Source organism: Condylostylus longicornis, unplaced genomic scaffold, assembly GCF_029603195.1.
Source record: "Condylostylus longicornis isolate FDR11 unplaced genomic scaffold, ASM2960319v2 ptg000004l, whole genome shotgun sequence".
Classification (NCBI taxonomy): domain Eukaryota; kingdom Metazoa; phylum Arthropoda; class Insecta; order Diptera; family Dolichopodidae; genus Condylostylus; species Condylostylus longicornis.
Window position 1 is genome coordinate 21,759,852 of NW_026577973.1, and position 144,179 is coordinate 21,904,030.

At 28.0% G+C, this 144,179-nt stretch overlaps 10 protein-coding genes and 1 long non-coding RNA gene across 13 annotated transcripts; 7 read left to right on the forward strand and 4 right to left on the reverse strand.

The window, feature by feature from the left end:
- Window positions 1-8,545: 8,545 nt before the first annotated feature.
- LOC129608281 (uncharacterized) lies at window positions 8,546-14,483 on the reverse strand. The gene is made up of 8 exons (XM_055519686.1): window positions 14,301-14,483; window positions 13,576-13,777; window positions 13,343-13,492; window positions 13,082-13,280; window positions 12,539-12,632; window positions 12,234-12,481; window positions 11,696-12,175; window positions 8,546-11,321 (listed from the first exon to the last, which is right to left on the reverse strand). The coding sequence occupies exons 1-8, from the start codon at window positions 14,351-14,353 to the stop codon at window positions 8,644-8,646; spliced, it is 4,104 nt and encodes a 1,367-aa protein (XP_055375661.1). The 5' UTR covers window positions 14,354-14,483; the 3' UTR covers window positions 8,546-8,643.
- A 2,825-nt stretch (window positions 14,484-17,308) lies between these two features.
- Window positions 17,309-18,452, forward strand: LOC129610736 (probable prefoldin subunit 5). Its single transcript, XM_055523410.1, has 3 exons — window positions 17,309-17,517; window positions 17,577-17,786; window positions 18,225-18,452. The coding sequence occupies exons 1-3, from the start codon at window positions 17,422-17,424 to the stop codon at window positions 18,396-18,398; spliced, it is 480 nt and encodes a 159-aa protein (XP_055379385.1). The 5' UTR covers window positions 17,309-17,421; the 3' UTR covers window positions 18,399-18,452.
- Window positions 18,446-19,628, reverse strand: LOC129610726 (glutaredoxin 3). The gene is made up of 4 exons (XM_055523399.1): window positions 19,442-19,628; window positions 19,232-19,388; window positions 18,927-19,171; window positions 18,446-18,714 (listed from the first exon to the last, which is right to left on the reverse strand). The coding sequence occupies exons 1-4, from the start codon at window positions 19,489-19,491 to the stop codon at window positions 18,537-18,539; spliced, it is 630 nt and encodes a 209-aa protein (XP_055379374.1). The 5' UTR covers window positions 19,492-19,628; the 3' UTR covers window positions 18,446-18,536.
- A 793-nt stretch (window positions 19,629-20,421) lies between these two features.
- LOC129611425 (CAAX prenyl protease 2) lies at window positions 20,422-22,376 on the forward strand. The gene is made up of 4 exons (XM_055524573.1): window positions 20,422-20,740; window positions 20,790-21,037; window positions 21,098-21,334; window positions 21,396-22,376. Exons 1-4 carry the CDS (start codon window positions 20,622-20,624, stop codon window positions 21,662-21,664), a joined length of 873 nt encoding a protein of 290 aa, XP_055380548.1. The 5' UTR covers window positions 20,422-20,621; the 3' UTR covers window positions 21,665-22,376.
- Window positions 22,377-22,940: 564 nt separating this feature from the next.
- LOC129609552 (60S ribosome subunit biogenesis protein NIP7 homolog) lies at window positions 22,941-23,723 on the forward strand. The gene is made up of 2 exons (XM_055521533.1): window positions 22,941-23,081; window positions 23,135-23,723. The coding sequence occupies exons 1-2, from the start codon at window positions 23,026-23,028 to the stop codon at window positions 23,619-23,621; spliced, it is 543 nt and encodes a 180-aa protein (XP_055377508.1). The 5' UTR covers window positions 22,941-23,025; the 3' UTR covers window positions 23,622-23,723.
- Window positions 23,724-23,852: 129 nt separating this feature from the next.
- Window positions 23,853-26,215, reverse strand: LOC129609544 (nucleoporin Ndc1). Its single transcript, XM_055521521.1, has 3 exons — window positions 26,085-26,215; window positions 24,771-26,002; window positions 23,853-24,714 (listed from the first exon to the last, which is right to left on the reverse strand). The coding sequence occupies exons 2-3, from the start codon at window positions 25,918-25,920 to the stop codon at window positions 24,149-24,151; spliced, it is 1,716 nt and encodes a 571-aa protein (XP_055377496.1). The 5' UTR covers window positions 25,921-26,002; window positions 26,085-26,215; the 3' UTR covers window positions 23,853-24,148.
- Window positions 26,216-27,175: 960 nt separating this feature from the next.
- On the forward strand, window positions 27,176-37,837 carry LOC129609164 (uncharacterized). The gene is made up of 2 exons (XM_055521078.1): window positions 27,176-27,313; window positions 36,455-37,837. The coding sequence occupies exons 1-2, from the start codon at window positions 27,302-27,304 to the stop codon at window positions 37,223-37,225; spliced, it is 783 nt and encodes a 260-aa protein (XP_055377053.1). The 5' UTR covers window positions 27,176-27,301; the 3' UTR covers window positions 37,226-37,837.
- LOC129609148 (NADP-dependent malic enzyme) lies at window positions 29,142-56,466 on the reverse strand. Of its 3 annotated transcripts, none has more exons than XM_055521047.1 (7): window positions 56,300-56,466; window positions 42,004-42,571; window positions 41,632-41,811; window positions 31,473-31,811; window positions 30,368-31,405; window positions 30,164-30,287; window positions 29,142-30,090 (listed from the first exon to the last, which is right to left on the reverse strand). In XM_055521047.1, the coding sequence occupies exons 1-7, from the start codon at window positions 56,359-56,361 to the stop codon at window positions 29,987-29,989; spliced, it is 2,415 nt and encodes an 804-aa protein (XP_055377022.1). In that variant the 5' UTR covers window positions 56,362-56,466; the 3' UTR covers window positions 29,142-29,986. The 3 variants fall into 3 exon arrangements, with proteins under 3 accessions (XP_055377022.1, XP_055377030.1, XP_055377039.1); XM_055521055.1 differs by lacking the exon at window positions 56,300-56,466 and adding an exon at window positions 42,928-42,971; XM_055521064.1 differs by lacking the exon at window positions 56,300-56,466 and having other exon boundaries at window positions 29,159-30,090; window positions 41,946-42,026.
- A 5,243-nt stretch (window positions 56,467-61,709) lies between these two features.
- On the forward strand, window positions 61,710-62,048 carry LOC129609173 (uncharacterized). Its single transcript, XR_008696935.1, has 3 exons — window positions 61,710-61,765; window positions 61,860-61,944; window positions 62,006-62,048. It is a non-coding gene; the product is annotated as an uncharacterized LOC129609173 (long non-coding RNA).
- A 14,043-nt stretch (window positions 62,049-76,091) lies between these two features.
- Window positions 76,092-85,219, forward strand: LOC129614209 (GATA zinc finger domain-containing protein 14). Its single transcript, XM_055528662.1, has 8 exons — window positions 76,092-76,379; window positions 78,444-78,540; window positions 80,185-80,384; window positions 80,556-80,613; window positions 82,486-82,749; window positions 82,801-83,227; window positions 84,778-84,919; window positions 85,100-85,219. Exons 1-8 carry the CDS (start codon window positions 76,092-76,094, stop codon window positions 85,217-85,219), a joined length of 1,596 nt encoding a protein of 531 aa, XP_055384637.1.
- Window positions 85,220-89,711: 4,492 nt separating this feature from the next.
- LOC129611163 (patj homolog) lies at window positions 89,712-92,864 on the forward strand. Its single transcript, XM_055524142.1, has one exon. The coding sequence runs from the start codon at window positions 90,594-90,596 to the stop codon at window positions 92,862-92,864; it is 2,271 nt and encodes a 756-aa protein (XP_055380117.1). The 5' UTR covers window positions 89,712-90,593.
- The last annotated feature ends 51,315 nt before the right edge of the window (window positions 92,865-144,179 follow it).

Here is a 144,179-nt window from a genome sequence, read left to right on the forward strand (position 1 = left end):
TTTTCAACATTATAAATTTTTATATGTAAAAATAAGTTTTTTTATTAGTAATTTTGTATAGTTCAAGTATTTGATATTCAAAAAAAATATACTAACAAAGTATACTAATAATCTTTAAGGATATTATTCTTAAGAAAATCGTTATAAATTATATCTTGTGTTCCAAACAATTATGTAAAATAAAAATTAGTAAAAACTAATATCTTCATATTCTATTTCGAGAAACATGCTCGACGATTTTTTATAATAACGAGCATAAATTTGACAAAGTTAAACAGACAAAAAACTTTTTATTAATTCAAAACAAAAATTATTTCGATATATGTACATATTTTACTTTATAACTATCAAAATTGATATTTCACTGTACGTTTTTACAAAGCAGTTTAAGATTTCCGGGTATTTATAATTTTAAGTATTATTTCACAAATTATTTATAAGAATGTACTTTTACTATACTATATTTGAATGTATCATGTATTTCATAAATATTTAAAATTTAAAGATCGCTTAATAAAATTTGCTTATATGCTAATTTTTATATACCATGTGTTACGTATGTATTATTAATTTACATAAATAATCTTTATAAAAAACTTCATTGAAAAAATATTTTATTTTTAGTGAAAAAAAATATATATATATATTTAATTTCTTTAAATTTTTTATTTAACTGCTATCGATCTTAAAAATTAAATATTATTTATGATAATAATTTTTTTGTTATTTCTTTAAATCCAATAAAATACATAATAATCACGAATGAATCATTTTAACAAAACTCCCGTCATCAAATATCATTATTATTTTTATTTAATTTTTTTTTAATAACACATAATTAACTAACATGCAACATATACATAATTATGTAAGAAATATGAATTTATTAATACATAAATTTGAATAAAATCTTAAATCCCAACACCATCTATATTCTTTTATAAAATTATATTATATATTGTACAAAAACATGAATTAAAATTAATAGGTTGAAAAAGAAATATGTAAATATAAATATGATACCTGTAATATAAATAACAGTTTCAGAAAAATAAACATAAAAATGCAAATTTATAAATGTATTAATACAAATATTATTAATAATAAATTTAGATTTCGTGAGGAAAAAACAAAGGTTTTAATAAAAAAAAAAAATTATTTAAATCTATGCTTGAAGGAAATTATTAAAATCCTTCAATTATTTTTAATTTTTGTTTAATATATTTACTATTCTATTAATTAATTAATTATATCATATTTTCTTTCTCCTTTTTAAATAATTTTTATTATCAAAACAAAAGTATTTTTATTTAATTCTTCTCAGTGTTAATCAATGTATTGAAATAATTATTTCACATAATATTATTATTTACATGTACATACTTATTTTTTTCCAATATGTATGCATATTTTTTTCTAGATATGTTTTCAGTCTATTTTTCGGAATTAAATAATATTATATTCTTATATCTTTCATTTTAGCATTTAGATAGAATTTTTACCTTGATGTTTTTATGCCATAAATATGTTTTTAAAATAATCAATTGAAATTTTAATTGAATTTGTTTTTTTATTTCGTTTTCTTGAAGTTATTCATACATAACATTTTTATATATTCAAAAAGTAGAACTCTTTAAATTTAATTGATTTAAAAAGAAAATAAGAAATTCTATTAAATTTTTTCAAAACAAATAAAGTTAATTAAAAGTTTCAATACTTTGTTCGACTTATTTTATCGAAATAAACTACATATTACATAACAGGATTGCAATATAATAAAAAAACAAAATACTTTTATTGCTTCATTTGGAAAAGAAATTAAAAAAATATTATAATTTGTTAATACATACAACATAATTAAAAATAGAGCAATGAATAGATACAATAAATATACATATACATATATATATATATATATATATATATATATATATATATATATATATATGTGTATATATACATATATTTATATATATACATATGTATTCAGGTATACAAATATTTAAAAGAAAATTATATTTATAATCGTAACTATTTCAACTTTTTTTTAAATATTTACTTCGCATACTTTTAATATTTTTTTAATTATTTGCTATGTATCATTGAAATATATTCGTAAATTGTGTATTAATATTATTATTTGAATTATTTTTTTGAATTGTTTGGTTACTCATCAAATTATCGAATATACTTAATGGGGATGGTTGAGTCTTTTGTATTTGCGAAACACTTGCTGATTGTGTAGGAAGTGTTAAAGATATTTTCTGAGTTGGACTATTCAACGGTGATAGATTTCCCATTTGTTGATATCCTATTGGAGCTTGTATGGGTACCGGTTGTTGTATTTGTTTTGTTGGACTTTGAAGTTTTAATTGGTTCATTGATGGAGCAGGTGGCATTTTATTATTTTTATTTCCTAATAAATTATCTAAATTAATATTAACGGTGCCAGAATTCGACCATGTTGATCCAATCAATCCATCAGTGTTATTATCTTGTGTTTTCATCTCATTATTGTTATTCAATGATGTTGGTTGTAATAAATTATTTGAGGGCATTAAAATATCTAAAATAAATTTAATAAAAACTTTCTCATTGTGTTCTATGTACATAAAAAATAATTAAAAAATGTAATTTTCACATTATATATAAATCACGTTATTAGAGTTCTTTTGAGTAATTCAAATAATTTTGTAAAGTTCCAATGAATAGGTTTTGTTAATTACATGTATAAATAAAATAAAAGCACCAAAGTGAATAACAATATCGATTAAGTCAATTACCCCATCAATGACGATTTGCTCAACATGCCGAAGCACCCCTGACAATCAACATCTGCGTGAAGCCAGACCAAATATCGTCAGCAAGTGTTTGTGCGGTACACAAAGCCTAACAACAGCGCTACAAAAACAACAACAATGTTCAATTCGCAATAACCATAAGGTAATGATTACGTCAACTATAAATCACATTAATCAAGGATAAAATTCTAAGCTAATGAGCGAGAATGCTTCTCATTAAGAGTTTTGTGTTATACAATCCAATAAAATAACAGGTAACGGAAATCTGTAAAACACATCACTTGAAACGGCGGAAAGAAATTTTAAGAATAAAATCAATTTTGAAAATAAAGATTATATAAAATGAAGTTAAATTAACATTCCTCTATCTCATAATTAAGTACTTTTTAATATAACAAAACTAAAGAGTTAGTTATTAAATAATTAGTTTAATCAATTAAATAATTCCATATTAAGCCACATAAAAATATTTCACTTTTTTTAATTTAAGAAATGGGAATGAGTAATAAATTTAAAAAAAAGTCAATAATTTTTATACCTAATGATTAAGCGATACTTAAAAATTATTTGAATTGGCAATGTTATTACTAAATCGAAGCAACTAATCATTTTTTATTATGTACATATACATACATATTTAATATAGTTACCCCTAAAAGTATACCAGTTCCAAAGGTAATTCTACTGATTTCAGTTTCTTTACTTTCATGTTATAAAACGAGTCTTACTCAGATAAAGCATATTAAAATTTTAAGAAATAAAAGTGGTCTACTAAAATAGTGGGAGCGGAAATGGGGTAGTAGGTGCAATCCAGTTGATAGTTTCCAGTTATATCAACTCAACCTCTGCTACTCAACGCCAAGTCTCACCTTCACGTGGTCCCTCCTGTTAAGCTGAGCAACCAAAGCCAAAGATCTGGTAACCAACCCAGGTGGAGTAACTTCGGTCAGTGAACTAACGAGACTGGCGGGTTAAGTTCAGGCTTAACTGAGAAGCGTCTGTTCCAATAATTGGCGGCTTCGAGCGGGCGTCTGACTTGCAGCAAGCGGCTCGCTATACAAATGTGATTGGGTACTGCCTTGTACGTATCATAAGGCTAGGAGAGCTACCTCCGAACTTAAAAGCACTTAGTAATGCAATGGAGAAAACTTATGGATATAATACCCCAGGTGGTAATCCCATTAATATGGTAAATCCACCCTCTTCGGAGGTCGGCCCCACGGATTCTGGGGGGGGCCAACTATTGCTGAACTATCATAACAACCAGGTAGAAATACAGAGAGGAATAGAGGTATCTGCAAAAGTACCATCTGAAATTGAAGTCTTACGGAAGAGACTCTTAGAGCTTGAACAAATTCTTAAAATCCAACAGAAGAACATTGATGATCTAAAATCAGAAAACCTGATTTTAAAAATGGCTCTTGAAAAGAACAGAGAAAATATTTCAAAAATTGTAATAACATCGGATTCAGGTAGCGGAGACCTCACGGGCTTTGAAACTGATGGGAATGCTATTATCTCGAAACCAAAGAGGAGAGTGAAAAAAAGAAAAGCAAAAAGTTCACCAGAAGTCGAAACAAATACCAGTGAGGCGAAACTACTCGGAGCAGATCAAGATGACGTTGACGTATTAGCCATTCATAATACAAATGTCCAGCAACAAATAAACACTCCAAATGGATCCCAAATCGACGTATCAGGAAAAACAGATGCAGGAGTTAAAACAAGTAGTATGAAAAACAAAGAGAATGCAGTTAAAAATACAGATAATATTACTGCTCGAAAACCACCTCCAATTAACGTTGTGGGGATTGATGACTATAACAAGATTAAAGAGTTAATTTCATCAATAACAAACACATTCAAAATAACTACTCTCAGAAATAACATCTGGAAAATCAACATCGAAAACTCTGACGACTACAGAGCCACAGCGAAGAAATTAAACAATGAAAAAATTGAATGGTTTACGTACGAAGACAAAAATGACAGACCTATTAAGGTAATGGCGAGAGGTCTCCATTGGTCTTGCGATAAAGAAGATGTTATAAACGATATCAAAAATCAAGGCCTTAATATTCTTGATGCTGTTAATATTTTAAAAAGTGAAAGGGTTATCAACGAAAAGGGTGAACATATATTGCGGAAACGAAAATTGCCACTATTTATGTTGACATTCGATAAAAAAGAAAAAATTGACAAAATATATAAAATAAGATCTATATTAAACCTGATAATTAAAATTGAACCTATTCGTAAGTCGAATAATACGATCCCTCAATGTAAAAGATGCCAGGGCTATAATCACACCAAAAGCTTTTGCAATAAAGAACCAAAATGTGTTAAGTGTGGCGAAAAACATTTTACAACAAATTGCAAATTAACGAAAGACTCCTCTCCAACATGTGCAAACTGCCAAGGAAATCACCCAGCCAATTATAGAGGATGCTTAATAGCAAAGGAATTGCAGAGAAAAAGAAATGAAGTGATAAAAACACAAAAAAAGGCAAATATTAGCAACGTGCCTCATTCACTGACACATCAGATTAAACCTAATAATAACTACAATTTAAATAATATGAATAATATGACTTATGCTCAAGCTGCAAGCAACAATAAAGTTAAGTCTAAAAATACAAACAATGACTCAAATAATATGAAATCAATTGAAGAGACACTAAAAATTATCATCAAAAAACTTGACGAGCAACAAATTGCTGAAAAACACTTATGTGACAGAATAAATAAGATTGAAAATAGTATAAACCTCAAATTAAATAAGAAATGGCCAACTCAATAAGAATTGCTACATGGAATGCAAACGGGCTACCCAATCACATTGAAAGCCTTAAAAGATTTTTAATCGAAGAAAAAATTGACATAGGATTAATATCTGAAACGCATTGTACAAACGAAACCCACATAAATATCGAGGGTTACAGTTGTTATCATGCCCCGCACCCGGAAAACAAAGCTAAGGGGGGTTCAGCTATTATTATAAAAAAAAACATTGGACACGATCCAGAACCCAAAATTGAAAAACCGGAAATGCAAATTTCAACAGTTAGAATAAAAACTAACAATAAAGAATTTAAAATCTCGGCTATATACTGTCCTCCTAAGTATAACTTAAAAAATAATGATTATAAAAACTTAATCGATCAATTAGGTCACAATTTCATAATTGGAGGAGACTTCAATGCAAAGAACACGTTCTGGGGCTCCAGGTTAACTACTCCGAAAGGTAAAGCACTCTATGAGGAGGCAATAAAGGCTAAATGCAGTTTTTTATCTAGTGGGAAACCGACATACTGGCCATCGGACCCAAAACGCAAGCCAGATTTAATTGATTTCTTCATGACCAAGGGTATATCAAACACATACACTCATGTTGATGAAAGCTTTGACTTATGTTCTGACCATACCCCTGTTATATTAACAGCAAGTGAATTTGTAATTACTAAAACTGAGCCAATAAAACTTTGTAACAAAACAACGAACTGGTGCAAATTTCGTGTAGACTTAAGTAATCGTACAGAACTTAACACACCTCTTAAAACCATACAACAACTGGAAGATGAAGCGTATAATTACATTACACAAGTGCAAGAAGCAGCTTGGGATAACACAACTTTCCAAAAATATAGTGATAAAGATACTATATATCCTCTGGAAGTAAAAAATCTTATAAAAGAAAAAAGAAAAGCCCGTAAGAGATGGCAAGTAACTCGTGCTCCGTCTGATAAACGAAAATTAAATCAGTTATGCAACAAGGTAAAAAAGCTACTATTAGAAGTCAAAAATGAAACCATAAAAAATAAATTAGCAAACTTAACAGCAGAAAAAAATACGGACTATTCTCTATGGAAAGTAACAAAAAATTTAAAGAATCCAACTCAACAAGCTTATCCTCTGAAAAAGCTAGATGGGTCCTGGGCAGTAACTGAATCAGAAAGAGCACAACTTTTTGCAGACTACTTAGAAGACATTTTCAAACCGCTACCTCGTCAAACATCGGAGGAAGTAGCTTGTCATCTAACCAATAATGATATGTCAACTATCAAAAAAATAAAACTTAAAGAACTGTGCCAGGAGATTTCAAAATTAAACAACAAGAAAGCTCCCGGTTTCGATCTGATTACTGCAATGGTGCTAAAAGAATTGCCTGTGATTGCATTGCGAAAACTCCTCTATATATATAATGCAGCAATACGCTTGAAACACTTTCCTGAAATTTGGAAGGTTGCTGAAATAATAATGATACCCAAGCCGGGAAAACCCCCAAACGAAGCAACATCGTACAGGCCTATCTCGCTTTTACCTATTTTATCCAAAATATTTGAGAGATTGATCCTGGAACGAATAATACCAATAATTAAAGTAAAACGTTTAATTCCAGATCACCAATTCGGATTTAGAGATGAACATTCGACAGTAGAGCAAATACATAGAATAACTGATGTCATAGAGGATGCCCTAGAAAGAAAGGAAGTATGTTCAGCAGTTTTCCTAGACGTTGCGCAAGCCTTTGATAAGGTGTGGCACAAGGGCTTGGTCTACAAACTCAATCAAGTTTTTCCAAAGCAAATCTGTGATCTACTAGAATCATATCTAACACGGAGAGTATTTAGAGTTAAGCAACAAAATGAATATTCTGTCTTAAAAGATATAAACGCAGGAGTACCACAGGGCAGTGTATTGGGTCCAGTACTCTATCTTTTATACACAAGGGATTTACCACAGTCAGATGAAGTAACAACGGCCACATTTGCAGACGATACTGCAATATTAGCTAGAGATAAATGCATAAAAGAAAGTACGGAAAAAGTTCAAAGGTCTCTAAATGAAATAAATCGTTGGATGAAAAAATGGCGAATCAAAATAAATGAAAATAAATCAGCACACATAAATTTTACCAACAGAACTATCAATCCCATCGAAATAAATTTAAATAATAAAGTGGTGCCGTTTGCAAATGAGGCAAAGTACTTGGGTATGACTCTAGACGTGAAACTACGTTGGAAGGAGCATATTAAAAAGAAAAAAGAAGAAATTAATATAAAGTTAAGGAAAATGCAATGGCTGATTGGTAAAAATTCTGAATTGAATATTTACAACAAATTATTGATTTATAAACAAATAATTAAGCCCATATGGACGTATGGAATTCAGCTTTGGGGATGCGCCAAAAAAACAAATATACAAATAATTCAAACTATCCAAAATAAGGTTCTTCGTAATATTGTGAATGCGCCTTGGTACGTGAGAAACGATACGATTCATAGAGATTTAAAAATTACTACAGTAGAAGAAGAAATCAAAAAGCAATCAACTAAACATAAATCTAAAGTACAGCAACATACTAATAGTGAGATAAATAAGCTACTTAGAAACAACACAGCCCGCCGCCTGCAAAGGAGGAGACCTCTTGATCAATTGTGATATGAGACTGAAAGAATACAACTAATAATACTGGACGGCTATCACTGGATAGTATGTCCCCACAACGCTACTTAAAAGTTAAAATAAAGTTGCTTGTTAGGTTGAATGGACTTAGTTGCAATAAATAGTAGATATAATAAAAAAAAAAAAAAAACTAAAATAGTAAAAATCCTAAATACAAAATGATTCAATTTAATTCTTTTAACTGCTAGCGTCATATTATTTTATTATAATATAAGAATGTCAAGTCAATTATCCACATAAAAAATAAAAAAAAGGAAACAAATAATATTAAGTGCAAACATACATACATATTATGTATGTATATTGTAAAAGCAATACACATACATAACGTTTTATTACAAATATAAATTCAGTAATTTAATTTCTATTTTAGATGTTAAATGCTATTTCCAATTATATCAATACAAATCGAAAATAGTGATGCGGCAACTTCTCTGCATTCTTCATTTGTGTCACCCCCTATCACTGGCGATCTTAAGCAAGATCCTAGCCAGCTTTTTAATTCCATGCATTCATTTAAGAATTCATCGATTAAAACATGCCGAGGTACAGTAATTAATAATGCACCGATCATTTCCAAAACAGCAATTCTTACTTTTGCCTCCTGACTAAAACGTAAAAATGATGTAATTTCGAATACTTCACGACAAATTTTATTTAGAGTTGGACAGTTTTCTGCAGCTAAGATAATGTTTGTTAAAGTGCTAAAATATGTAACAATTAATGTCATGTCTATGGCATATCCCGCTTTTTCATTCTTTAAATGCAGTATTTGAGTTTTCCGGGCTCCCCTTACCAACGGAAAAAAAAATGATCCAACATGCTTTGAAAATGTATTTTGAATTTCAATTTGCTTTGAAGGTTTTGAAAGCAAACGTCTAGTTTTTTTTCGTAATCTTTCATATATTATTTTTTTTGAATTATTTGCTTTATCAACCATTTTTGTTTCAAATTTTCTTGGATATGGCAAACTCTGATTTGAATTCGAGCAAAATATTTTTGGACTTGCGGTTGTTTCTTTTTCAATGCTGGATAACCGCTTAACAGATTTTGATATTATATTTAAAATTAATATGCGTACTGGAAGTGAATAATTGTTGTCATCTAAATGAAATTGTTCACATAAAAATTCTCCGCATTCTCCTGGATATATTGTACAAATTTGAACGCAGATATTAAGCTTTGTATTCTCAAACTCGTCAAAATAAAACTTCCTTTCCAAGCACAAAAATATACGCAGCAATTCAATTGCCAATTTTACATCATTATTGGGTAATTGCTGTTTTATAAGATTTTCTGCACATTGCAAACAAGCTTGAAAAACATCGGGATCATCAGCTTGCAAAATAATTTCTTTTAAATCAAGTAAAAATTTAGGCTTCTTATTTTCATGAACAGATTTATCGTTTGACATATCATACGGCTCTAAATCGTCATCAGAATCTAAGCCCGCATCGTAAAGATTTTCAATGATTTTTGAATTCTTACTACATTCTTTAGGAGAAACTTCTTTCTTGGAAAATATTTTTTCTTCTTTCTTGGAGTATCTTGAAAATTGCCTTACTGTAAAGTCATTATTGTCAAAAAATGATTTTACTAGTATTGAAAATTCTTCCACAGTTTTAATTTCACTATAATTATCGGTACTAACAATCGCAAATTTTTTTATGGAATCTATTATCTCTGTAAGCTCTGAATTTAAATTTTTGTAATCAAAATTTAATTTTGGCTCATTTATATTGTTGAGCATATTAATGCATATTTCTGCAGTAATCATTCCAACATATCGAAATACAATATCAGATGATTCCAAATGATTTTTTGTGCCATTAAACAATTTATTTTTTATTTCAAATATGAAACTTTCCTCAAGTCTTAAATCAATTAAACATTTTAAACTATAAATTAGCAATTTGCTTAAGAAAATATGCTGTTTAATATTATTATTTAACGTTGAAGTTTTTGTAGACCAAACGTTCAACGATCTCTTAAACAGTTCAAATAGTTTTTCTGGACAATTAGTTTGAAAATATGTCGTTAAATTTATAATACTGCTCTCTGAAACATTATACATTGAAAATGGAAATTTGGACAGCAAAAAATATTCCCAATGTGAAGAAATACTAATAGCATTAGAACCAAGCAATAAACTTAAATTAATATTTTGATCTAATATTTTATATCCGACAATATTGATTGCAACATTGCTTAAGTCTGTAAAAATATTGTTAATGAAAATTTTATACTGATTTTCAATAGTCGATAGATGCGCAAGGATCCTTAAAAATATGTTAAATTGATAAGTAACATCATTATTGAAGTGTACCACAATTTTACTCAATACAACAGCTATACGTTTTTCATCAAAAACGGGTTCCAATTGACACTCGTTACATTTAAAAGCTATACCAAGAGCATTTAAAATAGCTACTAAAATATTATAACCGTAAAAGTTAGAACAAAATATATTTGGAGTTTCAAGTCCAATTCTGTTTGCGACTCTACTGTGTATATTTAAAATTAACGTTAAAAACTGTTCACTCTTTTGTTCTGCTTTGTTCTTATCAAAACCTTGAATATTTGTTAAATCTTTCGTAGCATGTAAAATTCCCATAGTTATTATTTCTCCATTTTTAATCAAACATTCTAAAATATCTACAGCTAAAGTAGGCTTTATGTTTAAATTCTCTAATAATACTTCTAGAGAACTTATTATATAGTCTTCATTAAAGTTGATAGAAAAAATATTGTAAATTAAATTCATATTAAAAGTTTTATCATTTATAAGCAAAAGATCGTGAGTAAGATTCATCAAAGAATGTAAAACATTTTTGTATTCAGTTGAAGCAAACTCATTCCAATCACTTTCATATGAGCTTATGTCCATCCTGGTTAGCTGTTGAAATGTTATTTCTCCCGGTAGTACGTTCAAAAAACCTTTCAATAATGTTTCTAAATAGTTTAAATCCTTTTCAGTTTCCACTTTTTGTATTTTCTTTACTAATTGTGCAAAGTTCATGAAACATTTTATATTTCGAGCAGTTGGACGTTCGACTGAAAAATTAAAATAATTTTTCCGTTGGACATTTCTTTCTCTTTAATATTTTTCGTTTTGTTTATTTCTACTTAAAAAATTACATTTCTTTTTAAAAATAATTTATGAACTCTTTTGAACTGAACTGAAAAATTTATGAACTCATTGCAAACCTATTCTATTTGCAGATTAGCTAGTCAAAATTTAATTACAAATAGTTTAAATTTATCTTTCATCATTTAGAAATTGAGATAAATTGAATAAATCAAGCAAACACAACAACAATTGATTTGTTTTAAAATTCTTTAAAAATTTCGAAATTTTTTGATTTTCTGCTTACATCAAGCAATGAAAATTTTAAGATGATGAAATTAAAAAATTAACAATAACTTACCATTTGAAAACCCAGAGTTTATTGCTAAGGCACCAAATTCGTCCAACAAATTTGAATTTGAAGACTGATTACCAGGTAATGAAGGTGGATGTGTAGCAAAGCTTTCAAAAAGATCGATATTGTTTGCTTCTTTTGAAATATTTTCCATGTTTGAAGTTGTTATTAATAAATTATTGGACTGATTTGTTGGAATTGCTACGTCAGTTAATGAATGGTTACTTGAATCAAAAGCTGATTTGAAGTCTGCGAAGTCATCATTTTTGTCTGTAACTACATTTAAATTACTTGGAACCGTGCTTGCAACCACGTCCAGTTGAATTGATTTAGCAGAAGATCCTGTAGCATTAAAAGCACTTTCAAAATCTCCAAATTCTTGATTATCATCAGCACGAGGATTAAAATCATCAATTTCTTTAAGATCGTCAGTTCTAATTATAGAAGAATTATTTGTTTTTGGTGGGGGGCATGTTTCAAATAAATCTGCAATAATTTTATTCAAATTTGATATTACGAAATGCAAAAGTTGAAAAAAAATTACTTTCATCTGGTGAATCTCTATGTGTTGGTGAATGAATTCCAAATGAATCTTTTTCTTTACCATAATTAGCAGCAGCACCCAAATCAATCTTTTTAGTTACTACGGAAGTTTTGATAGTATTATTGCCAAACTTATTGGTTCCGGTTGATGATTTCAAATTTGTAATACTTATATTGGCATTTTGAGTTTTTTGTTGTTCGAAAGATGTTTGTTTTATTTCCGTTGGGCTGGAACGATCTCGGTATCTTCTAAAAATTACATATTTTCTCTGAATCAATACATTCTTCTTTTATAATCTAGGTTACCTCGGACTAGAAGCATCATTATCAGAATCATCTTTTTCCCTTTCATCTTCATAGCCTTCATCTTCATAGCGGTAGGAGGGATGAGAATCACTATCTGCGAACATAACAAAAATCAGGCATTAATCTTACAGTCGACAGTCCTCAGAGATCTTAACAAACTAAACCTATAAATAGGGAAAAGCAAGTTCTGTTCCTATACCTATTATCACATTATTGCATGTACATATTTCTATATTACTTTCCTAAAAAATAGAGTTTCTGAATATTGAGATATTCAGAAATCATAGGAATCATAGGAAGTATAGATAATGTAGAAATATAGATTTCTATAATATAGAAATCATAGGAATCATGCAATTTCCTATGATTTCTATATTATTTTAATTATAGTATGGGCTTTGTGCTAAGAAATATAAGGATGCAAGAACAAGGATTATAAGGATGTACTTGCAAGTTCCCACAAAACATTTGGAAAATCTTATTTAATCTCACGAGTATTTCTTACGAAAACTTAATTAAATAATTGAGGTAAATCAAACTTACATGTATTACGGTTATCACTTTTATAACTTGAATTGGAATTCCAATTGCTGTCATTATACCCAGATCCGGCTGCATATCGTGAACCACCTGATAAAACATCAGAACTCATACCAATGTACTTGTCCTTGTTCCGTTTAGCTTTTCTTCTTTCCTCTCTTAGTCTGTCATCATCCTGGATGAATTGTATCAAATCACTTACCTTAAATAAACAAAGAAAACATTTTTTTGCCATGGCAAATTATGAATCTTAAAGATAATTACCTTATGTCTAACATTAATGCCTTGATCCTTTCCATTTTCATCAGTGAATGTATAATTCTCTAACGTACGCAAATCATATATATGTTCTCTTGAAGATGTTACTACTCTTTCAGAACCATTTCGTACTAAATAATTTAAGAGCAATAAGGACTGAAAAAAAAATTTTGGCTTGTACCCTTAGTGCACCCTTTAAAATGTTTAAATATGTACATATATATAGATATATTACATACTTTATATGTTCGTCTCCAATTCGTTTTGTTGTCTTGTAACATTCTTTTCCATAGCATTGACATAACTTCAGGGAAATGTTCATAAGTGAATGTTGCATGGGCAATTTCTTGCATTAGGACTCCGGTTGGACCCCATGGATCATCATTTGTAGCTTCACGTACTTTACCTTCTATTTCGGTGTAATTCATTACAACGTTTGTTCTTAAAATATAAATATATGTACATTTATTAAGGGAGCATTTTTACATGTATTTAAAGGAATCCCTAACCCAATTTAGAATTGGGAAAGAACATTTTATTTATCCAAAAATGTAGTATAGATATAGCAACACGATACAAATGAAATGAAAAAACTTGAAATATTATGGAGAAATATAAATTGAAAATATTTCAAGGTTTTCCCTCTTTTTAGTATAACAATAATCAATGTCATTTTTATATCTGCTAGCTCTAAATTTCATGGAAGTTGAAATTTAAAAGTATTAAATGTAAGATATTATTTGGATAAAATTATAATCTCCTAATTAACAAAAAATAATTTTAATCTTAATCCAAGTTGAGCATGCTTGATTTTATAAATACAAATTAAGAGATGAAATTTTTTACGAGATATTTAAATTTTTTTAATTAAATCAGTAAATGATGGATTTGTATTTTGCTTAACTTTTTTTTTGGCAAAAGGTGAAATCATTTCCTTTTGAATTGATTTATGCATTCTACTTACACTTTATCAGCAAGCTCACGGACCTTCCACATACTAAAAAAATTATCAACCATTTTTACTTAATTTTTATTTTATATTATTAAAGAACAAGTTATAGATTTATCTCTTTCCTAAATTTTTTAAAAAACAAAAAATTAAAATCAAAATTTGTTCAACTCAAAATGCAAACTTTTTATGTGCTGATTTGGCTAGTGTCTATCATTTATTCATTTGATTGACAAAACTATTTAGGATGCGTTCAGGTTTTTTCAAATTATCAGTTTGTTGGGTTTACTGGGTTGCATGAAACATACGTATGAAGTATAACGTCTAATGCTGCCTTTTAACCACAGATAATTTGACGCTAGTAACAAATGCCAAAAGAATATTAAGGTCTGCAGATTGTCTTTTTACCTTGACGTAACAAAAATATCACTCTCTTTCCAAGCTGGGAACGCTTGGATACAATTGTATACATCTGTATACATTTTTGCTTTAAAATAATTTGGATACAAAGATTACTCAAATCTACTGAAACGTCGAAATTGGCTACATTTTAAAATTTTATTGAAATATGGATACATTTCTTACTAATATCTACATTTCTTACTTCTACTAATATTAAATCGCAAAACTGCTTTACTTTAAAAAAAATGTTATTTGCTGACTAAATAATATTTGTCTGTTTTCATGGTGAATCGTTTTTACCGCATAGTTCAACAGCAACCGAATATATATTTTCTGACCATAACTTTTAAAATGCAATAGAAATTGCATGTGACTTCTCAAAGAATTTACTATAAATAACGAAACTCAAATTGTTGAATGTAGCAAATTAATATTATTTATGAGTTTATTTGTATAAAATAAGACGACTTAGTATAATAACTCTACTTCAAGAGTCTGGATACATTTTTGATACATTTTTTTCTCGAAATTGGATACATTTTGTTTTTACCGGGTGGGAACACTGTTTCCAAGCCTGTATTTCTGTCAGCCGTGGTTGTTACCGTCAATTAGTTAAATTTTAATTTAACTTATTAAAATTTAACTAATTGGCTAATTAATTAAGTTAAATTTTAATTTAACTAATTAAAACTTTATTATTTAAGTTAAATGTCATTTAATTAGTTAAATAAATTAAATAAATTTAACTCGCACTTAAATTAAAATAACTTCAATTGAAATTCTTAGCGTTTATGTACTGTTTACCTCTAGCTCAAAATCTGTATTTAATCTGAGTTTGATGAAAGTTACATATGGCAAATAATATATTGCATTTCCATTTACATAGCCAAAACCGAACATAGCTTGCTCTATTCTCAATAGACTTACTGCCAGATTTTTTAATAGTAAAATAGCAATAATTAATTTTCTGTGTGAGTCTTGAATAGGAAATTAAATTCCAATTTTAAAGAAAAAATAAGCTTCGTGGTATTTAAAAAAAACGACGTGACAATTTGGTAATATCATGATGAGATAAAGGCAATTAAATGACAATTTTGTAATATCATGATGAGATAAACATAAACATTCATAAGTAATATTGAAGATTGCTGATGTGGAAATTGATTCTTTCTAACATTAAAAAGAACATGTATGAAATTATAATTTTTCACCGTTAAAGAAACTGTCAGTCCCTCCCAGTAACCAGGCCTGTACTGTTAGCCTCGGCAATAACGAATTGTAACGGTGAAGATTAATGTTTGCACGATGATGTTTGTATCAATGTTTTATGCATATCTTTCATTTCCCTTGCCAATACATTTTCTTCGAAGGAGAAAGAAGCGTTTGCCAACAATTTATGCAAAAGTCTTCGTGTAAACACGGGTAAACAAAATACAGTAGATCTGTGCAAGATAAGTAAGACAATAATTCATTATTTTTGCAATAATTATTATACCGCAAGCGTATAATGAATTTATAATGAATGTCGAAATTCATATAGAACACACACATATAAAAGACACTAGCGAGAAAAAAGCGAAATTACCGCCGCACATTTAATTTACGGAGGTAAAATAACTTAAAATTCGTTTTTTTTTAATTTGATTATAAATTATATGCAGAAAACTGAAGAATTGCCGCTCAAAATAAATCAAAACAAGGTCCTGTAATTGTAAAAATATAACGGCAACGACGAACGATTTCCATTGTTAACTTAGAACACGTGTGGAATGGCAACATCAACTGCTCAGTATAATGTATCAATCGCACGAAGTAATACAATCAGGCGTGTATTATTCTTGTGGTCGTAGACGTGATAATTTAAAGTGGTACCAAATCTGACATGATGTGCAGTTGTCAAAATCATTGCGTGCGGCTTTATATTTTCACGCGATCATCACGCCACGGTTTTCTAGATTGAATGTGTAAATAAAATGGAAAAATCGACGACGAATATTTATACTAAATATTTTAATATATTAATTCTTATATTGAAAATCGGGGTTTTTTTATTTTACCGAACAAAAAGAATAACAAATACGAGCAATTTAAGCTTCTAAAAAAATAATGCAAGACAATGATGTTTTAAAATACTTTATAAATTTAAACAAATTTAAGTTTTTTTTCTTAAATTAAATTTTTATATATATAGTAAATTCAAACATTCAAAACCATGTTTATTTTTGTGGAAATGGAAACAACCAAAATATTTTTCATATCATTCTCTACAGATACGACTACCCAAAAATTATATTTCAGGTGACGTAACGGTAAAATAGGAAAATTTTACATAGGCGTCTATTTACTGGCGCCTCTTCATATTTTATATTTTATATGAATTTTCACGCGATTGTGTTCTTGTCAATTTTTTGAAACTACTATTAAAAATCATAAGTACGTATAATGCCTTGCCGGAGAATTGTTTTATCTTATATTAAAAATTCTTGCAAATGCGTAAATAAAATTCTACGTAATAGGTCTGCATCAACATTGCATTTTCTTTCAAAATTTAGTGTAAACTACTTTTGTTGTGGGAGAATTTACTATTAAAATGACATCACTCTATGAGTATGAGATATAATGTCAAAAAATAACCTGACTAAATAAAAAGCATAAAATTTTATTCTTAGTAAATTGAATTATTTTGTTCTAAGTTCTTTTATTTAAATTTTCTATTGTTGGAATCTTCATAAAAATGTCGTCAAATAAGTCATCAGATGAACCTCAACAAATTGATTTAACAAAGCTAAATCTTCCACAATTGCAACAACTGAAAATGGAATTTGAATCGGTATTTATTTTTTTTAAATTTTCTAATGTGCGAAGTGTTAACTCTTTTCTTTTTTGTAGGAACTAAGTGTTTTTCAAGAGTCCCTTCAAACTCTTGTAAAATGTAAAGGGAAATATTCTGCTTCAAAAGAAGCTCTCGAGCAAATTAAACCAGATTGGGAGAATAAAGAAATATTAGTCCCCTTAACAGGGAGTATGTACATCCCAGGTGTTGTGAAGAGTATAGATAATTTTATAATTGAAATAGGAACGGGTTACTACATAGAGAAGGTAAATAACTTTAATTTTAAACTAAATTCATGCACTTTTATTGCATAAGCAGAGACATGTAAATGCTCAAAATTTTAGTCACATTTATTTTGCCTCATACTTCTTAAAAAATGTAATGACTTAACAAAAAAATTTGACCAAAAATATAAAAAAAAATGGTTAATAATACATGTTATTCAAAATTTTAAAAGCTAGCACCTACCCACCTTACCTATTTACGATTTTAATAAGCGATTTGTTTTGCTTTAATTTTTGCCCTCATTCATCATCATCTCACAATTTGTTAAAATAAAAAATCATTAAGGTACGACCTACATTTTACATGTGCTATACCTACATTTTATATCCCACATACTTACCAACATTAAAAAATACAACAGACAGCAAGCTTTTAGAAAAATTGTGAAAGTTATTCATAATATGTTTTCTCTATTTCAGGACTTGAGTGACTCAAAAGATTATTTCAAACGTAAAATAGATTATGTTCAGGAGCAAATTGAAAAAATTGATAAAATTCAAGTTCAAAAGTCTCGAGTTCTAGGAGCAGTGCAAGAGGTTATAGAGATTAAAGTCGTGGCAATGCAACAAGCAGCAATTAAACAAACTGCGTAAAGCTTCATAAAACAAAAAAATTGTTTTTGAATTAAATCATGAAAAACTCATCTATCTTATTATTTTTATTTATTTTTATTTAAAAAAGAAAGTTTATTCTACTGGTCTATTTAACCTTAAAGTACATTTTATATTTCTTTATCCTTGTAAAGTTGTTAGTAATTCACCGGATGACACAAGCTCTTTAACTATATCTAATCCTCCAATTAACTCTCCTTTTACATAAACTTGCGGATATGTTGGCCAATCTGAATAAATCTTGAGCCCTTGGCGCACATCTTCGTCTGATAAAATGTCGAATGTTTCAAAAGCAACCCTAAACAAGTGAAAATATGTTAATATCGAGTAAATAGTGTGATACATTATGCTATAAATGATGGCACCAAATCACAAAAGTTCAATAGAACAAATATACCAGTATGTACATATGTAATATTGTAACAAATATTTAAAAATGAGAATGTTTACAATTGAACGCTAATACGAGTAATTAAAATCTACTTTTGTATTCATTTTAGAATAACTTGCCCTGTGTCATTTAATATTGTCATAAGTTGCTTTGAAAATCCACATCGTGGAGCATCTTTTGCACCTTTCATAAATACCATCACTTTAGCTCTATTAATTAAATTTTTAAGACGATCTTCTAACGATTCTTTGCTTTCGCCAACCAAATTTTTGCATTTAACTATTAATGTATGTACGTCAAGTCCGTCAATTCTGTCAATTGTTTTTCCGTTTTGAAAGAAAAGTACAGTTGGAACTGCTTCAATCTAAATATAAATAGTTCAATTTAAATATTATTTTATATACTTAAATTATGATAAGGTTACCTGATTTTTTAAAGCTATATTAGAAAAGTCTTCTGCGACAATATTAACAAAATTTATTCCTTTGTGTTTGGTTGATAATTCACTAAAAACTTCAAGAATCTGATGACATTGCTCAGCCCAATCAGCCGAAAAAAGTATGCAGGAAGGTTTTATATCTCTAAAATTTTCTTAAATGAATAATTTTTTTTTAGTTTCACTACAGTTCCTTACTTTATAATATTATTGAATTCTTCTTCTTTCGAAATATTAATTATCGACATCCTAGAACCCTTTTTTTAATTTATGTATTAAATTTTATCCAAACTTTACTAAGTAAATAATATGATTTCAATCTAAAATGTGAATAAAATAATAATCTTCACTATAAAAGTGTATTGAATGCTCTATTCAATCAAATGGGTTATTTTATAATTTATGTTAATGACAATTAGAGATTAAATGCCAACTACCCTTAGGTCATGGCATAAACTCTGCAGCATGATGCATGAGCATGGCAATCGGCATATTATATAAAATTTAGTTGACGTATAACCATCAGACTTAATCTAATGAGCATTTACACATTAAATTAATTTTACATGTCAAACTTTTAAAATAATTTTTTTAAATTGGCGTATTGCTTTATAAATCTGACACCAAATCTGATGATAATAGAACAATTTTCTATTTTTTTTTCAGATTTCTTTTATTTAAACTATGATTGAAGTACAAAGAGCAATAGGAAAAGAAGTTAAAAAGCGTAAACATAACTCATCTTTCAAAAAAAATCTACATTATGTATTTAATGTAGGTGGAGGTTATGTTTTTTTTCTAATTTTGAATTTTACCAGTTTGTTAAGCGCATATTTTCTAGATGAAATAGGTACTATTTTTGAAATGTTAACGAACAAAAGTCTATTTAATTAATGAAATAAAATTACACACACAAATGTAACTGTTATAAAATGTTGTATGTATTCAAAAGAAAATGCTAATTATTTTTTAAGCAGAGTTATATAAACAAATACTTTTTTTCTCCTGGATAAATGTCTCTCCGATGACCTAATATTTTCAGACGTCAGTGGTATTTTGCAGAGCTTGTAAATTTTCAGATCATTTTTGATAGATTTTGAAGTACATACACACATACATCCATATCAACGTTATTTTATAGATTTGTTTAGCAATAAAAATGTTTTAAAATTTCTGATTATTTTTATATTTAAATATGTGATTTTGTTATATTTCAATTGTTATTAAAATAATCAATTTTCAATGTATCTGATAAAAAATACCTCAGTATATTTTTCTTAATTCATATTTTTAAAGTTTCGAGTGTTCAAAATATATAATTTTATTATTAGTTCACATTAAATGTTAAAGTCAACTTACTTTATTGAGTCATAGCAAAATGATGAACCATAAGATAACTGGAGAAGAAGTATCGCCTTTAACTTCAGTATTTGCTTGTTTGTCATTGGGAATATCGTGTGTTCTTAGTTTGTACATATGGAGCAGCGAGCATAATAGGTTGACTTAATTTTTTCATGTTATAAATTTTAACTAAAATTTTTTTCAGAGATCATCCGTCTATTGTTAAAAGACGATTTTTAAGCGTATTTTTTATTATGTTGATTTCGCCAACAATTATTTATATATTTAGTGCTAAAGAAGTTTTAGAGAATCATAATTTTGCAGAGCTACTAGGCCTCAAGGCAGATGGCTGTTTACTTGCGGCTTTAGTACCTATTGGTTTAACTGGTGTCTTGTTTTTGGGGCCACTTTGCGTACAAATTTTAAATTATCAAGGAACACCTAATTTTTTGAGTACGTACCTAACAGTTTTAATCCCTCATTTTGTGTATTGTTAAATTTTTTTATATTTAGGTGGAAAATATTGGAAAGAACACTTGAGAAATATTTTATGGTGGCGTAATCATGTTGTAGCCCCTTTAACAGAAGAATTCACATTTAGAGCTTGTATGTTACCACTAATGATGCAGTCCTTTAAGCCGATTAGCGCAACCATGATAACACCGTTATTTTTCGGAGTTGCACACTTTCATCATATTATAGAGAGATTACGGGAAGGCAAAGAATTAAAAAATGTTCTTTTGGTATCATGTATGTATCCAGTATAGATATGTAACTGTTTATAATTTGTAAATCATTCTTTTAACTAAAGGTTTTCAATTTGCCTATACTACAATATTTGGATTTTATTCATCGTACCTTTTTGGGAGGACTGGACATTTTTTAGCGCCTTTTGTAGCTCATGTTTTTTGTAATTATATGGGATTCCCAGATATTTTAGAGATCATAAAACAAAACGGCATGAAAAAAATACTTTACATCTGTCTTTATTTAATAGGTTTATTTAGTTGGATATATTTGATGCCAATGTTAACTAACCCTAATTGGTACAATAATAACTTGTACAATTGGGATAGATAATAAATTTTTTATTGTACAATTTTTTTCCTAAAATGTTATAACAATATCAATATTGACTAGGTGCTATTTATTCGAACCAATATTTTAGTAAGTACATACATACTAATCTTAAGTTTATCATTTCAATTTCATTTATAATTATCTAACATTGTTAATACATTAACTTTTAATAAGAGGTATTTTAAATAAAAAAACCAACTGTTTGAGTATCAATTTTAATAGCATTAACAAGAGGACTAAATAACAGCACCTAAATTACAAAATCATATTCAATGTAAATGTGACCAAACTATGGCCTCAAAAATCTTGTGTTAACCGGGAAAACAGTCTCTAACATATTTTTCAATTATTACCATTCTTTTTCTTTTTTTTACGAAAAAGTAAACTTGCAAAATATTTTTTTTTGTGCGATTGGTTACTTTCTACATTCGAAGATTTTTATCGGTCCTTATTTTGAATGTTAGAAAGTGCTCAAGAGTTTGTTAATGCTTTACTATTAATTTATTATTGCAACTATTAAAAATTATAGTTTTAATACGGTAATCAAATTAAAGCTTGATACGAGAAAAATATTGGCGTGGGTTGCGGATGGCAAAATAAAGTTTTCGTTTTATCTAGATCTTGCCATCCTGGGCTAATTGTCTTGTCACTAGTTCTTTGACATTCAAACCAGGGTTGCCAAACCATATGTAATAAACAATCCAAGCTGGGGAATTTTTAATACTACATATCGGGCAAAACTTCGGATAATTTTGGATTTTATGAAATTAAGTACAAAAATTATAAATTTTAGTTGGTGCTTATATCTATGAGAAAATCTGCGATTTAATTTGAGTCTGACGAAAGTCTTATATGTAAACCCTGTTTGACATCAGACTTTGTCTGACAGCAAATAATAGAAATTAGTTTTTTCTCATAAGAATTTTAAAGTATGTTTTCGTTTTTATAGGATGAATGTATTATGCTTTGAAAAGTGGACATGTACAATTTGTTGCGATCACAAATTTTGCTGGTAAAAATAAAAACCTATGTAGAACTAAACTGAAAAATAAATGTAATAGGAAGTTAAAATGCTATGTATATTTCTAATGTTAATCAGTTGTACTTTTTTTAATAATAAATTTTATTATTTAATAGAATGTATAATAAAATTTATAAATTTTAATTCTATGTATAATAATAAATTTCTAAAGGAAAATTTTATGGAAATAAAGGGAATCTTCGGATAAGGGTTGGTAAACCAGGTCAAAAAGACTTGGCAACACTCTACTGTTAAGGAAGATGTTGAAAAATTTATTAACTGCAATTGTCTATGAAAACAAAGCGCACGTGTTATTTTTGTAAAGTTATCGCTATTTAAAATGAAACGACTAAATGAAGAACGAACAAAAATTTTGTTTGAAAAACTGAATAAATAGTATGATGTTTTTTTTTAAATAATGTGCTTAATCCAAATTTACATAATTTCAGTATTGGCTCAAATGTTAAACAATTAATTGATCGCCCTGACGGGACATACTGCTTTAGAGAACACAGGGATCGAGTATACTATATGTCAGAAAAAATATTAAAGTTTTCAGAATGCCTTGGCCGAGATAAATTAATATCAGTGGGAACATGTTTTGGAAAATTTTCGAAATCAAACAAATTTAAGCTGCATATAACTGCATTGTATTATTTGGCTCCTTATGCACAACATAAGATTTGGGTCAAACCTTCATTTGAACAACAATTCCTTTATGGAAATCATATTCCTAAATCAGGTTTAGGAAGAATTACAGAAAATACCCAGCAATATCAAGGAGTAATAGTATATTCAATGAGTGATTTGCCTTTAGGATTTGGTGTGGCTGCGCGTTCAACGATGGATTGTAAAACTGTAGAACCCTTATCGACAGTTTGTTTTCACCAAGCAGATATCGGAGAATATATCAGATCAGAAGATATCCTTTTTTAATTATGTAAAATTAGATTAATTTTATTTTACCTTCTACTGTGTAAGATAATCTATACTTTATCGCCCCTTTTTTTATTAAAGAAGAAAAAAATGAAAAAAGGAGCCAATAGCTTTTTAAATTTTGTTCTTTTCTTTACATGTTCTTTCCTTCTAAACTTGACATTCAAAGTCTTATTTAGACTTAGATTTCGTTATGTTTTGGATTGATATTTTAGCACAATTCATATTCAATTGTGATGGGTTTACTAAATTTTTGTTTTTATCTGTAGTAAATGTATTTTTATGATACAGATTTATTTTTATTTATCTTTATTTTCCATGTATTTAGCCACGGTAATGGTGACTGGTATAAAGCACTATGGTATGGGGTCCAGAATACATTTAAAAAAAAAATTAATAAATAGGATATCAAGTTTATTTAACCGACTTTGTTACAACCTAAAAATTCTTTAGATATAAAAATAAAATAAAAAATTAAATACATGTATATTATAGTAGTTCAATGTGAAAATAAAAATTAAAATTAGTCAGTTATCTTGATAAAATATGAAATTTTCCAAAATTTTAAATTCATCAGAATCGTTCATCAAATCTCTTATGTAATCCGAAAATACTGTGCAAATCTTATAAAGACTACGCTTGATTGAGTTTTTTAAAGCTAAAAAATTCCGATCTACTTTTTTACCATTTAAATTTACATTATTTAATTTATCTAACTCCATTTTTAGTTTCAAAAGTGATTTAATAATTTTTGTTAGTTCATTTTGAACCACGCCATATTTGTCTTCAACCAACGAAGCGGCGCAAAGTCCTGCAAGACCCTGTGTGATCCAAACAATGTTTTGAGATTTTGACAACATGTAAGCTGTTTTAGCCCCATCAGGCTCTCCAAATAAATAAAACAAACCGGGTAACGATTTGAACGTAGCTTTCTTGATTTCTGCCCAGTTTTTATTTATCTCCGAAAAAATTTCTGTTACTGAACTTGATTTTTGTTCAATCTGAGATTGGCAATTCCCTGCTTGCATCATGCGACGAATGCCGTATGTCTCATTGTATTGACGCAGTAAAATTTTTTCAGCTGTTTCGGTAGCTAAAAATTACATTAAAACTTTTCGTCATTAATTTATTACAATGTTAATTTTTTACCTGTGGGTTTCAAGGGCTTATAAAATTCGTTGCATTTAACTGTTGAAATACTTTTGACAGAATCAGAAAGTTCCTCTGTATAACTATCAATCAAATTTAAACATTGAATACATAATTGTTTCCAATTGTAAGGATGTCCACCAGGAAATGATAATGTAAACAATTGTTGTCGCTTTGCAACGTTCTGCATATTTGTTAAATTATAAAGATCTAGGCTTGCTAATTGTTGTATTATTGGCACTTTAAATGAAGCTAAACCTTCAACTAAAGTAACTTCCGCCGAGTGACTCAATGGATCTTTTTCAATAGGAAACTTCGACGGTTGCGTTAGAAGAACGGAAAAAAGACCGTCTAATATGTACAAATTACTTAAGATTTGGGAAGATAATATCCAAACATAAAAGAATAATTTTGCATTTAGTGGAAAAGAGTTTGCCGATACTAATATTCTATCATCATTAGCGCCAAATAAATTCGCAATGTATAAATTAACATAACCACCAAACATCCAATATATGACACTGTAAAATACGGTGGGAACAAATGATTTTATAAGACATGTGTATAAAATTTTGTACAATGCACTTCTAACTTGAACATATCTTTTCTCGTTAATTACAGGAAATTTAATATCTGGATCCGTAGTTAGTTTTTCTTTGCAAAAATAATACAATCCAGAGTATATTCCACCCCACGTAATAAACATATATCTACTATTTAAGCAGTATCCATCAAAACAGTTAAATATAAATGTATTATATTCATCACTTAAGTATCGTGAGTATAACCATGAAGTTAAAAAGCCTAATGCAATGCAAATGACTATAAAAGCAATTTTTTTTGGGCCAACAGCACATAACCATGAAAATCTCGTAGGATGGTAGTTGTTTACGGCCAAATAAGAATTACTTGATAATATTACGTATGATATCACAATGCTTATTAGCGGGAGTGCATATATCCATGTGTAAAAAGAAAAAAATAAACCCAGCGTACTAGAAAGCCATGTAAAAGGATGAAAAGCGCTGAAGTTGACAAACAATAAAAATACAGCAAGCAGCAGAAACTGTATGGCACAACTAATAAATAACACATGAATACATCTCAACACACAAATTTTTTTACACTCTATTTCAGTTGAGGTAATCATTTTCGTTTTTCATCTATGTAGGACCAGCTATTTTCAATAGTTTAAAACTCGCGTTAATTTTCTTCACAGGAATAATTAAATTCTGTAAAAAAAAACCTTAGCTTTAAAACAAATTTATTTTATTTGGTTATAATACACAAACATTTATTTAAAATTTTACTTGCCTATAATAGCCAAATTATTTCAGTAATTTCTTTCAAGCTCTCTTTCAAAAGTTAAACTTCCGTTATTACTCAAATCTTTCCAAAAAATTTGAAGCATAATTGTTTATTTGTTTTAAAAAATGACATTTTCGTAATTTGTTTGACAAAATATTTATTTAAGTAGATTTGTTTACATGACGGCTTTTGCATAAGGCTGCCATTGTCGAGAATAGTTTCTAATTATCCCTGAGGTTAAAATTTCACGAAATAAAAAAAAAATAACCAAAATAAAGGCAGAAAATTTTTGGTTTATTAGCTTAAATTTAAAAAGAGGATTTTAAGTTCAGTAATAACCTAAAATTATTTTTTACCGCTGGCGATTAATCTACCTTGGGCAACTCTAAACTTCCACACTTTCTTACAAAAGAAATAAAAAAACACATCAAATAATTCATTTAATAACCCTCGAGGTTAATTTTGAAATAATTTAGAAAACTCAGTTGTCCTTTGACAACGACTAAAAATAATTTTTTTTTGCATATATATACAAAAAAATATATACATATTCATAGTTTTGTTAAAAACAAACATATACAATATCCGATGTTAGAACGAAAAATTATAGTATAATGGAAATAATGTTCTAATTATGTTCATAGAAAGCTTAAAGCAGTTGTAAGCTAAACATAATCAGGATACAAAGCTGTGTTTCAACATTTGACAGCTACTATTGCGCTTACTATATGGAAGTGGACGAAAACAAAGAGAGCACTTTAAAATTCAAGGCAACACTTTAAAATTATTTTGTTTTCTAATTTTGAATCTGCTGCCTGTTAAAACATAGGATACTTGACAACAGATTTTGAAGTGCGTCTTTGCATTGTAATTAGTGCTTGAATGTTAATGTGCATATTTGAGTTACGAAAAGGTTTTTGAAAAATTTTTTATTGCGATTTGTGATGAGCACTTATGTTAAGAACGAAAAAAGTATCAATAATAAGTATCAATGTCGGAATACGAGTAATACTATATGTCAAATAAATATCGCTAAATAGAAGCCGCTATATCGATGTTTCAATATAATTATTCCAACCCTAGTTGTGTGGATTTGACAAATAATAAGTATATTATTTTTGGGGTTGTTGAAATACTAAATTGTTATCTAGCCCGATAAAATCTAAGTTTTGTGGTGTAATATAAAATTTTCCAACATCTTAATTTTCACAAATTAATATAACATGAGTAAATTGGTAAGTGAATACAAACATTTACATTATTATGTAAGTTTTTAAACATCAGAATTTCGAAACTGCAATAAGATTTAATATCAATAACCTTATCGGGTTCTTTTTAATAACATACATGTATATACATATGCACAGTCATAAGTTAGGTTTTGCTGACTGTATTATGACAGAAATACATAATATATATTAGTGAATATACTTATATATGCAAGTCCCCTATGGCCTTATATTAAGCTGACCTCTTTGTTGATACCAATGTGCGTATCTTTTTTTTGCGGAAAACTCAGGCTTTAGGCACAAACATACAGCTGCATTTCATAGCGAACTGAAAATATGCGGATTGATTTTTATTTAATTTTATAAATGCAAATACACTGTAATAATGTATACTGTATAAATGCCAATTGCTGTATTGCAATTCTTATGTCAGGGTTTCATTTTAGATACACAGATACATATGTGTGTACATATATACTACGTAGTTTCCTTAACTTTTAATTTTAAAAATGTTCCTTAAGCTTGTGCAGGATGATGAAAAATATAGAGCTCTATCATGAATTTCATTCGTAGCTCGAAAATTCGGAAAATTACGAATATCATATTATCAATTACGGATTACTAAAATACTGCTCCGAACATTTGTAATGGAGCAATCATAAATTACGTTCGAAGTAAAAATTACCCTCAAAAGTCTACGAAAGAAATAATCACTTGTAACAAGCAATTTAAAAGAATAGTCCCTACATATTAAATCTTAAATTTTGATTTTTTTTATTTGAATTTGAGTTACTCTAACACAGCTACCATAAAAAGAAATGAATTCATATTGCCAAAAAATTTTTTTTCCATTTTTCAAAAATATTCAAAAACTAAGAAAATTGAAAAACTTTCATACAAAAGAATATTTCAAAAAATATTCATGAATATTCTAAAAAATATCCTTTTGTATGAAAGTTGTTTACTGAATATAAATAAATATTTTGATAGTTGAACTAAAAAACTGATTTTGACTTTCCGAAAAATGATACTGCCATTGGTGATTCATAATCTCTATCTCTACAAAAGGAATTTGTGATCATTCAAAAGTCTACGCCGTAGTTATGTTTATAATTTCTAAGATTCTACAAGTGAAATTCGTGATAGAGCTGGTAGTAGGTAGCTTTAAAGAGCTGCTTTTATTTCAAATCTTTCTCAAAACTAAGATTTGTTGATGTTATGCTACATCTATCGTTTAACTTCAATTATTATTAATTTGTTTAAGTTATTAACGTAATTTATTAACGTATACATACTTCTTTACAGTAACTAAAAATTTACTAATATGCAATTCAGTTTTAGAAAATCTATATTGCGCTATTATTATTAATTAATTAAAATTTATAAATTCTAAAAGATATCTATTAAAATATGAAGAAAGGAAATCCGTAAGTGTTCCTTACAGTTGTGTTTAATAATATGAAAATATTTAATTTATTGATATGGATGAGTGGTTAACTCAAAAAGTATATTAAATCCTGGAGTACTGGGCATGCTCCAGGATTTTACTTTAACTGGCAACTGAATATGAAAACAATATTTTCCATCCTATGAATTTCCAATTACAGAAATATACTTTTTCAACTTTACATGGTTATTTTGAAAAAAATGAGTTAAGAAGGTTCAATTATTTTCAAAACTTTAATATCAATTTAATTTATAAATCAGTGTTTTAGAAAACTTGGACGATTTTAGTTAAAATTTATTAAATTTTATTTTAAAAACCTTACAGCACAAAAAATCACTAGTTTATTTTTTCAAGTATACATTGTGTAATAATCATCTAAGCTCGTTGAGCTTTATGATCATGCTGCGTTTATCAGGCAAAAACCGATAAAATCGTCTTTGTTGATATTTACTTACTTTATATTCTGGGATTTTAACAAAATATTTTAAATGAAAGAGGCTCATACCTAATTAAATTTTTGTTATTTCATTTATTTTTTATTACTTATTTTTAGTAATTTAAATCCCATCCACATTTTAACAAAACAAAAAAAACATATACTTAACATAATCAAAAAACTAATTTTAATTTAAAAAAGTGCAAAAAAAAAAAAAATAAAATTGAATTAATTATACTCTGAAAATCTACATGTGCATAATTTTGTAAATTCTTTATTTGCAATATAAATTATTAATCACTTAGGTATTTGTTCTTGTTCGTTTAATTTTTTGAAAAATATTATGCTTGATAAAAAAAGTGCTTTACGAATATAGAAATAGCAACAACAGTTTTAATTTCTATTTTCTTTTAATAAGAAACTATTACAAATTATTTTAAATATAAATTAAAAAACAAACATTGATTGGAAAATTTATGAAAAGTTTAACAACAATTATTAAATAGGGTTTAAGATTTATTTGTATAACATCAAAAATTCTAAAAATACATAAATATATAACTGACAAAAAAGAATTGTTTGTTCGCTTTAAATGGTGTCTGCTAAAATATAGAGATATTTTGAATTCTTTTATCAGTTTTTTTTTTTTAACTTCATCTCAAAATATTTTGTTTTTTGTTAAAAAGTTTTGATAAAATATTTGAATATGTACTACAAAGAGAATATTATTATTTACTCTTAATATTATAAGTGATATTTATTGATTTTTTTTGACCTTGAATGTATTATTTTTATTTTACAAATGAAATTTTGGAATAGCAGGTGGGTAATTTGTATCATACATTTGACTTCTAATAAATGCAATTTTATCTTTTGGTTCTGGACGAAGTGTTGCTAAATCTATAATACAAAAAATTATAAGTTAATTAATAAAATTGAAAGCAAAATAAATTGATTAAATGTTTAAGTTTACCTTTATCATAGGCGTATTGCATAATTTGTTCTGCGATTTCTACAGAACAATTTGTAATTTCTGATAATGGCGGATATAAGCATCCTTTTTCTAATTGTTCATCTGAACATAATTTTGCTAGTCTCTGCAATAAAAATATTTTTTTTATATTTCACTTAAAATTAAATAAATTAGTAAAATAAATAAAAGGTTAATCAAAGCTACCTCGGCTGACATTAAGAAACATTCTTCTGGAATTCTCAGCATTCCAGCACAAATAACGCCCAAAGCAACGCCAGGGAAAATATATGCATTATTACCCTGTCCAGGTGTATAAACTTTTCCTTCGTATTCGAATGGATCAAAGGGTGAACCAGAGGCAAATATTGCGCTACCTTTACTCCAAGTGTATGCTTGTTCAGCAGTACATTCAGCTTTAATTGTTGGATTTGATAATGCAAAAATTACAGGTTTTTCATTCAATTCAGCCATCTTTTCAATAATTTCTTTGGTAAACGCTCCCCCAATCGCAGCAGCTCCAATCAAAATAGTTGGTTTTAAAATATTTACTGCATCAACTAGCGTGTCAATAGGTTCATGATCATGGGCAAAATGTAATTTGTGCTCATTAAGACCACCTTTTGGGCGATCTCTAACAATTAAACCTTTACTATCGACGAGCCAAACTCGTGTTTTAGCTTCTTCTTTTGAAAGACCTTCCATTATCATTGCTGATACACACAAGTTAGCAATACCTAATGCTGCTTCTCCAGCACCTTGGAATAAAATTAAATTGTCTTTAAGTTTCGTATTTGTTAATCTCAGTGATGCCAAAATTCCAGCTAGTGCAACTGATGCTGTTCCTTGAATATCATCATTAAAAGTACAATAATGGTCTCGATATTTTTCTAAAAATCTGAATGCTTTATCATTTGCAAAATCCTCAAATTGTATTAAACAATTTTGACCAAAACGTTTAACAACAGCTTCCATAAATTCATCTACAAAATCATCATACTCTTGTCCAACAATACGTCTCTCTCTTACCCCAATATATAATTCATCATCCAAAAATGATTGATTATTGGTACCAACATCTAACGTAATTGGTAAACATTGATGTGGTTTAATTCCCGCTAATGCTGTATATAGAGATAATTTTCCAATTGGTATACCCATACCATTTGCTCCAAGATCACCTAAGCCTAAAATTCGTTCGCCATCTGTTACGCAAATAGCACGAATATCAGTTTCTGGCCAGTTCTATATAGAAATTTGAAAAAATCACAAAGTTAAACGAATAATTTTTTCAATCTATTTTTAAAGTTACCCGCAATATATCGTAGATGTATCCTTTATCATATTTTGTTATGAACAGTCCTTTTGGGTTATATAACTGAACTAAACTGAATTTTTGACAAGCTAAACCAACTGTGGGTGTATAAACGATTGGCATTAAATTTGTAATATCAGAACTCAAAACTTTATAAAATAATCTTTCATTGCGTTCTGATAATCCATTTAAATACATGTATTTATCTAAATCATTTTCCAATCTTTTCAACAATAATAAACAATGTTTAACTTGCTCATCTTGATTTTTTACAACGTGCGGTAAAAGTCCTCTAATACTCAAAAGTTGTCTCTCTTCTGATGTAAACGCAAGACCCTGAAAATTTGGAAATTTTAATGTATTGTTAATTTTTTTTATTTTATCTTATTGTACATTCATACAAGTTTATTTGAAAAATTTAGATTAAAGTTCAAATATCATAATGAAAATTCCATTCGGTATAAAATCTTAAAAGAAAAAATGCTAATACATATAGTACCAAGAAAACAAATAAAAATGCAAAATAAATATTAAGATAAAAACAGATATATAACATTGAATTTTTAATTTTTCCTATTAATCCAGTTTGACGAGCCCCCGAAATAAAAAACAAAGCAAAGAAAAGAAAAAAGTCTTTTGTTTGTATCCATAAGAGCAACAGTGAATTTTTTATGTTCTTAAAATACTTTTGGAAAGGTTACGCATAAAAATATTATAGATGGAAATCTTTGCTTCAATATTTTTATTTTGTACAAAAATAAGTTGTCACTTCCTAATATTTTTTCTATAAAATTTTGTTAAATTATGTGTATAAAAAATTATATTTTTTGTATTAATTTTGTATTTTGTATTGGTAGGAACTTACTGTAGAGTTGTCTAAGCGGATTTAGAATATGTTGTCTAAGCTGAAAAAAACTCGACAAATTTACCTATTATTCAAGCGTTGTTAATTTAAAAATATTTATTTTCGATAATAGGAGTAAAATTTAATGTTGACCTTCAAGTATTGCTATTTAAACTAGAAAACGTTGGGCCAAACGTTGTATACGATCAAAATTATTTATAAAAAATAATAATTAATTTTGTAAACAAAGTTAATGCCTTTCTTATTAGCTGTCACTGTTTTACTGCACACGCTGATTTACAATATTAATATACTCGTACGAGTAAGCAAAACTCTTTTATACGCAAATGTAATTTTTTGCCTTTTTGTAACTTTGCTTTTTGAGGAGCAACGTCTTGTAACTTTGCTTTTTGAGGAGCAACGTCCTTTGACACTATGTGACAAAACTTCTTCATATAGAATGCAAAAATTTGAACGTTTAGTAGAATAATATACATTATAAGGAAATACTATGTTAGTATTACTGTAATTAATCACTAAAGTAAACGTTAAATAATCTAAGGGTGTGAAGTTAAAAAAAAGTGTAATTACAAGTACATACAGTTGAAAAATATCGGTTTACAATATAAATATGTGAGTATATAATTAAAGTACATGGAGAAAATATTGCTTATAAATATTTAAGCAGGTATAATTGAATTATTCAAACAATTTTTCACGAAATTTATTTATTAAAGGATTTGAAAATTAAACAAATTTTGTAAATAGACAAATTACATATTGTAGAATGATATTTTTTTGTGTACGTTAGGACCTCTTACTAAGTAAAATTTCACAAAATTTTTATTTGTTTTACGATCGATTACAAATTTTAATTAAAATTATCAATTTAAAAATAATTAAATTAGTTATAATTACTAATATTTTGTGGATTTTAATTCAAATTTAGAGAACCAAGTATGTTTTCTATGAAAAAAATAAATAAAAAAAAATGAGAATTTCAGATTTCTCTGAATAAATTTCAATTTATTTATTGAAATAATCAATTAATCAATTAATTTATTTAGATTTCAGAGAACGAAATCATTTTTATTTGTTTTTATTTTGTAAATATTTATTTTCTCATTGAAAAATATCTATATAAATTTGATTTTTAACTCTTGCGTGTATTTAATAATTTGCTCACATATTTAACAATACTATATAGATAACAACACAACGATAATGTTGTCAAGTAATAAACTTTGACAAGATAACTGCTATTAATAATTATAGAATATAGCGAAAATAATTCATCATTTATTACGCCTATATGTACATATATGTATATAAGTATAATAATATCAAATCAAATTATGATAAATAAAATGTAAATAATAAAAGAGACAAAATTTCAATAACAATTGAATAATGTAGTTCTTTCTAATTAGCATATCTATTATTTTATTTAGGAATGTTATTGAAATTTTAATAAAAAATTTTAAATTAAAATTTAAATATCATTTGTTTCGTTTATATACGTTACATTATTACAATTTACAACAAATAAAGGTATTCTTATTAAATTTTTGTTCTGTGTAAGACTGATTTGAAAAATATATAGAAAGCTAAGTAAACGGTTTGTAGAAAATTTTGATTAGAACTAAAATTTTAAGTATATAAAATGAATTTTAATTAGTGTAGTAAATTTGAATATAAACGGCAAAAATCTTCTCGAATTTGTGATTTTTTATTGGATTTGGATAAGTGAAAAAAATAATGAATACTTCCATTCTGATACAGAGAAATATCTAACATCAATCAATATAAATACTTTTGTATTTTGTAAACTTAACCTTTTTCTTTTCAGGAACACTTCAAAAGCTTAAAATTTTAATGGAATTTTATTTAAACCTTAAAATCTACTTTCATAAATGAAAATTAAGATTCTTTCTTGTTTATATATTTTGTATGATATTTACATACATATTGTATTTGAGAAGATATTGATTGGCTGAAAATCACTTAATTGAATTTGAAATTTTCTGATTACTATACAAAATTTTTTTTTGTTTTTTTTTTTATCCAATTGTTAAAATATTTATATTTTGTAAAATCAGCTGACAATGTAAAATATTTAAATATGCGTATATATATTATGTAGTTTCTATTTTTTAGAATTTGTTTTCTATATTATCACATAAACAAACAAATTTGTATTTTAATTTTATTATTAGAAATGGAAATTTCTTGAGTCATAAATGTTATCGAATTTGCAATTCAATTTTACTAAGGAATACAATTTTTAACAAAAAATAACAAAAAAAAACCACTAAAGCGATTATTGTTCTACTTTATGTTATTGAGCTCGAATAAAATGCATTCTATTAATATACATGTCTTGTGTCATTATACCATTTTAAAATATTAATATGTTATTTCCTATGTGGCTGATTATTGGCTTCAAAATAATAAAGCAAAATTGGTCGTTAAATAATTTCTGGCCAAATAATAAGATCCTAGGAATAATGGAATGATGATCACGGTTGAGTAATAGAAAATAGCAAAATAAATATTTGTTTCAGTAACAAGACAAAACACTCTTTACAACAAAAGATATAAAATATTTCTATTTTAAACTTTTCTTTCTTATAATTTTTAATTTATAAAACGAATAAAAGCAAACTTGGCTTTTTGAGTACTTTTAATGGTTTCGATCAAATTTTTAAATTAAATTTTTTCTGTTTCTTAAAATTTTAATGGGTTATTCAATTATATTATTTATGATCGAGTTTAAGGAGGTTGATTTAGATTTTCAATATTTCAATATTAGTCATTTTCATAAATTATTAAAATAATGCCAGTTGTATAGGCCGTAAAATGAAGAAAATATAAAAATATGAAAAAAACCAAGCCATTAAGTATTTTTTGTTTTAATACATTGTTTTTAAATTAAATTTTCTTCTAACCCACCTGACGCAATAATAATTTCGTATATCTACAATATTGATGAACTTTTAATAAATTCACAAAAAAAACAAATCTTAAAAAATCTATAAAAAATGAATACCAAAGAAAAAAATATGTAAATTACTCTTTGAAATTTAAGAAAAAAGTGTAAAATATGTTTAGCTATTAGAAGTTCGATCAAAGTCCAAAGTCTAAATTAATCATTTTTTAAAATTTTATTTGGAGTTTGAACCGAATTTATCATTCAATCGAATTTGACTTTATCGAATAATGGGATTGAACCATTACAAAATTTCCACTAATTGAATTCTTTCTTTTTCTTTCATTTGGTTCTATAATAAGCAATAGGGACTCTCATTTTTATAAATTTCAAATTGAAAGTAAAGAGTTCAAAGGCATATTTTGGTTTAAACAATTTATTTAAAAATTTGTGTTATGTTGTAAGCAAAAATTAAAAATGATGAAATTAAAAAACGTTTAAGAAAATATATTGAAAATAACAAACAAAAATTACTTTCCTAAACGAACTTACATTACAACTTGTATAAACGAATTCACTTAATATACCAGAATCTGTACTTGAAATTAATTGATTAAATTTTAATATGCAGTTTACTTTCTGATATAATTTTATTTAATTTTATAGCATGAAAAATAATTTATATTACTTATGAAATGATTAAAACTAGTAAATTTATGTTCGAAAGTGAGGTGTTATTTCATCAGACGATTGAATTTAATTATGTTCAAGTTCAATGGTTTTTAAAACATTAGGTAAAAGTTAAAATAAACTTGATAAAGATAAAACAAGTTTATTTTAACTTTGTAGTTAAAATTACATAGTTTAAATATAGAATTTAATCGTTATATAATAACCTGAATTTTGGAAAACTGACTTTAGCTTAAATTCGCTATTAGCTTTTTTTTCTTTTTTATTAGAAAATTATTAAAATAATGAAAATTACAAGATTTTTTGCTTCCAGGCATTTCAAAATAAAAAAACGGACATTTATAATGCATAAGATCTATCTATAAGTTAACATTGGAGAATTTTATGAATTTATGAACTTTTTATTAATGAAAATAAAATTATGTGAAACTCAAATAAAAATTCATAGTTTTGAAAAATAAAACATTATTGAAATAGAAATTAAAAAGTTATTAAGTATTTTCTTTTCTTTTTTAGGATTTATCAGATTTATATAATTCTTTGGAAAAAGAGAATAACAAGGATGATGAAATATATGAATTACCAGATTGGCTAAGTAGTGAATCAGAACATGGTTTTTCTATGGATATTCTAAGAGAATCTCCACCAAAACTTGCAGTTGAAGGAAAATTAAATGGGCGTCCGAGTGAAGAAAAAGAAATTGATGAAATCTGTAATGAACCTTCTAGTGGGGAAGCTAATGTAAATAATGAAAATTACGAATATTATGAATATAGCGGAAGCGATGAAGATAGTGAAAGTGATGAAAATAGCGAAAGTGATGAAGATAATGGAAATCAATATAATTTGAAAAATGAAAAGGATGGGAAAAGTGATGAAGAATTTAAAGGTTATAAATTTGCAGAACCTTATACTAATAGTTTATTGAATTCGATTGCTGCTGATACTGATCAATATAACAAAATTGATTTGCCTGAAAAATTAACCGAATCAAAAACCCTTTTTGAGTTACGGAAGGAAGTCATTTATGAAATGATTGCATCAGATATAGGTTCGAAGTGGCGAAAATTTGGTGGTGGCATTGAAATAAAGGAAGGTGAAATGGATAAGTTAGAGGAAGAGTTTCCGAATGAAATTAAAAAAAGAGTTTTGGAAATGTTTGAAAAATTGGAATACAAGGAGTTTTATGACTTACAAAGAGTTTATTATAAAATTGTTAAAAGTTTAGATGAAAACTGTAGACATTATGATTTAAGCAATAGAGTTCAATTGGCTTTAATTCAATAATAAACTTAATATTTTACTAACTAAATTAAATACATTAGCAAATAAAACTGAAATATTTTTTAAATATTAAAAATCAAAATTAAATATAAACCCAAACAACGATTAAAATATTGTGATGATAGTGTAAGAAGTTTTTTTAGCTTTTAATGTTACTAATATTAAAAAGCGCTTGAACTAAAAGTTTAAATAAAAAATTATTAAAAGATGACAAAAGAAATCTAAGTCTCTCTTAATATCCCTCCTATAGATAAAAAATAGGGATTGAATTATAATTGATTATTAGCTAATTTAGTTCTAATTACATATTTTAAAATAAAAAAAAAACAAATATTGATTTTGCAAACACAACAATCAGATTTCGACAACGAAAAAATTTGTAAGAAACTAACAATCAAAAATTAATTTAAAAATTTTACTTATTGGATATTGATATATGTATGTACATAATTAAAATTTTGAAATTAAATATGCATGTTGCATTACCAAATTAGGTCTTATTATGTCAAACTATGAAATTTAAACTATTTTTACTTGTTTCGTCTAGAATATCCTGTATTTGCTTTTTGTTAATATACTTATACACAATAGCTTTGAATTTTCATAAACAATGTGCAGTTAACAACTTTTAGTTAATTATTAAATTTTAAATGTAAATTTATAATAATTATTTTAAATTATGAAAGAAGTTATAGGATAATACTAAGAAATTGTCATTTTATTGAATGTTCAAATTTTGATACTGTGTTTTAATAAAATTTTTATTAAAAAAATTTTTTTGAATTAAAGTTTTTCTAACTTATTAAGTGCAAAGAAAAAAGATTTTCTGTAGAAATTTCCTAATTTTTTTAATTGAAATGATTTTAATTGAAAATTAAATTGCGATAATAACCTATAATATATATATATATTCAAATATATATATATAATTATTTTATATATTCAAATAATATATATATATATTTTTTAATTTTTATTAGTTACATCATCAAATGATGCATGACAACGAAAATCAACAGTTTACATTTTAAGATAGTTATTTTAGCTTGCAGCTAGAATAATTATTGGATAAACATATGTACCTTTAGTATAAACAAGTTTTATTTTGTAAATAAAAATAATTAAAAAAGAATATTTAGTAAAGACAAATTAAAAGCAAGATCTAAAATTATGTCAGACAGAAAATTAAGAGTAATAAAGTATGTGCGTGTGTGTAAAATTCAGAACCCAAGAAATTTGATTTTGTCTTAAAATATTAGAACTCGATTAGATTAGATTAAAGTATATTTTTTAAATAATTATTTGGTAATTAAAGTTAATTAAGAATGTTCATTATTATAAACGTTGGAACTATTGAAGAAACATGCTGTGTTGACTAACTTTAAATATATTATGAGTTTATTTTCTAAGTGACCATTAATAAATATTTATTTATTATATGCAAACATATTTTAGGGAATAATATTATTTTGGTCTTATTTTATTAATGTTAAAAATTCTAATTCGCATTTCAGAGATATTTCATTTATGTATATGTTTGAATAAAATAGTATTATAATAAAACTGATTTTAAAATAAATTTCTTATTTTTTAAAGAAAAATTTTATACATACAACTTATAGAACGAGCAACGAAGTAATTTTCTTATAGTTATTCTTTTTTAATATGATAATTCAAAATTATAAGTAGTGTACATGTCATTATTAAAATGTGTATAATGTAAATTATAAAATTGATAAGAAACTATAGACAATTTTTAACATTATAGCAACTTTATTAAGCTTATCTCGAATAAAAATACAATCAAAAAAAAATATCAGTCAACGACATGTTCATCACAAATTTATTGACAGAATTTGTACTATTCTTTCACCTGAATACTACATAGTTAATCTTTAATCTTTTGCTCTCTGAACTTTAGGTATGTAATATGTCATATTTAGAAATATAGTAAAATAAATATATGTACTTATAAAAATATATTTTGTTTCTGATAGACAAATTTATTTCATAGTGCTTTTACGTTCCTCCAAGTATTAGTGGATAGGGTGATGATAGTAATTAATTTTTCCATTACAATATGTATTTTCACTGGTACAATTAATCATTATGTAAACTATTGTATTGTATTATTTACTCTGAGAAAGAGTTAAAACAAAGAGCTTGTAGTAGGATTTTATTCTGTGATTTAGATATCAAAATCACATAAGTTATGTGAATAGTAATAGACTCCGGATAATACATATATATTTCTTAAATAAGAGTCTCTGTAAATTTTACTTCTAAAATTAACATTGTATTCATGAAAAAATCCCTGCATAATAAAAAATATAATGAAATTTATATACATTATGACACTTTTGAATGCTTCTCTATACTTATGTTATCACTAAACTAATACTGAAAATAAAAGCTTGATTTCAAGTAACAAATTCTCCAATAAAGCTATTGAATAAACTAAAAATATTCTTAATTTAATAACGATTCTAAACCACTTTATAAATAATACAATAGATCACAGCTATCTTTGGAAATATTACATTAAAAAATAACATGTTCCGGTTAAGACAAACAAGAAAAACCAGAATAGAAAAATTTACGAATTAAGGTAATTCGTAAGGTAAAGATTAAATTTCAAGTAAATGCGAAATATTTTCTTTTATTTTTAATTACATATATTTTAATTAAATAACATTTTCTTCTTCTATGAATCGGTTTTAAGCCAAAATAATTTTTCGGTTTTTAACAAAATAATTAATATTTACACATTAATTTAAATTAGAGATGTTTTTAATGGCTTAATTTTACTGATAACTGGAGTGTGACTGTCAATTAAAGAAAATTAAGGATTATCATTTATTAAATTATCAAAATTAAAAAAATTCTATACGTGTGCACATGGTTTTGTTCAAAAATAATACTTTTTTATAATTTTTTTGTTCAAAAAAAATGTGTCTTATAATAATTTTAAAATTTTATCGCTTTAGATTATATTTTGTATTAAAATTAATTCTTTACGTAGTTAACTCATTATTAATGTCTTTAAGAAAGAAGTTAAGAACTAGTTATTACTTCAATAATTTAAGTGAAAATTTAGAAATATAGTAAGCTGAGCAAAAAAAGAAAAATTTTTATTATAAGAATTACATAATTCCATAGAAAAATGTCGATATTTATATTTTATTTTTATTTTTATAATAAACAAAATATTGTAAATGAAACAATTTATTGTAAGTACGTGCGTATGTGTTCATTGTTATATCCGAAAACTTACAATAAAATTTAGAAAATGATCTAAGGTTAAGAATTTGTCTATGTTCACACATATACATACTATGTATGAACTCATGTTCGGCTATGTATGTACGAGTTTGTTAATTGTGCGTGTCTCTACATACTTTTTATTTGTATCTTCTATGCACGAAATTCTGAACAAAACATTTTGTGTTTTTTCAACTAAACATCATGATGTAATAAAAATAGTACGACATTGAACTTGATTTTAAAAAATGAGACGAAAAAATAATATGTAAAAATTATACAACAATAAAATAAAAAATGTTCCTCTGATGAGTTAAGCTCATAAAAAAGCTCACCTGCTTATTATTATCATACAATATTTTGCGAAAAACAGCTGATAGACAGGAGATTTTATTTTAATAAATCACATAATATACATGTGTATGTACATATTGAAAATGCGCTATCTAATCAGTTTTTCATATACTACATATGTATGTATTCTTATATTAATAAACTGACATATGTATAACATACGTATGTTATATATGTATGTACATATATATGAAAGAAAAGGAGTAATGAAATAAATTTATTGAATTAATTATTAAATAATAGTGTGCAATTATATTAAGTTTTTATTACGAACAACTTTGTTGTTATCGTAATAAATTCATAGATCTGAGCTCTCAATATTTCTTTTATTTGTAATACAAAAAGTATGTGTGTACATAGATATATTCTTGCCTTTTTTATTAATAGTAAAAAATAAATCGATTTTCCTCCATTCCGATTAAAAAAGCTATTCATTAAATAACAAAATTTGGCGGATATAAATCCATAAGAATTAAGTGTAATTATATGAAAAACCTTTTAAGACTTCTGGAATTGAAATGCTATTTTTTAAATGCTAAAAAAATGACCTTTAAACTTATATTGTTGTAAAATGAAAAAAATTTTGAAGAAGCAGATCTAAAGCATAGAATAATCGAATACGCGTACATATATATTATCAAGTACCTCCAGAGATTATTTGGTAATAATATTAATAAAACAGTACATTTCCTATGGGTAGAAAATATTTCTTTTGATGTATTCGATGTTGATGGTAATATTAATGTTGTATGTATATTTGTTTCACTGTTAATTTTTATTCATATTAAACTCACCTTGTTGTAGCGTTTTTTCATTAAACGATCTAATCCTGATAAATTTCCAGGAACATCCATATCACCATGTGTACCCCATAATCCTAAACGATTTCTTCCTTCTTCACTCATTTTTGTGGTAGGTATAGATTTTGTTGTAAAATGATTTTTTTTTAATTTTAGGCAGTTATTACAAAAATCCTGAATTAAATATTATTTTTTTAGAATATTTGTATTTAGTATTTTTATTTATCAAATGAAAAATTAACAAAATTAACTAAAAAAAAAATGTTACTACAATTTCTTATAATTTTTATTTTAGAAAATTTTGTTACTTTTTTGACCGAATTATTTCTTAGTAAAATATTAAAATAATTCATTTTATTTTACTACCTTTCCTACAATACTGTTTGACAATTCATTCGATACTGACGAATTTGATGTACTACAATGACAAATCATAAAGTTTTTTTCGCCACTAAAAACATCAGTAGTAGTTGTAGAAATTTTTTTTACATTTAAATCAATGCCACCAGTGCGCAATACATTTTTCATTGTGCTTTCACTACAGTCACCGTTACCATGTTGCTCTGTCGCTGTAGAATTTATCGTATTTCTGTCTGCCACAATAATTGTATGTGGCGAATGAAAATGACAACAGCAATTGCATACTTTATCGTTTGCTTTTTTGTTACAATTATAACATTGATTAAGAAAATGCCGGTTATTTGAATTAATACAATTGTTATCTATTACAGTTTGATTGCATACTGCTTTGTTACAATGATTCATTCCGCAATCACATTTTGCTAGATGATTTATGTTAGCTGAAATTAGCATTTGCCCACCGGGTGTTTCATTTTTACTAATAGCTATTGTTGGAGATTCACAATTGATTATTTTTGCCGATTCTTTGTTACTAGATACATTCGATAAATTTGTTGATGGATACAATGGTCCACTGAAATTAAATATTTACATATGTATATGCGATTACTAAAATTTAATAAAAATTTTTTAATTATAAATTTATCATTCTTTTCTTATTTTTCTTATTCAGACAATTAAAAATTGAAGAAAAAGAAACGTTTCGTTTGCATTTTCGCTATAAAACTGGGAATTAAAATTGGGAAATTTGATGGTTTACGTCCCCGAAAATTTGTAGATTTTATATTGGTAATGTAATCTTTAAATATTTTCTGATTAAATTTGTAAAACAATTATGTACATATTTTGTATTTAGAAATTGTTTTAATTTTAATTCTTAAAATATTATGTAATATCTCCAATATTAATATAATAAAATTTTTTTATTACTTATTTTGGTAAATAAAATTGAAAAAACACATTGTTAACTCGTTGTTCTTATAAAATGTAATCAAAGCAGACTGAACTTTTAAATTTTATAAGGCATATTAGACCTACAAAATGCAAGCTTTATATTCAACTCTACCTCATTAATATTTATGCAAAATTCTTAAATAAAATTTAATTTATTTTAAATTTAATAATTTGATTGATAGATAAGTAGGTGTGCTGATAAAACATGTATCCTCTTTAGTTATACGGACTTTATGTGCTGAGTTTTATATAATATTGTAAATGTTTTTTCAGTTTTTGACTTGCTGAAAATATTGAAGCTGCTTGTAACTGTTGACAAGCAAAGAGGAATATTTTACTTTTTATTAGGAAACATTTAGCAATGTAAACGAAATAGTATTTCAAATAATAATTATATTAGCACCATGGATAAGGTGCCAATTTAATTCGAAATTCCATTGATCTAAAAAATTTTGGTAGCTAGGACTTTCTAAAGTTTTTGTTTAAAAGTGTGGATGTGTCTACATTGTTAATTTGATTGCAAGGTATCATTTAACATTTTATTCACCTGATTGTAGATCTATTATTGTGGTCTATGTATTACAACACATTTTAAAATTACTGATGAAGAATATTATTTTTATTTGAAGTGTAGATGTAATAACGGAATTAAAGCTTTAATTATACGAACTAATCTAAATGCTAGGATTATTTACTACCAATTGTTATGGACTACCTATTACTCTTTTATGTATTGTGGTTAAACATAGTATGTACATATATATTATGCTCTATATTTATTCACATTCCATGCCCTTATTATTTGTATTTACGCGGGTTCACATGATTATTTGAATAAATACATTATAATTATAATAAAGATAGTGGAATGTGGATATATAGTTTTATTTTTAATTTTATTATATATGTATGTACGTGTGTACGTATTCATGCATTTTTTGAGTTCTTTTTCCTGGAATTTTTAATTAGATACATAATTATATATGCAGTTTGTGCAAAGTTCTTTATCATATTATTTCAGAATTAAAATACATACACACAATATGGTTACTTTTGAAAATTAAATAATAAATTAGATATTGCTGGTTTAATTTTCACTTATATTTCGTACAATATTTTGCTTTTTCTAGCACTCATAATAATTAAAAAATGATTTCTGTCCTGCATTACAACAATGAGTAAATATGAATTTCATATTTCTTCAAATTGTTGAATATACATATTGAAAAAAAATATATAAAAACCACAGCGCAATCAACTAATACAGAGCAGCATTCGCATAGCGACATAATGTCTGAGTATACAATTATTTTAAATTAAAGGGGAAAACAAAAATACAAAACAGCTTTTTTTTTTAAATTTTTTTTAACAAAAAACAGCTGAGAAATTAGTAAGAGGGAAATCTCTAAAAAGTTTTTTTTTGATTTTTTTTTTGCAAATCATTTATACGAGTAATACATAATAATTATGTACGTTTATAATCTATATGTATACAATTTAAGTAATACAGTGGGTATAATTAATAACGAAATCTGCGCAACTAATTACGTCATAATTTTGTAAATGCAATTATGTATATAAAAAGGTGTAAAAATACACGTTTATTTTTTATTTTATATTAAATAATCAAAATCACGCCACTAGGCACTTTTGTATTTAATATGAGATTGGTAGTGCGGCGTTTTATGTACGTAGAATGTAGATGTGTAATTATGTTATTTGAATAACATACATATGTATAGACCAAAAGCATATCTGCATAGTTTTATTTGAATTTGGTAAACTGTATAAGAAACATATGCATAAGTATGTACATACACATGCTATGTATAAATATACTAGCTAGGGCAAAGATGGTTGCATATTATTTGATGATTAGATACGTAAATTATGGTATATTTTTTTAGCATGGCATTGTAACTTAGATATCGTAATATAGTATGATAAGAGTATTTTTATGAATTAAAAAAAATTCAGTACATATATGTTTAATTATAATTATGTCAAATTTTATTCAACACATATGTATATGTATTTAATTTTGTTTCGTGACTATAAGGATTACAACAGTCCATACTCCACATCGCATATTTTGATATACCAATTATATCTATATTATAAATGGAATTATACTTCCAATTTACCTCCACTTTATCCTATAAGATATGTATATTTTTACCGACCGTATTGTGTAAACAATAGGTAGGTTATGTGATGGCAACAAATTTTGCATATCGAGTTTTCGGTGGGAACGTACTTCTCCATAGTAGGGAAGTGTAAATAAACTATTTTTAGCAACCTGTCGATCTGTGTGTGCACGCATGTATCTCAAGTTCGGCTGAACCGATTTTGATGAAATTTTATATGTAAGTATATTTCCACCATGGGACGGATTGATCAACTTTTGGTATATATCGGGCCTCGGGAACTGCACTTTTTAGCGGGCCTGTTTTACATTTTTGAACATTTTGAAGAAAATATTCAACCGATTTACTTGAAATTTTATATATAAGCTCAGCTCGACCGTCCGCGAAAATTCCTATGTTTTGGAAGAAATCAGGCATCGGCAACTAGACATTTACTACGGGTCAAACACACAATTTTGTGTATATAAAGAGAAATAATCAACCGATTTCATTGAAATTTAATATATGAATTCCTCATATTAAAGCAATGAAAATATAAATTTTTTGGAAAGATCAGATCTCGAAAACTGATTTGCGGGCCGATTTTACATTTTTCACCATTTTGAAGGAAATATTCAACCAATTTACTTGAAATTTCATATATGAGCTTTGCTCGACCGTCCCTGAAAGTTCCTAGCTTTTGGAACAAATCAGGCATCAGCAACTGGACGTTTACTACGGGCCAAATATACATTTTTGTGTATATAAAGAGAAATAATCAACCGATTTCATTGAAATTTAATATTTGAATTCCTCGTATTAAAGCAATGAACATATAAATTTTTTTACATTTTTCACCATTTTGAAGAAAATATTGAACCGATTTACTTGAAATTTCATATATGAGCTTTGCTCGACCGTCCCTGAAAATTCCTATGTTTTGAAAGAAATCAGGCATCGGAAACTGGACGTTTACTATGGGCCAAATACTCGTATACATTTTTGTGTATATAAAGAGAAATAATTAACCGATTTCATTGAAATTTAATATATGAATTCCTCGTATTAAAACAATGAACATGTAAATTTTTTGGAAAGATCAAGGCTCGAAAACTGATCTGCGGGCCGATTTTACATTTTTCACCATATCTACGGAACGAATTGATGGAATTTTTTGAAATTTGATATTTGAGTTCTGGTTGTTACAGAAACTAACTGGCGAGCATTTTAGGTAATTCGGGTAGCACAAAGCGAAACTCTACTAAGAGCCAAATTTACATTTTTCTAGGTATGTTAACTATAAGCTTACTAATGTCCTAAAAATTGGAAAGAAGTATTTAACAGACATTTTTATAATATTCTGTAACACTTTCATTTAACTAGATAATACACAATGTGGTCGGCTATGTGCTGACCAAATCAGATTTTTTTATATTTGGGGCTTTCATAAACATAGTATCGCGATATGAATAAACAAAATGTTCCGAGTCAAATTTGTGAGCCTAACTAGCTCTGACTTATCAACAATATTATAGTGAAAAAGTTATGAGTAGTTAAATCATCTTTTGTTTCTAAACAATTGTCACAAACGCATTGCATTTATGAAAACCTGCATTATTTTTTGGCATAGATTTTTGTTTAAAATTTTAATGTATGTACATATTTGCTTTACTTTCTTTTTCAGGTTAAATTGACAGTATTGAGCTTAAATAAGAGTATTATAATATTCAATGCACTTTAACTGCAATTAAACAAGAATAATTATATTTGCGAATTATGTAATCATGTTGCATAGTGTAGAAGCATGTAAAATTCAATAATAAATTCATTATTCAATATTGAATTTATTATTAAATTCATAATATTCAAACATACGTTAAGGCTATCGCAGGTAAGTATTGCATTTAACTATCTATGTACGTATGTAAAAATACAAGATAAAGTATAATAAGTATATTTTAATTATTATAATTTGTATAGATGCAGGCGCGGGTCTGATATATTCGTCGCCCTAAGCGGTTCCTAAAAAGTGCGCCCCCTTTCCAGTTATGTTCCCTCCAAGTTATGATCAGATTTATATAAATCATTTAAACTTGATTTTTTGATTTTAACAACCAAAAAATTTACTTTTTGTCGTAAGTGTAACTTATTGTAAAAGGTTTTAAGAAAATTATATCAAATATAATATATTATATCTTTTTCAAAGGTTATTTGAATATGAAAAAAGTAAAAATTTATTTACTTACATACATATATACTTAAATGATTGTATATAGCGAAATTTTATTCGTAATATTAAATTTAAGAATAAAATTATGCCTAATTTCATTTTACTTTTATTGTTTGGATGATTTACACAAGATCAATTCAACATAAAATTCTTAACATTCGCTTGATGTTTTCAATTCAATATAAGTAGAAGATATTACCAATTTATATTTAATTCTATGATTGATAACAGTTTTTTCAAAAACGAAAGCAAAACATAGTAGTAGAAATTAATAACGATCACGTAATTTTGAAATTCATTCAAAATTTTTTGTTGATAAACAAAAAGAAAATATTGGTATACACAATCTCAATATCAAGTTATGCATTCAATTATTTAAGAATATTGCTCTCAATCTCTTTTTCTAGTTTCTTTCTATTCTCATTTTTAATTTTTGTTTTTTGTTTTGTTCTTGTTGTTTACTAATGCAATAGTATACAGAAAACGTAATACATGATAATAATGTGTTTGTTTGTTTGGTGAGTGGGCGAAAACTAAGCATAAATAAAATTTTGCATATATGAAACAATTTAAATATAATGTGTACGAATAAGTGTAGCCAGGGCGATCATTATTATTATTATTATTTATTTATTTTCCTTATTTTAAAGTTACAAAATTCAAAACTAAAAATAGTTACAATTTAATATGTATATAGAATTACTTAAAAATAAAAAAAAATAAGGATGGTCCCAACTATTGCCACTATAAGGGCAAGTAACGAAGGGCCATTATATCAGAAAAAAATTTTAAATTATTACAAAAATTCATTTGTGGTGGGGATCACAATAAAAGCTAAGCAGAATTCAAGGTATATTTAACAAAAACAGAAATAACAAAAAATTCAAATATTTATAAAAACAAATAAAAGTAAAAATTACATAATAGTGAATAAATTCTTAAAATTTAATATAATCTAAATTCAATTTATAAAATTCATGTTAATTTAATTCAAAACTAACGTTATATAACAAACATGCATAATTTATTAAAAATCACATATAAATTTTATAAATTTAAAGCTATATAGAAATCTTGGAATATGCATCAAATTAATCTATTATTCAATAAAAATTCAATATCGTTATGGTCGAAACCAAATAACCATTTTTTAAGAGACTTCACAAAAACGGATAAAATTCGATAACACTCCTGAGATCTACTGGCAACAAATTAAATATTTTGGGCGCAAGTAATATATAAAAATGTGAAAAATGAAATAGTCTAGCTCTTGGAACAATTGTCATATTCATATTATTAACTCTAAGGTTGTAATTAGAATAAAACCTCTGCACCAAGTAGCCAGACCTCATGAAAAAAACTTTTAAAGATTTAAAAATATATAAATGACGAAGAGGAAGAATATTTAAATACTTAAATAATGAAAAACTAGGTGTAAATCTATTCTTTTTTAGTAAAATTCTTATGCAATGCTTCTGGGCAATCCAAATAGGATAAATCTTATTAATATAAGATCCACCCCAACAACCAGTACCATATTGAAGCTTCGAATTAAAAAATGAAAAATAGGCCATTTTTGAAACATTTATAGAACAATACCAATTCAATTGAAAAAGATTTCTTATAACGTTCCTAAAATAATTATTCAAATAACGTGAATGTTCCGACCAATTCATTCTTTTGTCAATATAAATGCCCAAATATTTATATGAAACAACACTTTCAACTTTAAAACATGATTTATCAGAAATATCTTTATAATAAGAATATCATTATAATAAGAATCTGAAAGAATAGGAATTTTACAACAGCCAGGTGAATGAAAATACAAATTACAATCAGTAATAAAATCTTGTGTTAAATAAAATATAATAAATTTAGTTTTGTTGCTCATTACAAGTTTATGAGAAAAAAACCAACTTCTTATTGTAACCTCCATCAAATTTTTTTCACAATAAGTGAAAGCAGAGTCATCTACAAAAGCAGTAGCTTTTCCCTTAAAATTTTGATCAAGCAATGAGTTTATAAATATATAAGAAACAAAATTGGCCCCGAAACGGAACCCTGTGGCACTCCACATTTTATTTCAGTAATATCGCTCAAGACATTTCCGATTTTAACCCTCTGTTTCCTATTACTAAGATATGAACGAAACCATACATAAACAAAGCCCCTAAAACCAGCATTATAAATTTTTTCCAGCAAAAGATCATGTGAAACAGTGTCAAATGCTTTGGTGATGTCAATAAACAGGGCTGCACAGGAATAACTATTATTTATGCCTTCATAAATTTCGCTGCAAAATTTAAGTAACGCATCCTCTGTACTTAATGTATGGCGAAACCCAAATTGCGAATTGCTAAAAAACTTAATTTTATCTAAAATAATAAAATTATCTAGCATAATAAAAATTTTGCTTTGTGATATAATTATATGTGTACGCATGAGTGTTGATCTTATTCATATTAAACAATATAAATTATGTGTGCATGTGTATTTTTGAATATTTTTATTTTTTGCGTATCTTTCTATGTATATTATATGAGACGATTTCGCTTATGGATATGTAGGATTGAATGTGTACAACCCCAGCGAAAAATTTTAACATGAGACAATGCATGCAGAAGCCTTCCTAGGAAGGTGAGAAGCGTTTACCTTACGTAGTACGTCTCACTTCGCTTTAGCATTACAATGTCCGCAGAGAGAAGCAGTATGTTCGGATTTTACTTCGTGTGCTACCAAATTCAAGGGAGCAAGATGCATGTAGAATGATTAATACAAAATGAATTCTTAGGTATTGCAGCTGATTCATGATTATGAAGCTAAATAGATTACCGGTATACCGGTTCGGCTCAAGAGATGCATCCATGATGCATCATTGCGAAGGAATACAAGAAATATCTTTTTGGATTAATACAGAGTGTCCCACTTTTATTACAGAAGAGAAGCATTCTTTTCTATGGATGCTGGACGCATCATCGGGAATGTAAATGAAATTAATCTTTAAAGATTCATTCACGATGCATGATTGGTAGCGAACGCAGTTATCTTCTTAGTAATACATCAAGTTTCAATGGGTGAGAAAGTATTTTAATCATAATTTCAATACTGAACTTAAAAGAATCGCTTATACGAGTAGTAAATTTTACTTAGTAAACGTATTTAGTGAAAAAAGTTTTATGCCTTTATTGTAGAAATAAACTTATATTTTTTTGAGTTAAATATGTAAACTTATTTCTCCTTATTCTATGTAGCCCAATTTTTTTTGGGTTTTCACTCAATTTGTAATTTCGTTCTGTAATGCGGTTATGTAGTTGTTGTAATATATTTCTGGGTTGGCGGCAGTCTCGTTTTAAAATTTGTATAAAATTTTCAAATCTGTATGCTGAAAAATTGTCAACATTGCCATATTGCTTAACACATTCAGCCAAATGTAATAAATTATGTATGTTATAACTTTCCATCTTTATGTATGTTGTATCTTTTCCATAAAAAAATTTAAAATTATGAACGAATATTTCAAGCATTTCTTGAACACTATACAAATTTTTTTGGCAATTTTTGGGGCAAGAAACAAGTCTATAAGCTCCGTGTAGTAAAAGGAAATGTTCATAAAGTTCAGAATTAAGTACATCTCGAAATACAACTATACCAGTATATAATATGAACAGTCGAAACTCACTCGCTTTCCATCTAGCTAACTCGTTAAAACTACTTGGCTTCCTGCAAAATTCTTTTGGTATAAAAGATTTTAAAGAGGTGAATCTAACATCCAAAATTTGCTTTTGATCAGGACTTAATTTTACCCTAAAATGGTTATTGCTCCAAATAAATGTAAGTATTTTTTTTGTAACTCCCAAGTCAATTAAGTGCATAACATCTAATGGAAATTGAGATATCATTTTAATATTAATTCGCTCTAACACATGGACGTTAGACTGAAAACTGGTTACGATATGTCTTTTCTGAGGTTTTCTAAAATCTTCATCGGTTCTTAAAGGAGCTACTATAGTACTGTAAGTTAATCTGTTATTTATTTTATTTCCTTTCTGAGTACATTTTGAACACCCATTTGCAGAAGTATGGCCAACCGTTCCTGTTACAAATGCTTTGGCCGGAGCATCGCAAATAAATATTCTAATATATAAGTTTCTGCATTTTTCATTTATTTTAATACCAGAATTTTGTAGAACCTTATACTCTTCAACGAAGTTATTTAAATATTGTTGAACATGGTCGGGTTTTCTACTTCCTAAATAAGCTCCAATTAGAAACGGTGAAATTTCTTTATGAAATGAAATCGCTCCCATGATAGGCCATAATGTCTGACTCGAACTTTTAAAGATGGGCAAACCATCTATGTATATATCAATGTAAATTGTTTCAATCGAATCAACCAGCTTTAATTTTAATGCTTTAATACTGCGTTGTAATCCAAAATGATAATAAATTCCTGGTGGAACATTGATGGTTGTAATTTTATCGCATTTTAAATCAACCAGTGTTTGAATAGTGGTTGGTATATTGAGACCTTCTTTAACTAATACGTTTAACAATTCATTACAAGCCTTTCGTCTAATTTTATGCTTAATATACCAATTCACTAGCTCGCTTGAAATAATTTTATTTTCTGAATGAAGGTAGTTTTCATGAACTTTTTTTTGAATTAATAGTTTGTGATTCCATTTCGATATTAGAGTACTCATCGCATCCTATATTTTTATCACGATCAGCCTCAATTTTTTTTCTCACTAAACGCAGAAATTGTCTGGAAGTTACGACACAATTATCAAAATTTATTTTTTTTTGAATTTATGTCTTCTGATTGATTTTTTGAATCATTGGGATATTCTTCATTGCTTGTAGTTTGTTCAGAATTAATAACACCCTCTGCTGCTACTAAGCGCCGAAAATGTCTTTTGCTTACACCACAGATTTTTTTGCTCATTTAATTTCTTAGAATTACGAAAATATAATAAAATCCTACAGAACTCTAAAATTTGTGCAACAGGAACAAGTTTAACAATGTATTAGAATAAGAGTTATTAGATTTTTATTTTATGTTATCTCTTACTACTATTCAAGAAACATGCATTGTGGGGCTCAGAAAAAAGTGGCCTAACCAATTATTTAATTAAATTCTATACAAAATTTTTAGTTCAATTTCAATCAATCAACAATTCAGTTTTGACTTAATTCTTGAACCTGGCTAAATTTAATATCAGTGATAAGCTTCCTTTTTTATTAAGATTTTCATGAACGTTTACAAATAAACCTTAAAATTACAAGATTCAAGATTTAAAATAAAAAGATGTAAATTAAATTGAATTAAATTTTTTTATACTTCGATTATTAAAATTAAAAGCAAGTAGTAATAGTTTCTAGATTCCTTCCTTAGAATTAATTCACAATGAATTACTGTTATATGAATTTGTAACTAAAAATATTGTGTCAATGGTATCCATTCGGAATGGATTACAGGCAGCATAAACAAAATATTTAAACAAAATTTTTTAATTTTCAAAGATTTAAAACAAATGTTGCCAAAAAATTTATATATTACCAAATATTTTAATTTATTTTAACTAAATGCAACAAAATTAATGTAATTAATTATTTTAAATGTAATATACAATTAGCTTATAAAAATAGTAAAAATACAATCACTTACCAAATAAATTTCAAAACCGAAAAATTTATAATGAATTTAAAAATTACGAACTTTTTGAATATATCTTTTGCTCCATAAATTTAATGAATAACTTTTTGGTTCCGTTTTTTTAAAATCACGAATTCAACTTAATAATTTTTAAATACTTTTTTAACAAACTTAAAACTTTATAAACACTTAGCCACTGAAAATTCAAATCGAAACTAATTCAGTTCTTCTTATAAATTTTTGTTTCTTTTTCATCTAACTGTATATCTCGCAAACAATTTTGCATCGTGTTATGACATGATAAAAAAATCTGATGTGGTCAGCACATAACCGACCGCATTGTGTATTGTCTAGTTAAATGAAAGTGTTACAGAATATTATAAAAATGTCTGTTAAATACTTCTTTCCAATTTTTAGGACATTAGTAAGCTTATAGTTAACATACTTAGAAAAATGTAAATTTGGCTCTTAGTAGAGTTTCGCTTTGTGCTACCCGAATTCCCTGAAATTCTCGCCAGTTAGTTTCTGTAACAACCAGAACTCAAATATCAAATTTCAAGAAATTCCATCAATTTGTTCTGTGGATATGGTGAAAAATGTAAAATCGGCCCGCAAATCAGTTCTCGAGCCCTGATCTTTCCAAAAAATTTATATGTTCATTGCTTTAATATGAGGAATTCATATATTAAATTTCAATGAAATCGGTTGATTATTTCTCTTTATATACACAAAAGTGTATGTTTGGCCCGTAGTAAACGTCTAGTTGCCGATGCCTTATTTCTTCCAAAACATAGGAATTTTCGCGGACGGTCGAGCTGAGCTTATATATAAAATTTCAAGTAAGTCGGTTGAATATTATCTTCAAAATGTTCAAAAATGTAAAACAGGCCCGCTAAAAAGTGCAGCTCCCGAGGCCTGATATATACCAAAAGTTGATCGATCCGTGCCATGGTGGAAACAAACTTACATATTAAATTTCATCAAAATCGGTTCAGCCGAACTTGAGATACACGCGTGCACACACAGACCGACAGACGGACAGACCGACAGACGGACAGACCGACAGACGGACAGACCGACAGACCGACAGGTTGCTAAAACTAGTTTATTTACACTTTCCTACTATGGAGAAGTACGTTCCCACCGAAAACTCGATATGCAAAATTTGTTGCCATCACATAACCTACCTATTGTTTACACAATACGGTCGGTAAAAAGACGAATTACGGGGAATGAAACTCGCACGTATCATAGACACATTACCAGTACAAAATTTTACAATATATCATAACGAAAAAAAACCTTGCTTCCAAAAGCATTACTAAGTATCAATCTTGAATGCATCGTAAGTCCATCTCTTTATGTTTTAGCATAACTAGAAAAACAAAAAAAAACAAAAAAAACTTTTGCTTCGAAAAGCATTACTAAGTATCAATCTTGCGTCTATCATTTATGCGTCATCCGTAAACAATATTGCTTCGCATAACGAAAAAAAAAAGAAAAATAAAAAGAAAGTCGTTTTTCTTCCAAAAGCATTACTTAGAATTGAACTTGCATCCTTCATAAAGCCGTTACCCGTAAGAAATTTGACTTCGTGTCACGAAGACATAAAAACAAAAAAAAAAACAAAAATCTTCTGGAAGCTTTAAAATTCAACAATCTTGCATGCATCATAAATACATTACCCGGATTTTTTCTTCGAAGTCTATGCTTCTTTTCTGCTTCCCTTCCTATGGCTTACCAAATTTTCCACTGGGGCTGTATGAAATAATATTTTCTGTGTATAGGCATAATATACGAATTTATACTAGTATGTATGTAAAAGGAAAAATTAATAATTGCAATTCTGATGATTCATACATTGAAAAAAATATTTTGTGTATTCGTACAATAAATAAAAATAAAAGAGTAGTGTAGAGTAAGAAAATGTATCAATAATTTTCATTCTACAAACATTTCATTTTTTATATTATTAGGAATAAAATATTATGTTTGTATGTAGGTACATTTTATCAAGTTAATTTCGCTGTAAATTGAATTAAATTTGTATTAAAATTTTTTTTTTTTTAAATTTATGGTTTTTTAAAGTTTTTAATGGCGCCCCTCCCTTTTTGTCGCCCACTGCAAATGCATACTTTGCATATATGAACCGGCCGTCCCTTTATAGATCTAATATTTGGGTTTGTATATAGTTTAAAAAAATTAATTTGAGCTAAGAAATCTCTGCTTGAAGATATTGTATATGTAAAGAAAAACAAAGTGCTAACCATTTCAAAAATTAGAACGCATTAAGACTATTTTAGTTTTTTTTTATAGAAACAATTTTTCAAGTTCTTTTGGAGGACTCAACAGTTTAATCGTGTATCTCGCTTTTTCATTTCACTTTTTATTCACTTCCAAATGAGAATTTCCCGTTTTTTCTAATGGATATTTCATTTTTCAAATAAGATTACTAATTTTTTTCAATTGGGTTTTTGCATTTTGTCTCAAATTATTGTTTGAATGTCTCATCTTTATAAACAAAGTGAAAAAATTTTGTATTCATTTTAGAAAAAAACGGGACAAGCAATACGGAATAATTCTTCTCTGTCATGCATATATGATAGCAAGTCACTTTCTTCTCACTTGGCGAGTAAAATTTCCGATCAGGTTTAATGAAATTTTATTTGATGACGAATCACAAAAAATAAAATTGTAGTTAATTAACTGTCATAAATGATGATGTCATAAATGAATAAATTATTATTTACCAAGTATAATTTAATATATGTATGTGTATTAGCTTTACATACGTATGGATATTACCTAATATAATTACAACCTGTTAACTTTAATTTTTCAAATATTGCTTAATTTTTTTAAGAACTCCGTGCAACAAAATTAATTGCTGATCTTGTTATATGTACATATGTATGTACGCGTGTATCGTGTAAGAGGTTTTGTCAAAAAGACAAAATGATTCAACAAATTTCTTAATGTTTTCATATAAAATTAAAATTATTTGCCATTTTATGCCTTTATAATCCGATTAATGTTTGCTCAAAGTTCAATATATAAATGTAAGTATACATGGTATGCAAGATAACTGAATAATTTTTTTAAAATTACGTATCGTAAAATTACGTATATGTAAGTGTGTAACTCATACGGATTTTACAATAATTTTTATCTGAAAACGCGCCCTTATTTCAGCTTAAGCATGAGCATAAGCACTTACTATAAAAAACTATATACTATATTTTTTTAATTTTTGTTTATGGAATATGATGTTATTACTTAATCAAATATTTTATATATGCATACATATTACATATATAGTCATAATTTACTCACGTGTTTTCATCATAATATCCTGTTTTTTTTCTATCAGCACAAATTGAACTCGAATTACCCATATTCAAGGATCTTCAAATAATTATTGTGTAATAAAAACTTTATAAATATTTATAGAATCTCTAACAATCAATTTTTTGATTTTTATTTTGATTTTGTTACATAAATATATTTTTTTTTTCGTTTGTTTTGTTTTAAAAGCTTTACACTATCATATTTTTAATTTCACGCTTTATTACAGGTGTTCCATTAGGTTAACTAAAATTAAATTTGTTATAAACACAATGTTATTTTAATTCATTTATTGTTTTATTTTTTGTTTTCTATATTATAAAGTGCCTTTCACTTTAGTTTATTTTAAATTGTTTTTTTGTGCTTTTCACCTTAAATGCTATAAACAAACGTTAATAATGTTATAAGTTTTTATAAGATTATTGTTTTAATGAAAATTCTCATGGTAAATATTTTTAATAAGTACTTACATATATGTATATATATATGTATTTATAATATTATTTATACATTTAACAAAGTAAGAGCAAATATAATAGCTTCCAGCATGGTTAAAATTTCAATAATATAATTTTATAATTCTAAAAAAAATTTGTTATAAAATACAAATGGACTATTTCTAGAAGGTAGACAAAAAAACGAAATGTGTGTTTTATACTTATGAATTCGTGTTTAAGTGGAAGTGAGTACAAAATATTTGTTTTTGGTTTTTAACTTTTTTTTTTATTTTCTTCATCGTTTCACATTAATGTATTTTAATTGTTTTAACTCTTTAGTAATGAATCATATAATATAATTGTAGTTGTAATATAATATTGGTAGCAAAATTTATAATTCTTGTTTTTAGAACAGTGTTGTTTAATAAATTGAAGGTGATTGGTAACAGTGACGTTCGAAAATATTTGCCTAAATGAGATTTATATACATATTTTATATTGTATAAGCATTTTTAACTTTTAAGTAGTTCACTATCTGTACGTTACTACTAAGTGAATTTTCACTGAAAAATTTCAAATTATAAACTGATTTTGTAATTCTACGATATTGAAATCTAATAATTTAGTGTACAAGATATAATTATATATATAAAAGTGGTTAAAAATTTAAAAGATTAGTTTATTAAATTTATTTATAGAGAGTACTAATTTGTATACTTATAAATTTTATGATTAATCACTTTTTTCATCCGTCTAACAGGCTAGGAGTCGCATTTTATTTTCATTAAAATTATTACGGAAATTTACTACCTACAATATTATATAATACAGTTTAAAATTATAATTTTTTAATATATAAATCTCCAAAAAATAGACATTAAACGAAATTTCTTGTTTTGGAATTAAGTAAAATTAAGTTGTTTCACATTAAGTTTCGCCTTAATGTGAAAAGGTTCTCTAACACTGAGTCAATGTATGAGTGTATAACATTTAGAATATATTACATGTACCTACATAAATAAAATTATATTCCGGTTTTACTACATTTGTGTAATGGTAGAATTGAAACTATTCTCAACTCAACATTTATATAATACGATTATACTCAACATTTAAATAATGAATTTATAACAAAAAAAATAAAGTTGGATCAAACCAATGGTTTGTAATGTGGCACTTTCCCCTTGAACAATTAAAAATGCTGTTTTTAACAACAATCTATGTACTATATTATTAAAATTACTCTCCTATATATACTATATTTCAATGATTGCATAAATTTAGGATGAGTATTTTTGTCAACTTTTGAAATAAAACAAAAAATCCCTTAAATGCTCGCATTTAAGGGTTAATTGCGTGATAATTTTTAATTTCATTTATACGTATAATTTTAATGACATTGATAATTATAATGGCATGAAAAGCTTACAGTTTCGGAAGTATAAGGTGCCAAAAATTCGAATTTTGCAAAGTTCGAGAGGCGATAATTGCTGAAGTTGCTAAAATTTCAGATTCCGACAATTTGAGGTCTAGAAAAAAACGATATCAAAAATTTGGGAAAAACTGATTTTAGATAACGGTCAATTTTAACAACCACTTTGCTTTTTTAAAGTCTAATTACTGTATTCTGCGGTAGAAGAGTCAGTCAGTACTTTTCTGCGTTTGGTAAATTTGGTAGGTAAAAATTTTTTTCTTCGGAAGTGAGTTTCTAGTAAAGATCTGTGTATGAAATTTTAGCTTTCTTTCATCAAGGATATATAAGTTTTGTAAACATATCCGCGGGCTGACGGACATAGAGAAAGAAACTAATAAGAATTTTTTTTTATTTTTTTTTTGAAAAGTGCTAAAAATCAATATAACAACTTCTGCAAGTGACAGGCACTATACATAAATTATATGCATGTATGCATATAAACAATTATATAATTAAATAATTATTATATAGAAAATTCTAATAAACTTTATCACGAAATGATAGTAAATACCTATGTTTGTATAAAATAAAAAAAAACATAGAATGAAAAAGCTACTTAATTATATAAATAAGTTCATGAAGGACGATATTATAAAAATAATATCGTCCTTCATGAACTCAGGAATTACTCTGCTTATAACAAGAAAATAATTATTGACTTTAATTACCTGCAGTAACACTAATATGTATCTCATCTATAATTCTGGATATTACAATAAAACATTATTTCGGATAATAAAACTTTATGAAAAGTACTTTTTATTAATATTTGTTTTTATTATTTGGTAGTTGATATGGGAAAAATCCAGTTTTATACGAGTATTTACTAAATAGTAAGTTTTTAATGTTGATATCCAAAGGCGAACTTTGAAAAAGGTTATTCATCAATGAACAAAACAGCCCATCTAAACAGTCGTGTTTGCCACATTTCTTTGCAGTCTGTAATTTAACTTGCTAAATATTTTCGGAATACTAATTTTCAGTTACATAATTCATTAAATCCCAGCTGCTAATGAATACTAAAATAGGAGCATATAGCGTATGCTCAGGGAAGTAAGTAGTTTGTTAAACAAGTTCTGTATCACTCAGGTCTGCCATTCAAAAAGGAGAAAAAAAATGAAGATTAAAAAAAAGTAGCACAGTTATTTTACATAAAGATAAAAATTAAATACTTTATCCATTTTATAGTGATAATCTTTTGATAAATTATTTTTGATAAAACATAATTGGGGAAAAAACACGTTCAATTATAATAGGAAAAAAGGTTTATATGTTAGCAAAAAATATTTATACTATTTATGTTAGCAAAAAATCATTATAAAAAGACCTTTGCCTTGCAACCATGGGGTTGTGCCAAGTAAACACACATCAAGCAAATATGAACTTTTCAGAACAAGGTCCTTCGTAATATTATGGGTGCTCTCTGGTAAAGATCTGGGTATCCCCAAAGTAAGTGATTAAATAAGGAACTGTGCCATGAAACTTAGAGTGCGTTGGGAACCGAATGTAAATGTCGAGGCTTTTCAACTTATAGGGGAAGGGGTTTGAACTGAAAAACTGAAGTGAACGAGACCTCTCGAATTAGTCTCCTTGCCTCCCTTCAAGGAAAACATTAATACTAATGGTTAGTCAGTTTGACTAGTTTTAGTAGTTTAAGACCATCCACTTGCGTTTTAGACTGGGTTAAAGTCCCTCACTATTGATAGGTCTTATGACAGTTTGGGTCCGCCTATTTTTGTCTTTCGATGGTTTTTAATACCTGTATTAAAAAAAAAATTATAAATAGAACCAAAAATTACTTAATTTTCGTTAATTAAACTTAATAAAAAAAAAGTAGCGCTTCGTAGTTGGGTTAGTGTATTTTCATTAAAAAGAAAAATTGTTAGTAAAAAACTCAGACAAAGTTCAGAGTTACACATCAATCTATACTGGTATTGATAGTCGAGCAAAAAATTTTGAATTCTTAGAATTCTTTCTTAATGATCGGGGTTCACACTTTTAAAAGAAAATACGTACGAGTACAATTAAATTCTAAATTACTTTTTTTATTATTGACTTCGTTATAAAGAGCTTGCAAAGATATACGTCTGTCCATATAACATACACAACGTTATTTCGAATATATTATATACTTAAGGAAAAAAATTACTATAAACTATTACAAGTAAGAATAACTTTTAATGTTATAAACTTAGCTATGAATTAAGAACGTGAAATGAAATTTTTTAAAGTGCCGATATTCCAATAAATCTGATGAAATTACTCTTTTAATCGAACTTGAGGGGGGTCTTAAAAATAGCTCGAATTACAGAAATTTGAAATTGTAAAGATCTAGTCTTTAGTCTAGTTTTTCAAAAAGTGTCTATTGAAATCTAAATTATAAATTGAACAAGGAAATATGTTCGAATTTAAAGACCTTGTTTTTAGAGTGTATTTTGTTAGTAATTTGTGTAACTTCAGCATTTCATATTACTAATAAGATTTTTCTGGAACTTTGGAAACTAAAATCAAATATCTTATTATTATTACTTGATATAAATATTAAGACCTTAAAAGCAACTTTCCAATTCTTAAAAAGAAAATGTCATTTCATATTTTTAAATTTTATTATTATTTGAAATCGAAATTTAAATAATAATAAAATTGTAATATAAAATATATTTTTAATTATTTCTTTAAATAAACAGTTTTAAGAAAACAATGCATTTTGCAAAATTATTTAAAAATCAATTAACATGCGAATTGAAATTGTAATAAAATATATATTATGCGCTTTGTTACTTATATAAAGCACATATGCTGTTTTAGAGGAATTTTTAAAAACCGACCATATAAAAGTAGATTGATTTTTACGGAAAATACACAATTTTCGGAAAATTGATATAGTGTAGATATAGTTAACATTAAAACGAAAATTTAAAAAAATAATTAATATTTAATATTAATTATTAAATGTTAAAAAAATGGGATTGAAATTTACAATATTATTACTGACGCTTTTAACATTCATTTACAATTGTTGCAAGTATAAATAAAATATATATATTATTCGAATTCTAAATTAGAATAGGAAAATTTTCGAAGTTAACGATGTTCTTAAAAATTAGAATTATTTCTTGGGCCTGCAATTTTAAGTTCACTTGCACTATTAATTAAATTTTCATTACAATTTTTAAAAATTGCAAAAGTTACATTGAAGAAATATGCAATTTTTTTTTCTTTTGAATTACTAAAATTAATTTGCATAAAAAAATCTTGTTTCTTAAGAAAAAGCGGTCTTCTACTCAATACGAAGTATATTGTCACAGTTAAAATTTTTTCTGGGCAAATAATTATTTTATCTATACCAAAATCATATAAAAATTCCGGAAAAATAATTATTAATATACATATATCTAATTTTAACTTATAATATTTTCTTTATAAGTAGATGCCCGCCAAAATTGCACAGCTAGCATTTATGCAGAGCAAAACAATCCGAAGGTATGGCCAGGACCATGTCAATATGGAGAATATCAATCACCAATTAATATTCCAAAGAAGGTATAAAGTATGAAAGTTTGAAAATAACGTAAAAATAAAAAAAATGACTTAAGTTAAGTTAATTATAATTATTTAATTTGAATATTTTCTAAAGCCAAGATCGACTATATCGTCAATTGATTATAAAAAATTTGATCAAAAATTGGGAGAAGTTGGAATAATAAATATCGATTATTTACGTAAATGCAGCATGTGTCATTTAATAAAAATAATATGTTAATTATTTGCATTATTTTGCAGTTCAAGGTTATTTTCCGAAATTTGCAATTGATCGTACTCCACCCATTGTTGTATATAGAGATAAAGAAATTGCATTAAAACAATTTGATATACATTGGGGTTCATCTGAACATTCAATTGATGGAACATTTTACGACGGCGAAGTTCATTTATATGGCATTGATGTTCGTGGGCATATACCAATTATTCTTGCTGCCTTGCTTAAGGTAACAAAATTATAACTATACTCAATTACATAACATGCAAATTTTATTTATTACAGTTTAAACATAATATATACAATGTATAATAAATTTTAATTTTTAGAAAACTGATAATGTAAATAACACGCTCAGTAGAGTAATTAAATTGGCTGAGAAAATCAATGCAACAGACCAAGTAGTTATAGGGCAATTTCCAGATTCAGATGTTTTTTCCTTTCTTAGTGTTGAGAATAGACATGAATATTTTTTTTACGAAGGTGAATTGATTTATGATGTTTTGCAAATAATACCCAATTTTTATATGATTCAACATTTTATAGACGGCTCGCAAACTCATCCAAAATGTATGCCACAGATTCCATATGTAGTATATACCAGTTACATTGAAGTTGACAGAGAAGCGGTAAATTTTAAAAAGTTTCATTTAATGTTTAAATTGAACTGACTTAATTTTAATCAGTACTTTAATTTTACTTTGGATTGTAGATGGAGAATCTGAAGAAACTTAAAGACAGCAAGGGCAGACTGATAACCTGCAATTATAGAAATATTCAACCAATTAACGATAGGTCTATTAGAAAGAGATATGTAAGGAAGTAATCCCTAAATGAAAATCGCATTTGATTCTTTCTTTAATTGAAAACATAGTAATAATATCTGCACCGTATATAGAAATAAAAACTAATTATTCAATATAATTATTGAAAATGTCTTACATTTGCAATATGTTTTTCGTTAAAGATAGTAATATTCTCAAAATAAAAATTTTAACTCAATGAATAAGGGTGTACTTAAAGAACTTACACTTTGTTTAACTTAGTAAGTATATGGCTATATTCGAGATTTCAGTACTGTGTGGTTTCAATATTTTCTAAGACATAGGCGGTCAATTATTTCTGATGTACCTATATTAAATAGGGTCCCGTCTATGTAAATAGTTAACAATACAACGTGTAGTTTTTAATAATTTTTTTATTATTGTTTCTTATAACAATAGCTAATGGAAATTTCTTCATACATCTGCAGAACAGATAGATAACGTAATCAAAGGGCCGAGTCAAAACAGAGAAATGTATTGAAAAAGCTTTCTTTTCGAACTGGACTCGAACCAATGACCTACTGCTTTCTAGGCGGACGCTCTACCAACAGAGGTATGAAGAAATTCTCGAAAATATTATTCTTCACATTGCTTTATACTGTAATTTACATGATTACTATATGTGTTGTTTACTAATAGAATATTGCATCCTTCACATCTTATACATCTTTTTCTTAAGTGTATAATATTGTTTTAACCAGTAAATTTAAGATGAGATTTTAATTAAGTTCTGAAGATTTCGGAATGTAACATGCTTTGCTTTTTCTTGTAACAAAACTGTGTATTTTTAATAAATTCGATGTAAAATATGGAATTCAAAATATGTTGATACCTTTAAACTGGTTTGATATACATGTGTACATATCTACATTTATGTATATTACAATCGTTACGGGATTAAGTAAATAAACCTTCAAGTATTTAATTATTTTCATTTAATTACTGAATGAGTAAGTATAAATATATTTAGGATTTCAAATTTTTGGATGTACCTGGATTTTATTAAATTTTGTTAACAAGTTTTTGATTGATAGATTTGATTGACAGATTGATGTTTATTAATTTTATAATTTTTCTTTAAAGACTTATTTTTATGAAATAATGAAAAATTATCATAGTATCTTAATGGCGCAATATGTACATTGTTGTGGATATTCTTGATATATTAAAGTTAAAAACTAACACACAAATAAATTTCCAAGAAATTTTTAGAAAGTAAATATTTGAATCTGATGATATGCCTTCGAATTTCGAATAAGATCTATTTAAAACGAGTATTAGAAATTACTCGTTTATCCGTATAGTACATTATACAACAAAATTTGTGCAGAGTATTACGAGTATAAAACTTTGCAATATAAAAATTTTTTGACTCGGGTGGAGTGAAGAATGAGAAATTATTTTTATTCCTTTTATATAAAATAATATTAGTAAATCTGTCATATTCATAGTGACGCTTCCGTAAGCCGAAATCGTTTAATACATAAAGAACAAATAAAATCGCAAGTTTAATATAAAAGAAAAGTGAAAAATAAAATTTCGTTTCGCAGCGGTTTTCACTTAAAGAACTTCGTTTTATGAGTACTAGACTAGTACTAGAGTGTATTTCACAAGACACTCAAAAATATCATTGGAATAAAATGCGAAAATTTATGGCAAATATTATATTTAATAAAATATTATATTTAACTTAAAATTTGTTCACGTGTCGCTATTTTTTACTTAAATATATTTAATGAAAAATTCAAAAAAGAAAATATTCTGTTGTACTTTGAATTTGTTTCAGTACATAAAGTATACTTTAATTTTGAGGAAATAGGTAACAAAAATATTATGTAAAATTTACATTTATAGTACATTAGATTCCCGATTTACGTCCTAAATGCTTTCCAAAATTTTAAGTTTGTAAAACGAAACGACGTAAAAATTAAAAAAAAATTTAATTGCATATGTATTATATTTAAATTAAAATTGTTAGCAGCAATTTTTTAAATTAATATTAATAAATAACAGGATTCTAAACTTCCAGATAGAAAATTTTTTAACAATTAAGATTTAAGTTGAAATGTAATTATATTTAGAACCACTTTCCATGTGGCACATACATACATGTGGCAAACTTTATGGAAATAAGAAATAAGTAAAAAATAAAGTTGGGTCAAACCAATGGTTTGTATTGTAGCACTTTTTTCTTCAACAAGTGAAAATACTGCTATGAAAAACAGTCTATGTATACTCGTACCTATCACACTATTAAAATTATTGTCATTCACATACAAAACTATTACTAAAATTGTATATATTTAGGATGAACGATTTAGGCAGTATTTCAAATAAAGCAAAAATTAATATAAAGTGGGATTAACATAATACTTGATTTTAAGGTTTAATTGTGTGAGTTAAGAAAAATAATTATATTTTTTAATGTCATGGAATTTACCGTTAGGTTTTTGCGTTTATAGAAATTTAAAAAGCTTGCGGTTTCGGAAATATAAGGTGTCAAAAATTCAAATTTTACAAATTTCAAGAAGCGATAACTTGAGAGGGGGTGGGGATGGAAAAAAATTTTCTTCTTACGAAATAAACTGTTTGTTAGTATCTAAAAGCTACTAAAATTTCAGGCTCTCACAACCTGGGGTCTAGAAGAAAAACAACATTAAAAATTTGAAAAAAAATCGGATTTTATATAACGGTAAACTTGAACGGCCATTTTGTTCTTTTAAAGTTCAAGTATAACATGCCGCGATAGAAGAAGCAACCCGCTGCCTTTATGCGTTTGCAAAATTTCAAAAATGCTTATGGTTTCATTGGAACAAATAGTTAAAAAAAGCCATATTTAGGGTTTTGGGGGAATATAACTTCTAGAGGGGGGGAGATAGGTAAAAATTTTGTTCTATGGAAATAAGTTTCTAGTAAATATCTATGTACGTATTAAATTTCAGCTTTCTATCTTCAAGGGTGTAGAAGTTTTGTAAACAAAATAGTGTCCACGGACGAACGGACGGACGGACGGACGGACGGACAGAGTGAAACTAATAAGCACTTTTTTTCAAAAAATTTTTGGGAAAGTGCTAAAAGCACAAACGAACTTATTATTTGGTTATTAAACGAAAATAATTTTTTGGAACGAATCAGTCATAATGACTATGTAGTCTCTCATGCATTTTACTTCGTTGCCAAGTTTAAGTTAATTGAAATGTGTATAGATATTAAGAATACAAAGAAAAGTACCAAAGATAAATAGTTTAGATTTGAGAATAATTTTTAAATATACAATGACTTTGTACTATAGTTTGAAATCAAATACAAAAATATTGCGATCTACAAGAAAAATTTACGAATCTATAGTTCTAATATTCAAGCAAATAATATTTATTTTAAATTATAAATAATTTAATATTCACCAAACACATACAAAATGCAATCAACCTGGTTCTTTTTAAGAAATATTAAAGTCTAGTAAATATTGGGAAGTGACAATTTTTGCTTAATAATTTGATTTTATATTTTATACTACTTCAATTAAGTACAATCAAATTTTGTAAAATAATTATTATGTATATAAGGTTTGGTTCTTATTTGTCCCCTTATTTTAATAACTTAAATTTTACTTTGTAATTATATGCAATTAAGCACTATTTTCAATATTACTATTAATCATTTGTTATTATATACGTTTATTGCTCTTATTAACATTTCATCTTATTAACATTTTATTACTATACAATATTTCAATACTATATTATATTTGAGTAATTTGACTGATAAATTAATGTTATTTGAAATTAGCACATTTAGTTTTTTTCCCATTTGGAAGAATTATAATTTATAAAAGGCATTATACAAGATACAAGAATTATCGGAGATAAATATTTATGCATACATGAAGAGAGTTAATTTAGTTAAAAAAATTTATTAATTTTTTTGTAAAAAATTATGAGCTTTTATTATGAACCTGAATGGACAATGAACAATCAAACAATGAAAATCATACAGGCTTCATTATCAAAGAAAATTATTAAAATTATCAAAAGAAAATCCACTTAAAATTAGCTTATAAGAAAACTCAATTTTAAAAAAAAATTTTTTTCGGCATTCAAAATATATTGCACACAATAATTAAAATTTCCATACTTATTACCATGAATAAATATAATAAACTTATATTAAAACTTAACCATGAATTAATTTAAAAAAAATTTTTGGTACACTCGAGCCCCAGTGTACGACTTTTTTTACCGAATGTTCTTAGTTTTCCAAAATTTAACTTCTTATTTCTGATGTACGTTAATTAGCGCTTTTCCAAAAATTTTTTGAAAAAAAGTGCTTATTAGTTTCACTCTGTCCGTCCGTCCGTCGACACTTTTTTTGTTTACAAAACTTCTACACCCTTTTATATAGAAAGCTGAAATTTAATACGTACATAGATATTTACTAGAAACTTATTTCCGTAGAACAAAATTTTTACCTATCTCTCCACCCCTAGAAGTTATACCCCCCCAAAACCCTAAAAATGGTCTTTCTTTAACTGTTTGTTGCAATGAAACCACAAGCATTTCTGACATTTTTCAAACGCAGAAAGGCAGTGAGTTGCTTCCCCTAGAGCGATATACTATAGTTAAATTTTAGAAAAACAAAATGGCCGTTCAAATTTACCGTTATCTAAAGTCCTTTTTTTCCAAATTTTTGATGTAGTTTTTATTCTAGACCCCAGCCTGGAGAAAGCTTGAAATTTTAGGGGCTTTTAGACATTAATCAATAGTTCATTTTGTTAGAAGAAAATTTTTTCCATCTCCACCCCCTCTCAAGTTATCGCCTCTTGAAATTTGTAAAATTTGAATGTTTGACGCCTTATACTTTCGAAACTGCAAGCTTTTACAAATTTCTATAAACGCAAAAAGCTAACGGTAAATTCCGCGACATTAAAAAATATAATTATTTTTCTTAACTCACACAATTAACCTTTAAACCGAACATTATGTTAACCCCACTTTATATTAATTTTTGCTTTATTTCAAACACTGCATATATGCATCATCCTAAATATATGCAATCCTAGAAATAGTTTTTTATATGGATGAAAATAATTTTAATAGTGTGATAGGTATACATAGACTGTATTTAAAAGCAGAATTTTCACTTGTTGAAGGGAAAAGTTCTACAATAGAAACCATTGGTTTGACCCAACTTTATTTATAATTTAATTGGAATTTCAATGATTTTCATTAAATGAATTTACAAAAACAAAAAAAAATTCGATCAATAGTCTGTCAAGTTTTTATCATATGCAAAATTTGTGTTTGCATTTATAATTTTAGTCCTAAATAATAAAAACGTTCTATTGATACATGTTATTCTTTATCAGTACATAATTTTGCATAAATTTAGGAGAAATCTTATGGTGGCAAAACGAATCTTAAAAAATAAGGAACGGATAATTAACATCCTGATATTTTTATACCCGTACGAACGTATCTTCGAAGGGTATACTAAATTTGCCTTACCGTTCGTAACGTTAAGAAATGACGGTCTTGGATATAGACTCAAATGTATGTTTTTGATCAGCGTCGAATTCTGAGTTGATTTAGCTTTGTCTGTCCGTCCGTCCCAACGATAACTCAAAAACTAATTGAGCTAAGTTCACCAAATTTTCAGAAATGATTTATTGTAGTAAGTGCCAGAACCCTATTTAAATTGCACATGATCGGGACACTGGTGCGGGTATTTGCCATACAACTTCAAAATTTATTTAGCAATATCTCAGAAACTATAAAAGCTGTGGTATTGAAATTTCACACAAACGAATATATTAGTAGGGCCAATGTGTTTGATAAAAATCGTTGAAATTACTTGGCTCGTTTTGGTACCTGCCATACAACTTCAAAAGTTATTTCGCTATATCTCAGAAACTATAAAAGCTGTGGTATTGAAATTTCACCCAAGCGAATATATTAGTAGGACCAATGTGTTTGATAAAAGTCGTTGAAATTGCTTGGCTCTTTCTGGTAGCTGCCGTACAATATCAATAGTAGTTTGGCACACACAGTATTTTGAAAAACACAGTACTGAAATTTTGCATATATTAATATGGTACTCGTAATACGGCAACTTAAAGTCATAGTCTGTCAAATAGTCAGTTATGGAATATTTATTCGCACATAGGATAACAAATTCGTACGGGTATCACAGAGTTGACAAGGTCAACTCTATTTTTTCTCGTTAAAGACATTAATTCAAAAGCGCTAATAGATAAAACAAATTTCGTTGTAACAATTCAGGTATGTAAAATATTTATCGAAATTTGTAGACTGTTAACAATTGGTCAGTTCAATAGCCTGACCAATTTGCTTATATTTTTTTTGTTTCATAATCGAATGAATAATTGATAACATCTTTGATGCCTTTGATTTATATACTGTAATTTTTCAAAATTTGCATTTTCAGTTTTTAGGGCCTCTAAATTGGAAAAAGGAAGATATATGTGCGTAGGAATTTTACTCCTTAGGGAAATTGTGTTTTCTATAAAGTTTATTATTTTATTCTCAACAATGTAAGAGTTTTATAAAACGATTTTTATAAGAGATGGAGTAAAATTAATAAGCATATTTTTACCTAATTGTGTGAAATGACAAAAAAATAAACGAGCTTTATTACTGCTTAATAACTTAATTATGGTTAACTATGGAAGTATGCTAACGTCAAATTTACCAATATAATAAAAAGAATATATCACATGTAGCAATTCTAATTTATCAAATGTTCGACGACTTTAATTAAATATTACACAAGAGCGTTTTAACTTTATTTGAAACATGAAAAGCAATCGCTCAATGTCGTACCAGTATAATGGCATATGGATCAACCATATTAGTGATAGGTTTAAGATTAAGCGAGTACTCGATTAACCATATAGATATAATTTTGGTTGTAATTTTACGTTGATAACAATTAAAATTTTTTTTGTTATATATATAAAATCTTGTTTTATCAGAAAAGTGATCTGATTAAATTTTAATTTTACAATATAAAATACATTTACGAAATATGAATTTTTAGTAGGAAGATTTTTGATAGTTGCACTTAAAATTCTAACTTGAATCTTAAAAATCTTTTTTTGAATCATTACAGCAACTAACTAGTTTACTTTTTGATATTTTTAATATCTAACTTTTTTCTATGTGTTTTTTTTAGAACTTTAGAACTTTAAGCATGCTGAAATTTCTAAAAAAGATTTGTTGTATTAAAGATTCAACAAAATTTAAAGATTTTGTATTTTCGATTTATCGAACATGCTTCAAAATTTAAGTTAGAAGTGAATTTTCAAAAATCCCCTCGATTTCAATTCATATAGAATTTTATAGGAAATATAAAGGATTTACACTGGTTGCAGATGTTAAACCCTTTCCTACTCGTATTTTTAAGTTATAATAAAATATATTTTTAATTTTAATCACATAAAATATCTTTCACAATACTGAAATTTTTAATTAAATAAAATTAATTCTGTCTATAAAACAAAAGCTTATTTTATACGGTCATAATATCTAGATGGATTAGTAGATACAATTAACTTAATTTTTTATTACAATTTATTTTTTTTGTTATTTATTGTTTCACTTGTTTTAACAACGCACTTCAAAGTAAAACTAAAAAATTGAAAAATTTCAGTTTCAACGTTACTCACTTCACTCATGCTTTTTTTTATTTACTGTTTTTTGATTTTCTGATTTTTTCAATGTTAAAGAAAAAAAATTAAAGCAAATTGAAATTTCCATTTCCAACAAAATTGAAAATCTCTCACCTTGGCATTGATCTCGCTTTAAAATTAATGAAAATGAAAATCATAATTGAAGTTTAAGTATGATTCATTAAAAATATCTCTCTCTTGTTGTTTTACTTACGAGTACATATTTATTTGAAAATGTCGTGCAAATATTTAAACATATTATTTAAAATAGTTGGAAACAATAAAAAATTAAATTTAACCACGTGATCATATTTGTTTAGTTAAAAACATAGAAACATTTATGTGATTATAAAAATATTGAGATAATTTAATAAAATTAAAAAATAACAGTATAACATCGCCAATATCATAAATTTTGAGGTGTGTGGAAAACTTACACTTTTCTTTAACTTGCTTTCAGTATTATTTCAACATTAGGGAAATACCATCGCGTGCAATGTTGGAAAGTACAGGAGGATACAGCACAGGAGGAATTGTTATGGCACTCAATTTTACTTGTTCAGTTTTCAACGGAAATGCGCTTCTGCGCCTATTCTTCTGCATTCAATTTAACAGCTAATCCTTTACCACGGTTCGCATTTATACTTTTATTCATTTTATAAAAATTTTTTCAACAGATTTTGCTTGAAATATGAGATAACATCCCCGTCCACCAATATAATGCCTCAAAAACTTTCAGGGTCGAGAAAGTCAGGTGTCAACAACTGGGCTCTTATTTGAAAAAAAGTTCTTTTAAGTATGGACTCTATTCACACCTCAATTGTAAATATTTTTTCTTCTACATTTTTTCATAAATTTTATTTAACATAAACTGTTAGAATGTATTAATTAATTTATTACAAAAACACCAACACAGTGAAATTGACGAAAACAGTCATATGATTTTTTTTTGTAATTTATGGAAAATGATTTTCCTTTCAGGTTCGATATATTTTGCTATTACTGTATGAGGTTTTGCATGCGATTTGTTTGTTATTATTATGCATATAACAATATTTTTTTTCGATTAGACGGTACATGTTTTATGGTAATGCTATTTGAATGCTCTAATAAATGTGGTGAAAGACAGCGGTCTGTTATGATAAATTTAAAATTAGTATGTGTATATTAAATTTTGAAAAATAATTTTGCAATTAGTAACAAAATTGAAAAAGAAATAGTATTAATCGAGTCATGAAAAAAGGGTACAAATTCCTATATATACCTATATATCGTAATTACTCCAGCTAACAAGTAGATTTGACTTCAGCTTGGTTATAAGTACCAACCTGTTGGAGGTGAATCCATTTTGGCTAACTTGCACTTAAATAGTCCTCGGATTAAAATAGGAACAAAATAATATGCTAAACCGATTTTCTACTTGAATCGAATATAATTACAACTCATCACAGTTTTTTAAAATATTCCTAACAAAATTATTCCAAAATACGGACACTATTGTTAATATATATATGAAAGTGTATATAGATACATTTAATCAGAATATAATAGCATGATTAATACTATTTTAAACATTATAATATAGCCTGATGTTTTATTGGACATGACCTATAGATGACTTTTGTTTCATTTTTTTCAGTTATGATTACCATGTTTTCGATTACTTATACATACATACACATTTATATTTATTAGGCTAGAAATTATTTAGAAAATAATTATGTGATACATACATCAGTCCTATAAAAATATTGAGCAATGTTCAATATCATTCCATAGTCTTGAAACATTTACCTATGTACGCTCATCACAGGCAAATGTTGCATAGTGTATCTATTCCGTCGTTTAACTTACTAAACTAATGCCATTAAAAGCATAAGTCAGACATATCCGCCTTTGTAAGTAAACTGTTTGTATTTCATTTCGTTCAGTTTTTTTAGTTTTAATTTTTCTTTCTTTTCTCTCTAATAAGAACTACTTTACTTTTTATATTTTTTTATGAATTAACTATTTAAGTTTAACTATTTTAGAACAAAAGTTCTGCCTTGGTAAAAAACGCTCGGACTAAAATTGAGAAAAAAATTATATCGCACCAACAAATTTATAATTATTGTTTTATAAAAATTTTACCATATATTAAATTTAAAGCATGGGTTTATGATCTGCTGAAACATCAATAGGTAGGTTACGTGATGGCAACAAATTTTGCATTTCGAGTTTTCGGTGGAAATGCACTTCTCCATGATAGGCAAGTGTAAATAAACTATTTTTAGCAACCTGTCGATCTGTGTGTGCACTCGTGTATCCTAAGTTCGGCTGAGCCGATTTTGATGAAATTTTATTTGTAAGTTTATTTCGAGTGTGGCACGGATTGATCAACTTTTGGGATATATCAGGCCTGGGGAACTGCACTTTTTAGCGGGCCTGTTTTACATTTTTGAGCATTTTGAAGAAAATATTCAACTGATTTAATTGAAATTTCATACATAAGCTTCGCTCAACCGTCCGCGAAACATCCTAACTTTTGGAAGAAATCAGGTGTCAGCAACTGGATGTTTACTACGGGACAAGTAAACATTTTTGCGTATATAAGGAGAAATAATCAACCGATTTCATTGAAATTTAATATTTAAATTCTTCGTATTAAAACAATGAACACATAAAGATTAGGGCTCGGATTAGGGCTTGGAAAGATTAGGGCTCGAAAACTGATCTACGGGCCGATTTTACATTTTTTACCATATCGTAGAACGAAGTGATGGAATTTCTTGAAATTTGATATTTGAGTTCTAGTTGTTACCGAAACTAACTGGCGAGAATTTCAGGAAATTCGGATAGCACAAAACGAAACTGTACTAAGAGCCAAATTTACATTTTATTTTTGTAGGTATGTTAAAAATAAGCTTACTAATGTCCTAAAAATTGGAAACAAATATTTAACAGACATTTTTATAATATTCTGTAACACTTTCACTTGACTAGACAACACACATTGCGGTCGGTTATGTGCTGACTACATCAGATTTTTTTTGTAAATATTGTGGTTACACAGAATATGAAAAAATTACTTATGTAGTTTTATTTTCAGAAATAACAAGAAATGGGTGGCTAAATATTTTTGAATCAAAATGTTGAACTTGCTTATTTATTATGCTTAAATTTTGAATGTAGGAGCTTTTCTTATCGCGTGCTTATTGATTTCATCATCGAACTGTGCGATTATTTTTCTTTTAGTGCTTTTTCAAGCATTAAACATACAACTTATATTAATTTATGCTCGACCGCATTCGGCATGACTTAAGTTTAATGAATTGAGTTAGCTAGCTAAGTGAAGGGGTAGCGAAAGGGAGAAGGGGAAATTATTTTTAAATTGTTTTGCATTAGAATAATATAAAATATTATAGATAATACATATAAATATATAAAAGTGTGTAAACAACACGAGTAGAAATAAATTGTAAATATAACAAATTAATGGAATCATTATAGTAAAAGGAAAAAGAGAATCATTAGTGGAGGAAAAAGAGATCTTTTTGAAAAATGGTTTACTTGAAGGTAAATAAAGGGATGTTAAATGCACAAACAAATATATCTTCGGCAATGTTTACCTGTCATGTAATATTTGTACGGGTACAACGAAAGAGTTATTAACTTTCATTTAAAACACTTTGTCGAAAATAATTTATGTGCAATTTCTATTTTTAACTAGTATATTTAAAAAGTATTGCAAGAAATAAGTGGAAATTAAAACAAGAATTTTGAAAGTCCAAAAGTTTCAAATGCAAAGCAATAGTTTTTATTTGCAATTAAACAATTAGTTTGCAAATAAAGTTTTGTCTTATTTCTGTTATTAATGATGTAGATTTTTCAGGTATGATATTTACATGCACCTATCCTTTATTTATACTATTGTCCCACATGACCCTATTAAAGTTAAACTATTCACAAAAGGCAATACGTATATAATGAAACTATATCTTTGAGGATGTTTGTTTAATCATGTTCATTTGATTAATTTTAGGTGCCTGATACACATAAGATTCGACTGTGTATGCCTGTTTGCAAAAAAATTTTACCCATGAACTTTCTATGAAAAGTAAAATAAAAGTGTTTTTTTTTTTGAAATTCACTATATAATAAAATTGGATCAAACCAATGGTTTGTATTGTAGCACTTTTCCCTTCAATAAGTGAAAATACTGCTTTGAAAAACAATATACGTATACCTACCTAACTGAAAATAATTTTTCATTTATATACGATACTATTTTTAGGATTGCATATATTTGGGATGAACGGTTTATGCAGTTTTTGAAATAAAGCAAAAATTAATTTTAAGAGGGATTAATATAATGCTCGATTTTAAGGGTTAATTGTGTGAATTAAGAAAAATAAATATTTTAATAGAATAGAATTTATCGTTACCTTTCTGCACTTGTAGAAATTTGAAAAAGCTTGCGGTTTTGCTAATATTCAAATATTCAAATTTTACAAATTTCGTGAAGCGATAACTTGAGAGAGGGTGGAGGTGGAAAAAAATTTTCTTCTAACGAAATGAACTATTTATTAATGTTAAAATTTCTGACTTTTACAACCGGGGGTTTAGGAGAAAAACGACATCAAAAATTTGGAAAAACCGGATTTTATAAAACAGTAAATTTTATCGGACATTTTGTTTTTTTAAAGTTCAAGCATAGTATGCCGTAAATCAGAAGAAGCAATCCACTGCTTTTCTGCGCTTGCAAAATTTGAAAAATGATTATGGTTTCACTGCAATAAATATTTAAAAAATGGCATTTTTAGGGTTTTGGGGGAATATAACTTCTAGAGGGTGGAGATAGGTAAACATTATGTTCTACGAAAATTAGTTTCTAGTGAAGATCTATGTACATATAAAATTTCAGCTTTCTATCTTCAAGGGTGTAGAAGTTTTGTAAACAGACACACGAACAGACGGACTGACGGACAGAGTGAAACTAATAAGCCCTTTTTTTCACAAATTTTTTGGAAAAGTGCTAAAAATGGGAGTGTTTGCATAACATGCTTTTAATAAGTGCCTTAAACGTTTTGCGAAAAAGTGAATAGTGTCAACCAAAACATTGTATTTATAATTACGAAGTAGGTGAATGCAGATGAATGCAGATGTACAAAAAATTTCAATTGAATTTTAAATTTTTTCAGTGTCAGGGTTATCGGGCCTGAAAGTCAGTTTATTCGAAAAGCTTCCGAAAAAATAAAATGTAAACCCGTTTTAAAGTTCAAGAAGCTTCTCATTCTCATCCCGAATGTTTTTCATTTTTATACAAGTTCGTCAAAATATTCATGTAAAATTTAAAATATATTCTTAAAACAATATTACCTATACGAGTATAAGGTTGGATAAATAAATATACCATATAGTATGCCTTAAAAACATATCAAATTCAAAATAATGACAGGAAATAAAATTTATAATAAATTAATACAATTTTCGACATTAAAAATAAAAAAAAAAGTTGTCTTGCAAATAATATTGCAGTAGGTGAACGAACGATCATAGATAAAATAACAACATTCACATTTCCTAGGTCTTGAAAATTATTTACATATTTCTGATAAAATGCTTCCAAAAAACAATTTAGACAATGTAAATCACGATTTTCCATTAGAATTAAATGAGACTGTAGAGAATAGAATACAAAATGAATTATGCTTAACTGGAGATCAAGGAAATACACAAATTGTTATTATAGAATCGTCTTCAAGATTTAATAATAGTAATTGTGATGTTGAAAAAATGAATGAGGAAGATGAAATCATGGAAGAAGTTTTCGAACGTGATGAAATATTTAAACAAATAACAGAAGAACTTGAACGCCTGAAGTTGTTGGACTATGATGAAGAAAATGCAAAAAAATCAAATGAAGTAAGTTCAGTTTTTTTTGTTTTTAATTTTTTCGACTTGCGTACTTGACAATTTAAATTTAAAGTTGTAAGTTAAAATAAAAACATGTACATACAGTATACTCGTATGTATAAATAAATTTCGTTTTTGGCAGCATTTATGAATAGAATCATCTATTTGAAGTGAATAGTTAAATTACGATATATTTGGCTAACTTTCAAATAACTCTACGGTATTTCCTAACCTTAAATTGAAATATTTTAAAATTTAACTTAAAAAAAAGCTAAGCTTTAATTTTACTTTTTTTTAAAAATATTAAACTCATTAAAATTTTAAACTAAGTACTATGTAGACATAAATGCACTCATGTTCTGAAATAAGTTTAATAGAAAATTTTATTACATACATATCTATTTTATGGAAAAATTATTAAAATTTCGAAATTTTTTTAAATAAAATCTTAAATTATAATCCTTATGATATACATCTTGTGTAACTCACTTTCAAATGCTAAAGTGATGATAATCTACACTGTTAAAATAATTTTTATAACATTTTAAAAAATTTGTTTATCATAAGTTTAAGGGAAAGAGGATGAGGTATTATATAATGTAATCTGCCCTATGCTATGCTTTTTTTAGTAAGTATGTTATTCATGTTAGATCAATAAAATTTTTCTGGAACAAGGAGTTCTGTATTAAAGTAGAACTAAGCGTAACTAATAATACCGTAACTTCATGTTTTCTTTCGTTTTACAATAAATAAAAAATAATATATTAAAAGGGAGTCATGTACCTATACATAATGAAAACTTAATCAATATTATTGAAAATGAGAGAACATAGAATGGGGAAAATTCAGAATGTGAGAAACAGCAATCAAGAATTTTTGTGTTTTTATTTAGTTTTTTACTACATTCATTTAATAAATAGGAAAACATTTTTTTTTATATTTAAAGAAGTGAAAAAAAAACGAAGATTCAAAATTATTTTTTCCCTATTTTCAGGACAATTTTCATTTCAATAGGGTAATGTTTATTTAACTTCAATTTTATTTTATTTATTTTCCATTTTTTTCTTATTTATTTTCGTTTTTTTTTTTTAAAACAGCAAAGTCCTCTTTTAGTTATCGATTTCCATAATTTCTATTGATATCATGTTTATTTTCATATGAATGTTTGTATGTACACATGCATGTACATATATCTTTGAATTATAATATATAATAAAAAAAACCAAAGGTAAATTGGCAGCCAACTTAATATTAATATTGAAATAATACAAAGGTAATAACAAAAAAAAGATGAAATATTAAAAAAGAAATAAAAATATTTACCCAAAAAAAAGAAAAACCTGAGAAAAAAAAAATTTTTCATACGTGTCATGGTTATGGAATGAAATTTAGGTGAAAACCCTTTTTGATTTTCTGTTTTTTTTGAAATTTTTTTATTTTTTTTGGGGTTTTCGTTTTATTTTCATTTTTTAAACTTATTATACCTTTTATATGGTGCCGTAACATAAGTTCAGTGTCGATACGAAACTAATTGTAAAGTTTCTATTGATTATAATTTTAGGATATTAGCCTTTTTGTTGCTAAATTTTCATCACTCTCCGTAAGTACGAGTTGTACTAGGTAATTTATTTGTAGTTTAACTAGTAAAAACAAGTCGCACTTGCGGAGAGAACTAAGAGTTCTCAAATATGTACTTACATATCGTGTTTTTTTACGTTTAAAATTCATTAAGAACATCATATCATACTCTTCTTTATTTCTAGAAAACTTTGATATCTGGTGATCTAATTACAATTAATTCTTATATATTTTAGATAAATTCTCTTTTCCCTCAGCTGTCTTGGATTAATTGCTTCATTTGCCTGATTGAAAAGTCCAAAACTTAATTGTTGTTAAGTAATATATGTAGCTCTTAAAAGGTGTGTTTTCATTGAAATATTAATCCTTTGTTTTAGACTAAAACTACATTTTATTGTTTTATTATAATTTTACAACTAACTTATGTTTAATAATTTAATTATTACTTAAACTTTATTACAATACATCACTTTTAAGATTGACGATCCCTTTGCTTCGGATGTTGACATCGAAAGAGATCGGGAAAAAGAAATGGCATGGGTGCTACCAGTTAAATTTATGTGTTCTGTGTTCTGTATTACCATGATAGTGTTGAGTCGATTCAAATTTTTCTCAATCGGCATGACGCTACCTATATAACTGTTTTTCTTATTTAAATATGTTTTTTTAAGAGAATAATTAATTATTGAAATATTTTTTTTGTTTGCAAATAAACTGTTATTATAAACTCAAAAGCAGTAATGTAGTTGATTTTGAAAAATTTAGATAATTAAAATTTTGTATGGAAATGGATTTTCTCTTAGACAACGAATTATAGAAATTTATCAAATTTTCAATTTTTTATTTCTTATTTTTCCGAAACTTAAACTAATTTTTACTACCCATGAAGGTTTTACCATTACGTTAATATTATTATGTTTTTCTATTATCAGATCAACCATCGGTTTCGTCGATTATATAGGCGTATTACATTATATACGCATAGGATGATTATTTATTTTAATTACATGTTCATATTCTAAATATTCTTATATAAATGAGAATTATTGAGGTTAGCATTCGGCAAAGTGTGGCCCATGGACAGAATGCGGCCCATTCAACTTCAATATGCTGTTCATCGTTCTGCTTTGAAGAAAGAAAAATACTTTTTCTTTTTGTAAGTAGGTAATGTTAAAAACTCGAGTGACCCAAAATTTTACCGACGGTTGATTTAGATAAAAGTTTGGTTCTTCAAAAAGTATTCTGTCTTACTCAAGGAAAATATGTTAGTTTACGAGCTTTTGGTTTGATCCAAATTAAATATTATTAAAATTATTTTTATCAATTTCATGCCTATTTAACAAGTTACATTGTTTTTTGTATATTGAAAAGTTATAAGTATGTTTATAAAATTTTTTATTTGCTTTGATTTTGTTTGCGATTGACATAGACATTACATTCAACAAAAACAATATCGCCACTGGTAACATGTATAAATTGTTTTATTAATAAAATTCTAAGAAGTTAATATAATATTTCCTTAAATAAAGAAACAACAATACTATAATGTTAAAAAAATAAAAAAAAGGATAAAATAAAAGCCTCATTATATGGTGTGGCAAAATACGTCCATATTGTATGTAAGGAGAACGAACACCTGTTCAAAAAAAAGTCAAATAAAATAGAAATAAAGAAGAACTCAGTAAAAAAATTATTCAGTTGTTTTCGAGTTTGCGTTTTAAGAGGTCGTTGTATTTATAAATACAAAAAGTGCATGCTTTCTAACTTTAATAAGCAAAACAGTTATTTAATTTTAGTGTTAATATACACGTCGTAGTTGTGCCAGTAATCACTAGTTATATAGTGATTTTAGAATTAAATATATAATACATAATTAGAAAAATCTTACCCACAAATTTTAAATTTAAAATTTTTCTTTATTATTCTTTGAAAAAGTTTACTATTATAGCTTAAAACTAGTTTTCTCTTACATAAAAAAGATAGTTAAATAAAATCAATAAAAACCAAGTGGATTTTAAAATTTAATAAGAATTTATTTATTATTCGATGATAATTATTGTTATTTACGTATTTGTTTATATTATACATATTAAATTATAAGTATTCACGAAATGCAATATCATAATTGACATATAAATAAACAAATAAAAAAAACAACAATATTTCTAATTTAAAACATTTACAAAGAGTATCCTTGATATTAACTAATTTTTAAAAGTCATGGTCACTGAAGAACCAGAATATGAATCGGATTTCGATACGGATTCAGATATCGGAGATTTAGAGGAAGAAAACGAAGAAGAAGTTGAAGTTCATGTTAACAATAAAAATGTAAATAATAATAATGTTAGTGAACAAAATAGTTCAGAAGAAATTCTATCGGATAACAGTAGCAGTAGTAGTATGATTGAAAAGAATGTAAAAAAATCAAATTTAATAAACACTAATAAAAATATTGAAAATCTTAATAGTGCTAGTAAAAACCAAACTCAAACTCAAACATTTGATAATGATGATTGTAATAGTAAATCAAAACATAATAAATTCATTAATGATGGTAATATTAATATAGAAAATAATAAAAAAAAGTACGAAAATGTTGAAAGTTCAAGTGATGAAAGTGCCATTGAATCAGATATTGATGATGGTACAGATATTTCCAAAAAAATAACTCGAGAGTTCGAACAAATGAAAATGAAATTTCATCATGTAAATTTAAAAGAAGTGAGTTTTCCCTTAAAAATTCTTTGTATTATTTCAATGGATTGGACTTTTTATGACTAATGAATACTAAAGTGGATTAATAAATATTGTGGATATTTTGTTTTAAAGGAGTAACGTTTGCATGTTATTTACTAGTAAAATTGCAAATCTGTTTAAAACTTTTTATACAACTTCGTTGTGTTAACAAGATAACTTTTGTCTGGCCTTCTGGAAAACGTTAAAACCTACCATCGTCCTCAAAGGGAGTTTTTTGTGAGCTGACCATCGAAAAAATGATGGAACATTTAAATTTAGTTTAATGACCAACAAGCCGTGACACGCTGTGAAAATGTGTCGATCGTAAGTTTTTCTTTGGTGGAAAACTAATACTTTCAATTTCGCATGGTTTAAACGTTATCAACTCAGTGCTCTACCAATATTTTTTATTTAAGATATGAACTGGATTCTTATGGATTGTTGGATATTTTAAAATTAATGAAGTTTAATAAAGACTTACATTTTGATTTTTAATTTTAAGGCGCAGAAATACTTGAAAGAATTAGGATGATCGACTTCCATATAGTTTTGTGAAGATTCTAATTTTCCTGTACAAAATGTTGTTTTAAAAAATTTTTTAAAAAATTTCACAAAAACCTGTATTTGTTTGTTTGTACAGAAAAACATATACATATGTATATTATGTTACTAACCACTGTTTACAAAAATTTTTAAATTTTTGGGTATAAATGGAATTTCTAATATTTAAAACGATAGTTTGAATTAGATTTAGAATTTGGCACTTAATGGTTATGGAGAAATTTTATACTATAGAACAAACTTCCTAGCGGAACGTCTTCTAACGACGAATTTTTCCTATACACTAAGCTGAAAAAAATTTTTATAGAAGCAAAAATTAATACGTGTAATATTCCTAATAAATATAATATTCTTAAATTAAGTTGGGTTAAACTAATGGCTTGTAATGCAGCACTTTTCTCTTCAACAAATGAAAACACTGCTTTTAAAAACAATACATAGATTATTACTACGTTATTAAATTTACTTTCACTCATATACGAATATATTATTTCAATATAGGGGGTGGAGGTGAAAAAAAATTCTTCAAACGAAATGAACTGTTTATTACTTATTTAAAGTTGTTGAAATTTCAGACTCCTACAGCCTAATTCCAAATATTTGGAAAAAACTGATTTTGGATAATGGTAAATTTTAAAGATAATGGTGTTTTTAAAGTTCAAATGTGGTATGCCACTGTAAAAGAAGCCAGTCACTAATGTTCTGCGTCTACAAAATAAAAAAATGCTTATGGTTTCGCTGCAATAAATAGTTAAAAAATGGTATTTTTATGGTTTTGAGGGACTTCTGAATGGGGGGAAATAGATAAAAATTTTCTTTTACAGAAATAAGTTTCCAGTAAAGATTTATGCTCATATGAAATTTCAGCTTTCTATCTTCAAGGCTATAGAAGTTTTGTAAACATGTTCACGGACGGACGGACGTTTCCGACGAGTGAACGGACGAGTGAAACTAATAAGCACCTTTTCCCAATTTTTTTTTTAGAAAAGTGCTAAAAAGAAAAAGTTCTAGATTATTAGAGGGTAATATGCTTGCAAGTAGTGGGTTTGATCTTAGAAAATTTTAGACAGTTTTTAAATAAGATTTCCACAATATGAAAATACAATTGAAATTTTTAATGAAAACATTTGCTTGTATATTAATATTAATGTACATATAAGTAAATAATTTTTTTTGCAGGATATTGAAATGCAATATACCTTGACTAACCATATTGCAGGCCCACAAAAATATTTTGGTTCATCGACAGATACAAACAATGATGAAAATATACAGAGAACTTTCGAAGTTGAAGTATGTATTGAGAGGCAACCAAGAACATATTCCGATGACATTGGGGAAATGCATCTGCATTCAAAAAATGAAACTGTTTCAAAAACGGAAACAAATAGTATCAGAGAAGAAACTAGTGCTGATGAATTAACGGAAGATACTACGGAAGATGAGAATTTTGATGAGGTTGACCAGCAAAATGTTGAAAATGGTCATATTAAAGAAAATAAAAAAGAATTTGAAGGAAAGGAAATTATTGAAGAAAGTAAGATGGCCACAAATGATCATTCCAATAATAAAGAAGAAAATGAAGGAGAAAATATTTCAAATTTAACAAGTCATTCTCAGAATTCATTGAAAAAGGAAAATACTGATAATGGTGAATCCAAGCAAGCACAAAACGTTAATTCACAAGAAAGTATCAATTCTAAGGGTAAATTAACAAGTAAATCATTTACTACTTTAGAAAATACTCTAAGTGATGAAGAAGATTCAAAAATTGAACTAAAGAGCAGAAATGAAGAAGATGTAGAAAACTTCTCTTTAGTTAAGAAATCCCCAAAAAGTCAGAATGGAAGTTTTTCGGTGGAAATTTCTAGTCAACGTCCAAGTAGTTTTAACTCTGAAGATTATCCTTTTGAATTAAGTTTCCGTAATAATAAGCGGAGCCTTCCGGATTTTCAGACAAGGTAAATTTTTAATTAATAATCTTTCACGCATATAGCAATTATTACATCAATTTTCCAAATATACGACCGTAATCAATTTTCTGTGTTCTATATGCAACTAATTTCAACATGAAAGTTTATTTTGTATCTCTAATTAAAATTTTTCAAAAATTAATGAAAAGTATAAATTTGATTCTTATTATATATTTCCTTTTTGGAATTTTAATTTTCTTGGAAATTTTCTTAATTCGTTCAATTAGCAAATTAAATTCACATAGGAAATTTCAAGAAGTTTGGTTAAATAAATATCCCCTCTCTTTTATGTAACATTTAAAATCTGGCATCAGTTGGATTTCCGAACGCTAAGATCCCTGAAACATTCTTAATTTATTACTTTGATTACCAAAACCTTAATGATTTCCCTATGCTTGCAAATTTTGAAATTGAATAAACTAGAATTTTCTTTTTTTAAAAAGGTTTCTTCATGTTTAATTACAAATTAATTACTATCATTTTTTTACAAATATATGCTACCTGATATACAAACATGAATTGTAATATGAAACTCTTAAATTATAATATTATCCTTAAAAATAGTAGGCATAAGTGTAGGCGGAATTGCGCGTGGAGTTATGACTTATAACACATGCATATATGAGGGGGTCAGAAGCAGAGTGGCGTAAGCCACAATGTGGATTATGCCATTTTGCTTTTTAAAAATCATAAAATTTTTACAAAATCAGAAAATTTTTACAAAAGCAAAAGTACTTTTGTGAAAAATAAATAGGAAAAAAGCTATTTCGAAACTGGAAACTAATATTACTGATTTTAGAAGATGTACATAACCAATTGCAGCAAAAAAATTTTTTGCTTTATTTGTGGCTTTCGCCACTCTGATTCTGAGACTCTCATATATGTAAATGTATTCCTATAGAGAAATTAATTTCTAGGATTTTCTATCAGAACATGACATCAACATTTTTGATAAAAAAACGTTATTAATGCAGTATTACCTAAAATTTTAAGCGCTTTCTAATCCAAGAAAAAAAATTTTAATTTCAATATTATTTCTGTAGTTTTAAAAAAGAATTCTTGAAGAACATTATAACTAACCCAATTTTTGTAACAAAATTAAATATCAACAGTTATTCACTTCTCGAGATCATAAAATTTTCTAAGAAGACGATCAAATATAAACATGACATGTTATACACTTTTGAAATGAAAATGTATTTTAGTTTTCTTTTTATCGTTTCGTTTAAAGTTGAAAATGAAACATCTTCACATATTCATTTCCACATTTGATATTTAAATGTTCATGTTGGTTGTTTTCATACAAGTGATAGCGCACTTTAAAAATATTTAAAAGTAAATAAGTGAACTTATTCAGTTGTGATTGATACTAATTCCAATTGGAAAAAGTGTATATTTTATTTGATATAGAAAAATATGTTAAAATTCTATTACTATGTACAACTGTAGATAAGACCCTAGATTTGACTGCAAAAAAGAAACTTTACAAAATTTATTTTTCTCTTTTTTATATTTTTTAGAATAATAAATCAAAATAGAAATTTGAGTTTTTCAAATGAAAGAATGCGTGAAATTGATCGAAGTAATCAAATTTTATTAAAGAAAATTTTAACACAGAAGTCTGCATATGAAGCACGAAGCTTAATAGGAAATAAACAAAAACAAACAACACTGTATAAGGTATTTTAATATTGTATAAATATTTTATAATTTGTTTGTATTGATATAATATGCTTGTTCAAATTTAATCCAAAAAATTGCATAATGCATTATAAATTAGCTGTACTACTTCATCTTTAACACTATATATACATACATTATTTTTATTTTTATATATACATACTTATTATTTCTTAACAGAATAATAGGCAAACAAGTGCTGCAATCAATAGAAAGAAGCAACAACGCCAAATTGAGATGGATAATCAAGTTCTGAAACGAAAGCTTGAAGCAATCGCCTATAGAAATCCTATGCACTGAAAAGTATTATAAATTATACCTAGTTAAAATAAATATTTTTTTTAATTAAAAATTTGTGAATTTTTTGTAATGAGAATAATAAAATTTTTAAAGGAATGATAATGTCATAAACTGGGTTGCAGTTATTAAAATATAATTATGAACTAAGAAATTGGTAATTTTAACTACATAATCCTAAATTCATTTTTGTTTGAAGTATAATTAATATTAGGCTATTATAGAAACACCCTTTAATTTTTTTTTTTAAAAATTTTTACACTCAAATGTTATACATAGAAATAAAAAATTACAAAAATTTTAAATAGTTTTATTAAATTTTTCTAAGTTAATTTTATTCAAAAAAAGTTTTGAATTACTCTTAATTTTTAGTTTTAAATAGAAGTAAATATAATATTATGTTTTAACACTACACTAACGCTTCAATAAGCGTTGGTAAAAATTTTGTTAAAAAATAAGTTTCATAATTTAATGCTTTTCAAGACACAAGGATTTTTAAAAAATTTTATGAAATCTAAACATTGATTTATGATATTGTATGCACTATATAGAATCATCCTGTATAATATTATTAAATTTAATCTTTGAATGCAGTAGGAATATGTAGTTTTATCCAATAAAAGTTATATCATATAATCATATTATCATATTATAGCAAAAAACAAACTATATGATATAAGTGAAATTTATTATAATTTTTTTTAAAATTATAATAAATTTCTAAACTAAATTATTTTAGTATAATTGACCTGACCAGTGGTTATTATGCTGGTCCTTTAACTGAAGGGTCTCGGGTTCAAAGTCCAGTCGGGTTACTATAATAATTATATTCAATATTATATAACTCTGTACATTACATATGAAAATAAAAAATTAATATTAACTAATTGCCATATTTTAATAATACATTTTATTTTGTAAAATATTAAAAACGTTAAGTATTTAATATAAAAACTACGGTAGAATCGTCACCTACCTAGTAAACTCAATAAGAAACTGGTTCATGGTTATCTATAATATCAAGTAGAATAAAAAAAAATAGTATAATTTTGCATTTCATTAAAGTTTGCAATAACTTAATGCAAAATTTCTGTTATACAACGGAGTTTGAAATTATTTCATTTTGATTGATTTAAATTTTATTTTGGATTTTCCATTGAAATTCAATTACTTCATATAAATATATATTTGAAAGAAAAGGTCAAAAATATTTTTGTAATAATTATAAATAAACGTTTATTTAGTATGGAGAAATGTTTTTTTTCTTTTAAATAGAAAATACGGCACTATCTCCCAAAAATATGATTGCTTATCTTAACTCACATAATTAGATTATCAAATCGACCATAAGTTATGTTAATGCTTTTTTTATTTTTGTTTTCATCATAAAAACCAACCATTAAAAATAACTTATGGTACAATATAATTTTGGTATTACATATTTTCTATGTAATAAGTTGACAATTATTTAAAAAAATCTGATGTGATCAGCACATAACCGACCGCATTGTATATTGTCTAGTTAAGTGAAAGGGTTACAGAATATTATAAAAATGTCTTTTAAATACTTCTTTCCAATTTTTAGGACATTAGTAAGCTTATAGTTAACATACCTAGAAAAATGTAAACTTGGCTCTTAGTAGAGTTTCACTTTGTGCTACCCGAATTCCCAGAAATGCTCGGTAGTTAACCAGAGCTCAAATATTAAATTTCAAGAAATTCTATCAATTCGTTCCGTAGATATGGTGAAAAATGTAAAACCGGCCCGCAAATCAGTTTTCGAGCCCTGATCTTTCCAAAAAATTTATATGTTCATTGTTTTAATACGAGAAATTCAAATATTAAATTTCAATGAAATCGGTCAATTATTTCTCTCTATATACGCAAAAATGTATATTTGGCCCGTAGTAATCGTCCAGTTGCCGATGCCTGATTTCTTCCAAAAGTTAATCGGTTGAATACTTTCTTCAAAATGTTCAAAAATGTAAAACAAGCCCGCTAAAAAGTGCAGTTCCCGAGGCCTGATATATCCCAAAAGTTGATCAATCCGTGCCATGGTGGAAATAAACTTACATATAAAATTTCATCAAAATCGGCTCAGCGGATCTTGAGATACACGCGTGCACACACAGACCGACAGGTTACTAAAAATAGTTTACTTACACTTCCCTACTATGGAGAAGTGCATTCCCACTGAAAACTCGATATGCAAAATTTGTTGCCATCACATTACCTATCTATTGTTTACACAATACGGGCGGTAAAAACGAGAAAAAATAGAGTTGACCTTGTCAACTCTGTGATACCCGTACGAATTTGTTATCCTATGTGCGAATACGCCATAACTGACTATGGGACGGACTATGACTTTAAGTTGCCGTATAACCATATTAATTTATGCAAAATTTCAGTACTGTGTTTTTTAAAATACTGTGTGTGCCAAACTACTGTTGAAGTTGTATGGCAGCTACCAGAAAGAGCCAAGAAATTTTAACGAATTTTGTCAAGCACATCGGACCTGCTAATATATTTGCTTGTGTGAAATATCAATATTACAACTTTTATAGTTTCTGATATAAAGCCAAATAACTTTTGAAGTTGTATGGCAGGTACCAGAAGGAGCCAAGCAATTTCAATGACTTTTATCAGACACATTAGCCCTATTGATATATTCGTGTATATGAAATTTCAATACCATAGCTTTTATAGTTTTTGAGATATAGTCCAATAACTTTTGAAGTTGTATGGCAGGTACCAGAAGGAGCCAAGTAATTTTAACAACTCTTGTGTGACACATTAGCCCTACTAATATATTCTTTTGTGTAAAATTTCAATACCACAGCTTTTATACTTTCTGAGATATAGCCAAATGAATTTTGAAGTTGTATGACACCTACCCGAACCGGATACCCGACCATATTCAATTTAAATAGGGTTCTGGCACTTACTACAATAAATAATTTGTGAAAATTTGGTGAACTTAGCTCAATTAGTTTTTGAGTTATCGTTGGGACGAACGGAAGGACGAACAGACAAAGCTAAATCAACTCAGAACTCGGCGCTGATGAAAAACATACACTTGAATCTATATCTAAGACCGTTATTTCTTAGTGTTACAAACGGTGAGACAAATTTAGTATACCCTTCGAACATACGTTCGTACGGGTATGAAAAGTATTTTTACTTGATCAAAAGAGATGTGTTAACTTACAAATAATTGCAGGTCGAAATTTTTATTTTTTGGTATTTTCGCAAGAATTTTAATAATGAGAAGAAATCATAGAAAACTTTTTAAAATGCCAATGATTAAGTTGTTTGAATCACTGTTTTTACTAATTTTTGAAACAAAAGTTTATTAAAATCAGTTCTAATTAAAAAAAAGTAAAAATTTGTGTTACATTACATTTGGCACACCATTAACTTTTTCCATTGGTTCATACTAAAAACAAGTGAAACTGACAACTCTGGAAAAGCTTTTAATTTTTTTTGAAAAAACGGAGAAATTTTTTTTTTCATTTTAGACATTTCGTACTGACTATGCGCTACTTTTAAGTTTTATTTTTTTTTTGTTTGTTCATAATGTTTACCATTATTTCTCTACCAAATTAATTATTGCGGTGAAAAGGGCATATTATTTTTGAAGGCACTTTGACACTGCGATAGTAATAAAAAAAATCCTGTAATGTCATTTAAAAGCAATTTTTGTTGTCAAATGTCGTGTGAACTTCTAACGGTATAGACGAAGAAAATATTCGCGGTATTTACGGATTAAAAGAAAGTTTCTTTTTTTATATTTGTTGGATTGCAAAAGGAAAATTTTTAAGAAAAAATTATTTAAGATTTATTGTTTCATTTATAATTAAATTTTGTGTTCATATTAAAAAAAGTTAAATCAAAAATATTATAAAAATTTTAATATTAATATTAAAGTTTGCGATTTAAATATACAAATGCAAAGAAATAAAGGATTTTCTTTTTTATTGTGTAGAATATTTCGAAAATTTATAAAAAACTAAAGGTGTGATAATGAAGAAAATTTATGATATGTATATTTTTTTTGTTTTATGTACATGAAAAAGGATGTACATACATTTATGTATACATACTTACAAGCTAAAATTTTACTTCTTGTTGTTGATATACCATTATATTGTAGCTGTTGAAAGTATATAAGTTTACTTTGATGTAAAACTGATATGCGGAAATGTGTATTAGACTGATGCAAAAATAACTTTGAGAAGCTTTTGATTAAATTTTTTTATTAACGAACGTTAAGTAAAGAAGATTTTAATCTTTTCATTTATCATTAATCCTGAAATCAATAACTAATTTATTTTAAATACAAAGAAGATCTTACATCAAAAATCTTCCTAATTATCAACAAAAGCAGTTAAATGTATGCAGTAAATATTCGTGAATTGTCCTTCTCTACAATTTAAAATTAAATTTGTTTACTATTTTGATTTCAGATCTAAAAGTTTTGTTTATAATTTTAAGTAATTTCAGTATAAACAACGAGTATATTCCATATTCTCAAAATACAACAAAAAATTGTGTCAAATTTTGTATAAAATTAATAGCGATTTTCTCGACGCTTTTATGGTTGGCAAAAACTAGAAGGAACTTGACTTGATATTCGCTAAACAAGAGTTCTTTAAAGTTATTCATTATATATATATTATAAGTTTTTTTTGTATAAAATTAGGACAAATTTTTACGACAAAATGAAAATTTTTGCATCAACCTAATATTCAAATACTTCTGACATATTTGGTACACATTCTGAATGAAAAAGAAAGAAAATTAAAAACTGTTGTAATATAAGAAAATCGATTTTGGCATGGTTTCAGCATTGAAAAGCATTTTTTGTAAACATTGCAAGAAGAGAAATACTGTATTCGCTATTCGGAAAAGTAATTGTGCTTAGAAGAATATATGGAAAATCTAAAAACTATAATCAAAATTGATTTAATTTATTTTTTTTCATATTCTTGGAGTTTTCTTTTTATTATCACTTATGAAAATTATGTAATAAGAAAATAAAGAGATGTAGTTACAAATCTTTTTTATATTACATATGTAGGTAAACAACAACGAACAAAATAAAGTATTGCGAAAACAAAAAAAAACGGGAAAAATAAAAAAACAAGGGAAGAAAATAATCGGAATTAAAAGGACTTGTCAATAACCTTTTCTCTTTTCGTTATGCTTTTGTATTTTCTTTTTGTTCCATATGAATCGTTATTAAAAAATTAAAGATAATAAATATTAGCAACAAATATGAAAAAAGAAAGTTATTTAGAATAAAATTGGTATAATAACATTGAACTTTGAAAAAAGCTGAAGGCATGTACATTATTATTGTAAACTTATCGAAATGGTGTTAAGTACAGAATGGTCACAAGTCGAAGTAATCGATTTAGTTAATGATGGTAATGGTCTCGGTTTTATGCTAGTTGGCGGTCGTAGTACTGGAGTTGTTATAAAATGTTTAATACCGGGTGGCGTAGCTGAGCGTGATGGTCGTTTACAAAATGGTGATCATGTCCTTCAAATTGGTGATGTCAATTTACGTGGTTTTAGTTCAGAACAAGTAGCATCTGTATTAAGACAAGCTGGTTCACATGTTCGTTTAATAGTTGCTAGGCCAATTGAGCCAAGTAATGTTGACTATCATACGTTGGCAAGTCATGCACCGGTTGTACCAACAAAACTACTGTCAGATCCAGATGAATTGACACGGCACTTATTTCAAAATGCCGCATTTGCAGCCCAAAGCTTTTTAACGGCAACTGTTGAAGAAGCAACCGCTGCCGTTGTTTTACAAGATCGTTTAACACCTCATGCAGCGGCAAGTATATTACCGCCTTTAGATTTAATAGCAGCATGTCCAGCATTACCTAGTGATATACCAGTGCTATCCCCCATAATACCAATCATATCACCAACATCAACTCAAAGTCCTTCTCCGGTTGACAATTATGCTAATACACCGGAAACGGAAACTTATGATGTTGAATTAAAAAAAAATGTGTATGGATTGGGGATAACAGTGGCTGGATATGTATGTGAAGAGGAAGATCTCTCGGGTATATTTGTCAAAAGTATCATAGAAGGAAGTGCCGCTGAAATGAGTGGTAAAATTCAAATTAACGATCGAATTGTTGCCGTTGATGGAAAGTGCTTAGGTGGTGTCTCAAACCATCAAGCCGTTGAAATTTTACGTAATACAGATATTTGTGTTAATTTGACATTAGAGCGGTTTTTAAGGGGTCGAAAATATGAGCATTTACAGGTAGCATTAACGGATGCAAATAAAGAAGTTTGTTCACAAAATTCAGTGCCACAATCACCTTCAATAGCAACTTTATCATGGGTGGCTGTAAAATCAGATGCGGATTCTGCAGTAACGGAAGAGATTGGTGAAACCCAATTAGACTATGAATTAGCTTCACACACAACTTTGGACTCAAATATATCAATGATGTTAGAAAATTATTGTGAAAATAATGTAGATGATGTTAAAAGCGAAGAAAGTGATCAAAGTAACAGTGAAAAGGAGAGCAGTAATAGTCGTAGTCACCAAAATAGTAATAAAGGTGATGATAGAAGTGGAAAGTTCAATGTTCAGGATGAAGTGGTCGAGGCTACAATAGTTAACCATAAAACTCAAATTTTTCAAAATAACTTGAAAAATGGTCAGATAGCAATAAAAAAAAGTGAAAATAATATGTGCTCTGAAACAAATAGTCCCCAAAAAACAGAGACGAAACATATTGTACTATCGGCAACAGCTAGTTTAAATTCTTTGCAAAGAACATGGAAAGATGAATGTCCTGATAGCGATATTATTGTCGCTGAAATCAATAAGTTATCAAGTTTAGGTATAAGTCTCGAAGGTACGGTAGATGTTGAATGTGGCATCGAAAAGAGACCCCATCATTATATACGTTCTATATTACCTGAAAGTCCAGTTGGAATGAATGGTAGACTGAAACCGGGTGACGAAATATTACAAGCAAACGAACATAAATTACAAGGTTTAAAACATACAGATGTTGTAAAAATTTTAAAAGAACTTCCATCGCAGGTGAAATTAGTATGCGCTCGCGGTCCACGAGCACCATCTGTCATAAATACTTCACAAAATCCGGAAGCATTTGAATCGCGTAGCTTATTACCGGGTGGACATCAATCATTACAAGGTTTCTTAACAAAGGCACAATCAGAAAGTTCACTATATACTTCTAGTACTGCTACCCTAACCGATCAACAAAGATCGAAAAGCCTTGAACAAGTTTCCGGTCTGGCATTATGGAGTAGTGAGGTGGTTTACGTTGAAATTGAAAAAACTGAATTTGGTTTCGGGTTTTCAATTTTAGATTACCAAGATCCTTTAGATCCGGAAGGCACTGTAATTGTGATACGTGGTTTAATACCTGGCGGTTCAGCTGAAACAACAAATCAAATATTTCCTGGCGATAGATTAGTATGTGTAGAAGACATAAGCTTACAGGGTATAAGTTTAGATGAAGCTGTTAGTATATTAAAAGGTATGCCAATTGGTAATACTAAAATAGGATTATGTAGACCATTATCAACATCGGATAACAATATTGCATCTCCAGCGGATTCAAATAGTACATAGTCTATGCTTAAAGGTAAATAATATTTTGTGGTTACAATATTGCTCATTTTGTTAATTACATAAAAAAGAAGTTTATCTGTATAGTGCGATGGGTACCCCTCGTACGTTACAATAGTACAGTAAAATTTGATTACAAAAAATGAGTGTTACATTACATGTATCTCAACAAATCAATACTTTTGTACGTTTGATCTAAGTACATATATGTAAAATTTATAGATCAATTTAGAATTCATTTTAGCATTTATGAAGTGAAGTTTTTAAGAAAAAAACTTAATTAAAAATAAGTTTAACTTAATTAAAAGAAAAATAATTTTAACTTAATTAAAAGAAAAGTGTTTTAAACTAAAGTTTCGAAAAATTGAGGTGATTTGTCCTTGTTTACTACGCTAGCTAAATTCTTACTCTTAAGAAATATGTCCACAAGTTAAAACAGCAGACTGTTTGAAAATTTAAAATCTTATTAGGGTAAATATTAGTCTAACTAAGATCTCCAACGCTTGCAGAAGAAATAACACACAAAAGAAAATGAAAAAAACAACAAGCGGCAAAAAAAAAAAAATGAAATTCTGTACATATTATATTGCATTCGTATCGTATATGTACCAATTTTCTGCACAACTTATCAATTTTCGTTTTAACAACTACCTTACTAAGAAGCATGAGCGTGGATATAGTATTGTTATTCTTCATATTGTTATTGAAGGTTATAATGTAGTTATACATTTTCTGGAAACTAAATTAAACCAGCAAAGAAATTAGTGTATAGGTTATGGAATGAACACTTAGTTTCTTAATATTTCTGGAAAAGTGTAAATTTGGCCTTTAGTAGAATTTCGCTTGGTGTCACCCGAACTCACTGAAAAGTTTATCAGTTAGTTTCTGTAACAACCAGAACATGTAAAACTTAAAATTCAATAAATTCCAACAATTAGTTCCGTATAGATATGATAAAAACGTTAAATTTGCCCCTAATTCGGTTTCCGAGCCCTGATTTTTTAAAAAAATTTATAGGTTTGAATGTAGGAATGAAATTAAGTTAAATTTCAAGAAAATCGCTTGACTAAATTTTTATATACGCAAAAATTAAAAATTCTCCCAAAAAAGGATCAGTTCTGGAGGTCTGATATATCCCAAAAGTTCATTAAACGTGCCATAACGGAAATAAGCTCATATCAGAAACTTTAGCAAGTTTAATAATTTTTTAAAGTATACATGTATGTCTAATAGTATAAGAAAACCGATAATCAGAAAAATTTGTTTAAAAAAATTAATCTTTCATGCCATACTTATCGAAGACGCGTGCTTCTGGCGCCCTCAAACATGTTAGTAATATGTTACAATGCATCATGTTGATTTACATCTGATATGACAAACACAGAACCGACTGTTCGACATTGTATAGTTTAGCTAAAATGTTGCATACGACTACGAAAATACCTTTTAAATACTTGTTACAAGTTTTAGGGAGGCTAGTACACTTTTAGTTAACATCAAAGTATATCTACTAATAAGTAGTTCGACTCTCCGTTTACATCACACTAATGCAATCACTCACAAATATTTGTATACAAAAAATTCGTTTACCTAAAAGAGTTAAGCAGTATACCTTCATATTTTCGTTTTTATACACATAAGAATTATTAGGGGATGTATGGAGATACGCAAATTAGGATTAGGAGATACGCAACAAATGTCTACCTGTTTTTTATAATGTATTTTTAAAAGCGGGAGTTATTTATTTTGAATTACATATATAAAGTATAGGAAAAAATATTAAGAATTTTAAAAGCGCGAGTTTTATTTCTGTAACTTATTCCAGTACAAGGTGGCAGAAATGATGTATGCATATTATAAAAGCGAAGCAATTTAAAAACAAAATTGACTATTAAAATAAAAAAAATTATAATTTACATATTATATGTACATATATAATTTAAAAAGACAAAAAATATTGACGAAAAAATTTGTAATTAGTAATTGTCATTACATTTATTGTAATACAAATTATGAATTTTTTATTTCAATTTTGTTTTAAAAATTTAAAACAAATATTTCTTATGAATATAAGTACATACATACACGCGTATCGGTAATTTTTTTTATAAATTGCTTAATTTCTATGCCTCGTCTACATTGCGGCTTGACGTGAAGTCAGCTCGAAACTCAAGCTGCGCTTTTACTATGTTAGCTTAAAAGTCCAAAAACCACGTTTAGATATTAAATTTCAAATCATTATTAACATTTCAAGTCAAGTAAGCGACTCGAGTGAAGCCGGCTTCAGCTCAAGTAACGTTTATATAGACAATAATAAGCTTGAAGCAGCCATATAAACGGGGTACATACATATTACTACATCATATTGTGTATATACCTTGAATAGTTATGTACCGTATAACAAAATAAGAAATTTGAAATTTATAACTATTACTTTAACACATTCGAATGTTTTTACCTAACTTTTATGAAATGAAAAATAAAATACGAAAAAAAAAAATTTTGTTATCAAAATAAAAATAACACATATTTTAGCTAACTTAATTTAATTTTATTTCAGTTAATTTAATTTTATTTTTCATACACTCGTTTGTTTACAATATTTTGTTTCTTTCTTGCCTACACAACTCTTATTACCATCTATGTATTTCTAAATAAAAATGGAATATTTTAAGAATTTGGAAGCAAAATGCAAACGAAAACATCATGCTTAGAAAAATATAAATTTAGCTCTTGTCAGAGACTTACTTTATGCTCACCAAATTAACTGAAAAGTTCGTCAGTTAGTTTTGATAGCAAACAGAACTTAAATTTTTATATGAACATATAAAAACATTTAAATATAAGGTGATTAATTCGAAGGCTCTTGTTCAAACAATAAAAAATATCAAATTATCGTATCGTTATTTCTAAGTATTTCTAAAGAGTTGTTAATTAAAATTATAAAAATACAATGGAGAAGCATTTTAAAGTATACTAACTTGACAATGAAATTGTTCTTAGAATTAATAGAATTCGTGTTTGATTCGAGTTATTTTAAATTTAATGGTAAAGTTTATCAACAGCGATGGGTAATCCAGTTAGCTCTTCATTTGCTAATTTAATAATGAACTACCTATAATGAAAATATATGCAGATGATTTATTAATGGCAATACCGAAAGACAAGGTAGACGCAGTGTTAGAAGCTTTTATTGATTTTCATAATAGAATAATTTTTTTCGGAATCCGAAAAAAACAATAGGCTTGAATTTTTTGATACGTTATTAATAAGAAATAATGATGGAACGATCTCCACAAATTGGTACTTGAAACCTTCTGCTTCCGGCAGAATATTAAATTTTCTGTCGCAACATCAAGTTCAACAAAAAAGAAATATAGTAAGAAATATGTTAGATAAAATCTATTCATTAAGCTCTGAGGAATACTTAGGAAAGAACATACAAAAAATTAAAGAAATATTAAAAAATAAAAATTATCCAAAATTTTTAATACATCACACCAAATTTTTAAAATTTCAACATATTTCTGAAATATCGTACAAAATCAAAAATGTTTCTAAACCACATGTGCAAAACAACAAATTCATTTTCTATAACAAAAACGTAGTACACAAACTTTACACAAAACTTAAAAATAAAGAAGACAAAATAAATCAATCACACTTATTATATAAAATAAATTGCCAAGAGTGTGTAGCGTGCTATCTAGGACAAACAAAACAATATCTTAAAAACAGACTAAATCAACATAAATATGATAGTACTCGTAAAATACCAAACATTAATAAAACAGATAAAACAGCACTAGCACAACATCATTTTAACCATAATCACACTTTTAATTTTAAGGAAACACAAGTAGTAGACAGAGAGAAAAATTGGTATAAGAGGAATATAAGTGAAATGGTACATATAGAATTTAACAAAAACAACATAAATTATAGAGCAGATACAAATAACTGAAATTCATTTTATAAATCTGCAATTATGAAATTTCAAAAAACTAAAACAGGCGGTAACCCCAATAGAATAAACAACAGATTAAAACAACGAACAGCTGATTCGTGATATTTTTATTTTTATTATAGTTTAAATTTAAGAGTCTAAATTTGTTCCATTTACAATTTGTGTTAATTTATTTTATTTATATATTTATTTATATGTTATTTATTAAAAAAGAATAACTGACGATTTTAAAAACTTTATTAAATTCATTTATTCGGGCTATTGAGTTAGTACATTATGTTAAAATCAAATTAAAATTTGTTCAATAACTTAATGTAAAAATACATATAAGAAATGTATGACATATTGTAAAAACATTATTATCATATAAATTATTATTTTAGCCCTGATGAAGATTTAAAATTAAATCGAAACGTTGGTGAAAAGTTAAAGAACATTGTTTTATTTGCCCTACATCAGACTACACAAAAAAAATTTTAAATGTACATAAATATTATTTTTTTTGTTATAACATAATATAAATGCATGTAATTAAGGCATAACTTATTTGGCAACTTAAGTTTAAGAGTAAAACCGAACAAAAAAAACTCATTTTTGAATATTACTTTATTTTATATGCGTTATTATGATTCATGCACGAATTATATTTCTTTGCTGATTTTATTCATTTTGCAGAAAATGTACAACAAAACAATAATTAAGAGTAAATTATACATAAATCGCTTTTGCTGCGTTACAGACTCATTAAATCTATTACCCTCATTATGATCGGCGAAGCAAATGGTTAGGCGAGTCGAATGGACTGGGCGAATAAAATGATATTTTAAATTATGATAGGCGAATTCTTTCATTAGCCAGATTCAAAATTTTGCTACCGCAAGACATCAAAAACCTACCGAAAATTATAAGGTTAACACCAAACATATGTACATTGCTTTTGCTTTCTTGCAAACAGTTGAATTGCTGCAGTTAAATTTTCTTATCCCTTTAGCCATGTCGAAATTGTTCTCTATTAATTGAATTAAATGCTCGAATTGTTTTAGGTTCGTGTTTTCACGCTTAAATTAATATTTTTTACAATAATTTGCAGAATTTTATGAACTTACTTTTCAGATAGTTTAGATTTTTCCGTTACATCACTAAAAATGCTACTCGTATAATACCAAATAAAAAAAAACACTAATGTATTATTTCAATTTTTGGTTTCATAAAATTTGTCACACAGACTTTTCATTCGACAGATTTGACAGCTTATTTGCCAAAAATTTTATTCGCTTCGTCGATCATAAGATTCGATCATATCACAAAAAGTTGGGCCAAACCAATGGTTTGTATTGTAGCACTTTTCCCTTCAACAAATAAAAATACTGCTTTTAAATATATTCTGTGTATACCTGCCACACTATTAAAATTACACCTCGTGTTGAAATATTAAATTTCAATGAAATCGGTTGATGATTTTTCATTATATATACACGCAAAAATGTATATTTGCTCCGTAGTAAACGATCAGTTGCTGACACCTGATTTCTTCCAAAAGTTATGAGGCTTTGCGTATGGTCGAATGAAGCTTATATTACATGAAATTTCAAGTGAATCTGTTGAATATTTTTTTTTTTTTCAAAATGATCAAAAATGTAAAAAAGGCGCGTTAAAAGGTTTAGTTCCTGCGGTCTGATACATCCCAAAAGTTGATCCTTCCCATAGACGTATAAAATTTACATATTTACCGATCAAAATCGGTTCAGCCGAACTTAAAATACGCGCATGCACACACAGACCAAAAACTCGATATGCAAAATTTAGTGCCATCATATAAACTCCCTCGTTATATGCAATGCGGTCAGTAAAAATAAAGAAATTAATATGAAACCTTCTACATGTGTCCAGCAACATTCTATATATATACTCCAAAAATTTTAATATAATGACGCTGGTTCGTGCTAGCCCAAAGAGTAATATTAAATTGTTGAAAATGGTATATGCAACTGTATACCCCAGATATATCGGCGAAGTTTTTGTGGAACGGCGCGACATATTCCAATAAATTCCATACTAGTTTTAAAAATGTCAAAAACAAGTTTTATAGTCAGAACATCAAATACAAAATACGTATAATTCAATACAAATAAATTCTTACAAATTCAAATAGCTTATTGAAATTGTAAAATAAGTGATTCTTAAAAAAAATACATTTAATAATTTTAACCAACTTCGATAATGTTGAATTTTTTAATTAGATGCTTTTTATTCTTAATTTTTTCTTTTAAGTTTTAGAAGTGTAGTGAGTAAATATCAACTTCCAAAGTAGCTTTTATGTTGACCACTGGTTCCCCTTCAATCAAAATAACGACTTTATATACTCCTGGGTGCAAGTGATTCGGATATTTTATTTCGTTACCAACATCACAGTTTTCAAAGTGATAAAAGGACCCCTTCTTGGCCCATTTTTCCACGTCGAATTTTTCCTCGAATACTGGAAAATTTGAACATGCTTGAAGTTCCTTCATAAATAAAGCTTTATAAAGTGTTTTAAAAAAAGTTACAAGTTTCTGCTTGGGAAGCATTGCCGGAATCATGCTGTATTTATAACCATTACGTGGTCTTATATATATATATAATGAAAACTAAAAAAAAAGTATTAAACTAAAGTGAAAACTAACAAAAAAATTATTTCGGTGATGTGGTAAATTTTTTGTTTATATTAAAATGAAATGTTGATTAATTTTTTATATGCGTTTGGTTTTGCAAATTCACTATCTAATGACAACAGCCTCTGTTAACGTTTTGTAAACAGACATGCAGACAAAAGGACAGAATGAAATTACTGAGCACTTTCACTTTTTTTTTAGAAAATTACTCATATCCACATAAACTACAATCAAACTATTGCTCATTAATACTTTAAATATGTTACGTCATTTGATATGAAGATTGACTGTGAATTTTATAAAAACGAACGTATGGTTAAAAAGGATTATTAACTGGAATATGCTCCAACTTATAAAACTAATTTTTTCAGTTAATAGTTTCATTTGCTTTCTCTTTTTTTAAGTTAATTTAACTTGTGTAAAATAATAAGAGCTTGCACCAAGAACGATTACGAAATTTCAAAGTCACTACGCTTTACGAAAGTTTATAAGGAAACTTACGTTTCAGAAAGTATAAATGCAAAACAACCAGTACTGTTTTTACCGACCGTATTGTGTAAACAATAGGTAGGTTATGTGATGGCAACAAATTTTGCATATCGAGTTTTCGGTGGGAACGTACTTCTCCATAGTAGGGAAGTGTAAATAAACTATTTTTAGCAACCTGTCGGTCTGTGTGTGCACGCGTGTATCTCAAGATCCGCTGAACCGATTTTGATGAAATTTTATATGTAAGTTTATTTCCACCATGGCACAGATTGATCAACTTTTAGTATATATCACGCCTCGGGAACTGCACTTTTTAGCGGGCCTGTTTTACATTTTTGAACATTTTGAAGAAAATATTCAACCGATTTACTTGAAATTTTATATGTAAGCTCGGCTCGACCGTCCGCGAAAATTCCTATGTTTTGGAAGAAATCGGGCATCGGCAACTAGACGTTTACTACGGGCCAAATATACATTTTTGTATATATAAAGAGAAATAATCAACCGATTTTATTGAAATTTAATATTTTAATTCCTCATATTAAAGCAATGAACATATAAATTTTTTGGAAAGATCAGGACTCGAAAACTGATCTGCGGGCCGATTTTACATTTTTCACCATATCTACTGAACGAATTGATGGAATTTCTTGAAACTTGATATTTGATTTCTGGTTGTTACCAAAACTAACTGGCGAGCATTTCAGGGAATTCGGGTAGCGCAAAGCGAAACTCTACTAAGAGCCAAATTTACATTTTTCTTGGTATGTTAACTATAAGCTTACTAATGTCCTAAAAATTGGAAAGAAGTATTTAACAGACATTTTTATAATATTCTGTAACACTTTCATTTAACTAGACAATACACAATGCGGTCGGTTATGTGCTGACCACATCAAATTTTTTTTATTTTCTTTACTTTTTAATGCGTTATTATTTAAAAAAAACTTAAAATCTTTATATAGATTGTTGTATTGTAATTTGGTTTAATTTTTAGTCTTTCAACCTCTTTAAGTGAACAAAGGTTTTCCGGAAGCTTTTCAATAATATTCCAAGAAAACTATTAAAAAAGTACACGTTGAAAAATTGTAAAAATTGATGAAATCTTTTCAACGGCGCATGATTATATTTTTTACACTTGCATATCTATTCTTTATAGCTTGCTTGCGCGCCTAACGTCTATTCTATTGCCGCGTACCGCTTCAACACAAACGAGAGTTTTGCTAGCGAACTCAAGAAAAATATTAAATGTTTGTATACTTACCATAACTGTATCGATCACTTTTAATACTTTATCTGATACTATAGTAACATTGCCGCTGGTTGCGTAATACCCTCTGGAAAGGCGTGAGGTTTTAAAATGTGCAATAACATTATTTTCATACTTATTTTCCAGCGTTGTTGATATAAGAGTGTAATTCCAGTCCTGTAAAATAAATTAAAAACATGTAAAAACGTTTCAATTGGTATAAACCAACTTATATATATCCTGCAACATCACGAACTGAACTTATTTTTGAAATATTGAAAATTAATTTCCGTGGTTGTATGGCAGTTTTCAAACTATTCCATAAAAACTTCAAATACTTGAACTATAATTAGAGTCACGATTATTAAGTTTCATTCGGCAAGCTTTATACTTTTTTAAAATAGCATTTAAGGTTATATATTCCGAGTTTTTCAAGCCATTCCAAAAAAACTTCTAGGATGTGTGCAATTGAACACATGGCTGTCAAAACTCATGAAGCTATGCCTTAATAACTTTTCCGAATATTCAAAATTACCTTTTGTAGTTCTATGGCAGCTGTCAAATCATTCCACAAAATTTTCAAGTAAATATGCGACCTATAATTGGATGTCTGCCAAATTTTATCTAAATTAAAATTTTCAGAAAATATGTAAAATATAATTGGACATACGTGAACCTGTAAAAGCTAATTTACTTTTCAAGAAGATAATCAGCTTTGGCAAATTGCGAATGTAGCGCAAGAAATATATATTAAGCAAAATAAAATATTCAATTCCGAATCAAAAGGAGCTTTCTTTTACAACATTAAAAATTTTACATCTGCGAGCTGAAAAAGAACTCGTTCGAAAGATCGCGGAGGCGACTTTAATCCTATTGGGTGTGGTCTTTATTTTCCGCCCTTAAAAAATTTTTTTCTTTAACAACTATATGAGGGGGATTTAATAGAAAAAGTACTAATTTTCGGTGGAATTACTTAGCTACTCCTACTCACCCTCTAAAGAGGAGGCAAGCAAAATTAATAGGCCTTTTCATAAACTCAGTATATCGCGATATATAGCGAGAACTGCGCTATATTTGTGTTCATAAACAAGTTTGTTCATAAACATTGCCAACCTATCACAAAAATATTTTAATTATCATGGCTAGCGCAGTTAAATCAGCTGTACTTTTTATACCCGTACGAACGTATGTTCGAAGGGTATACTAAATTTGACTTACCGTTTGTAACGCTAAGAATTAACGGTCTTAGATATAGACTCAAGTGTATATTTTTGATCATAGATAGCTTTGTCTGTCCGTCCGTCCCAGCGATAACTCAAAAACTAACTGAACTAAGTTCAACAAATTTTCACAAAAAATTTATTGTAGTAAGTGCCAGAACCCTATTTAAATTGGACATGATCGGGGTACCAGTTCGGGTAGTTGCCATACAACTTCAAAATTTATTTGGCTATATCTCAGAAACTATAAAAACACATATTGAAATTTCACACAAACGAATATATTAGTAGGGCCAATGTGTCTCATAAAAGTCATTGAATTTACTTGGCTCCTTCTTGTACCTGCCATACAACTTCAAAATTTATTTGGCTATATCTCCGAAACTATAAAAGCTATGGTATTGAAATTTCATCCAAGCGAATATATTAGTAGGGCCAATGCGCTTGATAAAATTCGTTGAAACTTCTTGGCTCTTTCTGGTAGCTGCCATACAACTTCAATACTAGTTTGGCACACACAGTATTTTGAAAAGCACAGTTACACTTAAAGTCATAGTCTTTCCCATAGTCAGTTATGACATATTTATTCTCACATAGGATAACAAATTCTTACGGGTATCACAGTGTTGACAAGGTCAACTCTATTTTTTCGCGTTTTTTACTAGCTTTTGCAGTTTTTTTAGGAATTCGTTTGTTAATTGTTCTACTTAAACATAACAAAATTTATTTTTGTTTTAGTTTTCTTTTTTTGTTTTTCTTAATGTTTATTTTTTCGGAAATAAAATTTTCCACTATTTGGCCCAAAATAAATAAATTTTTTTTTGTTAAGGACATTTTTTGTTCATGAACACAATACTGCGAATTCAAAATAGCAAAAGTTTTTACAAAATTGTTGAAAATATATTGCGTATGTATCACATTATTGTTTCGCAGTATTGTGTTTATGAAAAGGCCTAATGTTTCAAATAAATCCTGAACACATATCGCAATAGTGTGTCTAAATTTGAAGAAATGCTTAAAGTGATTTAATGTCACTTCAAACTACAAAGAACAAATAAAACTACAAAACTTAATTGCCATTTTGGAGCATATAAGTATATAAGGGTATTTGCTAAAAATGAAGTTTTTATATACCTAGTTAACCATTATAAAACATTTTTGTATTAAATTCCTTTTTTCTTTCCCTTCCTTTTAATAGTTACTTGCTTATATTATGTATTACTATATTTGCTTAAAATTAAACGCTTCTTTTTAAATTTGTTATATTTTTGCACTTTCCATTTTGTTATTTGGAATGATGAAACTTCGCCATATTATGAAAAAGATCCCATCTCATAAGTTCATTTAAGCGAATTTCAATAATAATTAACCAAAATATTCAAAAATATGTATTTAAGTTGTCTTTATAGAAATCATACCCTTATATTCCAGAGATTTTGGCCAACAATTGCATTTGTTTGAAGAATGATTATGAAGATTTTTCCAAAGATAATTAGAGTTTTCATTTTAATTCTGATAAATTTTTAAACACTGACTTCTTTTGTTAGTATTATTGAAAATTTAGTGAAAATTTTGTTTTCGTTTATGATGTTTTTTTCAAAAAATTTCAGTTATATAGCAAATTAAATGAGAACTACAAGGAACATCCAAAATAAATAAAAAAAAATTAATTTAAAAATTAAAAATAAGTGGCCACAAAGAAAGCCTTGCTTACAGTGCATAACTCTCAAAAACTAAAGTTATTGAGATATAAGGATAAGATTTTTGTAATCTCTCTCATTATTACTCTAATAACTTAGATTTGAAAGCATCACTGCAATCCAATGAAATTCATTTTGCCTTTCTTTTGTTAACTTTCAAATTAAAGTGTTGTTGCTGAATATATTGGTTTAATTAATCTATGTCCCGCTAATTTTTATTTTTCCAAACTTTTAAGATTCTTTTAAATCCAAACTTTTAAAATTTAAACTTAACTGTGATTTCTAGTATAGCTAACTGAAATTAATTAAGTTATTTTATTTGATTTTAAAAAATTATAGTTACGTAAAGGATAATTTTTTTTGTCATGCAATACAATATTGTATTGGAAATTAAAACATGAAAATAATATAATATAAAAACGAGAATAGCAAGAGTTAACTATGTTAATGCTGTAATACTTGCATCAATCAATGACTCCAAGAATTGCAAACAGCTACATGGATATTTTATATTATTATTACAAACATTATTATTCATATGGTACACAACACATTTGAACTCATGAATATTTTGTGCAATATGACGAAACTGTGTTTATAGTTTGCTTTTTGTAGGATATAATATGGCGCACAAATTTTGGTTTTGTTTTGGGGAAGTTCACTCACAATTTTAGAGAAGTCATACAATCCAAACCTAAAGAAAGAGACCTTTGAATGCAGTTCTACTATTTTATATATTTTTAGCACTTTTCCAAAAAAAATTTTTCAAAAACGTGCTTATTAGTTTCACTCTGTCCGTCCGTGGACACTTTTTTTGTTTACAAAACTTCTACACCCTTGAAGATAGAAAGCTGAAATTTCATACGTAAATAGATCTTCACTAGAAACTTATTTCGGTAGAACAAAATTTTTATCTATCTCCCCACCTCTAGAAGTTATACCCCCCCAAAACCCAAGAAATGGCCTTTTTTAACTATTTGTTGCAATGAAAACATAAGCATTTTTGAAATTTTTCAAACGCAGAAAGGCAGTGGCTTGCTTCCCCTAGCGCGGTATACTATAGTTAAACTTTAGAAAAACAAAATGGCCGTTCAAATTTACCGTTATCTAAAGTTATTTTTTCCAAATTTTTGATTTCGTTTTTCTTCTAGACCCCATAATGTAGAACTTTGAAATTTTAGAGGCTTTTAGACATTTACAAATAATTCATTTCGTTAGAAGAAAATTTTTTTCCATCTCCACCCCCTCTCAAGTTATCGCCTCTTGAAATTTGTAAAATTTGAATTTTGGATGCCTTATATTTCCGAAACCGCAAGTTTTTTCAAATTTTTATAAACGCAAAAAGCTAACGGTAAATTCCATGAAATTAAAAAATATAATTATATTTCTTAACTCACACAATTAACCCTTAAAATCGAGCATTATGTTAACCCCTTTTTATATTAATTTTTTCTTTATTTCAAAGACTGCATATATGCGTCATCCTAAATATAGGCAATCCTATGAATAGTTTTATATATGAATGAAAATAATTTTAATATAGTGTGGTAGTTACACGTAGACTGTATTTAAAAGCAGAATTTTCACTTGTTGAAGGGAAAAGTGGTACAATAAAAACCATTGGTTTGACCCAACTTTATTTATGCTCTATTTGATTGATTTCTAGCTGTAGTGGCTTGGTTTGCAAGATTGTCTGACAAAATCGTTTAACTTGTATTGGGTAAAATCATAGTTGCGCAATAAAATAAAAATTTCATGTAAAACCGTTAAAAAAGTGGTAAAAATTATTATTTTGCGTATAAGAAATACGTTCAAGAAGTGCATAGAAAAGTTCCCAAAAAAAACATGAATTTGTTTTTCAAAAAAAACTATTGGAGATATTTTTGGCTACTCTTTTTGCTAAAAAAATTCGTTTAGAAAATGTTTAGATTGCACAATTTACGTAAAATTAATTATATAATTTGTTTTGTCCATAAGAGAGCATCTAACTGTGTTTTAGAAATTCAAATAGTCTACTAAAGTTGTTGATAAAAAAAGTGTGTTAGAAATTTTATTAAAGATATTTAATTTTATTTCATATTTCTTACTTAATTTTAAAATACAATATTTAGAAAAATTTTTGCTGAATTTGAAATTATCAGTTTTTTTTTATCAGCAATTTAGGAAATAATTATAGCCCTAAAAATATTAAAAATAATCTGATTTGATGCCCTTAATACCTTAATACAAATTTTAAGTTAGTTGTTTGTATTTAAATAACTTGAACCAACTTTGATAGCATTGAAACGAGTTTTAGTACAGTGTTGAGTAAATATCATATTCCAGAGTAAGTTTTATATCAACCACTGGTTCTCCTTCAATCTTAACAATGAATTTGTGTACTCCTGGATGCACATGAACTGGATATCTTATTTCTTGACCAACATCACATTTATCAAAATAATAAAAGGACCCTTTCTTGCCCCATTTTTCAGCTTCGAATTTTCCCTCGAAGAGTGGAAAATTTGAGCAATTTTGAAATTCATTCATAAATAATGTTTTATATAGGGTATTAAAAAAGGTTAAAAATTTCTGCTTTGGAAACGTTGTCGGAACCAGGTCATATTTATACCCATTACGTGGTCTTCTGTACATTTCTAAGGAAAACTAAAAAGAAAATCAATCAATTAGTACAGTGAATTAGAATAACTGTTTATTATTTTAAAATTTATATTTATATCAAAATTAAATGTTGTGTTGTTGTACTATGCATTTGGTTTTGTAAATTTAATGTGAAATAAAAACAGTTTATCATTCATTTAAAATGAACTACAATTGTAAATAGGTTTTAGTAACCCATAAAAAATGGACAAGCGTAAATAAACTATTATTAGCAAAATTTCGTTCTATCGGTCTGCTGTATGAAGGCGTTTATTTCCAGTTCGACTGAATCGACTTTGTTGATCAGCTTTTGTAATATGTGATGCCTCGGGAACTGCTCCTCTTTTGATCACTTTTAAGAAAATATTAAAAAGATTTTCTTGAAAATTTGCAAGCAAGTTTCTTAGCTTCTTTTTAAACTACAAGAAATTACCTAAATTTTGAAAGAAATTATAGGCATCAGTAATGAGACTTTTACTACGTGTCAAATTTTCATGTGCGAACATAAAGAGAAATAGCCAACTAACTTAAAATTTGATAAAAGTGTTTAAAAGCCATTTTCATGTGCAATATTTTCGTTAGAGTAAACAAGATGCTTTGCGGTTGCTTATGTGCTCATTACATCAGATTTCTTTTTTGTTACTTCTTCGATAATAAGTAATTAACAAATTAAAAGTTCAAAAACCATATTAAAATTGAAATGTTTTTTGTGTGCACCTGAATTTTATATTTATGTATATAAAAAAATAAAAATAATGAATTTCGATCAAACGAATGGTTTGTAAAGTAGCATATTTCTCTTGAACAACTGACAACTTTTTTTTTAAAGCAATTTCAAGCAAAAATTTACAAATTTCGAGAGGAGAGAACTTGAGAGGGGGAGGCGGTGGAAAAAAATTTCTCCTAACGAAATGAACTATTTGTTAGTGTCCAAAAGCTGCTAAAATTTCACGCTCCCACAATCTGGGATCCGGAAGAAAAATGACACCAAAAATTTGGAAAAAACGAATTAATGATAACGGCAAATTTTAACGTCCATTTTGTTTTTTTAAAGTTTAACTTTAGAAAGCCGCAATTGAAGAAGCAAGCCGCTGCTTTTCTACGTTTTCCAAATTTGAAAAATGCTTATGGTTTCACTGCAATGAATAGCTAAAAAATGGCATTTTTTGGGTTTTGGGGGGGTATAACTTCTAGAGGGGGTGAGATAGGTAAAAATTTTTTTCCACGACTTTTTTTCAAAAATTTTTTGGAAATTTGTTAATAAAAGTGATGAAAATTTGCACCAAAGACGTCTACGGAGTGAAAAAAATCACGTTTCACAAAGTATATATAAGTGTAAAACAATGAGTAGCGTTTTTTAGTTTTTGATTAAAAAAGTACTAATTAAGTGTATATTTTTGAGTGACTGCATTTTTTTTGTGTTGGAAAAATATACCCTGCACGGGCGGAATTGAATTATAAGGACGGACGGACATGTCTAAGTCAACGGACTTGTCCATACCGGAGATGGCTCCTTCAGGTAGTTACAAACTCCATACCAAAGTTAATATGATATACCCTTCACGAAGTTGCATTGTATAAAAACACAGCATCGCGAAGCAATTCCTAACATTTTGTGTTTTATTAAGCAATTATAGAAATTTTCCGAGTGTTTCAGAGCTATAAACATTTCACTGGTATAAATTAACACACGATTTCTTGAAATTTTTAAGAAAACAGTGTAAATAGTAGTTTATTTTAATCATATACATTCGGTTATATGAATAAAAATTAACAAATATCTACTTTTACATTTTGCGATATTTATATTGTGTAACGCTTTAAAGTATAGAATTATAGGTGGACTAATAAAAAAGATTAAAGATCACGTAAACGCTAAATTAGTAAACATAACCATATTTTTCAAGTTTTCATATATAGTATGTGTATAAAAAAAAATCTTTTATAGTAAAAGATGTGTATAAAATAAAATCTTTTATAGTAAAAGATTTTATTTTATACACATACTTACCATAATTTTGTCTTGCGCTTTCACCACTTCATCCGTTAGAATGCTCAGATTTCCGCTAGCTGCATAATACCCTCTGGAAAGACGTGACGCTTTAAAATGCATTACAACATTATTTTCATGTTTATTTTCTAGCTTTGATGAAATAAACGTATAATTCCAGTCCTGTAAAAAAAATTAAAAAAAAAGGAAGTGATTCAAAATATTGAAGATATTAGGAATTGCAACATATTTTACATACATATGTCTGTATGAATGTCTAAAATTGAAAATGTACAAATTCCAAGTGAAATGAAATTCTTTTTATACAGAAAATTCGTGAATTTTGATTCGCAAGTGCATTATTTTAACACATAACCGACCGTAAATTGTATTTCCTGGTTAAGGGAAAGTGTTACATATGATAAAAATGCCTTTTGAAAACTTCCTTTCAACTTTAAGCAAACATATCTAGAAAAATGTAAATTTGGCTCTTAGTGAAATTTCATTTTGCGCCACCCGAATTCTCTGAAAAGTTTACCAGTTAGTTTCGGTAAGAACTAGAGTTATATCAAATTCCATCAATCCGTTTAGTAGATTTGGTAAAAAATGTAAAATTGGTCTCCAGTTCGGTTTAGAGCCTTTTCCAACAAAAAATTTACAAGTTAATTGTTTTGATACCCCGAATTTAAATATTAAATTTCAACGAAATCGGTCTATTATATCTCTTTATATGCCCAAAAATATAAAATTGACCCGCAGAAAGGACAAGTTCTCGTTGTTTGATATATCCCAAAAGTTGATCAATCCGTGCATTAGTCGAAATAAACTAACATATAAAATTTCATCAAAATCAGTTTAGCCAACCTTGAGTAACACAATTGCACACACAGATCAACAGACCTACATCTCCCTAAAAGCAGTTTATTTATGCTTCCTTTCTATAGAGAAATGCGTTCACGCCGCAAACTCGCAATCTAAAATTTGGTGCCATAAAATGACCTACCTTATTGTATATTGTAAAAATATATATTTAAGTTTTGTTTATAGAAAGCATACCCTTAAATTCCAGTGTTTTTGGCAAAAAATTGCATTTATTTGAAGAATGATTATGAAGATTTTTCCAAAAATAAGGAGAGTTTTCATTTTAATTCTGATAAATGTTTAAATACTCTAACTACTTTTGTTAGTGTTTTTAAAAATTTACTGAAAATTTTGTTTTAATTTTTTATATGAAATATTTTTCAAAAAAATTTAAGTTATATAATAATAAAATATTTTGTTTTAAAATTTTTTAAATAGCAAATTAACTGAAAACTATTAGGAACATAACAAAATCCAAAAAATATTTTTTAAAAAAATACACTTATATTTATAAGTGTCCAAAAGAAAGTGTTGCTTTTAGTGCTATGATGCTGTAAGACTAATGTTATTAAGATATCAGAATGAGATTTTTGCAATCTTATCACATTATTGCTGTGCTAATTTTAGGTTTTGAAGCATCATCACAATCCAAAGAAATTTATTTCACCTTTCTTTTGTTCACTTTCAAATTTAAGTGTTGTCTCGGAAGATATTTTTTTAAGTGCTCTATATCTCGTTAATTTTTATTTTTCGAAACTCTTAACCTTTCAAATTTAAACTAAACTGCGGTTTCTAACAAGCTAACTAAAATTTATTAAACTACTTTATTCGATTAATTATATAATAACATAAAGGATCATTGTTTTCGTCATGCAATAAAATATTGTATGAGAAATTAAAACATGAAAATAATTGCATGTAAAAATAAGAATAGCAAAGGCTAACAATGATAATTCTGTAATACTTGCAATCAATGACTCCAAGAATTGCATGATGAATTGCATATGGATTTTGTTTTTTAATATTACAAATATCATTATTCATATGGTACACAATAAATTTGAACTCATAATTGTATCGTTATTTGTATATTTTGTGGAATTGTGTTCGAGTCTCAATTGTGTTGTATTTGTATGTTGTGATCGAAGTTTACTGCTTGTTGGATATATGAATGTCACAAAAGGAAGCCTTTGTTTAAGGGAAGTTCACTCATAATTCGAAATTGCGCAATGGTGTATTAATATGTTTCTTTTATATCAACATTTCCAAAACTATATTAAGTTGGAAATTATTTAAATATATTTATACTAGAAGAAACATTACAACAAAAATAACACGTTGGGCTTCATGACTATAAAAAACATAAAAAACTTTACTAAAACATAACATATTAACTAACATGTTATAATATCCTTTCTAAGTTTTATGTTGATATATACACTATGCGAAATTCAATTAAATCCATTTTCTTAACTTTATTGGCTCTTTATTGGCATTCAGCTTATTATTATAATGGACATGCTTAAGTTCGTCGCGTGAGAAACACTAAAAACTTAAAATAAAAGAACAAATTACTATATTAGAAGCGAAATTCAATAGTATAAGTTGTAGAGTTTTTCGATCAATTTATTTGTTTTCTTAACAATCAGATTTGCTAAATAATTTTAGATTTTAAATTTGTTATTAATAATGGGTAAAGGTAAAGACTTTACAAGTGACGACGTCGCTAAAATTCAAGCTTTCAAGGACCAAGGTTTATCAACTCATAAAATTGCTCTAAAAATTTGGCTAGTCTGTAAAGCTGTGCGAAACATATTCATTTTCAAAGAAAATTATGACTCTTGTCACGCAAATGGAAATAATCAAAAAATTTCGGACCGCGTGAAGGAGGATATTTTGATTCCATTCGGAGAAGATCACAGTAGTCCAGAATGGATTTTTGAACAAGATAACGCTGCAAACCATAAATCTAATCGCATTCCGAGCTGGTTTTGTTCAAAAAATGTCCAATTAATGGATTGGCCAATAATCTCCAATTGGGTTTTTGCCAGGAATCGGAAATTTAGTAGCGTAGCGGAACTTAATAAGGCTATTGCCAAAGAATGGAGCAATTGTGATTGAGCACTCCGAAACTTAATTAACAGTATGCCAAATAGTATGCTTGTAGTGATAAATCAAAATGGGTGTCATACATATTATTAAATCATTAATTTTTTTTCTTTTTATTACATTTCACTTATAAAAATCTGATCCTGTTTATTTTATTTAAATAAATTAATTTTAAAATATACAAATATTAAACAGTTATAAAAAAAAACAGTGATCTTTATGTAAAAATTTAAACTAAAAATTTTTAAATAAAGTCAACTGTTTTTAAGATTTTCGAAAAATAGAAAATGGCTTTAATTGAATTTCGCAGTGTGTCAAACAAAAATCTGATATGGTCAACTCATAACTAACCGCAAGATATTGTCTAGTTTAGTTAAAATATTGCATAAGACTACGGAAATGCTTTTTCTCACAAAATTTTGGGAGGCTTGTACGCTTTTAGTTAACATCCCTAGAAAAATGTAAGTTTAGCTCTTATTAGAGGCTCATCTTATGCTAACGAAATTCTCTGCAATGTTCGTCAGTCAGTTTTGGTAGCAAATAGAACTCAAATTTTTAAGTTAATTACATAGATATGATAACAAATCAAATTTTGGAATCTGGTCCGGAGCAGGGATCCTATTAAAATCTTTAGTGCATGTGTAGAATGTAATTGCACATACGTATACAAACTTTCATATTTATACCTTTATTATTTTATGAAATATTTAAAATAAACTCTTTGAGTTGTGTGGGAGCTACCCGAACCCGTAGTCCGAATTGGTCCAATTATAATAGGGTTCGTCCTTGGTACATAAGGAACAACTTGTGAAAGGACGGAGATGTTTAAATCAACGCAGAATTGTACGCTAAGCAAGAATATGTCCATACCTCAGATGACTTCTACAAGTGGTTACAAACTCCATACCAAAGTTAATATATTCTTCTCCAAAGTGCAGCACAGCGTATAAAAAACTCTTTTTTTGAGTATTACCTTATTTCGTAGGCGCTATTATGATTCATGCACGAATCATATGTCTGCTGATTTTATTCATTTTATAGAAAATGTATACCAGAATTATAATATTAAGAATCAACTATACATAAATCTATGTTATTGCTTCTGCTGCGTAACACTACCGGCTTATTAAACTTATGAGAAAATAAACATACCACGAAAAATAATAAAGTTCTTCGACAAATCTCTGTACAATTTATAATATGTTATATACATACCTAAAATGTTGGGATAATTCAAAATAAATTTTTTTTCTCGTTTTTTTTCCACGTTATTCTTCCGATGAAGAATATAAGCGTAAATACACAATGATTGTTCCATCGGATTTGGCTTGTATAATGTAATATAGATTTCAATCATGTTCATATATATTTGTTTTTGAGAGGTAATTTCCTAGCGCCGGAGTATCATACAGTCCAAAAACAAGGAAAAAGGACATTGAATGCAGTCTTTTTTAACTTAATGGAAATTTCTTCAGAACAGATGGATAACGTAATCAAAGGAACGAGTTAAAGGCAGAAAAATTAATTAAAAAATTTTTCTCATCGAACTGGACTCGAACCAGTGATTTACCGCTTTCTAGGCGAACGCTCTACCAACTGAGCTACAGAGGCATGAAGAAATTGCCGACGAAATGTTCTCTACATTGCTTTATACTGTAAACCACATGATTACTAAGTATTTGTTTGTTTACATTGACTTCTACATACAATCTACTATTGAAACACACAATAACAAGAACATATATGTATATTTATAGGATTGTGCCTATTACACTAATTATATTATGAATTTTACTAATACAACATCATAGTTGTGATATTAATAAGTAATGTGCTTATTACACTAACATTGAATGCATATGCAGTGTTACTTTTTTTTTATGTTCTATTAATAGATCCTTATAGCTACAGCTACAGTAGTTTGCCAGATATTCTGCACCGATTTTGTCGTACATATTGTTACAATTTATAATTGATAAAACTATAGTTGAAGAGAACGCAAATTTTTTGCGTACACGGCTAAAGTTCGTGTAAAATCGTTAAAAAAGTTGTGAAAATTATTTTCTGCTTGAAATACATTAAAAAGAAACTCCGAAGAAAAGTACCATAAAGCATTTTTAGCTTAAAACATGTCGGTCTATTCATCTAAATGCACGCAATTATTTTGGTTTTTCCTGAGGGTTGGTTCAAGAAAATTAAAACTTTCATCTGTGAATGTGGTGGTTAAGTGTTGGCCTTAGGCGAACTCTAGAAATTGAAGCTTTACAACACTTTATTTAAATTTAGACATTGAACTATGAAAAAATACTGCTCAAGTTATTTTGGGTGCTCGTAAAAGAGCTCCCATAGAAAACGTTTAGACTGTACAATACGTTTTCAGTCAATCACGTAAAATTAATTAAATAATTTGTTCATAAGAGACCATTCAATTCTTAGGTCAAAAATTCAAATGTTGTTTAGAAAGAAACTTTGTTGTTTAAGCTGTATTCAATTTAGGTTAAATAAATAAGTTTTAAAGTCATTATAATAATGCTATTTAATTGCATAAAATGTTTTTTCTAATAATGTTGTCTTTTAGGAAGTTCAAACAGTTTATTAAAATTGCGCCATAAGTTGTTGTTAAAAAAAATATGTAAGAAATTTTATTAAAGATATTAAATTTTATTTCATATTTTTTTCTTAATTTTTAAATACAATACCTGAATAAATTTTTATCAAATTTGAAATTATGAGTTATTTTTACAATTTAGAACATAAATAGCGATAGAAAGATTAAAAATCATCTGATTGGTTGCTATTAATACTTTACTATAAATTTCAAGTTTTGTTCAAATTTGAGTAACCTTAACAACTTTGATAGCGTTAAGTAAGTTATTTTTTGTTATTTTTTTTTAAGTTTTAGAAAAGTGTTGAGTAAATATCAAACTCCATAATAATTTTTATGCTAACCACTGGTTCTCCTTCAATCAAAACAACGACTTTGTGTATTTCTGGTTGCATATGCATTGGAAATTTAACATCTTTACCAACATCACAGTTTTGCCAATAATAAAATGACCCTTTCTTGGCCCATTTGTTTACATCAAATTGTAAATCGAATTGCGGAAAATTAGAACAGTTTTGAAATTCCTTCATATATAATGGCTTATAAAGGGTATTAAAAAACGTAACCAGCTTCTGGTTTGGAATCGCAATTGGTACAGGGTGATATATATATTCATTTCGTGGTCTTCTATACATTGCAGATATAGGCGCGGAGGAGATCTAGGGCTGACTTTGTTCGGCCACTGCGTTTCTGCAGTCTGCCTTCTTCAGCCGTTGGGGCCAGGCTTGCCTGCCTGCTCGCGGCGGAATGCGGCCTTCACTGGCGGGACACGAAAGGGTGCCGTCATGCGAAGGTGTTTCTTTCGGCGTGCTCCAGCGTATTCACCGACCGCAGAGTTGCTGGGGATGAACAGGAGCCGGTTTCGCACTATAGCGAATATCTTCACGGGGCATCCAATGAAGTACCACCTGCATAGACTGGGGAAGTCGGGCACATTTTCTGCGACTGTCCGGGATTCGCTGTTCGGCGCCGCAATTGTCTTGGACATGGGTTCCTAAGTGTTCGGGAACTGTTATCCAATTCCCATAGGGATATCTCCGGCTTTGTGGTTGGGACTGGGATATTATAGGTGGGAGCGTGGGGAGGCTAAAATAAGTCAAGAATGGCTGCGGCTTGAGGGGTTACTCCTGCCCCACTCGGTTCCCTTGAAATCTACGATCTACAATCTACAAAAAATTAGTTAAAAATGCCATGTTTAATAATTTTTGAAGCTCTATCCATCCCTGTCATTTTCGCGGTCCTATCTCTTTTGGTTCTTGAGATATTTTTGCGTTTTTTCGTCGTAAAGGACAGATGAGTAGATTGAACTTACGTTATTTTGTTGTATATGCCAAATTTGTTGATTTACAACATAAATTTCATATAAAAATAGCGTTTTAAATTTAAGCAATTATTTTGGCGTACGTTAATAAACAACATAATAATATTAAATTTCTTAACTTTTATTGTGTCGTACGTGCATAGAAATAGTATTGTATATCACACAATAATAACAATCCGACTGGGCATACATGTACGTGTTTGAAATTGTTGTTGTGTTATGGTATCACCACATGACAATGATTCAAGTTCAATTTAACTTCAATTTCACATTATTTTATCTAGAATCAATGAAGAAATTATTGATGAAGAAAAATCTAACGGTTAGTATTATTGAATATATACGAATATATTAAAGCCATTTATATATTTTGTTAAATAAAAAAAAAAAACATTTTTTGAAGATGAGTTTTATTTGGACGATGTACAAAAGAATCCAGATTTCAACGTCGAAAAAAAACTCGAAAATTGTAAAAGTTTTTACCAAAGCTTTTTAGTAGCAGACCTTCTTTTATTTTTCGTTTGAAAAATATTTATTTTTAATAGTAAGGAATTACTATTATGGGAGATGTTATCTGAAACACAAAAAAAATTTAAATCTTTTCAAATGAAAAAAATAACCTATTTAAATTAACTAATTTTAAAACTATTATATTTAAATTAACAATTTCATTTAAAAACAAACAAGGTATTATTGGAATACTAAAATTAGTTGTTGAAACCGAGGTAAAAGTTTTGTTTGGCTAAGCTACATCAAGTTTAAAAAAAAGATATAAATAGCTTATTTCTTTTCCTACCATATTTACGGTATATTTTCAATCGTTTTCTGCATTAAAAGCTGACTTCCTCAGTTAGAAGTTCAAATTTCAAATACATATTATAGTGCAAGCCTTTTGAACCCTTTTGTGTATTCTGCACCTTCGTGAAGTGTATATTAATTTTTTTTATGGAGTTTGTAACCACTTGAGTGAGTCGTGTTCGGTACGAACATATATGTATATATTGTTGGCACGATTGTTTATATAATATAATAGAAAACGATTATTTCAAAACAAAATATAATTTTTGGTTAAACAAACTAACGAGTGTTAAAAGAAAAAAGCGGTCTGAATTTGATTCAAGTAATTTTTATAAATATGCCGGAAATTCTCGTAAAACTTGGAATTTGGTGAAAGAAATTGTATCAGATGGAAAGGTAAATGAAAATATAAGTGAGTTTTTTGATTTAACTAGCTCTTATGATGAAAAAAAACAAAGAATAAACAATTTCAATGAGCTTTATAGCAATATTGGTAAAAATATGGCAAAGCAGTTCAATACCATTTACGTTCCAAAATCTAGAACCAACAAAAAATTTTGCTTCAAAAAAACTACTACATCAAAAACATTAAAACTGATTGAGAAATTAATAGAGTTGGCTCAAACCAATGGTTTGTATTGTAGCATTTTTCCCTTCAACAAGTGGAAATACTGCTTTTGAATACAGTCTATGCATATCTACCACACTATTAAAATTATTTTAATTATGCAGTCTTTTAAATAAAGTCTTTTAAATAAAGCGAAAATTAATATAAAGAGGGGTTAACATAATGCTCGATTTTAAGGTTTAATTGTGTGAGTTAAGAAAAATAATTATATGTCATGTCATGGAATTGACCGTTAGCTTTTTGTGCTTATAGAAATTTTAAAAATCTTGCGGTTTCGGAAATATAAGGTGTCAGAAATTCAAATTTTACAAATTTCAAGAGGCGATAACTTGAGAGGAGGTGGACATGGAAAAAAATTTTCTTCTAACGAAATGAAACATTTATATGTATGTGTTTCGACATTCAGTATTTGTAATTATTTTATGGTATATCTACATTTCTTTGTCGTACGTGCAAGAATGAAAAGAAAACCGCAAATCATGCCCCCTACGACAAGATGGTTTCGACAAAAACATCCAAAATCTCGAAATATTTGTTCGTACTGGGTATATTTTACAATACCATTTTAAAGCTAATTCATCAAACTACTTTTTTGCTTTTGTAGTTCAAACTTCAAACTTAATTTCGCAAAATTCGATTTTCGGGATATACAATAAAATAATTTCGGGGGACGAAATATTAAATAGCCACTATTTAAACAGGTCTAATGGTATGTCGATTGATTGTTAATTTTGCAAAGCTGAATGTATGATTTAAGAGTATTATTACTTGGATTATTTTATATAGTTTATAAAACTGGCTTCTAACGTTGCTTGGATAGAGTTTTTTTACATACTTACCATAATTTTGTCTTACGCTTTTATTGCTTCATCCGTTAATATTGTCAAATTCCCGCTGATTGCGTAATACCCCTTTACAAGGCGTGTCGCTTTAAAACGAATAATAGCATTATTTTCATATATATTTTCTAGCTTTGTTGAAATAAGGGTATAATTCCAATCCTGCGAAATAAATTAAAATAATAGGAAGTAATTCAAAACATTGAAGATAGTAGGAATTGTATTATGTTTTAAATATGTATGTGCGAATGCCTAAAATTAAAAATGTACAAATTTTAAGTGAAATCAAATTATTTTTATACAGGAAATTCTATATAAAAATTGAGGATTCACACTTTTTGGTTCGAAAGTTCAATATTTACCGATTTCATTGTGTATACAATAAAGTATTTATGTGATGGCAACAAATTTTGGATGTCGAATTTTCGGTGGGAACGCACTTCTCCATTGCAGGGAAGTATAAAAAAACTATTTTTAGCAACCTCATAATTTCATAATTTTTTGGAACACTTTTACTAAATTAGGCAATATGCATTACGGTTGGTTATGTGCTGATCAGGTTATTTTTATTTACTTATAAAAAATAATCTGATGTGCCACATCAGATTATTTTTATTTATTTACAAAAAAATAACTTATAAAACCTGCTTAACTGAGATCATAAAGGAGTGCAGAAATTTAAGATATGAAGAATATTTTTTGATGTGAGTGTCAATTAATTACAAGTACCACAAGTTTATACAAATTCTATTGAATAGTTTTAAAAATTCATGTCATCGCAAAATAGTTCCGCTTACCTCCTAATGAAGCAAACAAACTTACCTCCTAATGAAGCAGGCGCACTTTGTGTTGCCATAAAGTTTTTAATTCTCATTTTGAGTACTGAAAATTTTAATTCTAGAAATATTATATTTATGCTAAAACACATTACAAATACTCGTATAAGCAATGGTAAGTGAAAACCTTATATTAATTTCACTTGAATCTTATTGATGCTGCTTTTTTTCTCGTTGTAAAAATTTTTAAACCCTAATAACACAGTTCCCAGATGACGTTGTGGGCTTGAAAGAATCATCGAAAAGGTCGCGAACCTACCATGAAAACGTTGCTTTCTTTAAAAGTGCAAAGAATCTGTTTTTTTTTGCGGAAGAAAGACATGTGCAAAGAAATCTCTTCCCATAGCCACCGCAGCCAGTCAAGGCTTATTGTAGCCCTCCCACTCAAACCGCGGGCCAATATTTTCCCTGCGCAACATCACCAGTGAGAAGTCGGTAAGGTGTCAGCCGAGCTTCCTGCACAATGTGCAGGCGTAACGGTGGCAGTCGAACGAATGCGTTCAAAGCAGCCTCGTTAATCTTTCCCTGCTACTACGTTTTGTGAAGGCAACCAGAGTCCTGCGCTGGGATTTATACTTAGCCCCACGCCTTTGCACCACCACTCCACAAAAGCCAGATTTTGCTGTAAGAGGCCAGTAATCGTGCTCTCAAATTTGTCCGGACAACAAAGTCCATATCATCAGCGTACACACTCCATTCCCGGAGACCCTAAGGGCCATGATCAAGTAATCCACCACGATGGACCACAGAAGGGGCTAAAGAACCCCATCCTGGGGGCACCCTTTTGCAGCAAAGATATAGAGTGCTGCTAATCCACCCACGCGTTGTCGCATCGACACCACGTCGGCGCATCGAGTCGCACATGACATCATATGGGATCTCAAAGAAATATCCAACTGTCACCTCCCTTGCATCCAACAAGGCTTCGATGACCCTTACCAAACCTTGTAGAGCGAGTGTAGTTTACTTTGCCGGCTGATAAGCATATTGGGATGAATGCAAGGGGTTTATACCCAGCGGATCCTCCCGAATATGCCTGTCAATCACCTTTTCCATGGTCTTTAATAGAAAAGAGATAAGACTAATTGGACGAAAAGACCTAGGATGATTGCTTGGTCGCTTTCTTGCTTTTGGAATGTACGTCACTTCGACTACCCACTATGATAGTGGAATATAACCCCACGCATAGCTAGCACGAAAGATTCTTAACAATTCCCCGGTTTTAAGCATATAATCCTTCTACAGCAGCACGGCAAGTATGTCGTCTTCACCTGGTGATTTCAAGGGCTTGAAAGAAAGGAGCTCATCTATTTCCTTGCTCCTCCAGAGAACCTGTTACAAATATGACTGAACATGGTTAAACAAAAAACCCACCCAACAACTTTCCGGGACTTTCCCAACTTCTACATTAGAAGACTCACTATGAGCTGAAATCTTTTTCGTTGAAAAGATCTCTTCAATTTTTATCTCTAGTAATTGCAAAAGAGTTTGCGGAAGCGATTTAAGAGAAAAAGTACTATTTTTCGATAAAATTATTCAGCCTATTCTTACTCATCATCTAAAAGTGGATAACAAAAATCAAGTTTGAAATATTTCCTGGACGAATATCGAAGTGTTGTATCTCAATTTGAAGAAATACCTTAAATGAAATTTGATGCTATAATTAAAACTATAAAACTTGATTGCAGCCATTTCTAAGCATTAAATACCTAAATACCTATCCTTGCCTAAGTTAATGTTTTTATGAACCTGGTTACCCGTTATAAATATTTTTGTTTCAAATTCCTTTTCTCTTCTCTTTACTAGAAACTTATTTCTGGGGAGAAAATTTTTACGTATCTCCCCCCTCCTAGAAGTTATACCCCCTACAAAACCCTAAAATTCCCATTTTTTAACTTATTTATTGCAGTTGCAGAATTTGTCAAATTATTTGTTGCAGAATTTGTCAAATTTTGTTAACGCAGAAAGGCAGTGGCTTGCTTCTCCTATCGCAATCCTAGAAATAGTTTCGTTAATGAATGAATATAATTACCGACATTATTGTGTATACAAAAGGTAGGTTATGTGATAGCAACAAATTTTGTTTGTAGAGTTTTCGGTGGAAACGTAATTCTCCATATTAGGGAAGTGTAAATAAGCTATTTTTGTCAGACTGTCGGTCTGTTGTCTGTGTGTGCACGCGTGTATCTCAAGTTCAGCTGAACCGATTTTGATGAAATTTTACATGTAAGTTTATTTCGACCATGGCACGGATTGATAAAGTTTTGGGATATATCAGGCCTCGGGAACTACACTGTTTAGCGGGCCTATTTAACATTTTTGACCATTTCGAAGAAAATATTCAACAGATTTACTTGAAATTTCATGAATAAGCTTTGCTCGACCCTCTGCGAAATCTCCTAACTTTCGGAAGAAATCAGGCATCAGCAACTAAACGTGTACTACATTCCAAATATACATTTTTGCGTATATAAAGAGAAATAATCAACCGATTTCGATTAGGAAATTCGGGTAGCACAAAGTAAAACTCTACTAAGAGACAAATTAACATTTTTCTAGGTGGGTTAACTATAAGCTTACTAATGTCCTAAAAATTGAAAAGAAGTATTTACAGGCATTTTTATAATATTCTGTAACACTTTCACTTAACTAGATAATACACATTGCGGTCGGTTATGTGCTTATCACATCAGATTTTTTTAATAGTGTGGTAGGTATACTTAGACTGCATTTAAAAGCAGTATTTTCACTTGTTGAAGGGAAAAGTGCTACTATATCAACCGTTGGGTTGACCCAACTTTATTTTACACGGTATAGGAAAATACTTCTTAAATTTGTTATCATTTTTACATTCTCAATTTCATTATTTGAAACGATGAAACTTTGCCATATGCAAAAGATCCTTCCCTTAAATTTTTTATAATAATTAACCAAAATATTGAAAAATATGTGTTTAAATTTTCTTTATAGAAATCATACCCTTAAACTCCAGATGGTTTTGCCAAAAATTGAGTTTATTTGAAGAATAATTATGAAGATTTTTCCAAAAATAACAAAAGTTTTCATTATTATGCTAATAAATATTTTAATACTTTAACTGCTTTTGTTAGTATTTCTAAAAATTTTCTGAAAATTTTGTTTTAATTTTTTATATGAAATATTTTTAAAAAAAATTTAAGTTATATAATAATAAAATATTTTGTTTTAAAATTTTTTAAATAGCAAATTAACTGAAAACTATTAGGAACATAACAAAATCCAAAAAATATTTTTTAAAAAAATACACTTATATTTGTAAGTGCCCAAAAGAAAGTGTTGCTTACAGTGCGCTATGATGCTGTAAAACTAGAGATATTAAGATGCCAGAATTAGATTTTTGTAATCTTATTATGCTGTGATATCTTTAGGTTTTGAAGCATCATCACAAATCACAATCCAAAGAAATTTATTTCACCTTTCTTTTGTTCACTCTCAAATTTAAGTGTTTTGAATATATTTTCTTAAGTGCTCTATATCTCGTTAAATTTTATTTTTCAAAACCTTTAAGTTTTCAAATTTAAACTAAACTGCGGTTTCTAATTTAACTAATTAAAATTTATTAAACTACTGTATTCGATTTTAGATAATTGTAATTACATACAGGTTAATTTTTTTTTGTCATGCAATTAAATATTGTATGAGAAATTAAAACATGAAAATAATAAGAATAGCAAAGACTAACCATGTTAATTCTATAATACTTGCATGAATCAATGACTTCAAGAATTGCATGTTGCTTCATGGATTTTTTTTAATATTACAAATATTATTATTCATGTACCATATGAATAAATTTGAAATCATGAATTATATCATTATTTGTATATTTTGTGGAATATAATGAAGCTATGTTCGAAGTTTACTGTTTGTTCCATATACATACTTCACAAAAAAGAAGGCTAAGTTTGAGGGAAGTTCACTCATAATTGGAAATTGCGCAATGTTGTATTAATAATTTTCATTTCTATCACCATTTCCATAATTATATTAAGCAAATAATTATATTAAACCATAATTAATTAAGCGAAGTGTATTCAATTAAGCTACATTAAGCGAAGTGTATTCATTAAAGAAGTAGTTAGAATTTCCATTTACATAAAACTAATGCAATAACTCACCAATATTTATATATAAAAAATTCCTTTAGCTAAAAGATTTAAAAACTATACCTTTTTATTTTCATTTTTATGCACATAAGAATTATTGAAAAGGGAAAGTTCGTAATAGATGTCTACCTATTTTTATAAATCGTATTGTGTATATAATAATACTTTATTGATGTGATCGGCCCATTTTTATTTTTCAGCGGACCTGTTCTACATTTTTGATAATTTTGAAGAAAATATTCAACAGATTTACTTGGAATTTCATATATGAGCTTCATCCGACCGTACGCGAGACCTCTTAGCTTTTGGAAGAAATTAGCAACTGGACGGTTGGGTTAGGTTAGGTTAGGTTGCACGGCACTCCAAAGGGTATACCAGGGCCACCAAGGCCCGTTGTGATGCCGCCGAATCCTCCCCCTCTCCCTCATTAGAACCAGCCCGAGTTCCTCAGAAACCGGCCAAGATCCTAGCGTTTACATTCGCTAGGTCCGTAGCCCGCCCAAAAAAGTAGTACCCAAGAATCCTCCGCCTGGAGTTCGCCAACGCCGGACACAAGCACAGCAGGCGGGTCACCGTTTCCTCCTCCTCCTCGTCACAGCAGCTACTACAGAGATCGTTTGCGGGGCGGCCTATCTTCGTGGCATGATCGCCAATCCGACAGTGTCCAGTTAAAACCCCTATCACCGTGCCAATATCCTCCCGTCGGAGAGATATCAGATCCCTTGTGCGACGCAAGTCTACCTAAGCTTTGTCCACAACTTCCTTGCCGCGACACGTAGTTCCATTTACCCATCTGAGATTGGTACGTTCCACCGATGTACTGCGTAGCAGCAGCTTGTGAGTGCATATAGAGGCATGTTCTGGTTCTCCTTTCCAGGTAGAAGTCCGAGGGTCGTTCCATATCTCGCAAGCTCATCCACCTTGCAATTCCCTGAGATCCGGGAACACAAACCAAGTTTAATTCGAACTGCCCCGCCATCTCGTTAAGAGATGACCTACAATCTAAGACTGTTCTGGATGTAGAGGTCTCCGACTCCAGCGCCCTGATCGCGGCCTGTCTGTCCAAGCCAGCGCAGAGCCTGTCCAATTGCAACCACGTCTGCCTGAAAAACACTGCAGTGGTCCGGCAGGCGGAAAGAGAGCTCAAATTCCAGTTGCTCGGAGTAAACGCGCCCACCCGCCCTTCCGTCAAGTTTGGATCCATGTAGAAATAGACGGAGCCATCCCTGATCATGGCTGGTCCCGCCAGCTTTGCCTTGGCAGGACCGATGCCCCGAAATTCTTCAGAAATAAAAGTACGAGAAGAACCGAATCAATTGAACCCACCTCGTGCCTCCAGTCCCCAAGAATCAAAGTGTGACCCATGGGGCCACACGACTACTGTAATGCGGCCCCCAGGCGTACTGCGAACTCCGCAGCTATCTGTCGACCCAGTATATCCAATGGCAGCAGCTGCAAGAGAATCTCAAGAGCTTTAGTATGTGTGGAGCGCAGAGTCCCACCAACACACGTCATTGCCATCCTTTGAACGCTGCTGGTTAATTTCAGGTATAAGGAAGTACGAAGCGCCGGCCACCACACCACGGTGCATAACCAATAAACCATTCTTGGTTTCAGGCCCTATTACTTCGCCATTGGCCCTCTTGCACGAGTTAAGCGCAATATTTGCTTTCTTTACTCTCTCCATGATGCTAGGCTTCCAGTTCAGTCTTGAATCCAAAATCAGCCCCAGGAATCCAGCCTCCCTGCTAAAGGATGACTAACTCCGTCTTTTGAGGGTTAATAGATAGCCCACAGTTGGTCGCTCAGTTCGAAACGAGGCTAAGAGCTCTCTGTATAAGGTTATTTATTTCTCTGTATAAGGATCTCTCTGATCCAATATTTTTAGTAGAAGCGATGTTAGACTAATTGGTCTAAAATCCTTTGGGCAGCTGTGAGAACTCCTCCCACTTTTAGGAATGAAGACGACCTGGCAACATTTCACGATTTTGAAATGTGAGGTCTATACAGCATTCGCAGATAATTTTCAGTCAGGGCAAGATGACCTCCGTCGCATTTTGTAGTTCCGCAGGCACTATAAAATGGGACACTGGACGTTTACTACGTACCAAATATACATTTTTTCGAATTGAAATAATCAATTCAATTCATTGAAATTTAAAGTTTAAATTCGAAGTGTTAAAACAATGAATCTCTACACTTTTTTTAAAAATTAGGGCTCGGAAACTGATTTAGGGGCCAATTTTATATTTTTTACGATATCTAACGAATTTATAAAATTTCTGGAAATTTAATATTTGAGATCTGCTTGTTACCAGATGTTGCTGACGGACTTTTCGTATAATTCGGACGGCACAATGTGAAACTCTACTAAGAGCGAAATTCACTAGGTATGTTAATTGCAGTTTTTCTAAGAATGTTAATTACAAGCTTATGAGTGTCATTAAAATTGTAAAGAAGAGTTAAAAACGCGTTTTCATAATCTTTATCTCTACTAAATCTCTACATAATCTTTATGTCTACTTTATTTAGACAATACACATTGCGGTCGGTTAGTTTGCTCTCGGCAATTCATTTGATAAAGGTGTATTCATATTATATTAAATTTTGGTTGTTAAAATAAAAAATCTGATGTGGTCAGCACATAACCGACTGCAATGTGCATTGTCTAGTTAAGTGAAAGTTATTGCAGAATATTATAAAAATGACTGTTAAATACTTCTTTCCAATTTTAAGGACTAGTAGAGTTTCACTTTGTGTTACAGGAATTCCCTGAAATGCTCGCCAGTTAGTTTCGGTAACAATCAGAACTCAAATATCAAATTGCCGTAGATATGGTGAAAAATGTAAAATCGGCCTGCAGATCAATTTTCGAGCCCTGACCTTTCCAAAAAATTTATATGTTCATTGTTTTAATAAGAAGAATTTAAATATTAAATTTCAATGAAATCGGTTGGTTATGTCTCTTTATAGACGGAAAAATGTATATTTGGTCCGTAGTAAACGTCCAGTTGCTGACACCTGATTTCTTCCAAAAGTTAGGAGTTTTCGCGAACGGTCGAGCTGAACTTATGTATGAAGTTTCAAGTAAATCGGTTTAATATTTTCTTCAAAATGTTCAAAAATGTAAAATAGGCCCGCTAAAAAATCAGTTCCCGAGGCCTGATATATCCCAAAAGTTGATCAATTCGTGCCATGGTGAAAATAAACATACATATAAAATTTCATCAAAATCGGTTCAGCCGAACTTGAGATACACGCGTGCACACACAGACCGACAGGTTGCTAAATAAAGTTTATTTACACTTCCCTACTATGGAGAAGTGCATTCCCATCGAAAACTCCATATGCAAAGTTTGTTGCCATCACATAACCTACCTATACATAACACGGTCGGTGAAAAGAAGTTATAATTTATATAATATAATTTTAAAAAATAATAAAAATAAATTATAAAAGGTAAAATAATATTAAAAATAATTTTAAATTTTTAATTTATAATTGTCAATAAATCGCATAAAAATATAAAATATGAATTTTTTATTTTTATTTCCATCTAGTACATATCTATAAATTCAAGACACATATTTTCTCTGAATATATTATCTACATAGACAATCGGTGATAATTGTATTTCATAAAGTATGAATTAGTTATGCATACACATTTTTTTCTTTATAAATTGCTTTATTTTTTTATCATTACCTGATACATCCTGTCTATCTACTGTACCAGGTACATGCACATCTACACAAATATCAACTCGTATCAGTTGCTTCCATATCCATTAGTCAATAATCCAATTGTTCACAAAAAAATCATGTTACCTAAGTAGAATCTAATTTTGATTAAATAATTTTACAATCGTGATAATTGCACTATTCATCTATATAAAATGTTTTTGCCAGATAATGTTTTTGGAAATTCAAATTGTTTATTAAATTTTCACTACAAGTTCTTGTTAAAAAAAATGTCAGAAATTTTATTAAAGATATTAAATTTTGTTTAATATATTTTCCTGAATTTTTAAGTACAATACTTATATAATTTTACTTGAACTTGAAATTATGAGTTTTTTTGCAATTTAGAAAATAAGTGGTTGTGAAAAAAATTTAAAATCATCTAATTGGATGCCCTTAATGCGTTACTATAAATTTTAAATTTTTTGTTTATATTTGAATAATCTCGAACGATTTTTCATAGCGTTAAGTAAGGCTTTTTTTGTTTAATTTTTTTTAAGTTTTAAAAGAGTGTTGAGTAAACATCATATTCCATAGTAACTTTAATGTTAACCACTGGTTCTCCTTCAATCAAAACAATTATTTTGTATACTCCTGGTTGCATATGCATTGGAAATTTTATATTGCTACAAACACAGTTTTCCAAATAATAAGAGGACCCTGGCTTACCCCATTTGTTTACATCAAATTGTCCTTCGAATAGCGGAAGATTTGAGCAGCTTTGAAATTCCTTCATAAATAATGCTTTATAAAAGGTATTTAAAAAAGTTAGAAATTTCTGTTTTGGAAGCATTAACGGCAAAATATCGTATATATACCCATTACGTGGTCTTCTATGCATTTCAAATGAAAACTTGAAAAAAAAAATGATTAAATCAGTATAGTTTTACTAAGGTGTTGAGTCGTTGTTTACCAAGCGGCTGGTTTTGTAAATGTACTGTCAAATGACAGTAGTTTATTCGTTGAAAACAAACTGCAGTTATTAATGTTTTACGCTTACGGGTAAAATATTGTCGATTTTTACTTTACCATTTTGACAATAAAAAAGTAAGAAATGAAAAATTCAACCAAAATATTAAAATTAAAATGAAGTTACTTAATTTTTTTACTTTTTTTTTATATTTTTATAAATTCCGATCAATGGTTAGAGTTGAAGCTACTTTTAAAGAACGTTAGCTTTCTGCTTTTATTGAAAATAAGAAAACATTGTCTTTTCGAGAAAAAAAAGCGCGCAAAATTCAAATTTTACAAATTTTGAAACGTGCTAACTTTAAAGGGGGTAATGGTGAAAAAATGTTTTCTCTAATAAAAACAAACTATATCTATTGGTTGTAGCAGTAAAAGCTGCTACAAATTTGGCAGCAGTTTTAAATTAAATTATAAAAATATTATAAACAGCTCAAATAATATATTTGCTTGCGCCAAATTTCCGGCATTTACTATTGTAAATCACTTGTGAAAATTTGGTGAATTAAGCTCAATCTGTGCATCAAGGATTGACGCACAGATGGACAGATATTTTTAAATACATCCTCAAAATTGGACAAACGTTAGCCTTACAAACAGTAGGGCAAATTTATAATGCTCTTCGAGCATGCTTCCGCACGGCTATAAAAAATACAGTGTCCCAAAGCAACATTTTGTATTTTGTAAAGCAGTTAAGAAATTCTCTGTATACTTTAGAGGTAAAATCAATACAAGAATAAATCAAAAAGAAATAAATCAATACAAGATTTTTAGAACTGTTGAACTGTTATTGAAAAAGGGGTAAATGAATGCAATTTATTCATATATATTTATTTAATCATATATATTTTTTTATACGAATAAAAGTTAACAATTATCTACCATAGAACCATAGGTGAGGTTATAAGGATTTTTAAAAGATTGTGTAATTAGATGCTAAATTATTCGATGGCATGAAAAATTTTTATGCTTGGTTATTGATGCGATCTTAATTTCTAATAACGAAAATAACCTGAATTTTACATATACTCGTATGTGCATTTGAAAAGCTTTCTAAGCAATTCACTTGTATAGAAATTGATTTTGTTTTTGCCAAACTAAACCACCAGCATATCGTTATGGTTAATAGATTTCATTTTATATACTTACCATAATTTTATCTTGCGCTTTCACCACTTCGTCTGTTAGTATGGTCACATTTCCGCTAGTTGCATAATACCCTCTGGCAACACGTCCCGCTTTAAAATGCATAATAACATTATTTTCATATTTATTTTCTAGCTTGGTTGAAATAAGGGTATAATTCCAGTCCTGCAAAATAAATAAAAAAAAAGAAGTGATTTGAAACATTATTTTAAATATGTATGTATGTGTGAGTGTTTAAAATTGAAAATGTACAAATTTCAAATGAAATCAAGTTATTTTTGTACAGCAAATTCTGCATAAAATTTTCGAGTTCAATTTTTTTTTTTGAAAAAAAATACTTTTATTCAAAAACAAATTTACTTTTATAAAACTTAATTAACTGAGATCATAAAGAAGAATTGCAGAAATTTAAAATATGAATAATTTTTTTAGGATTGGTGACTAATATTGAATCAATTTAAAGCAACAAATTTCATACAAATTTAATTAAATAGTTTTAAAAATCCATATCATCGCAAAATAGTCACGTTTACCTCCAAACGAAGTAAACAAAATTGTGCACTTCTTGTTGCCATGTCGTTTTTAATTCGCCTTTTGGGTATTGGAAATTTTAACTGTAGCAATATCATCTTTATGTTCAACATGAAATACATTGCAAACATAAGAAATGATAAGCGAACCTTCAAAAATTAAAACCGTAGTAAATTTTTTAAATGGCCTTATATTAACTTTACTTGAATTAAATTAAATCAATTTTCTAGGGCTACCTCTCCTATTTATTCACCAATTGAAATTTTAGAACACTTACTAAGAGCTGGGAAAGAGCTCGTTAAAACAAACGTCTCGGTGGTAATCCGTTTTAATCTTATTTCTTGCGGATTTTACTTGTCCGTCCCCCAAGAATTTTCGTTTAGTAGGGATTTAAGAGAAAAAATACTAATTTTCGGTAAAATTCTTTAGCCCATTCCTACCTATCATCTAAACGTGTAGCATAATAAAACTCAAATTTGAAATATTTCATGAAGAATATATAGTAAATGCGTGTCTAAATTTGAAGAAATGCTTGAAGTAGCATTTGATACTATACAAAAAGCTTTAACACTTGACCGCAACTATTTCTTAGCAGTATATAAAGGTATATGCTAAAAACGAAGTTTTTATGTACATAGTTAGTTAACCATTACAAAGTATTTTTATTAAATTCCTTTCTTGCTACATCTTTACTTTTTACTGAATTAAAATGTTTTGTTCAAAATGAAACTCATTTTAAATTTCTTATAATTCTTACATTTTCAATTTTGGATCGATGAAACTTTGCCATATGCAAAAGATCCTTTCATTAAAAATTTCAATATCAATTAACCAAAATATTTAAAAATATTAATTTAAGTTTTTTTATATATTTTTTGTTTTTTTTTTTTTTTTAAAAAAATCATACCCTTAAACTCCAGATGTCGTCGCCTAAAATAGCGTTTATTTGAAGAATGATGATGAAGATTTTTTCAAATATCAGAAGAGTTTTCGTCATAATTCTGATAGATTTTTAAACACTTCAACTTCTATTGCTAGTAAATTTAAATCTTGTCTCTCTTGAAAATTTATTGAAAATTTTTTAAATGAAATTTTTTATATGTATATAAATTATATTTCAAAAAAAATTGAAAAATATTGTATTTTAATATTTTTCCTATAAAAAAGTAAATGAAAACTGCAAAGTGCATAATAAAATTCTAAAAAGAACTTTTTAAAAACTCTGATGTAATAAGCACATAAACGACCGCATGGCATTTTCTCAAGTTTAGCGAAAGCGCTGAACTAAATTATAAAAATGCCTTTTAGACACTTCCTTCAAATTTTACGGACGCTGGTAAGCTTTTAATTAAAATACCTAAAACATGCAATTTTGTTCCTTAGTAGAGATTCACTTTGTGCCATGCGAAATCTTTTTACAATTCGTCAGTTACATCCGACAGCACCCCGAACTTAAACATTTAATTTTAAGAAACTCTGTCAGTTGTTTCGGCAAATACGCTAGGTTTATGAGTCCTGATATTCCCAAAAAAGCTATAAGTTCATTGTCTTAACACTCTGAATTTAAATATAAAATTTCAAAGGAATTAGCTTATTAATCCTCTTTGTGTGTGCAAAAATATTAATTTTTACCATACCCAAAGTGCAATTGCTTTTTATTGATTTCTTCCAAAAGTTAGAAAATGTGCCTTACCGTGAGACGAAGGTTGTATAGTAATTGAATTATATATGTTAATTATCGGCTCTTAAAACGGTCCAGTTCCCAAAAGGTATATCCCAAAAGTTGATCAATCCGTGATATCGCTAGAGTAAACTCATATATAAAATCAGTTCAGTTGAACTTTAGAAATAATCATGTACACACAGACCGACAGACTGACAGGCTGAGTGACTGACATCTAACTAGAAGTGTATTTACACTGGGTACTCGGTATGCGAAATTTAGTTCCATCACATAAACTGCCTTATTTTATGCAATGCGGTCAGTAAAATATACACTAATATTTGTAACTGCCAAAAGAAAGGGTGGCTTACAGTATTGTGTTGCTCTACAATTAAAGTTATTAACATGTAAGAACAAGAATTTTGTAGTCTTTTATATTATTACTCCAATAACTCAAGTTTTAAAGCAAAACAATTCATTTCTCCTTCCTTTAGTTCACTTTCAAATTAACGTTTTGTTGCTGAATATATTTTATTAAGTATTCTATATCTCGTTTGTTTTTCGACACTCTTAAGTTCCAAATTTAAACTAAACTGGGCTTTCTAGTAAATCTGACTGAATTTTATTAAATCAATCTATTCGATTTTAAAGAATTATAATTACGTACATAAATGTTTATTTTGTTTTGTCATGCAAAAAAATATTGTATTAGGAATTAAAACATGAAAATAATGTAATATAAAACATCTGATGGGGTCAGCACATAATCGACCGCAATTTATATTGATTAGATTAGTAAAAGTATTCCAGAAGATTGCGAAAATGAATTTTAAACATTTCTTTACAATTTTAAGGACACTAATAAGCTTTTAGTTAACATACCTGAAAAAATGTGAATTTGGATCTTAGTAGAATTTCATTTCATGCCTTCCAAAAAGTTCCTCAGTAACTTTTGGTAACAACTACAACTGAAATATTAAATTTCATGAAATTCCATCAATTCATTCCGCAGATATGGTAAAAAATGTAAAATCGGCCCCAGTTTGGTTTCCGAGCCCTGACCTTTTCGAAAAATTTATAGATTCATTACTTTAACACCTGGAATTTAAATATTAGATATCCATGAAATCGGTCGATTATTTCTCTTCATATACGCAAAAATGTATATTGGCACCAGAATTCTTCCAAAAGTTAGGAGTTTTCGCGCACGGCCGAATGAAGCTTATATATGAAATTTCAAGTAAATTTGTTGAATATTTTCTTAAAAATTATCAAAAATGTAAAAGAGGCCAGTTCAGATGTACATTTCTGGAAGTCTGACTTATCCCAAAAGTTTACCAATCGGTGCCATAGTTGAAATAAACTTACATATAAAATTTCATCAAAATTTATTAAAAAGATTACATCGAAATCAGTTCAGCCGAACTTGAGATATACGCGCCCACACACAGACCGACAGACCGACAGGTTGTTAAAAATAATTTATTTATACTTCCCTAAGTACATTCCCATCTAAAACTCGACATGCAAAATTTGTTGCCATCCAAGGACGCATTTCTCCTATATGCAAAGTATGCATTTGCATTGACCGATAAAAAACAGGGACGCCATTGCAAATTTAAGAAAAAACATAAATTTAAAAAAAAATTTTTAATTTTTCCTAAAACATATGTATAGTTTTCCAAAAATTTTTTTATTATTCGTATCAATTTATAGCAAAATTAACTTGATAAAAAGTTCCTACATACAAACATAATATTTTATTCCTAATAATATAAAAAATTTGATGTGGTCAGCACATAACCGACCGCAATGTGTATTGTCTAGTTAAGTAAAAATGTTACAGAATATTACAAAAATGTCTGTTAAATACTTCTTTCCAATTTTTAGAACATTAGTAAGGTTATAGTTAAAATACCTAGAAAAATGTAAATTTGGCGCTTAGTAGAATTTCGCTTTGTGCTACCCGAATTCACTGAAATGCTCGCCAGTTAGTTTCGGTAATAACCAGAACTCAAATATCAAATTTCAAGAAATTCCATCAATTCGCTCCGTAGATATGGTGAAAAATGTAAAATTGGCCCGCAGATCAGTTTTCGAGCGCTGATCTTTCCATAAAGTTTATATGTTCATTGTTTTAATACGAAGAATTCAAATATTGAATTTCAATGAAATCGGTTGATTATTTCTCTTTATATACGCAAAAATTTATATTTGGCCCGTAGTAAACGTCCAGTTGCTGACAACTGATTTCTTCCAAAAGCTAGGAATTTTTGCGGACGGTCGAGCGGAGCTTATATATGAAATTTCAAGTAAATCTGTTGAATATTTTCTTCAAAATGGGCAAAAATGTAGAACAGGCCCGTTGTAAAGTGCAGTTCTCGAGGCCTGGTATATCCCAAAAGTTGATCAATCCGTGCCATATAAAATTTCATCAAAATCAGTTCAGCCGAACTTGAGACACACGCGTGCACACACAAACCGACAGACCAACAGATTGTTAAAAATAGTTTATTTATATTTTCCTAACATAGAGGAGCGCATTCCCATCTATAACTCGATATGCAAAATTTGTTGCCATCCAGGGACGCATCTCTCATATATGCAAAGTATGCGTCTGCAACGACCGATAAAAACAGAGACGGCATTGAAAACTTAAAAAAAACTAAATATAAAAACTTTTTCCTAGAATGTTCCTAGAATGAAAATGATTCATACATTTTGTTATTCTACATTACTCTTTCATTCTTATTTATTATACGAATGCACTAAATATTTTTTGAATGATATGAATCATCAGAATTACAATTATTAATTATTATTACTTTTATATACATAATAGAATGATTTCATATATGCCTATACAAACAGGTTATTATTTCGTTCGGCTGTATTCATTCAATCGTACATATACATAAGTAATATAACATACATATACAAGATATGTATATATACATACATATACATATAATATAACATTCATAAGCATATATACATAAAATATAACATACATATATACATAAATATTACATGCATACATAATATTACATACCTAAAAAAATAAAAATATTGAAAAATACACATGTATACATAATTTATATTGTTTAAAATGTATAAGATCAACACCTATGCGTACACATTCAATTATTTCATAAAGTAAGAATTTTATTTCCTTATCCTGCTATCAACATCCGCACGTACACATATAATTATGTATATCGCAAAGCAAAATTTTTATTATGCTGAGTTTGCGCTCTGTCAACACTCATTATATGTATGTTAATACACATTATATTTAAATTGTTTCATATACTTAAGTATGCAAAATTTTATTTTTGCTGAGTTGTCGCCTCCTCACCAAACAAACAAACACGTTATTATAATGTATTATTTTTCTGCATACTAAGAACAAAAAAAACAAAAATGTAGAATGAGAATAGAAAGAAAATAGCAAAAGAGAATGAGTACAATATTCTTAAATAATGGAATATAATATATTATGTAGTTTGGTATTGAGATGTGTATACCAATATTTTTTTTTTTGTTTAATAACAAAAAATTTTGAATAAATTCTATTATTAATCTTGAATAATAATATGAATACTATTATTAATTCTATAATTAATCCTGTATTCAGCATGATAAAGTAACAAGAAAGTGATGCACATTGTGCAATGCTATTTACATTTTGTTCTTAGTATAAAAAAAGCTGGAACAATGCAAAGGGGTTGGGAAGAGGTAGGGGGCGCTCGTTTTAGAAACTGCTTAGGCCTACAAATAAATCAGCACCGGGCCTGTCGCCATCACATAACCTACCTTATTGTATACATAATGCGGTCGGAAAAAAGAGAAAAGCAAAGGTTAATTATGTTAATTCTATAATATTTGTACAAATGATTATGTCCCAGAATTGCATGCTGTTACATGTTTTTTTATACCCTGCACTTCGTGAAGGGTATATTAACTTTGGTATGGAGTTTGTAACTACTTGAAGGAGTCATCTGCGGTATGGACATATATATATATTCTTGCTCAGCGTAAAATTCTGCGTTGATTTAGACATGTCCGTCCGTCCGTCCGTCCGTCCGTCCGTCCGTCCGTCCGTCCGATCGCACGATAACTCAAAAACGAATAATGCAATCGACATCAAACCTTCACAAGTTGCTTCTTTTGTGCCAAGGACGAACCCTATTGTTATTGGACCAGTTCGGACAAAGGGTTCGGGTAGCTGCCATACAACTCAAAGAGTTTATTTTAATTATTTCAAAAACTAATAAAGGTACAAATATAAAATTTTGTATACATGTGTCCAATTATATTCTACACAAGATCTAAAAATTTTAATGAGATAGCTGCACCGGTTCGGGTGGCTGCCATACAACTCTAAAAGCAAATTTTTTATATTCGGCAAAATAATAAAGTCAGATTTATGAAACTTGGCAGTCGTGTGTCCAATTATAGGTCAAAGATATTTCTGAAGTTTTGGTGGAATTGCTTGACAGGTTCGAGTGGCTCCCATACAAGTCCAAAAGTTTATTTTAAATATTTGGAAAAATAATAAAGTCAGATTCATGAAACTTGGCAGTTGTGTGTCCAATTATAGGTCAAAGATATTTCTGAAGTTTTGGTGGAATTGCTTGACAGGTTCGAGTAGCTCCCATACAAGTCTAAAAGCTTACTTTAAATATTTGAAAAAATAAAAAAGTTAGATTCATGAAACTTGGCAGTTGTGTGTCCAATTATAGGTCAAAGATATTTCTGAAGTTTTGGTGGAATTGCTTGACAGGTTCGAGTGGCTCCCATACAAGTCCAAAAGTTTATTTTAAATATTTGGAAAAATAATAAAGTCAGATTCATGAAACTTAGCAGTTGTGTGTCCAATTATAGGTCAAAGACATTTCTGAAGTTTTGGTGGAATTGCTTGACAGGTTCGAGTAGCTCCCATACAGGTCTAAAAGCTTACTTTAAATATTTGAAAAAATAAAAAAGTTAGATTCATGAAACTTGGCAGTTGTGTGTCCAATTATAGATCAGATATACTTGCGAAGTTTTAGTGGAATTGCTTGACAGGTTCGGGTACCTGCCATACAACTCCAGAAGCTAATTTTGAATATTTGGAAAAATAATAAAGTCAGATTCATGAAACTTGGCAATCGTGTGTCCAATTATTGGTCAAAGATATTTCTGAAGTTTTGGTGGAATTGCTTGACAGGTTCGAGTGGCTCCCATAGAAGTCCAAAAGCTTATTTTGAATATTTGGAAAAGTAATAAAGTTAGATTCATGAAACTTGGCAGTTGTGTGTCCAATTATAGATCAGACATATCCGTGAAGTTTCTAAAGAATTGTTTCACAGGTTTGAGTAATTGCTATACAACAATGAAAGGTGCAGGGTATAATTCAATCGGTTCATACCGACTGAAACGTTTTTACTTGTTTTGTTTTAATGTTGTTTCTCAAATGGAACACAATAAATTTGAATTCATGAATTGATATTATTATTTGAATGTTTTGTGAAGTGTGATGAAGCTGTATTGTTAACAAATTTACTATTTGTTTGAAAAATGTCACAAAAATGTAGCTTATGTTTTCGGGAAACTCACCATTTCAATAATTGTATATGTTTGACATTATTAAAATTTATTTATTTTTCAATAATTTTCATATTTGTTTTTGAGAGGTAATTGACCATTTCCCCAGAATCAAAGCGCCATATAATTCAAAACCAAAGAAAACGACCATTGAGTGAAGTCTTACCTAAAATTTTTGGTTCTATGGATTGGCTTTATAGCTGCAGTAGTTTCCGCGATGTTTTGTATTGATTTTGTCGTACACCTTGTAGATTGCAAAGAAGAGGTAACAATGAACCGCTACCAGAGAAGACCTATTGTGCTCCCTATTATTTGTGGGACAGGGTCCAACAACCCCTCCTCGAGAGCAACATCCTGATGAATTCGAATAATGCTGAAGGCTCGGTATAACATAGCTCCTCCGAAGTAAGCACGTAGTTTCCCAGTATTTCTCTTCTCCTTCGGGGGAGGGACCCTTATTCTCCCAGAAGGTGTACTGATGCCTTCTCGTCTTGCCCGATGACAGCCTGACTGTCCGTCATGATCAATATTTCTTGCCCCGTGTTACGTCGTACAATTTACAATATGGCTAAACTTATATAATGGCTAATAAAATCGTTTAAACAATTTTAATAATTACTTTGTGTATACGAAATGTATTAAAGAAGTTCAAAGAAATAGCAAAAATAGGTGCCAAAAAAAAATTTTTAGCTAAAAAGATGTCGGTCAGTCCATCTATATGAACACATTTATTTCAGTTTGTGCTGAAGAGTGGTTCATAAAAATTTAAATCCCAGTTTTTTGTGAATGTTATAGTTAAATGTTAGAGTATATTCAAAACAATTTTTGAATTGCAAGTTGTTTTTACAGAAAAACTACTAGTTTGCTAAAAAAGCTGGTTTAGAAAATGTTCAGATTGCAAAATACTTTTTCACTACATCAGGCATAATTGATTAAATAATTTGCTCCTTGTCTATAAGAGATCAGCTGACTCTTCAGTTAAAAATCCAAATGTTCACAGAGAAATCTTGTTGCTTAAGCAGAATGTTATTTAGGTTAACTATGTAAAATGTTTTTGCCAAATATAGTTTGAAACAAAATTGGAACTTCAAATAGTTTATTAAATTTGCTGTTAAAAAAAATAGAAATTGTTGTTAAAAAACATTGCTAGAGATTTTATTAAAGATATTAAATATTGTTTCACATTTCTAAGTTAATTTTGAAATTTACTATTTAGAAAATAGCTAGTGGTGATAAAATTTAAAATCATCTGATTTAAATTTTTTGTTTATATTTGAATAATTGCGAACCATTTTTGATAGAGTTAAGTAAATATTTTTTGTTTATTTTTTTTAAGTTTTAGAAAAGTGTTGAGTAAATATCAAGCTCAATTGCAAGTTTTATGTTAACCACTGGTTCTCCTTCTATCGAAACAAGGAGTTTGTGTACTCCTGGATGCACATGCATTGGAAATTTTACTTCATTACCAACATCACACTTATCCCAATGATAAAATGATCCTGCCTTGCCCCATTTGCTTGCATCGAATTGTCCCTCGAATAGCGGAAAATTTGAACAGTTTTGAAATTCCTGCATAAATAACGGCTTATAGAGCGTATTAAAAAAAGTAGTAATTTTTTGCTTTGGAACTACTAACGGTGTATTTTGGTATGTATGCCCATTACGTGGTCTTCTAAATATTTCAAATGAAAACTGAAAAAAAAGTAATTCAATTAGTAAAGTAAGTAGAAATAAAATATCGATTCGGTTTATAGATTTACTGATAAATGGCAACAGTCTACATTAAAGTGTGTAAAAGTTATGTAAACAGCCACACAGACAAACGGACAGAGGGAAAGCACTAAGTTCTTTTAATTTTTTTTGGAAAAGTACTAAAAACGACACAATAAAACTATCGACGACCAATACGTCACGACTGAGCTACAAATTTTAATTGACAGAAATAAGAAAATTCCTTTGTCATGGTCTATTTGCTTTTGGTATAATTTTTGAATAATCAATATTTAAACGGGTCCAATGATATGTCGAATGACTTTTAGTTTTGCAGAACCGAACGTATGTTTAAAAATTATTGTTATCTGGAATATTTTGTGATATAATTTATAAAACTGACTTCTAACGTTGCTTAGATAGAGTTTTTTTACATACTTACCATAATTTTATCTTGCTCTTTCAGCAATTGATCTGTTAGTATGGTCACATTTCCGCTAGTTGCATAATACCCTCTGGCAACGCGTACCGTATTAAAATGTATAATAACATTATTTTCATATTTATTTTCTAGCTTTGTGGAAAGAAGAGTATAATTCCAGTCCTACAAAATAAATTGATAATAAAAAAAAAGAAGTAATTCAAAATATTGAAGATAGTGGGAATGGTAATTTGTTGAAACTTTTAAATATTTTTTTAAACTTTTAAACATGGATGTGTGAATTGGTATTTATCTTTCATAAGTAACAAATTTTATACGAATTTAATTAAATAGTTTCAAAAATTCATATGATCGCAAAATAATTCCGTTAACCTACTAATGAAGCAAACAAATTGCGTAGTTCATGTTTCCATGCCACTTTTAATTCGCATTTTGAGTATTGAATATTTTAATTGTAGAAATATTATCTTTGTGCTGGAACACATTACAAACATAAGAAATGTTAAGCGAACCTTCAAAAATTAATACCGTAATAAATTTTTTAAATAGCCTTATATTAACTTCACTTGAATCTTATTGATATTGCTTTTTTTCATATTGAAAAAATTTTTTTACGTTAATAATTCAGTTTCCAGCTACCTCTCCTATTTATTCGCCAATCGAAATTTTAGAACATTCGTAGCTTCCACATTAGAAGACTCAATAAGAGCTGGGAAGGAACTTGTAAGAAACATATCGGTGGTAACTTCAATCTTATTTGTTGCGGCCTTTACTTGTTCGTCCCCAAAGAATTTTCGTTTAGTAGTACCGTACCGATTTAAGAGAAAAAGTACCTATCATCTAAACGTTTGGTAATAAAACTCAAGTTTGAAATATTTCATGAAGAATATATCGCAATTGCGTGTCTAAATTTGAAGAAATGTTTGAAGTAGAATTTGATACTATAAAAAAAGCTTTAAGACTTGACCGCAACCATTTCTTAGCAGTATATAAAATTATATGGTAAAAACGAAGGTTTTATGTACATAGTTAGTTAACCATTATAAAGTATTTTTATTAAATTCCTTTCTTGCTACATCTTTACTTTTTACTGTATTAAAATGTTTTACTCAAAATGAAACTCATTTTAAATTTCTTATAATTCTTACATTTTCAATTTTGCTATTTGGATCGATGAAACTTTGCCATATGCAAAAGATCCTTTCATTAAAAATTTCAATATCAATTAACCAAAATATTTAAAAATATTAATTTAAGTTTTTTTTTATATATTTTTTGATTTTTTTTAAATATAGAAATCATACCCTTAAACTCCAGACGTCGTTGCCTAAAATTGCATTTATTTGAAGAATGATGATGAAGATTTTTTCAAATATCAGAAGAGTTTTCGTCATAATTCTGATAGATTTTTAAACACTTCAACTTCTATTGCTAATTAATTTAAATCTTGTCTCTTTTGTTAATAATTTATTGAAAATTTTTTAAATGAAATTTTTTATATATAAATTATATTCCAAAAAATATTGAAAAATATTGTATTTTAATATTAAAAATTAAATGAAAACTACAAAGAACAAAATAAAATTCAAAAAAGAACTCTAATGTAATCAGCACATAACCGACCGCACGGCTTATTTACAAATTTACCGAAAGCGTTGAACAAAATTATGAAAATGCCCTTTAATCATTTGCTTCATTTTAGGGACGAAAGCAAGCTCTAATACCTCAAAAAACGCAATTTTGTTTCTTAGTAGAAGTTCACTTTGTGCCATCCGAATCCCTTTAAAAATTCGTCAGTTACTTCCGGGAGCAAACCCAACTTAAATATTTAATTTTAAGAAATTTTGTCAGTTAATTGTAAGTTATTTTTTGTAAGTTATTTCGGTAAATACGCTACATATTTCATTTTATGAATCCTGATATTTCCAAAAAACTTATAAGTTAATTGTCTTAACACTCTGAATTTAAATATAAAATTTCAAGGAAATTAGCTTATTAATCCTCTTTGTGTGTGCAAAAATTTTAATTTGGCCCATATTAAAAATGCAGTGGCTTTCAAATGATTTCTTCCAAAAGTTGAGTCATATCACGTACTGCCAGTGAAAGCTTGTATAAAAATAAAAAAAATGTAAAATCGGTTCCTTATGCGGTCCAGTTTTCGGGACCTGACATATCTAAAAAGTTCATTCCGGGACATTACTAAACACAACTCACATAAAAAATCGGTATAATTATGTACACACAGACCGACAAACTGACAGATCGAGAGGCCGACATCTGGAAAAAAGTAGTTTCCTGACATGGAGAAGTGTGTTTTCACAAGGTACTCTGATTGCGAAATTTGGTTCCTGAATTTAGTTAATTTACGCAATGCGGTCTGCAAAATATACCATTATACTTTAAAAGTGTCAAAAAGAAAGGGTTGCTCACAGTAACGTGATGCTTTGGAACTAGAGTTATTAAGATGTAACAATAAGATTTTTGTAGTTTCTCGTATTATTATTCCAATAGCTCAGGTTTTAAAGCATCACTAAAATCCAAAGAAATTTATTTCACCTTTCTTTTGTTCACTCTCAAATTAAAGTGGTGTTTCTGAATTTATTTTTTTAAGTGCTCTATATCTCGTTATTATTTACTTTTCGAAACTCTTAAGCTTCCAAATTTAAACTAAATTACGGTTTCTAGTATATCTGATTGAAATGTGTTGAATAATTTTATTCGATTTTAAATAATTATAATTACATACATATATAAAGGTTAATTTTTTTTTGGCATGCAATAAATATTGTATAAGGAATTAAAACATGAAAATAATGTAATGTAATCAAGTTGGTTTAAACCAAAGCATTATAAAGTAGTACTTTTCATGTGAACACGTGTTCCGTTTCTTTCAAGTTTTTGATTTTTTTAATTTTTATTTTAGACGGTAAGTTGTAGAAACCAAAATTTAGATGTAGCTTTTAGGCACTATTAAATAAGAAGAATAGAGGTGAGGATTTTTTCTAACGACGAACAGTTTTTTTTTACCTTTATCCTCAAGTTAATGCCTATCACAATTATTAAAATTTGAATTTTCGGCACTTTATTTTTCGAACCTACAAGCTTTACCAAATTTCCGAAAAAGAAAAGAATCAACGGTATATGTCATGCCATCAAAAATATATAATTATCTTAAATATAGCATTATGTTAACTCTTTCAATTATTTCTCATCCCAGTTTTGGTATATGAATGAAAGAGATTTTAATAAGATAAATTGTTTTTCAAAGCAGTATTTTCACTTGTTGAAGGGAAAAGTGCGACCTTACAAAGCATTGGTTGACCCGATTTCATTTATCGTGTATTACCATTTTTTATTACAAAAATCTGTAAGCAATTAGTTTAATTTCAATAATATATATATTTTGAAACTAAATTGGTAAGGCACATTCTTCTAAATTGCAGATCAGACCAAACAGAATTTTGATGAAGCTGCATGAAACTAATTCCTTGTAATGTAGCTCCTTTCCGTTCAACAAGTGAAAATACTGCTTTTTAAAACATTCTAGCTATATATAACATTATTAAAATCACATTCATTCATATACGAAACTATATCAAGAATAGCATATATTTAGGATGAATAATTTATGTAGTCTTTGAAAAGAAGCAAAAAAAAATGAAGAGGCTTTAATATAATGCTCGATTTTATGGGTTAGCTGAGTGAGTTAGAAAAAATAATTATATTATTAATGGCATAGCATTTATCGCTAGCTTTTTGCATTTACAGAAATTTAAGAAAGTTTCGGAAATATATTGCATGACAAAAATTCAAATTTTATGTGGTGATAACTTGAGAGTGGGTGAAAATAGGAAAAAATTTTCTTGCAACGAAATAAACTACTTATTAGTGTCTAAAAGTTGTTAAAATTTCAGACTTTTACAACCTGGTGTCTAGAAGAAAAACGACATCAAAAATTTTGAAAAAGGGGATTTTAAACATGGTATGCCACAAACATGGTAGAAGAAGCAACCTACTGCTTTTCTGCGTTTGCAAAATTTGAAAAATGCATATAGTTTCACTGAAATAAATGGTTTAAATGCCATTTTAGGGTTTTATGGGCGTTATAACTTTTAGAGAGGGGGGTAAAAATTTTCTTCTACGGAAATAAGTTTTTAGCAAGGATGTACATATAAAATTTTATCTTTTTACGTATCTTCAAATGTGTAGAAGTTTTGTAAACATGTCCATGGACGAAAGGGAGAGAGTGGAACTAATAAATTTACCATATATATGGCCCATTCAAGAAAATATTTTAAAAATAAAAAAAAATTTAATTTGAAATTGGAATAATGTATTTTAATATGAAAGAAAAATTTGATAAAATGCAAATTTCAAGCACCTTAACCATAATATTTTCTCTATGTATATAAATAAAGTTTACTCTCTCTATGTATGAATAAAGTCTATTGGTTCTATTATATTTCTTCAGTGTGTATGTCTCAATTTAGAAGACAAATTTTTTAATGTATTATTGCTTCAATTTTGAAAAGCTTAAAATATTTGTACAACTAGTTGGACATGGTTCAATTATTTTTTTTGTAATTTGCGAATTATGTAATAAAATCTGAATGTTAAAATTCTGTCGAAGATTGCCTCGTGATCATATGTTAGAAAATATTATTTTGCTTTTCGACATGAAGCTTGATTTAGTTTAGATATATGAAACAATTAGAGTGTTATCAAATAAATATTTCTATTTCCTCTTAACAATAATATTTCCTGTCAACATTTTTTTTAATTTAGGTGAAATTAATTATGAATAAAAATTTCACATAATAATTTCTCTGTAATTAAAAGTTTGTTTGTTTGTTTGTATGGATATACATACATTTTTGTGATGTGTTACACATATCACATAGCTATATTGTCGTAACTACGTTATAATTACATAAGTTAACATTTAGAATCCGTATCTATTAATATAATGCTAAAATTGATTTTTCCAAATAAAACGTAATACGGATTCAGAAACATAAAATCTTTAAATTAATATTTTTATATAAACGAACGCCCCTTTCAATACTACAGAAATCTTTATTCTCAAATACATACGGTTTATACGGTGTATTGAAAATTGATCATCGTACTTTTTGTTAAGAAATATCTTCTAATATTAGGTATTTTCGAATAAATTAGAAATTTTCAGGGTGATTTGTGATGTTTGAAAAGTAAAACACGATTAAATACACAATATAAACGGAAATTATTTAATTTTCTTCGAATAATAACAAAATTAAATTTTATGTTCTTACAAATTAGAATAATAAATTATAAGTAACAAAACATTCAGGTGAGACAAAAATAGCAATTACCTAAAAAAAAATATTTTTATATAAAGTTGGATCAAACCAATGGTTTGTATTGTAGCACTTTTCCCTTCAACAAGTGAAAATGCTGCTTTTAAATACAGTCTATGTATATGCACCACACTATTAAAATTA

What these genes read in the sequence shown, in the direction of transcription:
- LOC129608281 (XM_055519686.1), bottom strand. Translation starts at nt 14,353, where the DNA reads ATGGTTGATAATTTTTTTAGTATGTGGAAGGTCCGTGAGCTTGCTGAT. An exon ending in TAGAGATTCACCAGATGAAA is followed by an intron (nt 12,176 to 12,233) that starts GTAATTTTTTTT and finishes AAATTATTGCAG; the next exon opens with ATTTATTTGAAACATGCCCC. An exon ending in AAACTCTGGGTTTTCAAATG is followed by an intron (nt 11,322 to 11,695) that starts GTAAGTTATTGT and finishes TTAATTTTTCAG; the next exon opens with TCGAACGTCCAACTGCTCGA.
- LOC129610736 (XM_055523410.1), top strand. Translation starts at nt 17,422, where the DNA reads ATGTCGTCAAATAAGTCATCAGATGAACCTCAACAAATTGATTTAACA. An exon ending in TGAAAATGGAATTTGAATCG is followed by an intron (nt 17,518 to 17,576) that starts GTATTTATTTTT and finishes TCTTTTTTGTAG; the next exon opens with GAACTAAGTGTTTTTCAAGA. An exon ending in CGGGTTACTACATAGAGAAG is followed by an intron (nt 17,787 to 18,224) that starts GTAAATAACTTT and finishes TCTCTATTTCAG; the next exon opens with GACTTGAGTGACTCAAAAGA.
- LOC129610726 (XM_055523399.1), bottom strand. Translation starts at nt 19,491, where the DNA reads ATGTCGATAATTAATATTTCGAAAGAAGAAGAATTCAATAATATTATA. An exon ending in ATATAGCTTTAAAAAATCAG is followed by an intron (nt 19,172 to 19,231) that starts GTAACCTTATCA and finishes ATTTATATTTAG; the next exon opens with ATTGAAGCAGTTCCAACTGT. An exon ending in ACAATATTAAATGACACAGG is followed by an intron (nt 18,715 to 18,926) that starts GCAAGTTATTCT and finishes TCACTTGTTTAG; the next exon opens with GGTTGCTTTTGAAACATTCG.
- LOC129611425 (XM_055524573.1), top strand. Translation starts at nt 20,622, where the DNA reads ATGATGAACCATAAGATAACTGGAGAAGAAGTATCGCCTTTAACTTCA. An exon ending in TGGAGCAGCGAGCATAATAG is followed by an intron (nt 20,741 to 20,789) that starts GTTGACTTAATT and finishes AATTTTTTTCAG; the next exon opens with AGATCATCCGTCTATTGTTA. An exon ending in AAATGTTCTTTTGGTATCAT is followed by an intron (nt 21,335 to 21,395) that starts GTATGTATCCAG and finishes TTTTAACTAAAG; the next exon opens with GTTTTCAATTTGCCTATACT.
- LOC129609552 (XM_055521533.1), top strand. Translation starts at nt 23,026, where the DNA reads ATGAAACGACTAAATGAAGAACGAACAAAAATTTTGTTTGAAAAACTG. An exon ending in TTTGAAAAACTGAATAAATA is followed by an intron (nt 23,082 to 23,134) that starts GTATGATGTTTT and finishes ACATAATTTCAG; the next exon opens with TATTGGCTCAAATGTTAAAC.
- LOC129609544 (XM_055521521.1), bottom strand. Translation starts at nt 25,920, where the DNA reads ATGATTACCTCAACTGAAATAGAGTGTAAAAAAATTTGTGTGTTGAGA. An exon ending in TAAGCCCTTGAAACCCACAG is followed by an intron (nt 24,715 to 24,770) that starts GTAAAAAATTAA and finishes TGTAATTTTTAG; the next exon opens with CTACCGAAACAGCTGAAAAA.
- LOC129609148 (XM_055521047.1), bottom strand. Translation starts at nt 56,361, where the DNA reads ATGGGTAATTCGAGTTCAATTTGTGCTGATAGAAAAAAAACAGGATAT. An exon ending in CAAACAGTATTGTAGGAAAG is followed by an intron (nt 41,812 to 42,003) that starts GTAGTAAAATAA and finishes TATTTAATTCAG; the next exon opens with GATTTTTGTAATAACTGCCT. An exon ending in TGAAAAAACGCTACAACAAG is followed by an intron (nt 31,812 to 41,631) that starts GTGAGTTTAATA and finishes CCAAATTTTCAG; the next exon opens with GGTCTTGCGTTTACATCAGA.
- LOC129614209 (XM_055528662.1), top strand. Translation starts at nt 76,092, where the DNA reads ATGCTTCCAAAAAACAATTTAGACAATGTAAATCACGATTTTCCATTA. An exon ending in TGAATCAGATATTGATGATG is followed by an intron (nt 80,614 to 82,485) that starts GTACAGATATTT and finishes ACCATATTGCAG; the next exon opens with GCCCACAAAAATATTTTGGT. An exon ending in CTTCCGGATTTTCAGACAAG is followed by an intron (nt 83,228 to 84,777) that starts GTAAATTTTTAA and finishes AAATCAAAATAG; the next exon opens with AAATTTGAGTTTTTCAAATG.
- LOC129611163 (XM_055524142.1), top strand. Translation starts at nt 90,594, where the DNA reads ATGGTGTTAAGTACAGAATGGTCACAAGTCGAAGTAATCGATTTAGTT.